This window comes from Tachypleus tridentatus, chromosome 7, assembly GCF_004210375.1.
Source record: "Tachypleus tridentatus isolate NWPU-2018 chromosome 7, ASM421037v1, whole genome shotgun sequence".
Classification (NCBI taxonomy): Eukaryota; Metazoa; Arthropoda; class Merostomata; order Xiphosura; family Limulidae; genus Tachypleus; species Tachypleus tridentatus.
Genome location: NC_134831.1, coordinates 82754177 through 82892081, shown reverse-complemented (window position 1 = coordinate 82892081; position 137905 = coordinate 82754177). Strand labels below are relative to the sequence as shown.

Below are 137905 nucleotides of genomic sequence, written 5' to 3'. Positions count from 1 at the left end.
ATATTAAGGGAAAGAGGCCTAAAGAGCACAGACGAAAAATATGAATATTGTTTTTAAACGTCGAACAACTAGGCCTATTAATGTAAATATTTAATCGTCATATTGTACCACAGACAATATTTTTTTTTCGATTAAGATATTCAAAGACGGGCCTGAAAATGTTTACATGGTCGTGGAATATATTCATGAAATACTTTATGAAGAAATATAATTAATAATTAAACCATTATCTACATAATACATTAGGATTTTATTCTCTGCGTGGGTTTTCAAAGTAACTATTAACATAGATAAAAGCACATTGTTATTACAGGTTTCACATTAAAGATCAGTATGATTGAACAAGAACTAACTGACCAGAAGAGTCAATCCAACTTGCATGCGAAGCCGATTAAAAGTACCTTTGTCAACGTTCAGTACAATGAAACATGCCGAAATGATTCGAAACGGCTTACGTACCTCCCACTAGATGATGGATTAAATAAAGCTGTAGAGCTCACTCGTCAGAATAAATTCTGTGTCTAACGCAAAAAGAACATACCACACTTGATACTGTTTAACAGAAGAAAAACAAATATATTTTTTTCCATATCAAACACGGTACTGCCCAACAAAAGAAAAACGTAGACTTCACATATCACACTTGGTACTGTCCAACGCAAGACTTTGTACTTTTTAAATGAAAAGAATGATCAACCATTTAGCTACAAGTATAAATGTAGATAAATTATTTGATTTCACTGCACAACAGAGGTTTTACTTCTTGAACACTGTTGGGTGCTCCTTATAGATTTTTGGCTGCTGATCACGAAAATCACCTCCAAATTTACCTATCACGTACCGTTTCATCGAAATATTCAGTTTTGTCATGTTTTTTCTTATATTTGTATCCAAAATTTTTCGTTTCTGTAAGAGACCTAGGAACAATGTTTTGTGCAGTTTGGGCATGTCTAAGCATGAAATCAGGCTAAATTGAAAGCTGTTCTGTGGAAGTGTGCAGCCCGGGCATGCCTGGGCAGGCCGGAGCCAGCTTGACACTGTCTCAGCTGGCTATAAAAGTGGCTTGCATACACAGATGCTCCTTATTGGATTAATATAGACCTTTTTGTGTGTACTTATTGTTTCAGAATATAGCATTGCCTCAGTAGCACTGTAACAAGTAAGTGAGATGTTATAGACGTTTTACAGGACGGTTGGTGTTGGTCAATATGTCTTATCAATGTCGTAACAGCCGCGATACATTCTGCTATATTTGTTTTGCTTGTTCATCAGAGGTGCTCAATGACTGCTCTTGTAAAGAAAGCATATCATCTGTACATCGGCTGTAAACTTAATGATCAAGACCAATGGGCGCCTCACATTTGTTGTGCTATATGTGCTAATGTGCTGTCTGTTTGAGAGCTTGGCTCAGAGGCACTCGAAAGACAATGCCGTTTGCTGTCCCAATGATATGGCGAGAACAGAAAGACCATGTGACGGACTGTTACTTCTGTTTGACTAATGTGTGTGGTTTCTCTGCCAAAAACAAGAATTCAATTAAATACCCTAATCTGCCTTCCGCAATAAGACCCGTGCCACATGACGACAGTCTTCCAATTCCGAAACCACCAGAGGAATGGACCTTAGACGAACCAGATGAAGAAACTGCAATACAGGGAACTGGCAGTGACATTGATCCGGATTTTGAACCGTGTTCCTCAGGCGATCCAAATCTCATAACACAGTCAGAATTAAACGATCTGGTCAGAGATTTGTGTCTGTCAAAAGCAAAAGCCGAATTGCTAGGTTTGAGACTGCAGGAATGGTGTTTGCTGTCACCAGGTACGAAAATTTCTGTTTTTCGAAGCCGCCAAGATGATACAACCAAATTCTTCGTACAAGTTGACAGTCTCTGTTTTTGTGTTGACATCGAAAGATTGTTCTCTGCTTTGGGTTGTGACCATGACCCACAAAAGTGGCGTCTCTTTATTGATTCACCAACTTTAAGCCTCAAAGCTGTTCTGTTACACAATGACAACTTTCACACTTCAATACCTGTTGGCTATACAGCACACATGAAAGAAACCTACGAGAACATGGAAATGTTGCTGAAGCACATCCAGTACAGCAAGTACAACTGGAATATCTGTGGAGATCTGACAGTCGTTGCTCTGTTACTGGGACTGCAGCTCGGCTATACAAAGTATTGTTGTTTAATCTGTAAATGGGACAGTCATACCAAAGAGTCACAGTATTCTAGACAGAGCTGGCCACTCTGTAAAAAGTTAGTTACAGGACAGAAAAATGTGGCACATGAACCGCTTGTCGACCCGGCACAGATATTTTTTGCCTCCTCTTCACATAACATTGGGACTTATGAAGAATATCGTGAAAGCAATGAACAAAAAAGGCGAAGGTTTTCGTTATTTAAGACAGATGTTCCCAAGAATAACTGAAGCCAAGATCAAAGAGAGCATTTTTGTTGGCCCTCAGATCAGACGTGTTATGAGTAACAAGCGGTTCGAAGATCTGTTAGTTGGGCCGGAAAAGATTGCTTGCAAAGCTTTCAAAGACGTTGTTGACAATTTTCTTGGCAATTACAGAGCCCCACATTACATTCAGCTGGTAGACAAACTTCTCAAAGCATACAAAACAATGAAGTGTAACATGTCACTTAAGATTCATTTCCTCCACTCACACTTGGACTTCTTCCCCACAAATCTCGGTGCTGTTAGTGACGAACACGGTGAAAAGTTTCACCAGGACATTGCTACAATGAAAAAACGATATCAGGGCAACTGGAATCCGTCAATGCTTGCTGACTACTGTTGGACACTGCAACGTGATGTACCGAACATTAAATACAAACGAAAATCAGGAGCAAAACACTTTTAATTATGCTTAACTTAATAGCATATCAGAAACATAAACGCAATTAAATACATTATTGCCGGTAAACAGTTAACTGTCTATTTTTCAGAGTTCCTACGTGATGAAGCAAAACCAAAACTATATTTGTACATACCCACCATGTACCTCTCACAATCTGCAAAAACTTTTCAGGAAGCAAAACTTTTCAAAAACATTGTTGTTCAGTTTTTTTGGGGGTAAAGTTCTTTAAGTGCAAATCTTCCTGAACGTATTTTTAACGTTTGCTTACACTTACATAGTCGTATTTTATTTAAAAATCCTTCCATTAACAGTTAACGTAATCTTACTCGACTCGTAATCCGAGGATCGCGGGTTTGAATCCCGTCACACCAAACATGTTCGCCCTTTCAGCCGTGTGGGCGTTATAATGTGACGGTCAATCCCACTATTCGTTGTTAAGAGAGTAGCCTAAGAGTTGACGGTGGGTGGTGATGACTAATTGGCTTCCCTTTAGTCTTACACTGCTAAATTAGGGACGGCTAGCGCAGATAGCCCTCGTGTAGCTTTGTTCGAAATTTAAAATAAACCAAACGAAAATGGTCAATGCTTCATAGGCATTTTTCATTGATACAGTTTAAAAAAAGGTTGACATTTCATAGCTATTGTTCACAAATATAAGTTAGAAAAGCTTCGCATCCCAGTGTATGCTCACAAATATAGGTTATAAAAGGTAGGTGTTTCATAGGTTTTCTTCACAGATACAAATTTCCAGGAGGTTAATAGTTAATGTCTTTCTCACAGATATAAGTCTGTGGAAGATTGGTTATAATATGCGTGTAAAAATGAGTGTTAAGAAAGTAAACATTTCACACTTGTTACTTATAGATTAAATTATCAAAAATAAAGGATAACGTATCATTATATTTGGCGATATTCTTTATAAATAAAGGATAACGTATCATTATATTTGGCGATGTTCTTTATAAATAAAGGATAACGTATCATTACATTTGGCGATATTCTTTATAAATAAAGGATAACGTATCATTACATTTGGCGATATTCTTTATAAATAAAGGATAACGTATCATTACATTTGGCGATATTCTTTATAAATAAAGGATAACGTATCATTACATTTGGCGATATTCTTTATAAATAAAGGATAACGTATCATTACATTTGGCGATATTCTTTATGAATAAAGGATAACGTATCATTACATTTGACGATATTCTTTATGAATAAAGGATAACGTATCTTTACATTTGGCGATATTCTTTATAAATAAAGGATAACGTATCATTACATTTGGCGATATTCTTTATAAGTAACTAATTGACAACTTAGTGACTTTCTGTACAGTCAAGTATTTTTGAAAAATTAGAGAAACTATTGTTTGCTCCGTCGTAGGCCAGCCAGGACTTCAGAACTATTCTACAAATTATTTATAAACATCATGACTGACACGTAACATGTAAATGTCTAGAAGAATCTTTAGAAATCAACTTAGTTGACAAAACCGATTTTGCAATCTTTTGTAATCTTCAAATTGTAATTGTAGTTATAACCGAATGCTCTAAGCTAAATAACTAGATTTATCTAATTACCAAACATAATTCAGTGTAACTGTAAATATGGAACAATATAGAGGAACATTTAAGTAAGTTGTATCTGGACAAACGTAGTTTTGATAATTTCAGGATTTAGAAAGAGACTTGTAATATTCATTCACACGTCTAGAAAACTTAAGAAAACGGTGATCAAACAGCTTCTAAACACGAGACGAGAAGCCGCTCGGTAAAGAGATGTGATATGGATGTGAATTGAGAAATTCATAATGAAACAACACGTTCATGCACTAAAACGAATTAGAGGCTTTGTAAAACGCGTTTCACATATATATACACAAGAATATATCATATACGCGTACAGATATATTATGGAAAGCGAAAAGCAACATACCCTGCTGTCTGAATTCTGGAATACACATATCTCAAATACATAGCAAGTATATATATATGCATATATATACATAACATTAAGATAAACTTTATATGTATACTTATTAGTTTGTATTTATGAGTTTTATTACTCTCTTAACTTATACTTGCTACTAGGAAGACCAAAGCAAAGAGTAAGATGTTTTATAAAGAAAATGGGAAAAGTTGCCTTTATTAAACCGCTGTCTTCTATGTAAAGGTGGTAAAGAGCTTATATTAAAATTGATTTTAATATACAAATAAGCAAGTCACTTGAAAAACCACAGCCGATATAAGATGGAACGGAATGTATCAGAAATACATTTTTGACGTTGTTTTGCGTCCTTGGTGTATCGCTTTTGGCAAGAATATGTAAAGGCCCTTTCCGACGCAAAATATTCGTATAGATGTGCTCAGCTTGGGAATGGAATTATAATTTTCAAGACGGTTATATCCATTCTGCTTAATAGCATTGAAAAACAAAGAAACATGAAACAGTTTGGGACAACAAGATAATTCAGAAAGAAGCAACAAGTAGTACCCGAGCTGTTGTAAGCAAAGTACGCAACATAATCAAAAAGGATCTCCGTCTGAAAATTCACGTGTGCACAAGTTTCCACATATCTGTTTAACAGTCTCATAGCTCAAGTTGCAGAAGAGTGAAATGAATGACATTCCTATCGAGTCAACGTACGTATCATTTTTGGATTTTTCCGCGATGGTACTCTTTCACCAGGCACTCCGAAACCGTCTTTTTCGAAAATATATGGATTATGGAAAGCATGCATGGAGGAATGGCACGCTTTGGACATTAAAATCTCATAGTCAATACTTTTGCCATGGAAAATATCTTGTAGGGCTATTGTTAAGATACACAGTCGTCAGATATAGCATGATTTTACGTGCCAACTTTGAACTGTAAACATGTAGTAGAGAACTCCAATATTTTTATAACATAATTTATATAGCCGGTGTGTTTGTTAAGGGGCATGTCTTATGGATAGTAATATTTGCACATAATACTTTTTAATATATTTTTTTTGTTCTATCATACAAATTACGTTTTGATACTCTAAATAAAACAATATACTGATCACTTGAGACTGCTTTTAAATACTAGACTGTACATTAGGTTTTTATTCACAGTAAACGCATTTTTATATGTGAAGACCATTTGCAAGTTTAAACAACTTATTGAAACAATAATTTTTCACTACATTAAAAGGTGGTCCAAAAGACATGAACTAAGAATATTCTAGAAAACCAGGGTTCATAAGCTTCTTTGTTCGGAATTAAACACAAAACTACACCACGAGCTATCTGTACTCTGTCCACCATGGGAATCGAAACTCGGTTTTTAGCAGTGTGAATCCGCAGACACAGATAGCTCAATATGTAGCTTTGTGTTTTACTACAAACAAATAAAAGTAACATTAATAAATACTTTGCAACAGTGTACTAATATGAGAGATATTTCAATCGTTTTATATTTATTACAGTCAATTATCACTCAAATATTTCCAGGGACGCTCAAAACACGTGAAATCAGTTATGAGTTAATTATAAGACTGAAAAGGCTTAAATTTCACTCTCTCAAACTCATCAAATTTGTTCGTTTTAGATAATTTGGTATCAGTAAGGCAAAAGAAAAATAAAATAATTTGGCAAGAATACATTAGCAGAGCAATTAGAAAGGTTTGTATGATTACAAAAGAAGAAAAGTTAAACAGTTTTGTGTACCTACATTAGCAACAAAATAAATACAAATAAAATAGGTTATCATGAGAGCGTCAAAAGAAAAATGAACGGTTTGAAATGACTATCTCAGGAAAAGAAACAGAAAAATTTGATAACATTTTATCATCCAGAAGTATGTATGTTCCCCCTACCCGTGGGTCAGGGGTAATTTTTGGACTTACAGTGCTGATGTCCGAGATTCCTTGCGGGGACAGAGCAAAGACATCCCAAAGCGTAAAAATATCAACCTACTCACAAAGTACAACAATGTTTCATACAACATTAGTTAAAACATGACAGATTGGTCTTTCTGCTTTAGAAGAAATAGAACAGTTTGTTATAGCCCCGTTATCAAATAAGGTTTCGACAGTTTGGTGCGACTGCGTCAGATGAAGTCTGATAATGCTGTTCTGATCAAAATATTTGACAGGTAATGAAAAATAGAGCCCTTTCTAACGATGATTTAATATGATACTACTACAAAACTTTAAACTTAAAATTCATTATAACAAATAATGATGATCTAATCGTTGCTATTCAAGTTGCTTCTACAAAATAATATATGGGATTACTGGTCCTTAGCATTTAGAATTAGCTTGTTAGGCCTAATTTGTTATTGTGTTAATTATTCGGTTAAATGCGTTCAAGAGGTTTTCGTCTTTTATAATGTAGTATTTTACATACTAGGTTTTCCATTTAATATTAATACCGAGTGAAATTTATTTTCAGGAGAGTCTTTTCAAGGGAAATGTATGAAAGTTTTCTAAAAAATATTGGACGTTTTTGCGTTCTTAGAAACACTTCAAGTTAAACTAATATTGTAAGTTAGACCTAACATCATGTCGGTTTGGTAATGTTTTGTATTCAGCGAAAACATGGGCCTCGTATTTTACATAAAACACATTAGACATAAGGAAGACAGCTTCAGAGGAGTCGTGGTTACTGTGAATCTCAGGATTCACGATTCGCGTCTCGTTACAGCAAGAAAAAAAATCCACTTTGGGAATGCTTTCTGCATTTTTTAAAGTCTTTCCAACTCCTGGGTCCTGAAATATGCAGTGAGACATACGTGTCTCATCAGTCATTGTTGTTGGATTACACGTGTCACATCATCTATTTAACATGAAAATATTATGTATACGTTCTGAGGTAAAAACAACGCGAGAACATCTTACAATATTACAAACCAGTGTACAAACAAAACCTAAGATCAATACAATCGACCAGCATTGAAGGAGTTACAGTTAAGGTGTAAATTCGTATTCTTAAATGTTTGTTTTGTGTCCATGGTTATTACATAAAACATAGAATGCCTTGTCAATGGACGTAACTCAGTGAATAACTTGTTTGACTGTTCAAATTTTGTGCTGAAATTTTAATACATTTTATCAAGAAAATGCATATTTTAACAAAGAGATGGGCCCGGCATGGCCAGATGTTTATGGCGCTCGACTACCAATCTGAAGGTCACGGGTTCGAATCCCCGTTACACCAAGCATGCTCGCTCTTTCGGCCGTGGGAGCATTACGGCGTGACGGTCAATCCCACTGTTCATTGGTAAAAGAATATCCCAAGAATTGACGATGGTTGGTGATTACTAACTGCCTTCCGTCTAGTCTTACACTACTAAATTAGGGACAGCTAGCGCAGATAGCCCTCGTGTAGGTTTGTGCGAATATTTAAAAAACAAACAAACAAACTGTTTTAAGCGATATTCCTGTTGGTGTTTTAGACAACTAAGTGAAATCAAACCTTTAAAAAATCCTTTGGATATAAAAGGTTTTTTGGTGATTTTGTGACGATATGGAAACATGCCAAATACACTTGAACAGGTTTTATTGGTGTATATACATGAAAATAATGTAGTTAAATTTACTAAGTTAGTTACGACTTGTAGATACATTGGTTAGATTGAGGAGAATAGTTTAAATTATACTCTATGTCGAAAGTATTTGTGCTGTCAGCATGTACGTGATTCGTTTATCCAATAACCATTTAAGTCAGAGATTAAGTGCCTTTCATATCGGCCCTTACATTTGTTCTGACATGAGTAATCTATATAATGAGAAGCTGTATCCGAAATCTGTGGTTGTTAGAAAATATTTACAGCCAAACCACCAATCACAAAAGAGATGTACATCCAAACCACAAATCACCACAAAATAGACTTTGACTCCGCCTTTATCTTCAAGCCATAGTTACTGTTGCCATATTGGTTAAGCAAATTACTGAGATAAAAATGGCAGCGAGTTCAAGTATTCGACTTTACAAATTAAAAAAAAAAAACAAAAAAACGTTACAGCATGATTTTAAAAAAAACAAAAAACCTGATAAAATCTCGCTACGCAATCAACAAAAGGGGCTTGAGTACCCTGTGAAGGGACACTTTGACACGTTTATTCAATAACCTAACAAATGCTTCATAACAAACTGTCAAAAGTATGTGTGACTAATTGTCTGTAATTTGATTCGATTTCAAATGAAGTATTATTGGTTTCTTGCATTTGCTAAAACAAAATCACATCATTTTTATGTAGGTTTGTATGAACTTCTTTCTAACGAAGTTTGGTTTAAATTAACAGTTAACTTTTGTTATTATTACCACAGTAATTTCAGAACAGTTTAAGAAATATACTTCTAGTATATTTGTTTACGTAATATAAGGATTGGTGGTACTTCATGTCTTTTTGTAACATTATATATGTATCATACTGTATTTTAATGATTAAATAATCCTATAAATCACCTTAAATACAGGAGTCAATGTATTTAATTGACGTTTAATTTGTGTTTAATTTGCCATTACTTTTAAGTTATATATTCACTATTTGTACCCCACATAAACCTTTAAAAATGTGCAATATGTTTCCTTGAAGTGGAGATCAGTGATATCCAAATACATATCACTCAGAGTAGAGGAAAACAAACTATTAATAGTTTTAATAGATTCTGAAATGTTCAGCACACAATACCCGTTTTCATTGTAATAGGTTTACCTCGGAGCACACTATGGTGTCTGTTAGTTTTTTTGTTCACCATCTCTCATTAAACACGTTTGCGATACCTTAAGCTCCCAGGTACATCATATTCCTCGCTAAGAGGTTTGATTACTTATTTCACTGCAAAGCTAAAGAATAGGCAGCTTGTAGTTTGTCCACCGCGGGTAATCGAGCCCCAGATGTTAGCGTTGTCATCAGGAGACGCCAAAGAGAAGACACAGACTACAGTATTGGAATACGTGAATACTTCTTTTAAATTGAGATTACGACAGTTGAATATCATACCTTAGCACGGAAGAATTACGAGCTCTCTGATTGACAAAACATCTGGTTTGTGATTGGTGAATTGTTGTTGCTAGAGTGTTTGAAGAAATGAAATAATAAATAAATAAAGTTTTCTGACCCCCGAAAATCTTCTTAAAATCAGTTTATAAATATATCTTAATTTCTTAATGTTTCTGAGCAAATAGCAAAACAATTATGATAACAATGCAGCTTTTATTTCAAAGGATTTAAGATTGCTGAAATACCCAAAATATAAGTAATGAAAAAAAAATTAAATATATATATATATATATATATATATATTAAATGTAAAAATAAAATTACGAAAAACATCAAAATTATATAAAAATGACAATCTTTATCTTCAGCTGTGATTAAACACTTTTTGGAATTCTGATGGGTTATGCAAATGGAAGAGTACAAAAATTAGAGTAAATGTTTATGAAACAAAAACACTGGCTCAGGAAATGGGATATTCTGTAAAAACAACCTGTCCTTCATTTTTGGATATTAATAATTGTGTTCCCTAAGAATATAAGTAGACCATGCTTTCAATGTTATCAGAAAAGGAAAATGTTTATACCTCAAACACTTTGTAAATTGTGAATGAACACTATGTTACAGGTTGCTCTTCCTCTGATGATACTAACCTTTGGTGAAAAGAAGGTTTTCACATAACAAAGGGTTATCAAACATACAGCAAATGATTATCAAACATGTTACAGACGGTTATTAAACAGAGAACAAAGGGTTATAAAACATATAACAGACGGTTATTAAACATACAACAAATGGTTATCAAATATATAACAGACGGTTAATAAACATACAACATAGAGTTATCAAAAAGAAAACATTTAAATGGGCAACACACAACACATCTATGTAATCAGTTGCAAATAAACATTATTTTAAAATTAGGATAATATCAACATAAAGTAATTAAATATTTAAGCTTTGAATATATCTAAGACTGCTATTCATTGTCGCTTGGCGACAATATTAGGTTTCTAAAGGAGCTCGAAACATAGCTAGTACTGTACTGACTAAAAATTTTAAAAAATTATGGTTATAAATAGTTTATTTAAATTTTGCGCAAAACGACACGAGGGTTATCTGCGCTAGTCGTCCCTAATTTAACAGTGTAAAACTAGAGGGAAGGCAGCTAGTCATCACCACCCACCGCTAACTCTTGAGTTACTCTTTTACCAACGAATACTTGAATAGATCGTCACCTTGTAACGCTCCCACGACTTAGAAGGCGAATATGTTTCGTGTGACGAGGATTCGAACCCGCAACCCTCAAATTACGAGACGAGCGCCTTAACCGACTGGCCATGCCAGGGACGGTTATAAATAAAAAAATATATAGTTCAACAGTTGTAATAACATATATACGTGCGTATATACAATGAAAAAGTACGTGTATTTTATTTTCTATAACTTTCTATATCAGTGTGAGTATGTGTGTTTACACAACTACACGAATAGGCAGTAAAATATTTCATTCATTCTTTATGGGTGAAAGGTTTAAAAAAACAACAGATGAGTTAGTTTGTCATCACTGTTGATGAGTGATGGAGTGCCAGATGTTCCTTTTTTTATTTTTGTTCATTATGTGTAGTTTAATACTATACAGATGATCTATTAGGTTTAACCCACAAAATATTATTATAACGCTTAGTTCGCTCTCTCCCTCGGAGTTTGGGTATGATATGTATGTACCCTGGAGGGTCAGGGGCTCTTTGACCTCTTCCTCCTCCCAGTACTTATGTGGTCTTGCAGTATTTGATATTGATAATTACTTCATTTTTGGGTCAGAGTGAACTGAATATTACTCCGACCCTTTTCAGGGTAATGTCCATATACTGTGATACATATATGGGTATTATTTTGCCCTATCAGCAAGATGTCAAGTTTGTTGGTGGTACTTTTTTATTATTTTTTACTTACATATGTGTATTTTGATTATTAAATATATTTGTTTTCATTTATTTATTCATTATTTTTGTTTAAAATATATATTGACCGGGGAGAGATGTTTAGGACTAACTTCATCATGTATGAGGTACCTATCTAGTTCGCATAGTAATTCGTTTTTCATCCAATTTTTATCGAAGTACGTTATTGTACTATGTAGGAGTCTATCTGGTATGGTTGGTATGTTTGAATATTTGTGTATGAATTGAGATGATATAGTTCTTGGAACTCTGTATGCTGTAGTGAGGAGTGTGTTTTGGATTGTTTGTAGTTTGGTTTTAATTATTTTATTGCTTACAGTTATCCATGCTGGAGCTGCATGATCTATTACTGATCTAATATATGTTTTGTAGATTTTTAGTATGTTATCTGTAGATGCTCCACTGTTTTTGCCAGTTAGACTCCCAGCATAGTTGGTTCTCCGCCAGACTTTATTTTTAATTTCGTTTACATGGTTAATCCAAGATACATTTGAATCATAGGTCAGACCGAGAAATTTTGCCAATATGGTAGTTAGAAGTAGTGTTCCATTCACATATATTTCAGACTGTAGCTTTTTATATTTTGTCAATCTTGTAATGACGATAAGTTGTGTTTTGCTGTATTTATTTTTATTCTGTATTTTTTTGACAGTATTCGCTTATTCTATTTAGTTGCGGTTGTATGCTTGTGACTGATGTTGTTGGTGTTGTGGCACTTTTCCAGACTGCCACATCATCAGCGAACTGTGAAGATTGTTTATTTGTTTTGAATTTCGCACAAAGCTACATGAGGGCTATCTGCACTAGCCATCCCTAGCATAGCAGTGTAATACCAGAGGGAAGGTAGCTAGTCACCACCACCCACCGCCAACTATAAGGCTATTATTTTACCAACGAAGAGTTGGACTGACCGGAACATTGCAACCGGGATTCGAACTCGCAACCATCAGGTTACGAGTCAAGCGCTCAAATCACATTTCCATGCTCGGCCTCCTTAGTGTTTTAATGGACTTTTTTATTGAGCTCTCTCAAGTAATCTATAAAATATTTATTTCGGTTATGACCTCGAAAGTTTAAAAATTAACTATTTTTATTTCGTATATGAGATAGTAAAGTAATATACAAAGATTATTTCACTTCATTCACTGTTGAATTTATTATTACCTTCAGTAGTAACACTGGACGCTGTCTGAGATTCTGGCGCTATTTTTAGAATATAGAATCAAGGCAAGTATTAAAATAAGTGTTTATATTTTATCTGTACTCAGCTAGTTTTTGATGTTTACGTAACTAGTGGCCCGCTATGGCCAAGTGGGTTAAGGCCTTCGACTCGTAATCTGAGGGTCGCGGGTTCGAATCCCGGTCGCACGAAACATGCTTTCCCCCTTTAGCCGTAAAGGATTTATAAAGTAACGGTCAATCCCAGTATTCGTTGGTAAAAGAGTAGCCCAAAAGTTGGTTGTGGGTGGTGAAGACAAGCTGCCTTCCCTCTAGTCTTACACTGTTAAATTAGGGACGGCTAGCACAGATAACACTCGAGTAGCTTTGCGCGAAATTCAAAAAACAAACAAACAATTACTCAAATAGCCCGTAAAACCCTGCGATCCTGAAAAATTGCCTCGAGCCCCTAATTGGATTCTCTTTTCGTGTGCGTTGAATATCCGTAAAGTTTCAACCCTGTCTGATGTTTCATTCCACACGGAGTTATGCTTCTCGTTTCTAATGTTTTTCGTATCTGTTAGACAGATTATTGTATCTTCTTTTGCACATGTTAATGTGAGGATGCGGTTACCAATTTGACGATGTAACTCTTTTTCCTTCTTTTATTTTCTTTCAAATTTATCGAACTAAGAAAATTTTAGTAACAAAAGTCATTTATATAATTCAGCTTTGTAATAATATTTTGAAAATATGATAAAGGAAAAAAATATCAAAATATGTCTAACTAAATATAATTTTTTCGCTATCATTTGATACGTATTATGCTAATACATTATTGTGGAAAAACAGCCACACAAAGTTAATGATATTTCCAACAGGGGGAGTTTCATGTAAACAAATTATTGGATATTTCAACCTTTTACTGCTGATTTTGATGTTAATGAACTCTCGCCCTATTATAATATGTCACACTTTGTAAATTTTTAGTGTGTTGTCTGTTGATGTTCACCTATTCTTGCTATTTAGACTCCTAGCATAATTGGTTCTTCGCCACATTTCTAGCAAGTCTATTTCTAGATGAAAGTCCGGCATGGTCAGGTTGGTTAAGGCGTTTGATTCGCAATCTGAGGGTTGCGGGTTCGAATCCCCGTCGCACCAAACATGCTCGCCTTTTCAGCTGTGGGAGCGTTATAATGTAACGGTGAATCCCAGTATTCGTTGGTAAAAGAGTAGGCCAAGAGTTGGCGGTGGGTGGCGATGACTAACTGCCTTCCCTCTAGTCTTACACAAAATTAGGGACGGCTAGCGCAGATAGCCCTCGAGTAGCTTTGCGCGAAATTCAAAAAACAATTTCTAGATGATTCTGATGCTCCAAGATGATCCACAATCCTTTATTTCTACTACCATTAAATACAAGGTATAGCCCCTTCTTCAAAATTCTGAAACCTTGTTCATATGTTTTTGTGTTTGAATTTCGCACAAAGCTACTCGAGGGCTATCTGTACTAGCCGTCCCTAATTTAGCAGTGTAAGACTAGAGGGAAGGCAGCTAGTCATCACCACCCACTGCCAACTCTTGGGCTACTCTTTTACCAACAAATAGTGGGATTGACCGTCACATTATAACGCCCCCACGGCTGAAAGGGCGAGCATGTTTGGCGCGACGGGGATGCGAACCTGCGACTCTCAGATTACGAGTCGCACGTCTTAACACGCTTGGCCATGCCGGCCTACCTTGTTCCGCATAATATTTATAATCTGAGTATACAAATACTTTGTGTCGGAAATAGATGTTACATGTCCTTATTGAGGGTATTCAAGATTCGATAACATAACACTACCTATGAATAACAAACAATGTCACTATCTAGTTCTGATACATGTCATTATTACAAAAATTTATATTACAATTACAATGATTATCATGTGACTTTGTTGGTTTGTAAGAAAATTACATTCAAATGAATAATCTTGAAAGACACTAACTGTGGTAGCGAATCAATTTTTTTAACTTTATGTCAGACAAAATTAATAAAATATAATTAGTTATTCTCAAGATAAAAGTTCGCACTGCTTATAGTAGCATTCATTCTTTTTAGAATTAGTTCGTGATGACGAGAAACCCACTTGAAGTAAAAGTGTATTCTCAAAACGGCTGGTATGGGTATTAAAACTTTAATTAAAATAAAAGTTTTGATTTGTTTGGAATATCACGCAAAGCTACACAAGGGCTATCTGCACTAGCCGTCTCTAATTTAGCAGTGTAAATCTAAATGGAAGGTAGCTAGTCATCATTACCCACTGCCAACGCTTGGGCTACTCTTTTACCAACTAATAGTGGAATTGAATGCACATTATAATCCCTCTCCATGGCTGAAAAAACTAGCATGTTTGGTGTGACTGGGATCCGAACTCACGACCCTTAAATTACGAAACGAGCGTCTTAAACACCTGGTCATGCCGGGCCTTTTGATCTTCGAAAGTTAACAAATAACTGTTTCTAGGCGTAAAGAAAGTAAATATGAGTTTCTGTTAAGGATTCGTTGTTAGCTACGGTGACGCAATAAGAAACAGTTCCTAAGCAAAAAATTCAAAAGAATTAACCCGAGACACAGTAACTCAATAAAGGTTAGTTTCTACATACAGTTATTCAATAAAGACCAGTTTCTAAGAGCAGAAACTTACTAAAGATATATGGCGACTAAGTAAAAATTAGATCCTAGATATAGGGGCTCAATAAACAAACAAAGTAAATATAATTTTCAACACGTAGGAACATGTGGAAATGATTAGATAATCAAAGTTATGAATATCACTTCTCTGATAATATTAGAAACTAGCTGGGGTAGTAGTCCCCTGGACGGAAGTTATGTAAATTTTAGATTAGTAAAAAATTATTTTAAGATTTATATGTAATATATGTAATTATAAAGAAACGTAAAAATGTTCATAACAACTTCAAAACAAAAAATGTTTATATGAACCTCCTCACAAACCCCAAAACCTTTCGTGCCAAATTTGGTGAAGATCCAAGGACAGTTACATCGACATACAACATTCATTTATCTATATTTATATAAATTTATTATTATCACTTACAGGAACGTTACTTATTTGGTCTTATAGTAATTGTGGTTGGCAAAATGAAACACAGTTACCTTTCATCACTACAAAAACCAAATAAACGCAGGAGATTGGCAGACAGACAGATATAGCAGGAAAAAAAAAGAATTATTTGTAAGTTATAATTTCTACATCACTGTGTTGTCAGCTGACTTGAAAGACCCTGGTGTGCGGTGAATGAACTATGTGTTTGTTAACATACTTTCTTAAACATTCATTAAGTTAAGCTAAAGTGCAACCAGAAGTGCTATACTGTACACTACCACCACCAGAGACAAACGGAACACCAATTCCTCTTCTGAAAACTCTAAGAAGAACTTGATAAACAATGATAATTATATTGAGGAGTTGATTCTCCATACTGGACATAACAGATGGACAAGAGTGACTTTATTAGAAAATAAATACCTGAACACAATTCAATAATAGAAAAAAATATTCAACAGTTACCTACATACTGCAGCAAGACTACAAGATCAGCTCTCTCCATTGCATCATTATACAAACCAATAATGTTGTCCTTCAAAACGACTGAAATGTTATTTCACAGAATTTCACATACTTCCTTCTAAACTTGCCAGCAACGTAATGCTGCTTTATAAAGCAATGAGAAAGAGAGCTTATAACTTTAAAAATAATGTGGTTTCGATGCTCGCAGTTCGTATAGAACAGGTAGCTAATTGTACAGCTTTGTAGTTCACAACAAACAAACAAAAGCTCCCCAAATAATGTGTTGAAGGGGACATAAATATCAAGCAATCCAAATGAAATATTTGTTTCTTTATTTATTTATCCATTTTACATTAATGATATTATACGGATGAACAAAAAGTGTTTTGATAAAAAACTCTAAAGTCGTCAGATTTTCGAAAGTTCCGACACTTCAGCGACTTACTTCCTTTAGAAATTTGTCTTGACTCTTAAAACCACTACTTTGACATTTTTTGGTGTGGTCATGGGATTCGTAAACACATTTTCAAAGCGATCTATCTTTGTTATTATCACTACAATGTTTCTACACATCTTCACCATTAACCAGTAGTTTTTAATCTAGTTCTTTCAGACCTCAACATGTTTTAGTGATTTTTAAAGCTTATACCTGGATTTCTAGTGTCTTTAGCGTGTGCTGTTATTTTAACACACTCATGTGCTTATCTTCATTTAACATTTTTTCATTATTAGGAAATTCACCACAAATCCTTTAATATTTTCATTGTAAAGTTAATATTTCAGAATCCCATATCAAATGTGTTAATGTCTTCAGCGTGATGTTCTAAACTTATAACTTATCACCACAGTAATATAACACCTTCACCATAACAACGTTGTTTCGGGATCCCATATAAAATGTGTTAATATCTTCAGCGTGACTTTCTGAATTTAGATCACGCCGCAAAAGTGATTTTAATACCTCTAGTGTGGTCTCGTAAACTATACATTTATTCCAGTCCAATAGCCTCCCGCTAGTACAGTGGTAATTCTATGAATTTACAACGCTAAAATAATGAGATCACTTCCCCTCGGTAAGCTCAGCAGATAGTCCGATGTGGCTTTGCTAAAAGAAAAACACACACACACCAGACCAATAAATATATTTTATATATCTAATGGAATACACCTTTAAGTTTAACAACAGTTTTTTATTTTATCACTGCATTTCGGGATTAACCACATGCATTTCCCTTGGAATCTACACAACTGATTGGACACTCCCACAAGTTCAAACTGGCCCCGGTGAGCTCCAATCGCTTAAGATTTGTAATTCGTAAAAATGTTCTAACAGGAATATATAGGAAAGTTTTTTTCATACCCGTGCGATTACTTATTTGATTCTAAGTAAAATTTAATCATTTTAATGTAAAACATTTCAAAGTTATGAAGAAATATGTTCGTTAACGCCGCAATTCCACGCTAGAGGGCAGCAAGGACTAATGCGAAACAAAAACATTGATTTTTCATATCCTCAAGCTTCGACAACACAGAACAAGTCTAATAAGAGGAGACTTCTATCGTTACTACCCCGTAAGTGGCCGACCTTTCATCACCGTGTAAAACACATTGTCTGAGACAAAAACCATTCATTCGGAACAGTTTGTGTGTTTACCTGAAAAACTGCTCGACCTTTGAATTAAACCCTTAATGTTATTGACTACGTTACAGCTTCGATGATCAATAAAGGTAAGCGGTTTTGAATGAAGAAAAACCAAACAAAAAGTGCGTGACTTGTTTCTAGTTTGTTATATATACATTTGCTGGTTTTTATCTTTCTAATTCTCAATACACATTTTATATATAAAATATAAATAACACGAATCATTTTTTAGGTTTATTGTTGGTTTATTTCTTCTGTTAACTATTATACGACTTCGTTATTTTAACGGTTAAAATATTGTAATTAGTTTTTAACGCTGAATTTCGTCTGAGACCATTTTAGAACTGTCATCGCTAGCTGTTCCTGATTTTAAATCACAGACTATAGGGCAACTAGTTAATATTACCCACCGTCAACTCTTATATTACTCTTTATTAACGAATAGTGATTGCACATTATAACGCACTCTCGGCTGAAAGTGCGAGCATCTTTGATACAAGATCCGAATTCGCGACCCGCAGATTGCGAGTCCTTAACGCTAATGGCCCGGTATGGCTAGATGGTTAAGATGTTCGATTCGAAATCTGAAGATTGCAGATACGAATCCCCGTCATACTAAATATGCTTGCTTTTTCAGCCGTGAAGACGTTATAATGTGACGTTCACTCCAGCTACTCGTTGGTAAAAGAGTAGCCCAAGAGTTGACGGAGGGTATTAATAACTTGCTGCCTTCCCTCTGGTCTTACACTGGTAAATTAGGGACGACTAGCGCAGATAGTTAGCTCTCGTGTGGCTTTTCGCGAAATTCAAAAACAAAGAAACAATTACGATAACCACCAAATCATGCAAGTTTCCTTTTATAAGAAGATGCATGCATGTTTTAGATGTTGTATACCTGTTTTCACACCAAGTACAGGTACTAACATCGGCGAATTTAATTGTAACTGCATTTCGATTTATAATTCAAATATAATTACTTCTTACATGAAACTGTCCAGAACTGTCTTGCGTGTTTTAACTTTTTTTTGGTTATAATTTGTAACTTGTTCACTTTGTACTTTGAAAAATACGATTTATTCTGTGTATTGAAGTAGACGCGATACCTATAATTGTTTATATAAATTTAATTATTATATTATTTCAACAACTCATTTTTTCATTCGATAATTGCGAAAACCTTTTTTTTTTCAAAATTTAATGGGATATTTTTGTAAGGTGAAACGACACAACTTTTGTCGGGATTATACTTCTTACTCCACTCCCTTCCTGATGAGCAGAGCACAGGGAGCCCATTGTGTAGCTTTGTACTAAACTACAAACAAAAATAATATTTTTTTACCGCTAGCAATGAACGTAAAACGTTTATCATTACGAGGCCCATCATGGCCAGGTGGTTAAGGCACTCGACTCGTAATCCGAGGGTCGCGAGTTTGAATTCCCGTTACACCAAACATGCTCACCCTTTCAGCCGTGGGAGCGTTATATATTTACGATCAATCCCACTATTCGTTGGTAAAAGAGTAGTCCAAGAGTTGTGGGTGGTGATGACTAGCTGTCTTCCTTCTAGCCTTACACTGCTAAATTGGGAACTGCTAGCGCAGATAGCCCTCGTGTAGATTTGCGAGAAATTCAAAAACAAACAAACAAACAATACATAACTCCAGCAACTAAAGCTTTTCATAAAATATCAGATAAAACCAGACATTAGAACTGTAACTACACATTAATATAAACTTTTATCAATGAAATATATATTAACCTAACATTAGGTATTTGATTCATATTCTTCCTGTTGTTTCCACGAACTTTATTGACACAGCTTTTCCACACACATCTTTCAGAGCCAGACTTGTCATGGTGAATATCGAACCCAAGTTGTGATTCCAAAGGATTTAAGGTTCGATCATACAAGACATTCCCTTAAGAGTTCTCGGTAGTCTGTTGATTAGCTGTCTTCCCTCTGGCTGTGTAACTCAAAATTAAGGACTGCTATGTGCGGTAATCTTGATGTATATTTGCGGAAACATTCTAAACAGATCAAATACTTTCTTTATAGGATTTCAAATTTGTTGGCATTTACAATTTTAACCAATCGAATACTTCCTTAGACCTCGTGTAGCTGTGCGCGAAATTAAAACAAACAATTATCATTACGTAAAGAAATAGCGACATTGTATTGATGTCATGCTCGTATTATTTAAGATTTTATCGAATGGCCTTATTAAACTCTTCTCCATTTCGTATAGACCCAGAAAAGTGAAACACGAAAGAGAACCGGTATGGCCGAGTAGGTTAAGGCGTTCAACTCGTAATCCGCGGGTGGGGAATTCGAATCCCGATCGCACCAAACGTGTTCGTCCTTTCAGCCGTGGGGGTGTTATAATGTTACGGTCAATCCCAATATTCGTTGGTAAAAGAGTAGCCCAAGAGTTGGTTTTGATGACTAGCTGCCGGAAGGCAACCCTCTAGTCTTACACCGCTAAATTAGTGGCGGCTAGCGCAGATAGCCCTCGCGTAGCTTTGCGCGAAATTCAAAACAAAAAAACAATGAAAGAGAGCCATGGCACAAAAGAAAAACAAAATCGGTAAGACTGATAATCATGTCAGGTTTATTTGTATGTCAACTATTAATCATGTCAGGTTTATTTGTATCTCAACTATTAATCATGTCAGTTTTATTTATATGTCAATAATAAATATATATCAAAAATTTGCGTGAGATTTTGTCGAAGATTTAGTATCAACCATTTACGTTTTCATAAAGTTACGTCACATTATTTGTAGTAATTAAAAAATCAGGTAAGGAACCAATAAGTAATAATAAACACTTCAAATCTCCCCTGGCTAAGCCTAAAAATTTTCTTCCCGGTTTAATGTATTGAACTTGATTTACTATTGGAAGACTTTTGCATTTAGGAGTTGTGACAGAATATTATTAATTATAACTCACCAAAACCTCTTAATAGATTCGAGTTCACCTCATAGATCAAATATTCTAATGAATGCTTCTTTTAGAAAACAGCGAAATAAAAATGCACGTTACAAATGTCCACATGTCTAAAGGAAAAAAACTGCTTCATTTCTTGCTTTAAGAAGGCCCAGCATAGCCAGGTGGTTAAGGCACTCGACTCTACGTCGAACCAAACATGCTCGCCTTTTCAGCCGTGGGGGAGTTATAATGTTACGGTCAACCACATTATTCGTTAGTAAAAGAGTAGCCCAAGAGTTGGCGAAGGGTGGTGATGACTAACTGCGCTCACTCTAGTCTTACACTGCTAAATTAGAGACGGGTAGCGCAGATAGCCCTCGTGTAGCTTTGCGCGAAATTCAAAACAAGCACTGTTTTGAGAAAATATTAAAATATCAACAATCAATAAAAACGTATAAAATATATATGTAAGAATACCAGGATGAGGCCTTACAGCCTAATTATTTCACACCAGAGATAAACGGTGTCTCCTTCCTTTTCTGATATTTTCAAAGGAGACCAGCCATTCGCACACAACGAATTTTGAGAGCCTGTTTGAACAACCCACACACACAAAAGCTACTGCGTTATAAAGCATATTTAGTTTAGTAAGCCTAATTAGCGTCGATATGATAGTTGTCGTAACGTAAATAAAACAGATATCGTATTTAGTGAAGCGTATTCATATTACACTTGAAGATTAACCTTCCGAAATGTGCATAAGAATGGTGAGTTTATTCCTTTTAAAACTAGTACCCGAAATCAGTTATAAATACATTAGTACAAGTTGTCATTTTATTAAATATATCTGTGTTTTATTTTTCAAACAGTCCATGTTTTTTTTGTATCTGTTAAAAAACCGCGAATCCTTCACATTTTATCAGAGATATGCGTTGTTAAAAGCGATTATAATAATATCAAAAAAATAAATTACTTAGCAGTACGCTCCCCACTGGCACAGCGGAATGTTTGCAGTCTTGGAACGCTGGAAATCGTTAGAGCACATATAATCTATTGTGCAGCTTTGTGCTTAACTTCAAAAAACATACAAATAAGCAGTATATAAGTTGGCTGAAACAAATAAGTCGATTTATATATGTAAAATTGGCTCGTTTGGGTTGAGAAAATAGTTTACGTAGAAGAGCGCTCAACCCAAACGAGCCGTTTTTACATATATATTTTTCTCTACAAGTGGGTTTTCTCGACATCACTGATTAACGTCGATTTATTTTATATCCATTTATTTTAAACAATGGTACTTTACACCTTAAACTAATGTAAATATGAACGATGTGCTGTCAAACTAAACTCTGAGTGTTTGGTTTTTATATTATATTCTGCATATACAGTTAAATTTAGGGTTAATGAAAATACGTTTTTATCGCCAAGGCCACTCACTCTACTTCCCATTTCATCATTCGATATCTAATCGTATATTATTGTTATTTTAACTTGTATTATTTTCAATGCAAAAAAGCACAATGGGCTATCTACCTTATACCAGTCTCAGGGTTGGAGCTCCGAATTTTAAGGCCATAATCTTATCGATTAGCCACAAGAGGGCAATACTTTAGTCATCGAAACAATGAGCTATTTAAATTTTTACTTGACGGAAAGACAATGTTTTACATGTCGAATGTCAGCTGCTGTAGACCTATCTGCGAGAAAGAAAGCTGAAGCTAAATGCACGTATTTGAACATGTTTCTGATGTTCAACGTACATGAAATTACGGCCCCCCAGTGGCTCAGCGGTATGTCTGTGGACTTACAATGCTAAAAACCTGGTTTCGATACCCGTGGTGGTCAGAGCACAGACAGCCCATTGTGTAGCTTTGTGCTTAATTCAAAACAACAAAAACAACAGCATTCAATTAAGATAAAAAAATTCCACAGCACGTTTTCTCCTGGAGGTGAAAAGGGAAGTAAGCATGTGTGGTTGATACCAAACAAGGCTATAATGTGTGTTCTTCTAATATAAGAAGGTCCCAAAGGTACTCAGTTTTGTTTGAAACAAACTTTGCGGGATTGTAGTGTTACTAAAAACATTTTTTTTCCTATTTAATTTGTGCTTGTTTGTTTTAGCTTAAAGCCACAGAATGGACTGACGAACATATGATTTTATCATTATAAGTCTGTAGAGCTATCACGAAATATTCACAAATCTTTCAGATTTCAATCTTAAATTATTCATAACAATTTTTACTTACTTAAAGTAAAATATTAATATCACTATAGGTTATATTCTAGATATATGGTATTATTTAAATTAATATATATATATTTACGAGGTCTGTTCAAAAAATACGCGGACTGAAGTCATAAAACAAAATGTACTTTATTTAGAAGTTACAGGTCTGGGACCCCTTCAAAGTACTCTCCTCCCCAATGCACACACTTATCCCAACGGTGAAACAGTTGTTGAAACAGTCCTGGTACGCTTCTTTTGTAATGTCCTCCAGCTCCTTCGTCGCATTTGCCTTAATCTCGGGAATCGTCTCAAATCTTCTACCTTTCAAGGGTCTTTTGAGTTTGGGGAACAAGAAAAAATCGCAAGGAGCAAAGTCAGGTGAGTAGGGGGGGGAAGAACAGTGATCGAGTGTTTAGCCAAAAAATCACGAGTTCTGAGGGCTGAATTTCGCAACAACGCGGTGCATCTTCAATTTTTCGGTCAAAATCTCGTAACAAGATCCAACTGATATCCCACACTCTTCAGCAAGCTCCCTGACAGTCAGACGTCGATTTGCCCGCGCCAGAGTGTTAATTTGGTCGACGTGTGGGTCGTCAGTTGACGTGGAAGGACGTCCAGGACGCTCATCATCTTCAATGGACTGTCGACCATCCTTAAAACGTTCATGCCACTTGAAACATGCTGTACGATTCATAGCAACATCACCGTAAGCCGTGTTAAGCATAGCAAAAGTTTCAGTCGCAGATTTTCCAAGTTTAACACAAAATTTCACAGCAAGTCGTTGCTCCTTCAGGTCATTCATTTTGAAATCCGCCAAACGAAAAAATCGCACTTCACTTAAAACCGCGTAGCTAATACACAAATGAAGATATCTACAATCGGGAAATGGCGTCGTAATCAGCTGATCTGTGCGAACCTAGCGACACCAAGCGGATTCCCCTGGAACCAACTGGAGCCGCGCAATTCAAACAGTCCGCGTATTTTTTGAACAGCCCTCGTATATATATATGTATATGTGTGTGTACTTTTCTATATGGAATCCAATTCATATCTGTACAGAAATTTGAGCTTATGATACAAAGTTGGAAATAAATAAGCTGCGAGTAGCATATGTTGTTAGAATAATAAAACAATAAGTTAGAAATAAATTAGTTGGGAGTAGCATATGTTGTTAAAATAATAAAATAATAACCTAGAAAGAAATAAGGTATGATATCATATGTTGTTAGAATAATAAAAAAAATTCTGTATCGACCATCCTTTAATAGTTCGATATTTAGGAAAGCCAACATTGTCATGTGTTATTGTTTTAAATTTTCTAAAAATTATATTTTTGTCACAATTTTTCTTGAAAAATATTAATTTTAATAACATATTATAATCTAATAATACATAACATTGTAATAATTCACTACCTGTAGTTACTGAGAAAACATACAACTTTATATTCCCTTCGAAGTCATTCCATTCATGTGAGACCATAACCTGTTTCTTCTCCTACACATAACTACATGCTACTATTCTTTGTTTGTTTTAGAGTGTTTATAAAAGGCTACGCAAGGGCCATCTGCGCATACCCGTCTCTAATTTTGGACTAATAGATCTATAGTGTATAGGCAGCTATAGCCAATAGTACCCAGGCCAACTCATGGGCTACTCATGTCCGACTGAAAAATCGAATTCGACCTTCATTCTTACATTGTGTCAAAGAAAGAAGCAAGTTTGTGTGGCGAAGAGACACGAACCATGAACCTTCCCTTCCTGTCTGACGCTCGATGATGATGTTTGCTCTCTTTGTTCTGACAAATGTTTCAATGAACTAAATGAACTAAAAAGTTTCTCCTCTCTTTCTTACTGACAATATTTTAGTAAAATGAGACTTCGGAAACTACGGTACTTTTGAAACCAATTTGTTTGTTTTCTTTTCTTTTAAATTTCGCACAAAGCTATCTGCACTAGTCGATCTTAATTTAGCAATAAAAAACTAGAAGGAAGGCAGCTAGTTATCGCCACCCATCGCCAACTTTTGGGCTACTCTTTTAATAACGAATAGTAAGATTTTCACATTAACTAACACTCCACACGCACACACATCTCAAAGGACGAATATGTTCGATAACAGGGATTCGGACCGGTGACTTTCAGATTCTGAGTTGACCACCATATGTTATGGTCTTAAAATAAACCTGTTAAGTAAAAACAGGCTGGATATATGAAGTTCTGTTTTGTTTAAAAATCCAAACATTTGTTTTTGCATAAGAAAAAAAATATGTTTATGTATATGAACAAAGAAAACAAAGCCCACAGTTTGTTTCTGGTGGAATTTAAACTGAATACTTTTGTATGAAAACCAGCAATACTGCTATTTATCTATATTTAACCTTCAATCACTCCAAGAATTCCAAATTTTGCTGATCCCAAAGAAACACTAAAAGAAATAAAAACATCGAAACTTATATTTCTTTTAACGGTAGATAATTCTTTATCACGGCGGAAGTTTCAGAAGTGTTCTATTTCATTGTCGTTTTTACGATTTTGCTTTTATTTTTTGTTAAGCTATAAACTCTTCAGGTTAATCGCTGAACCACCAAAAAAGGTGTTTTTATGAAGCGCCACGATTCTAGTAAAAGCAATACAATATATATATATTTACATGCTGTTATTTTGTTGTTTTGAATTAAGCATTTAGCTACACAATGGGCTACCTGTGCTCTGCCCACCACGGGTATCAAAATCCGGTTTTATAGCTTTGTATGTCCGCAGACATACCGCTGAGCTACTGGGGAGCATATATATTTACAAATTTTGTTCAACCAATTTTAATTCTATTAAATAAATAATATATTTATTTGTTTTGAGACGCTGCCGATCAATCATGTTATTTAAATAATGTAAAACCGATATTCCAAAGTAAGGAGAAATCGAAATGTTCATTTTCTTCAATCAATTTCATTTTTATTAAAGAAATTAAATATTTATTTTTTCGAGATGTTGCCAGCGATAAATAATTTCGCCGAAAGGGGGCCAAAGGCCTCTCGGAGGAGTCGCCAGTTTTAAATATTTACACTACCCTACAGCAACAGTAGTTGTACAACAGAATTTCACAAAACAACTAAAACCACGTATGCACAAATGTTAAAAGGAAACAAACCCTCAAAAACAGCAAAAACAAAATAATATTACACAATAAAACAACACCTTAACACAAACACAAAAGTCACAAGAAAACAACACCACACTCCCAGAAACAAACGCTAACACACCTGATAAAACAAGCCTTATGACCACCATAATCAAAAACATATTCACAGAATTTATAACAGAATATACAAAACTAAACCAGACAACCAACTGTATTGATATGTTAATTAACATCCTGAAAAAACACATTACACCTCATATACCACACATAATAACAACACTTACCGGATACATGATAACAACATAATGTTCACAGTTGTATATATCAACATCCAATGTGCAATAGCTTCCAAGAAATACGACATCGAAGACCTTATACAGGAAACTAACCCCCACATTATAATAGTAAGCGAAACTTTAATATAAAATAACAATAGATTTAAAATACCAAATTACACATCAATAAGGAAAGATAGAATAAACAAAAATGATGAAAATAGAGGCATTATGCTGCTATATAAAACGGAATTATCAGCTACAGAAATTAGATCGAGCAGTAACAACGAACATGTTACTGTGGATATTCTGCCAAGAAACAATACAAAAGTAACTGTAGTAAGAATATACTATTCACCAAATAAACAACTAAACATAACATTACTCAACAACAGCTTTTCCCACAACCATAACTCTATAGTTATTGGAGACCTAAATTGTAAAAATGTCAACTTTGGATGCAAATACGCAAACAACAATGGAAGAAATCTCTTACAGTTCACAGATGATAACAAAATAGTCTTACTAAATGATACTACCCCTATACACATAGCGTATGCCATTAACTCCAGTGACATATTTGACCTGTGCCTTTGCACATATAACATGAGCCAAAAACTAATAAAATTCCAGGTGGGAAAAAATGTTGATAGTAATCACCTACCAATATATTGTGTCTTCGATCTCGCCCCCCATAAATATTTGACCTTCAGAAAAGAAAAATTTAATTACAGTAAAGCAAATTGGCGAAATTACAAACAGGAATTAGACAACCTTTTACCTAATAAAGTTATAAAAGAAGTTAAAACCCATATCGAAATGGATAATTACTGTCAAGCAATAACGGAATGCCTTCAGAAAGCAGCCAAGAAAACAATACCAAAACAACACCATAAAACAACAAACAACACATGGAAAACCACCACAGAAATAATCACCTTAATCAAAAAACGAAGACAATTAAAAAGATAGTATACGATAACAAGAAACAAAGAAACAAAAACGCAAATAAACAATATTAGAAATCACATCAGAACACAAATAAAATAACAAAAACAAGATAAATGGGACAACTACTGCTCAAAACTAAATGATAAAACTGACCCGAAAAAATTCTGGACACACCTTAAAAGTCTCACCAACGATAATGCAGCCGCAAAGAAATATCCCGCACTCGAACACAATAATACAATTGCACACACAAATAAAAGAGAGCTGAAGCTTTCAAAGCTCAACTTTAAAATACATTTAAAACTCATTCTGATCCAGATATGAATACATACCTCGACAATAAAGTCACCAACCATATACTAAACAATAAAAAACAATTTGAACCAATTTTCCCAATAAGCATATCTGAGACAAACACAAGACACATCACACACTATGAAAACTATGACGACACGATACTAGTGAAAGAAATATCCCAACAAGAACTTCTGATAGCAATAAAAAGCACAAAAAACAAATCTCCAGGTGAAGATGAAATACAAGCCATCCTTCTAAAAAAGGGCACTCCGAAATTGTTTGACCACCTAAAAACACTTTTATCTTTATCCTCAGGATGCATCCCAGTTTCTTAGAAGCTCACTAATATATTAATGTTTCATAAGGAAGGAAAGCCAGCTAATAAACCTAATAGCTACCGACCAATCAGCCTGACCAGCTGTATAGGCAAAATTCTCGAAAGAATAATTAGTAAAAGACTCTCCATATTCTTGGAGATACCATCAAAATTACCAAATGAACAAAATGGATTCAGGAAATATATACAAACAACAGATCATTTAATTAGATTAACCGAAACTATAATAAATAGCTTCGTTTGTTTTTTGAATTTCGCACAGAGCTACTCGAAGGCTATCTGTGCTATCCGTCCTTAATTTAGCAATGTAAGACCAGAGGGAAGGCAGCTAGTCATCACCACCCACCGCCAACTCTTGGGCTACTCTTTTACCAACGAATAGTGGGATTAACTGTCACATTATAACGCCCACACGGCTGAAAGCGCGAGCATGTTTGGCGCGACGGGGATGCGAACCTGCGACCCTCAGATTACGAGTCGCACGCCTTAACACGCTTAGCCATGTCGGGCCATTAATAAATAGCTTCAATAAAAAAAGAATGTACTGTCGCTTGCTTCCTTGATATCGAGAAAGCATTTGACACAAAATGGCACGATGGTCTAAGGTTTTGAATGAATGAAAAGGGCTAACGCATGGAATTATTCGCTGGTTATCTAACTTTTTGGAAAATAGAAAGTGTAGAGTGAATGTAGAGGGAACCTTTTCCGAGTACTTTACTCCAGAAGCTGGTGTCACTCAGGAGGGTTGGTTAGCCCTATACTCTTCATCATGTATGAAAACAATATGCATTTGAAGAACCCTAATCATGGATTCTCTTCACAGTTCGCTGATGATGTGGCAGTCTGGAAAAGTGCCGCAACACCCATAATAGCAGCCACTAACATACAACCGCAACTAAATAGAATAAGTGAATACTGTCAAAAATATAGAATAAAAATAAACACAGCAAAAACACAACTCGTAGTCTTTACGAAATTGACAAAACACAAAAAACTACAATCTAAAATATATATATGAATGATACACTATTTCAGACTGCCACATCGGCAAAATTTCTCGGTCTGACCTATGATTCAAAATTAACTTGGATTAATCATGTAAACGAAATTAAAAATAAAGTCTGGCGGAGAACCAACTATGCTAGGAGTCTAAGTGGCAAAAACAGTGAAGCATCTAAAGACAACATACTAAAAATCCACAAAACATATATTAGATCAGTAATAGACTACGTAGCTTTAGCATGGATAACTGTAAGTGAGAAAATAATTAAAACCAAACTACAAACAATCCAAAACACACTCCTCACAACAGCATACAGAGTTCCAAGAACTATATCATCTCAATTCATACAGTGTACTTCGATAAAAATTGGATAAAAAACGAATTACTATGCGAACTAGATAGGTACCTCATACATGATGAAGTTAGTCCTAAACATCTCTCCCCGGTCAATATATATTTTAAACATTAAAAAAATAACACATATATATATATATAATGAATAAAAAAATTAAAAAGTACCACCAACAAACTTGACATCTTGCTGATAGGGCAAAATAATACCCATATATGTATCACAATATATGGACATTGCCCTGAAAAGGGTCGGAGTAATATTCAGTTTACTCTGACCCAAAAATGAAGTAACTACCAAATACTGCAAGACCACATAAGTACGGGGAGGAGGAAGAGGTCAAAGAGCACCTGACCCTCCAGGGTATGAACATACCACACCCAAACACCGAGAGAGAGAGAGAGAATAGCAGTTGTTGTCTGTTTGTCAGCAAGTAGACACTGAAATACCGATACGTACACAGGTCACCAATCACGAGAAGAAATAAGTGTTCTGTACTGTGTAAAACAGGACACGCGAGCTTCAAAAGCAGAAAATAAAAATTTCGTTTCATTTACTTTCAGAAGAGAACACTTTTAGGGACCCAGCATAAGTACGTCTAATTTCGTATTAATATACAAATGATATTCTAATGTAATTAGAAACAGAAGTGAAAATTTTCAGTCATTTTTAATTTCATTAGAGAAATAAAATATTTGTTAGCGTTAAAATGTCTCCAGTGATTCATAACGTTTAATTACAATAAAACCGATAATCTTGCACAGTTCACAATTTTATCCTTAGGCAATGCTGTATATTAGTAATGTGTTCTTATGCTTTGGTTTCTTTGTTTGTTTTGAATTTTGCGCAAAGCTCCTCTGTAGTTACATGTGCTAGCCGTTTCTAATTTAGTAAGACTATAGGGAAGGCAGCTAATCATCACCACCCATCGCCAATTCTTGGGCTACTCTTTTACCAAAGAATAGTGGGATTAACCGAACTTTATAACGCTCCCACGGCTGAAAGGGGATGTTTGGTGTAACGAGGACAGGTCGTCAGTGAAGCTTGTTTTTTCAAAAATTATATTTTCAAAATACGTGTACTCTGCAGTTTTATTAACGCGCTTGCTACTAATTGTATCGAAAAGATGATTTAAAATCTAAGAAGCTAAACACCACTGAGGTATGATGATTTTTGTTTTTTGATCCCAACTAATAAAAAAATGTGGAGAGCTCAGATAATTTCCCATGCGTTCAATTTAGTCAACACAAAAAGTATGTCACAAACAGCTTTCAATAACAGCGGTGTTCGACAGGCAACACACATACTGGAAAAAAATCGAGCAATGTTTGAGATATTTCTGTTTAGTGAGGAACCTATTGAACTGAATAGTTCATTTGAAAATACAATACACCAACTTTTACAGCAGGCAAGTCCTGATTTTAATTAATACAACGTTTCGATCCATGGTATCGAATCATAATCAGGTAATAGTTTCAGCTATACAAGGCTGTTTATGTTAAAGTATAGCGAGAGTGTTAAATTATTTCTAGAAGCAAAATTTGTCCCCGCTTTGGTTATGTAACTGTGCAAATCATATACTGAGGAGTTCAATTGTTGTATGTTAGCGATGGCTGTACTATTGATTGATGGCTCTACTATTATTAGAACCTTATACGTTTTTCTCGACTATTATCACCTCATGATATTTCGTAGTAGAATAAGTGCAGACTGTTTGTAAATTTAGCCGTCAAGGACGTATATTGGCGCTTTTTAAAGTGAAATTATTGAAGACTGTATTGTAAAACCAGAGTAGAGAAGAATTAGTCTTGTTAACTGTGTTCTAAACTAACGGAACTATCCTATGTAGAGTTTTGAAGAGAGAACTATTTAAAGATATGGATGCAAAATGTGATAACTAATGGTGTAATGTCAGTGAAATTATCACCGATTGTGTTGTGATAACAGAGTAAAGAATAATAATTCGTTTTTTCAAATTTTGTTCCAGCACGAGTGCACTTTGACGAAAATAAACAATTATCTAAAGCTTTGGATAAAACTGTGGTAAGTAATTTTGTACATACCCTTCGCTTGTTTTGATATATTATATAAAACAAGTGTACTGTGTTGCTGTTTATTTATTGTTGGCATTTATTGTCAACACATCACAGACACCTATAATATAGAATACGGCCCACACGTGTATAAAACCCCAGGCAATCAGCATTATACAGTGGTAAAAAGATGTGAACAACAGATGATGTCTGCCTATATATGCACAGTTTAGTGGTAGAGAAAGTGTTGCACAGTTTAGAACTACATTATATAACCGTGTCGACCGGCATTGATAAGTGGAAAGAGAGGTGAGCAGCTTGAGCTTAACTATGGCGACCTAGAAGAGTTTGTTAAATAACAAGATCTAGATAGAGTAAAATCTAAGAGAGAAAAGAGAGAGATACGCAGAAAGGAGAATAAAACAGACTGGAAATATAGAGACAGATAGATTAAAACCACAAATTGAGCCTTTCAAGCCCACCCATCAGGGAAATAAATAACACAACAATTACAATGGGGTTAAGGCCAGCTGACCTAAATTATCTAAATTTGATGCACAGAAAGACTATATGATGCTTTCCTAAAGAATGTTGAAAGATTTGCCCGAAGTTAGAACTGGGAAAAAGATGATTGTGTAGTCTGTCTCAGCTCACTTCTCACAGGAAAAAGCTTACAAGTATAAGGTAAAGTTGGTAGAACAGTGTACAACAGTCATTAAGGGAGTATAACTGGCAAGTCCAACAATAAGGAGTTAAAGTCATATCCAGGGGTGGCTAATCAAAACCGGATGCCACCAAAAGTAACAGGAGGTCAACAGTTAAATGGCTGAAGAGATGGTGTACTTGTTATAAAATGAGAAGATTGTGTGTAAGTGCAAGTGCAAGTCTGTCACCAGTAGGCCATTGCAGAAATCTCAATAAAAAGTATCTATAGTTACCTACAGAGATGACGCTGAAAAGAAACAAGAAAAAATCGAGAACCACCCTCTATGCTGCTGCCAGAAGAAACAGAACAGAGACAACTGGTTACATTCACCACAAGAAGGAAGTGCTATCACCATGATTGAACAATGAATGATTGATGGTCGTCTCAAGTTAAGAAACGTGTCAATAGTGCCGGTTGTGAACACAGCATGTGACAAACATCGAACGATTTCAGTAAATCACAACATCACAATATTATGTTGGGACAAGAAAGTGAAAGTCCTATGATACACTGGATGCAACAGTACAGTAGTGAGACCCAATCTAGTATCTGATGACCACATGACAGGCAAAGTACATCTGTGTGTGTTGATTGATGGAAGAGTGAGAAAGTTTCCCATAGCAAGAATCTATGACTTGATGATTAACAATACATCAAGCAGTAGAAGTTTGGAAGAATAAGACAAAAAGGAGACTGATGATGCATTTGTTGTTACTGCAAGAACTGGTGAAAAAAGGCAAAAAACACATGAAGTCCCTGCAAGTTTCGAAAGGCGACATCCCGAATGTAGGTCTACGAGAACTGAAGGAAGAACAGAAGAAAATCCTTTCCCTGCAGAAACATTGGGATAGTAACTGGAAGAAAGTAGAGCAAAAGACAAAGGGGAAGAGACATACAGATTAGAAGAGCGAAAGGAAATGCTGTACCAGATCTATCAAGGCAGTTCTACAGAGAAAATTATGAAGATCACAGTACAAACAGAATGCTGGACTCAAGCGATGAAGCTGGCCCAGAAATTAATTGTAGGAGGACACCTAGGAGCATAGAAGACAGTAAATAGAATCCCCAATAACTTCCATTGGCTAGGGGTCATCAGAGCTGTGACCAAATTTTGCAGGTCATGCACATCTGCTAAAGGAAAATGCCAAGAGGTAGCCATGATACCAGTGGGTGAGATGTCTTTCATAAAAAAGCTTTACAGCAGAGTGGCCATGGACCGTTAGTACCTGTATCTGACAAGATCAATCGTTAAGAGCTGACAGTAGTTGAACATATAACATATTACACAAAAGCTGTAGCACTGCCAAAGATAGAGACGAAGAAAGTGGAAGAAGCCTTCCTAGAAGTGACCCAGTTTATCTCAGAACTGATACAAGAAGTGTCCAGGCTCATCATTACTATGTAACTCTCTACCACCTTGTACAACCCCAGATGTGATGAATTTTGTGAGAGAGTCAATGGAGTTTCAAATTCCATACTGAAGAAAATGTGTCAAGAGAAACCATGGAAAGGTACTGCAAACTGAATTATTTGCTTACCGAGAAGTCCACAAGTGAGTAGAGGATTATTGAAATATAACACCAAAAGTTAAATACACCTACTGTAAATTATACGACCCACAAATACGTAAAAACCTGAAAAGGAGTTACAAAAATTGAACGTAACTGTTTCTTGATGACAATGGCCTGATAGCATCAGTCAAGTCCCTCGCTGGTATAGCGGTAAGTCTACGGATTTATAACACTAAAATCAGGAGTTCGTTCCACTCGGTAGACTCAGCAGATAGCCCGAAGTGGCTTTGCTATAAAAAACACACACACACAAACACCAATAGTCAAAACGTTCTAATCATACCATCCTGTTGTGATAGTTGCTGTCAATGTATTTCTATTAAAGTTATAATACATTAAAAGACAATGATGATACTTGTAACGCATTTTTTGCAACAAAAAGTGTGTTGTTGTATTTATTACATTTTCACGAATAAATAACCAGAAAATACTTATCTAATTTCATAAGTTTGTGAAAACAAGCTAAAATCTTCATTCGATATCTCGTTAGTGTAAGCATAGTTGTAAGTGTTAATTAATATTTGTAATTAACTTGTAATAATGTCAGTGTCATGCTGTAGTAAAGGTGATTCAACAAGTGAAAGTTTAGTTAAAATTAATACGTACTTAGAGAGACTTTAGAGTGATGCATTACAATTATAAGGTTCTATAAATGTTATTCTAATGACAAAAGAGATTCATTATTATGTACATAAAAGGTTAGTTGGGTATAGTAAAAAAGCCATATTGTAACTGCCACAACACATCATAATTTCCTGCTTTAATGGCCTGTAATCACCAAACACTGCCAACTCTTGGGATACTCTTTTACTAACGAATAGTGGAATTGACTGGCACATAATAACGCCCCCACGGTTGAAAGGGCGAACATGTTTGGTTTGACTGGGCTTCGAATCCGCCACCTTCATATTGCGAGTCGAGTGCCTTAACCACCTGGCCATGCCGGGCATTGTTGTTTGGTATTAAGCATGAAACTACACAAAGGGCTGTCTGTAATCTGGCCACCATGGGTATCGAAACCTAGTTTCTAGAGGTAGAAGTCCGCAGATAAACCACTTTGCCACAGGAGGGCGTATATTATTACGCAGAGTAATATTAACCAATTACTATGTCAAATGATGTGTTTGGTTGTCGAATTTGACTTCTCTTTGAGGTCCCTCCGTGATAGCGGCCCCAAATTTTCAAGTGATAGGCTAAGGTAACGTCAGTTAGTGAGCACCACCATCCGTTAGTTCTTACCAGCCCGAGCACTTAGTTTGATAATCACTCTTATAATGTACTTACATGGCCAAAGCACGGAACACGATTTGATCTTTTAGCGACAAGAGGACACGAACTACTACACCTCAGGTCCACACTCACAATTGGAGCTCGCTGGGTCCTCTGTCGAATAGTTTAGGAGTAAAAACCCATCTATGTTTAAGTTAGACACTGCACGTTCTTATTTAGACAAGTATTTTATTTGTGTGTGTGTATATATATATATACATATGCCTATAATTAAACGAACACAATATTTAATCCTCACATTCGTAAGGGCAAATGTCAACTCTGGATAAAGTAATTTAAGCCACAGCTTGACACAAAATGTTAACCCTAAATTTTGGAATTTTCGTACACGCAAACCAAGAGATGAATAATAATAAGAAATTAAGCGAAATGCGTGATGGTTTCAGAACAGAGTTTTGTATACGTATTGTTACGAACTTTGAGATAAATGAGAGGTTAACACTTGTGATAATTACATAACAACGTATAAACGTGAGTAACATTTCACACTCAGAAAGAGTGTACCTATTCAAAAGTTAACTTCTAATATTGTGAGAAAAGTCTAAGTAACTGATAGATAGACAGAACGAGATGTCTGTTTGCTGAGTGTAAGCCTAAAAACAGAGATTCATACTTGAGTGAGAAAAAGAGAGATGCAAAGCAGTAGTCATATAAAGTTATTTGGAAAATAATTAAAAATAAAGGTGCTCTCTAATCAAATTCACCAGATGTGGGTTATCACACAGGCCATTAACTTTTACAGCTAAATTAAAGTGGTATGTCTCCAGAAAGGCCTAACGGATTGCCACGAACTTTGGGATCATAGTTCAAACTAACATGAATTTCTTGGTATATGTTTTAGTTTTGGTGGCGCTGCAATAACTTGGAATTGTATCACTTCAGAACGGTCTGGCACAAAACTAGAAATTATTGCACAAGATAAAGTTGATATAATTTGATGAATAATTTGGAATAGGGGGCGTTACAGTTAATGAGTTGCATAAGCATGCTGGCATACTGCTATCGATCACAGTTGGAACCAAGATGTACGGTCACAGGAAGAGTTCAAAATGTTCAGCACCATTTTCTTATGTTTTCCATTATGTCGCCGTCACTTGAAAATTATGCAGTTGTTAAGTGAATCCTTTAGTCTGTTCGTCTGGTTTCAAACCTGCACCATATTTACTCACATTGTCAATTTCAACTTACCGATTCCAAAGCACACAAGTCAAGAAATTACATATGTTTTAGATATAACTTGTAGGTACAACCAAATTACGGATAGTGGTCATGTCATAACATGTAGGTAGAATGAAATTAAAGATATTGGTCATGTTATAATATTTATACATGACCAAACTACGGATGTTATTAACGCCCTCTCATGTAAACTAGACTGAACTATGAAATTTCTTCATGTCCTAACACGTGAACAGTACTGACTTTTGAACACTGTCTATTTTTTTTACTAGCTTTTATTCAAGAACTGTCCTTCAGATGGTACCAACTTTTTTTAAATGCCAAACTTTAACAGAGATATTCTTCAGGATATTTCTTCCATACTTTGTACTGCTTTTCTTAAAAACAGTATGTAACGTATTTATCATTATACATTTATTTTAATACCTACGCTTATTTTAGTATAGTCTTCTTATTTCACTGTGACGTACATTGTTGGTTATGTATTGCGCATGTTCCCAAAATTTGTAGAAGGTTTTTGAGAGTAAGAATCAACAATATTTGTTTTGCGAAAACGTATCAGCGTTTTCGAACATTGTTGAAACTTCGAGAAACTCGCATGATTCGTGAAAAAAGCGGCTAGAAGAAAAATATTATTGATCAACTATAATTTTGATTAATACTTATTAACAGGAAGATTACAGAATTTGACAGGAATCATTTATAGTTTTCAAACGTTAAAAACTGTTCAACTTCAGTGAATCAGCTTCGGAGGTTTGTGGTTCTACGAGAACATAAGATATTTTCGCCAGCAAAACTTACGAGTGCTTCAAGATTAGCCATCAATCAAAAAAGTGTACAGGTTTATCAACAAAGAATTAATTTGCTCTCTGAGAACGTCGAAAAAAGTTTCAGTTCCAGACTAGTTATGATAAATAATAAGACTTAGTATGGTTTGTAAGTTTGTGAAACTCTTGTATACAAGCCATCATCTGCAATGACTATCAGTAATAACCGTTATTATAAATTGTGTTATTTTATAGTGTGTGTGTTGTTGTTTTTGTATATCAAAATATATTTGAGTTAAAAATGAAAAGTATGTGTATCATTCTTGTTGGCAAATATCATAAATTTAATAAGTATTAACCTCTAAATTAAAATTAAAATATCTGATTATCTGAAATAGTAATACGTAACGTGCGTAGCATAATAAATCGGAGACTCGTCTGGGATAAATTATAATATTTAACAAACAACAAATAAGAAATATCCTATATTCTCCTTACCATACTTTCTCCAGGCTTCAGGTTAAAGAGTAGAATGTCCAAATACTAGTATGTATGACATCTTTCCCCGAATAGAGTGTTATGGAAAGAAACAACTTCGTAACACTCTCATATTTGTGTGTTTATCTCAATTTACACATTGAAAGAAAGATGTGACAGAAGCTGCTTAAACTGTTACCCAAATCTGTTTTGTATTAGTATTTACTTTAGGTAAATTGTTTAATGTTGGCGTTTACTGGCTATTTGTAAGAAAGTTCAATTTTTTTTGTTCCATACACCCTGACCTCAACCTACTATATGAAACTACTTACAGATGTCTGTGCCCAACAATATTAGTATTATTATTATTTCACTTTATTTTCATCACGTGATCTACTATTGACTACTTCTGTTCATGTTGTTTGTATAACGTTACGAACGAAAGGTTAATTTTATCCTTTGTCTGTGAGGTTGTTTTTTTTTACTCTGATCAATGAAGCAGACTTTAATGCATATCCGGACTGATATATAAACATTAACTTGTTTCACGTAATAATTTGTGTTTGCTATACAGTACTAACTAAAATGTATTAATAGCTAACGATGCTATGTAAACCGTTAGATTTTATCTCAAACAAACGCAATTATCTTATTCTGCATTTGAAATTACTATGGAACACTAAACTATATGTTAACAAAGTCCCTCGTCTCAACTATTTTTTTCATGTTTATATTGTGGCCAATTGATAATGAAGTGATGGTCATACAGCTGGATCTTTCTTTCTTTTTTTCACCATCACCATCAACTATCCCCCCCCTATTACCCCTTTAGTTCCAGCTGAGTTAACGCTTCATTTCACGGCAAACAATCGGATACGAGTGAGTTTTTTGTTGTTTAATATCCTCAAGATAGTTTTATTTCGAATAGGTTAACTTGGCAAATTGCCAAGTCAAATTCGGTTACGTTTATTACCATTACTGTAAGGTGATGTTTTCTTTCTTACTTCATTCCAAAGAATATCTTAAAATATAACTTGCAACCTTTCATGACTAGTGTTATGTAAATACTCTATATTGAGTGCAAAGCTCCAACTACCACAGTACTATAGTCAGGGACGTTCATGCCCATTCTGGTAGAATTCAGTAAGTGGGGCCTCAAAATAGTAAACTCAGAAGTAGATTAAAAAGCCTAGCATCGGAGGTCCTTCCATAATTAGGCCCCTGGCAATTGCCCAGTTTGTACAATAAGTAAGACCACCTATGGCTACAGGTTAAGTCTGACCAGATGTTTGTAAGTTTTATATTACACAGTAACAACTCAGATTCTCTTTACACCAAATCACATATAGTTCTGCGATGTAGGTTTCATGTCACAGGTTTCGTATTTCAGATTACAAGTGAACATTTTCAAGATGGTCAGCCCAACTCGTTAGAAGCAGCTAGAACACACAGATAAACTCACATAAAGGACAATGGACCTTATATAAAGTGTTAGTTCAGACATGTGATTTTATGAACATTATACAAGGTGCTAACTAAGACATCTGATTTTATGAGGACTATAACAAGACCAGTAAATTTGAATGACTTAATGGAATGTATACAAGTTTATAGTTTTGATGTCTGACTTTGTGAATATGATTACAAGTAGCTATTGAAGACAAGTGTCTTATGGAATTTATATAAGATGCTAGTTAAGACGTTTAACTTTATAGACGTTATTAAAAAATGCAACTAAAAATGAGTGTTATAATGGAATTTATAAAAAGTGCTAGTGGAGGCGTGATCGTAAAACATACACTCCACTCAGATACAAAACATGAAAACACATTTTTTTGATCTCTGAAGTTAACAGTCGTCAAAGATTTAGACGTAAGAGTTTGAAAGTAATGTTTACTATTTATACTGTGGTTGATTTATGTCAAATGCATGAACCAACGGACCTACAAAGTTAGGGCTTAAAGCGCCACAATTTGGTGGGTGCGAAATTTCCGTTTCTGTGTAACAATGTGGAAGAAAAGAGGAATGCTCGAGAACGATTTGTTTGTTTGTTTGTAAATTTGCGCAAAGGTAAACAAGAGCTATCTGCGTTGGTCGTCCCTAATCTAGCAGTGAAAAACTTAATGGAAGGCAGCTAGTCGTCACCGCTCACCACCAAATAGTGGGATTAACCGCCATGCTATAACGCCCCCATAACTGAAAGGACGATCATATTTGTTAGGACGGGGATTCGAACCAGCAACTGTCAGATTGCGAGTCAAGCACCACAACCACCTGGCGAGCTTCTTGAAGGGGAGAAGCATAATTAGGCGGGTTTCATATTTCAAACATATTACGACAGAAATTATCTAGCAGACGAACAATAGCTTCTTTAGACCTTGCTTATCTTACAGACAAACCGCAACAACATTTCACAAAGTTTTTGGCTTTCATCAACCAAGATATATTTTTTGTTATTACACAACAGTAAATGTACAAAGCAGCAACAGAGATATTTTTTTTTTCCATGGCTACACAAGAATATAATATGTACAGCAGTAGCTGTGATACTTGACACCGTTGCACAACAATATAATGTACACATAGCAAGAGTGACACTTGATACTGCTACAAAACAATATAGTGTATACATTAGCAACAGTGATACTTTTTTCTGCTACACAACAATATAGCGTATGCAGTAGCAACAGTGATACTTGACACTGTTACACAATAGTACAGTGTATATAGTGCTAACTCTTAATAAGGACCGCCATGGCTTAAGTGGTTAAGACACTCGACTTGTAATCTGACGGTCGCGGGTTCAAATCCCTATCACACCAAACATGCTCGCCTTTTCAGCCGTGGAAGCATTATAATGTGACGGTCAATCCCACTATTCGTTGGTAAAACAGTAGTCCAAGAGCTGGCGGTGGGTGGTGATGACTAGCTGCCTTCCCTCTAGTCTTACACTGCTAAACTAGGGACGGCTAGCACAGTTAGCCTTCTTGTAGCTTTGCGCGAAATTCAAAACAAACCAAAATCTCAATATTAAGGTGAAAATATAAATAACATCAGACACATCTAAAGACCACGTATAATGAAAATAAACGATACTTTACGTTAAACTACTGTTCATACAATTTTTATAAGAAATCATCGCGATAGGAAAGGGGAAAATATTAACATAATCAAAACAATGTAGACAATTATTCAAGGGCGTTGAATAAGTTATGTAATCATACGGACATGTATTCGAATGTTAGCTACACAATCGATACAGATACCACTGATGTGTTTTCCCCCATCATGGAACAAACGACTACCATTCACATTTACCGAATTCAAGTTAGAAAGTCAACTTTCTAAAAGAAGGAAACTTAAAAATTATACTTACTTCCGGAAAAAAAAGTTACAGAAAAATCTTACCACGTTTTATGTGCAGATCTAAACTCACGTGTTGTGTGATCGATATTTTCCAAACATATAATAAAGGACGGACGGCTAAATAACCTATGAATCATCTCGTGTAGTTTAGCTCAGGAAAGTACAGGGGAATTAGCTTGAAATTCAACACTAAAATAGAAATAGAAAATAATCATTATTTTTAGTTCTGTTAAAAATATTTAAAAAACTACTTCTTTGAGGTGGATATGACGGCTGATCAACAAACTTGACGGGTTTAAAAGGTTTTATTCGGAGTTCATTTTCGCGGCAAATAGCTTGTTTGTTTTGAATTTCGTGCAAAGCTACATGAAGGCATTCTATGCTAGCCGTCCATAATTTTGCAGTGTAAAGACTAGAGGGAAGGCAGCTAGTCATCAACTCTTGGGCTACTTTTTTCCCAACGAATACTTCGATTGATCGTTACATTATAACGCCCCCACGGCTGAAAGGGCAAGCATGTTTGGTGCGACCGGGATTCGGACTCGCAACCTTCAGATTACGAGTCGAACGCCTAACTCACCTGGCCATGCCTGGCCTCCTGCGGCAAATAAAACATTTTTAAAAACATGTATGTAGTGCATAACCAATGAAAGTTAGAAGGTTATTTAAGAAGTCATGTCGCTCATTTAAATAAATAATTTACTTCCCACGCCGAATCGCAGGTTTGAATTATGCCACATTTCGATTTCACTTCTTTATTTGCTATATATATATATACACTCAAGGAAAAAAAATATACTTCACCCCTGAAAAATTTAAAGTACTTAAGTTCCAATCTAAAATTATTCTGGTATATAATTAAGGGAAATACATTAATTTCGAAACTCGGTATTCTTGTTAACTAAAAACAAATTGCTGAACAATAAACAGCTCGGTTGGATATTTTAGCTATTCAGTTTTCAAAGAACTGTTTTTCATTCTCTCTTTATGAAGTTTCATTTTTAAGCAAGTTATATTTTACACTTTCTTTAACATTAGTTTCGAATCCCCGTCGCATCTAACATGACGGTCCTTTCAGTCGTGGGGGCTCTATAATGTTACGGTCAATCCTACTATTCATTAGTAAAAGAGTAAGTCAAGAGTTGAAGGTGGGTGGTGATGATCAGCTGTCTTTCCTCTAGTCTTACACTGTTAAACTATGGACTGCTAGCGCAGATAACCCTCGTGTAGCTATGCGCGAAATTCAAAAAACAAACAAACAATAATTTAATTAACATTATTGATTACAATATTTAACGCACATTGTATACATATTTGTATTCTTATATTATTATTATATAGTATCTATGACTGTAATCATTTTGCAATCTTTCCTTAGCATTCGGACTTCGAACTGACGTAGGTCTTCTATAATTACAGAACCTCGCGAGTTACTATTGGAATTAGGCCCGGCACGACCAGGTGGGTAAAGGCGTTCGACTCATCATCTGAGGGTCGCAGTTTCGAATCCCCGTTGCACCAAACACGCTCGCCCTTTCAGCCGTGAGGGCGTTATAATATGACGGTCAATCCAACTATTCGCTGGTAAAAGAATAGCCCAAGAGTTGGCGGTGGGTGGTGATGACTAGGTGCCTTCCCTCTGGTCTGACACTGCTAACTTAGGAACGGCTAGCGCAGATAGCCCTCGTGTAGCTTTGCGCGAAATTAAAAAGATACAGAAAAATGCTATTGAAATTACAACAAAAAATACTGTATAACAAAGAGGACACCTAACTGATAAATCCATGCTTTGAAATCAATACAAGGTTTTCTGTTACACATTTAAATACAGAGCGCATAGTTAGAACTGTATATGTAATTAGCTATATTGGTCATTGAATTAATTTTTGGTTCTCATTAGAAAGTAATGTAATAAGACGTAAAAAGTTGGTCGTAGTTCGGAAATCTTCCTTTTTCTTCGGTTTTATCATGACGTTAAAGGTAATGATGTTTTGTGTTCGCTTATCTTATAATTTATTTTCTCTAACAAGCCTCCATCGGGAAAAAAAACACACTTAAAAAACACCAAAAATCGATTTTCGTCAGCATATTCAAGATAGAAGTTCTTCAAACAATATTCACCGTTATAGATTTGTAAAATATTCAACAAAAAAAGTTTTTAATTGAGTTTATCTTAATAACAATAATTCTATATTCAAAGAATGATGATGAAGCGAGTTGTCTTTCAATTTTTCAGCTTATAATTAATGAATCGTACAGAGAAGATAATAAAGACGTAGTTTTTTGTAACTAGTTATCAGCGAAGATTAATTACAACTGTAAACATCATGTCATGTGTGTATCAGCTTAAGCTGTGTATTTTCAACCCGAACAGTATCATGCGACATGTGAACTAACCCTCACGTCAGACATTCCAAGATTTAGGGTGTAGCTGTTCCTAACTTAGAACTTCTCACTAGATGGCGTACAACGAACATCTGACGTGACTTTCACATTTATAACGCCTTTAGTCTTGAAAGAGCAAAGTTTACTCAACATATATATGTAAAACGGCTCGTTTGGGTTAAGAAATTTTTTTTACGTAGAGGAGCGAACAAAGTTTTGACCTTCTTCGGTCATCGTCAGGTTCACAAAAAAAAAAGTAACTGACCGGAAGCTGACCACATGTTTGAAAGGGGTTGTGTAACTGAGTGTTGGAATGTAGAAGGCAGTGTTAGATGTTTGAAAAATTAATTTTATATTATTTATTTTATTTTTATTATTTATTATATTGTTTTTAATATAGGTATAAAGGTGTTCCTTTGTATTGGTTTATTTTGGGCTTGAGTTGTTGTATAAGTAAAGCTTCTTTGATTTTGCGTTTGTTTATATTTGTTTCTTTATTTAGTATTTGGATGTTTTCTATGGTTATGTTGTGTTTATTTGACTTGCAGTGTTCGAAAACGTGTGAAGGTGACTTTTCATGTTCTTTGAATCTGGTTTCCATTTTTCTACTTGTTTCTACAATATAGAAGTCGTGGCAGTTATCACATTGTATTTTATAAATAATGTTGGTGTGGTGTTTGTCAGTGTAGTTTTTACATAGTATAGACCTTAGTTCTGTGCCTTTTTTGAATAAATTTGGTATAAACTGGAATGTCATATTTTGTTACTAGTTTTTGCCAAATGTTGGTTATTTTTCTGCTGATGTCGGGAATATATGGTATACAGCAGTATATGGTTTCGTGATTTTTTGATTCGTGAGATAGATTTACTTTTGTTGGTTGATTTTGCTTTCTGTTTAGGTGTATGCGTACAATGTTTTCTACGGTTTGTGGAGGAAACTTATTGATGTTGATGAAGTATTGTTTTATTTTGTCTAATTCGTCGTTAATTTTATCTGGTGAGCACAGTTTTATGGCTGTGTTTATTTGGTTTCTTAGTATGTTGAGTTTTTGTTTTGTTTCATGTGCTGAGTTCCAAGGAATGTATAGTCCAGTATGGTGATTTTTCGGTGGATTTCTGTTTTGAATTGTGTGTCGGTTCTTGTAATTTTGAGGATAAGAAATGATATTTCATTGCTTTCTTCCTGTTCACATGCGAAGTTAATGTTGGGATGTATAGAGTTAATGTGATTGAAAAAATTAAGTGTGTGTTCTGTAGATGTGAATCCCGCAATCGTGTTATCTACATATCTGTACCAGAATAGTGGTGGATGTAATGCTGTGTTAATTGCTAATTGCTTGTGTTTCAACTTGTGTTATAAAAATATTGGCTAGAACTGGTGATACTGTGTTGCCCATGCTTAGGCCATTTGTTTGTATGTAGTTGTGGTTGTTGAACATGAAGTTTGTTTTCATCGTGGTGAATTCTATGAGGGTTATAATAGGTTGCTCGGAATGTCAATAGATGGGTTAGGGTCTCGTATATAGAGTTCTAAGGCTATCTTGCAGGCTTCAGTGGTTGGAACTTCTGTAAAGAGGGATATAACATCGAAACTGGCCATTAAGGCTTTATGATTAAGTTGATTAAGATTAGACTTGAAATTAAAACAGTCTTTGATGAATGAGCTGGCTGATGTTACATATTTGGAGAATGCCCATGCTATGTATTTACCAAGATTGTAATTAAACGATTCATATGTGGACATTATTGGTCGTAATGGACAATTTGGTTTATGAGGTTTGGGGATGCCGTATATTTGTGGTGTGCGTGAGTCGGTTTTACGTAGGTAGGAATAAAGTGTTTGTGAAATTGTGTTGGCTTTTTTCATTTTTAGTAGTACTTTTTTTAGTTGTGTTTCGTGTGTCTTTGTTAGATTTGTGTATATTGGTTTAAATTTGTTCGTGTCTGATAGGATGTTCTTCATTTTTTGGATGTATTCATTCGTGTTCGCTATGACTATAGCGTTAAGTTTATCTGCTTTTGGAATTTTTGTTTTTGTCTTGTTTTAGGTTTTCAATGAAATTAATGTCTCTTTTTGTAAGATTGTTTTTTAGCTTTTTGTTTTGTGAAATTATGTTGATGGTTTTGTGAGAAAATTCTTTGAAATGGTCAGTTTACGGTCAATTACCTCTTCCTTTCTTTGTGAGCCTGACGATGACCGAAGAAGGTCGAAACTTTGTTCGCTTCTCTACGTAAAAAATTTTCTCAACCGAAACGACCCGTTTTTACATATATATTTTTATCCAGAAGTGGGTTTTATCGACATCACTGATTAGAGTTTACTGAACAAAATATCACAGATCGAATGTTTGACATTGCGCTCTGCAGACCGAAATCTAAATACGATATCCCTCCCTGGCTGGTGATTAGATTATTCACAGTTTGAAACCTTTTGTTTTTTGCTTGTTTATAATTACTTAATTTCTTAACATCGAGTCTACTCTTGTAAACAATTTTAGGATTTAGAGCAGTATCTCAAGTATTATTACATGATTAACCCAAAATCTGAAGTTGAAGACAAACTAGTTTGATCTTTAGCCACTAATTAACAGACAAGGGTAATTTGTAATACAACATACAGGGTACCCGGTATTCATGTCATTTTTTAAAATTCTGGGTTAAGCTGGTAATTCATGATGATTCCTACGTGTCTAAGTATTAATTCTTTAAATGCCCGGCATGGCCAGGTGGTTGAGGCACACGACTCGTAATCTGAGAGTCACGGGTTCGAATCCTCGTCACACCATATATGCTCGCCATTTCAGCCATGAGGCGTTATAAAGTGACGGTCAATTCCACTATTCGTTCGTAAAAGAGGAGCCCAAAGGTTGGCAGTGGGTGTTGATTATTAGCTGCCTTCCCTCTAGTCTTACACCGTTAAATTAGGGAGGGCTAGCACAGATAGCCCTCGTGTAGCTTCGCTTAAAAAACAAACAAACAATCCACTCATATAAAGCGCCGTAAGTAAAAAAACATTAAGAAATATGACAGTTACATCTGGGGGGCATTCTCGTCCAAGATTAAAGCTCATTGATTTATAAATCGTTTCAATAATTATATGAATTGAACTATTTTATAACCATAGTTAAAACTGTATCAATATTATTGAGCTTTGGACAAAACATTCACTCTTAATCTTAATCTGTGGACTTACAACGCTAGAAACCGACTTTCGATACCCGTGGTAGGCAGAGCACTGTGTAGCTTTGTGCTTAACTTCAAAGAAAAGTCTTGTGTAATTACTGTGCACAATATTCATATATCTCTAGAATATTAACCAGTGAGTATATCTTACTCAGAAATATCATATGTTGATTAACGACTCATAAAATGAAACCGATGGTTATTAAAGTGACAAACAATGGACTAAGTAGATGAAAACGACAAAATGTTTACCCTAGACATTATCATGTTTCTTTGGTTATTAACATGGTCTGTATTTAACTCTACTATAAAAAAAGCTTGAACTCGACTCAACAACTTTAAAGTCGAGGCATTGAACTGATAAACCTTATCTTCCGAAGATATAAAGAAGACAACTAACGTAGTGGATATTGTATGGAAGTATGAATAGCTAGTGAGTGTTGAGTGTAACTTCTCTGGATTAACTGTATCCTGGTTATTTACAGATGTATAAGCATGCATTTTCAAAAATTGTTTGTGTACACTCAAAGCTTGCACAACGTCTCGCTTTTTCCTCATAAATGTACACCCTCAGAAGTCCTCTACTAGCAGAAAGTGGAGAATTAACTTAATATTTACATCTTCCACAATATCTTGCCGTTTCTGTACAAGTATGAAAGTTCAAAATTCCTTCTTGAAGAGAACATTTTAAATACTAATTCTACACAGAATCATCCCAAGTCACGTTATGACCTTTTTCATATTACAGCCTGTATTAAAACAGAAATTTTGACGTGAACAATATTGACTTCGTTCCATTGTTTAATAATAATTTACAAGTTCAAGATTACCAACAAGTGTTAAAAAAAACATTTTATTTTATTTCTGAAGATGCAAGAGGTCATGTCAGGTCATCAGTGAAACTCGTTCTTTCAAAAATTATATTTTAAAAATACTTGTACTTGCAACTTATTGTATTGAAAAGTTGATTGATTTAATAATATCCAAGTAGCTAAACACTACTAAGGCATGTCTGATTTTTGGTGTTTTTTTTTTGTCCCAACTAGTAAAGGAAATGTGGAGAGCTCAGATAATTTCCCATGCGTTCAATTTAGTCAACACAAAAAGTATGTCACAAACAGCTTTCAATAACAGCGGTGTTCGACAGGCAACACACATATTAGAAAAAAACAGAGCAATGTTTGAGATATTACTGTTGAGTGAGGAACCTATTGAACTGAAACAGTTCATTTGAAAATACAATACACCAACTTTTACAGCAGGCAAGTCCTGATTTTAATTAATACAACGTTTCGATCCATGGTATCGAATCATAATCAGGTAATAGTTTCAGCTATACAAGGCTGTTTATGTTAAAGTATAGCGAGAGTGTTAAATTATTTCTAGAAGCAAAATTTGTCCCCGCTTTGGTTATGTAACTGTGCAAATCATATACTGAGGAGTTCAATTGTTGTATGTTAGCGATGGCTGTACTATTGATTGATGGCTCTACTATTATTAGAACCTTATACGTTTTTCTCGACTATTATCACCTCATGATATTTCGTAGTAGAATAAGTGCAGACTGTTTGTAAATTTAGCCGTCAAGGACGTATACTGGCGCTTTTTAAAGTGAAATTATTGAAGACTGTATTGTAAAACCTGAGTAGAGAAGAATTAGTCTTATTAACTGTGTTTTAAACTAACTGAACTATCCTATGTAGAGTTTTGAAGACAGAACTATTATTATTTATTAATCATTAACCGAGAAAGAATCAAGTTCAATTTCATGAATACATCTGGATGACATATGTATAAGTATAGTCTATATCAATATCTATATCAAGAAAAAATCAAGTTCAATATCATGAATACATTTAGATGACATATGTATTAGCATGATCTATAATGATGTCCGTAGAATAAACAAAAACAAATGTGTTCTTTATTTCAGCAAAGGCTTAAATCGTTTTACGTCGGGGGCACGGCATGGCGTGTTAAGGCGTGCGACTCGTAATCGGAGGGTCGCGGGTTCGCATCCCCGTCGCGCCAAACATGCTCGCCCTCCCAGCCGTGGGGGCGTTATAATGTGACGGTCAATCCTACTATTCGTTGGTAAAAGAGTAGCCCCAGAGTTGGCGGTGGGTGGTGATGACTAGCTGCTTTCCCTCTAGTCTTACACTGCTAAATTAGGGACGGCTAGTGCAGATAGCCCTCGAGTAGCTTTGTGCGAAATTCAAAAACAAAAATAACACGTTATCAGTCATACATTACACTTTCACACAATTTTTATTAATCCTAATATTAAATATTCACGCTAGAACTCATACAAAATTAAACTTAAAGACAGTATATCTATGCTAAAAACGTGTTGCTTTGTGCTTATTAAATAGAACAATGATCCTGTGTAATACTTAATATAATGTGTTTCTGTTAATAATTAGAACGATGAGCCTACGTTATATTTAGTACAATGTATTCCACTTAATAGTTAGAGCACTGATCCTGTACTTAATACGATGTATTCCCGTTAACAGTTAGAACAGTGATACGACGTAATGCTTAATATCGATATCTGTGTCTTCTGGATATGTCCAAGTTGTCATTCACATTACGTAGTTAAAGACCTATAACAATTTTACTTCTCAGCTCTCCACCTCAGTTGAATGTTAAAACAACTAAAGTTGTTTTGTATGACCGTATTATAAACAAAGTAATAATAGAAACAACGATAATATCCTATTCTTTACGAATTATGAAACAAAATGTTCGATTTCTACACGAGATCAGGAAGTGTGATAATATGCGATAATAGAAGATAAAAATACAGGACTAAATACAATCTCTCAGAAGTCCAACAGAAGAATTACAAGCAATCTGAAGCGGAAACATTGTGAAATTATTTTACAATAATTCGTTTTGTTCCACTATATTTCGCGTAAGGCGTGCGACTCGTAATCCGGGGTCGCGGGTTCGCGCCCGCGTCGCGCTAAACATGCTCGTCCTCCCAGCCGTGGGGGCGTATAATGTGACGGTCAATCCCACTATTCGTTGGTAAAAGAGTAGCCCAAGAGTTGGCGGTGGGTGGTGATGACTAGCTGCCTTCCCTCTAGTCTTACACTGCTAAATTAGGGACGGCTAGCACAGATAGCCCTCGAGTAGCTTTGTACGAAATTCCAAAACAAAATCCACTATATTTGTCGTCTCTTTGTTTATTTTTGAATTTCTCGCGAAGCTATAAGTGGGATTAACCGACACTTATAACGCCCCTATGGCTAAAAGGGCAAGCATTAGGTGGGGTGGCGGGATTCGAACCTTCGACCCTCAGATTACAAGCCAAGCGCTCTGATATCCTGGTCATACAGGGCCATAGTTGTCGTTATTTAGTTTAATTATTTTTTTAAATTAATTTAAGTGATGTATTAATTCTGTTAAAAGTGTCATTAAGAACTGCCTGTCTGTGTAAACTGCACTGAAGAATTCCTAAGACAGTTGGGTTGTAATGACATCCAGTTAAATTTAAAGATGTGGCTTTTCAACGATACGTCAATTTGTACAGAAAAAAATCAGAGTTTTCAATGAAGTGTTTTTACTAAAAATTAATGATTTAATGAAGGGTATTAAGTACCACATGATGTCTTCATTTCTTTTATCAAAACATTACATTAATGTTTTATTTGACATCTCTTGTCAGCTCCCATTAAGTTGATCAAAGCTTAGAATTTAAATAGAATAAACATTAAATCGTGAAGTACTTAAATAAGACAACATTAGTAATATAGATAACAAATTACAGACAAGACTTTCAAACATGGTAATAAATAGTTGGTAAAAGTTCTGTATTTTTACATATATCATTCTAACTACTATGATGAGATAAGTATCTCCTGGTTAAAGCTAAAAACGCCGTTTATCTCTCTTCTTGTCAACGCCATCATTACTTGAATTATAGAACTTAATGTTTAGATCTAAAATATTTAATTAATTGTAAAAATAAAACTCTCTACTAAATGGGTTATCTGGAAGTCTTCCAGTTACTTTGAGGCCCGGCATGGCCAGATGGTTAAGGTATTCGGCTCGTAATCCGAAGATCGCGGGTTCGAATCCTCATCATATCAAACATGCTCGCCCTTTCAGCCGTGGCGGCGTTATTCTGTAACAATCAATCATACTGTTCGTTGGTAAAAGAGTTGGCGGTGGGTGGTGATGACTAGTTGCCTTCCCTCTTGTCTTACACTGCTAAATTAGGGACGGCTAGCGCAAATAGCCCTCGAGTAGCTTTGGGAGAATTTCAAAAAAAAAACAGAGAAACAATTCTCTAGAAAATTACGTCAGCTCATTAGTCCCATATCCTACATTAATTCTGAATATACTTTTTGCGAAATAGGGCGCAAACCATAAGCTCTTGGATTCAAACTAATCACTAGAGCACGCCAGGTCGGTTTCATTTTACTATTTAAGAACTATAAGGAAAACTGCAAGTTATTGTGTCTATGCTCTGTAGATTTGAGCTTGTGTTCCTAATGCATGCTTATTTATGTTAAACTTTGATTTATCGCTGACCGTTGGAAAGTGGAAAACTGAGCGAAATTCAAGACAACAAACAACATCTAAAATATTTCAGGTTGTTTTATTGAATTTCGCACAAAGCTACTCGAGGGCTATCTGTGCTAGCCGTCCCTAATTTAGCAGTGTAAGACTAGATGGAAGGCAGCTAGTCATCACCACCCACCGCCAACTCTTGGGCTACTCTTTAACCAATGAATAGTGGGATTGACCGTCACATTATAACGCCCCACGGCTGGGAGGGAGAGCATGTTTGGCGCGACGGGGATACGAACCCGCCACCCTCAGATTACGAGTCGCACGCCTTAACACGCTTGGCCATGCCGGGTCATTTCAGGTTGTAATTTAACGTTCGATATTGTTTAAATCTTTACACATGACGTTTCAAGTGATTTTCGTACACAGTAAATGTCTATCATGAAACCTTTATTAATCATGTGTCGTGTTGGTGATTACAGTTAGTCCTATTTGTCGCGCTAAAGTCCCGTGTGGTTTTCATAACTTATAAAGGAATATCCGGGTTCGTGATTTCGTGAAATTAATCTTGTTACAAATTAATGATAGCAACGTAAAGTCCACGAATCGCCTGTAACTCTGTTCATGAGGTGGACTTATGAGAAAAGATGAATATGACAAGAGAAACTATGTCACGTCAAGAAAGTTATTAAAACGTCAAACGTGCTCTGTGTACTCTACAGAAAAGGTAAAGCTGATACAGTTTACGTTACACATAGACAGCCATGTGTTGTACTGGATAAATTTCCAGATTTAAACTAAATATATTAATGTCAACCTTTATATCATGTTTATCCAGTCCGTTTAATTTACGTTCAAGTTACGTCTACTTGTTTTTAAAACAGTTTTATATTTCTTGCAGGTTCAGCGTAAAGAAATAATACCACTGAAGTATGACTGGCCAGCAAAAGTGGACATTCTTGTATGGATCAATATCACTGACCGTTTTTTTTTCTTAACATTGAAAGGTAAAGTTATATTTTAATCTTAACCGTGAAATACTAATATTACTTTTCAGAATTAAAAGTAGTTCATAAATCATCGTTAACGTGTTCTAATATGATATCACAATACGGACTAAAACTGTGCAAACGACGATTTTACCCAAAACAGTCGTCAGCATATTGTTTAAAATATACACTAGTTAGGATCGTTTTATTCAGACCTGTCTAGCCTGATTTGAGATACAGATGCAAGTTATATTGATCACATGATGTGTCCGATGATCCATGCAGTATTATGAATGATTGGAAAAAAACATATTTATTATTAATCCAACAAATACGGGCAAAGATATTTCAGAGTTCCAAAGGAGCATGACAGTGGATGAACGTCTATCGGGTGCCTCAATGGTCAATCTCTCTGGAGACTTGTTGTAAATTCATGATTTGAGGCATGTTTTTGTGGCATGGCCTGTGTACCTCTGTCCGTTTATGAGGTACAATGAATTTCGAAGCTTTCCTCAGCATCATATCTGATCACATGCATACAGTGAAACTTCAACTGTACCCTGATGAGACACAGATATTGTCAAGAAGACAATACTTCCATCCACTATGTATATATTGTGTGTGCATGGCTAGAATATCATGGCCGCGGCATCAAGTGTTTTCCATGGAAACCACAACCTCCGATCTCGATCCATCTTATCACATTTTGGATGAACTTTAAAGACACATTCGTCATCATGATCCTTTGATACATGATTACATATAATATTAATGAATGATTAGGTACAAGTCCTTCGGAACAACTTCCAGCACCTTATGGTTGATATTCCATATCGCATTATAGCTGTTATTTGGGCAAAAGATGATCAATCCTGTTGTTATACGTAGGTCATAATAAAGTGACCAGCCAGTGTGGATTATATTCCACGTCGTATCATGGCTGTTACTTTGTACAAGAGATTATTGTTCTCGTTATTATATGCAGGTCATAGTAAAGCGATCAGCCAATCTGTATTAGTTAAGGCTTGAACCAACTCAAGGAGGCACTTCAATATAAAGGACAGTTAGCCAAGTATAAGTTTTATAGAAGAAATATTTTTCTGTTGACAGAATGTACACCCTTTTTTCTGGGCGCTATTAACTATTAACTTTTTACAGTTTACAGTTTTTGACTATGTCGTTGTAACATTTTATTTTAAATGGTTACACAAACATTATACAGTATAGATTTCCATCCAAAGAAATATTCAGTCAAACAACTTCGAAAATATTCGTTTGGATCTCAAGCAGTACCTTTCTTCATTACTCTATTACCTATGCTTTATTAACTAATAACAATAGTAATAGCTTTATTTATTAATTATCAAACTTAAACCAAATAATATTAACGCATAATCTCGTTATTCTTGTAATGAATATTTTGCTCAGATCCTGTAAACATACAACCACACATATGTATATACACAGTTTGGTAAGTACTGTTTCATTCTATACACTAATGTGCTTGGAAACTATTTTCATGTTCTTATGTATTTTTTTCATGTTAGATCATTTATTGGATTATTATATACACGTTGGTTGAAGGAACTTTTTCCCCAATGTTCAGTACATAGCAGGGTTTCAGAATATTCTTCCTATTACTAACACAGCAATTGTTCCTAGGGCACTGTTTATATATTTATATTTAACCTAGTGATACATATGTCTATTGGGACGTTGGTTCTTTCATCAATATTCATTCTGGTGGTCCAGTAACAGGTTTATTTGACAGATTAGTGTTCTCACGTTAGATCCACCGTCTGATTAGTACCTATTCTAATTATTCAATAACAGATTTATTTGTCACGTTCATGTTCCCAAGTTAGATCATATTTACTGGTTAAGAATTTGTTTTCTTGTTCATTTAGCGACTGTTTGTAGTACCCTGGTGAATCAACGGTGAGCGTAACACTCACATTGCAGACAACCTATTATGTAGCTATGTACTCAGAAAAACAACAGCTGTTTCTGTATTTGTTACACGCGTGCATACTGAACATGATTTATAAAGCACTAAATGAAATACTGGAAAAAAATTGATATTGAAAATATATTTGCTAAAAATATCATATTTAAAAAAAAAAACAAAGCGAAGATGTTATTTACCCAATGGAAACGCATTTGCTTTCAAATCTCCCGAAGAAATGAAATATGTATTGAATTGCCTGAAAGTAACGAGGCCCTTAAACTTCTCCAGCAAACATGATGGATTCACTCGTTTCTAAACAAACTTTACTGAGATTGTTTGTCAAGAGTTCTGAGTGGTGGTCCTAGTAGTTAAATTTCTACTTAAAGCACAAGAAAATGTATATATTGATTTGAATGAAATTGACGATCTGTGAGTATATACAGAGCTCTCAACCACGAGATACCGCGGGCTCGTGACTTCTAATGTACTAACTTATGATCCAGAAAAACTAGCTATGGTTTTCATGACGCCCGATTTCAGGCGTGGAGTTTACCATTGAGCCACTAGAGACAGATGCTTTTTTTTTTCTGTTTGTTTTTCTTTTGCAAAACTTAGTGTTAAAATAAGATTAAGGTGTAATAATTAAATATATTAAATTATTGTGGCGGCCTGGGATGGCCAGATGGTTAAGGCACTCGACTCGTAATCCGAGGATCACGAGTTCGAATCCACGATACACGAAACATGCTCGCCCTTACAGCCGTGGGGGCGTTATATAGTGACGATCAATCCCACTATTCATTGGTAAAAAAGTAGCCCAAGAGATGGCGGTGGGTGGTGATGACTGGCTACTTTCCCCTTAGCCTTACACTGCTGAATTAGGGACCGCTAGCGCAGATAGCTCTCGTGTAGCTTTGCGCGAAATTCAAAAACAAAGAAACAAACAATACATAACTCCAGCAACTAAAGCTTTTCATAAAATATCAAATAAAACCAGACATTAGAATTGTAACTACACATTAATATAAACTTCTATCAATGAAATATATATTAAACCTAACATTAGGTATTTGATACATATTCTTCCTGTTGTTTCCATAAAAGTTGTGATTCCAAAGGATTTAAGGTTCGATCATACAAGACATTCCCTTAAGAGTTATTGGTAGTCCGTTGATTAGCTGCCTTCCCTCTGGCTGTGTAGCTCAAAATTAAGGACTGCTATGAGCGGTAGTCTTGATGTATATTTGCGCAAACATTCTAAACAGATCAAATACTTCTTTTAGGATTTCAAAATTTATTGGCATTTACAATTTTAACCAATCGAATATTTCATTAAAATAACTCTGATCTTTGACGTTTGTTATAGATTTAGCCTTGTTTTTCCCAGTATTTCATCTACAGATTATGTGATATATCATTAAATAGTAATGTTTAATTCTTTAAACCCTACAAACAATTTTACTCCTTAGACGACAGAGACCTCGGTATGTTAAAGTTTCTTAATATTTAGTTTCATTTAGAGCAAACAATTGGAAAACTATTAAGTTAAATTGGCTTATTGTTTTCTGCCACTAGAGGACGCTCAGCTGATATTAGGTTGAAGAATAATTCGTGAGCGTTTTTAAATAATTTCATTCAAGCATTACATGCAAGACTATACAATACTTCAATGCATAAACACATTACGCCCAAAACATTTATTATGATACTTTATTTCATGTAATACCTAGGTATATAGTATGCATTGTTTTAAACGAAATTGCAAGAAATTAAATGCGAAAAGCAGATGGTGTCGAAAATGCTCGATTTTGTCCACTTGACAGTCCATTTAATGAGCTGAAAATGAAAGCAAAAATTAAAGACATATGAAAATCAAACACACCATCTATTAGAGCAAACAATTATCTACCAAATGACATGAAATATTTTGGAAAGCGTTTCATTTATGAATATATTTGTTTAACTTGAAAAAACGCTCACGAATTATTCCTCAACCCAATACATTATCATAAAAGAAGTGGGACTGAACAGTCCAAAGAAAAGGAGTGAAAACAATAACATTAACAGCCTAGTGATTAGAACGACCGGCTCGTAATCTTCGAGCCCAAGGCTCGAATCCTCGTCACACCAAATAAGCTCTCACTTTCAGCCGGAGGTGGGAGATGGGGCAATATAATATAACTATCAGTCATCCTATTCGTTGTTAAAAAAGTAGCCAACGAGTTGGCAGCGGATAGTATTAGCTAGCTGCCTCCCCTATAGTCTGTGTCACTTCTAAATTAGGGACAACTAGCGCAGATAGCTTTCAAGTAACCCTGCGCGAAATTCTAAAACACAAAAAAAACTTTATTGCCATTATCATACTACTCCACACATAGGTCAAGAAAACCTTTTGTAAACCTTTTCTCACAAACAACAGCAAACACTGACAAATTAAAATAACCTAAGTTTTATAATAATGTAAATGTACAGTTAATCATCTATATAATTTATATTTACGTTAACTATGAAATTATTTATTAGAATGCAGCCATGATATTGTTAGAAACAAACCCCAGTCGAATAGTGCCAATAATTGGCGCAACTTCTTTGTTTTTCAGAGAAAGAAAACGTGAACCCAAGTGTCGCCAATAGAAAGTTTTCGAATGACGCTTAGATAGCTAATTGTATGTTCCAAATTATAGCTTTGTGCGTTTAAAAACATACTATCACATTTTTTACACGTTCCATTTTTAATCAGGCTTTATTTGTGTATTTGTCATCTTCTTTTTTACTTGACAGTGATAATAGTAGGACACGTTTTGGCAGGATATGAGTAATCTTTAGCTGAGACAGTTTTACTTTTCTAACAGGATGACTGGTTGGTAATAGTAGGACCAGTTTCGACAGGATAGGAGTCATCTTTAGCTAAGACAGTTTTATTTTTCTAACAGGGTGGTTGGTCTTTGAAATGGGTTGCCTTCAGATGTTATAGAGGTAGTAAATTTAGTATATTTCAAGTAAAATATTGATAAGTATACAAATAAAAAGGGCTGATTAGACGTATTTATTAATAGTTTAGCTAAGACGATGGAACAACCAAGGTGAACAAATAGGCCCCAGGTTGTCCCGAAAAGTTAAGTTTCAAACGTCTATAACACTGTTATAATTTATATATATATAATTGGAATTCTGAGAATTTACTAGTGTTATACACAAACAGTTTATTTGTTAAAACTGCATATTTTAAGGAACAAAAGAAAAACACATGCTGATACTTTTCCATTCTCAAAGTTGGCATATTTTATATCATACCTGACATCGACACGATATAACAAAATACTTTAAGAAGCTAACTCACATGTAACACGTTGTATTTATTGGGAACGTCAGGGTGACTCCAAATACATATTTCTGTTGTGAAAATCATCTGATAATCAGATGATAACGATGGCATGGTTCATACAAGAAACATGCCATTGTTAGCCTCTCCTCAGTTCAGGTTTCTAATTTGTTTTTAACATCTGCCACCCAGCCAGCTCAGCATCTTTTAGTACAAGGTCAACATGGTGGTCATTGAGGGTTATTTCGATATATCTTAATCAGTGAAGCTCGATATACCTTTTAAAACGGAAATAAACTAAAGATTAATGAAAATTTGACACGATAAAATCTGTATGGAGTATACTATTGTGATACTATAGTAGGCAGAATAACTTCCTTTCTCTCTTTACTTTTCATTGCATCTGTTTCAACTTCAACACTTCGGGTTTTACTGTGTTATTATTTTCACAAAGTATTTAATCTAATCATTTCTTATATACGACTCTAATATCTCTTTTTGAAAATACCGATATGTTTTAGCACCTTGTTTTACGTTTCTCTTCCACTGCAGTAATCAGTTAAAGAATCTTCAACTCAGCTGGTACATCAAATCGATTGAGTTATCTTCGAATATGTGCTTCTCTCATCCGACCTGGAACCACTAACAACCACATCTAGAATATTTCAAGCATATTTCATTGTTTTACTTTACGAGTACATCTGAATTACCTATGTTGGTTTCTATGGTCACTGGTGAGGTCGCCGGTCTGGTCCAGCAGCCCGTACCTTGAAAATAGTGCCAAACGTCTTCACTTTTTTTCTGATCAAAACAACTCAAATCATTCCGGAATGACTTATTTTGTTTGGATCCACATCAAGATGCCGGGCTGGGTGGTGCGTAAGGTCCTCATCTTTCAGTGTAAAAAACTTTAACCATGTGTCGTAATTTTATTCCCATCAAAACCATATTTTGGAAGAGGACTCACAATATTCACGTGTAACATGAGTCACAATAGCAAAGCCTCCTACTGAATCCCCGCAATAGCACAGCGGTATGTCTGCAAACTTACAAAGCTAGTTTCGATACCTGTGACGGGCCGGGTCCACATAGCCCATGGTGTAGCTTTGTGCTTAATTCCAAACAAATAAACTCCTATTGAAATTTCTAGATGTCATTATATCAATGGTTGAAATCCTATGGTTATTCTAAATAAACAAACTGTCAACTAATCTGATATATATTAATTACACTGTCGGCTTTTTTGACAACATTTTACACGCTAGGGTTGGTTATGGAAGAAATATAGTGGCTATTTATCCTTAAATTGAGTTAGTGGTGCGTCTACGGATTTACAGTACTAAAATCAGTGGCTCGATTCCCTTCGGTGGACACAGCAGACAGCCCAATGTGGCTTTGCTGTACAAAAACAGACATAAGCGTCAGTAAATTTATCCATTTTCTTATCATGAAAAAATAACAGACATACATAACTACAAAACCAAAATGAAGAATTCATCAAATAATAAGGGGGAAGTTTATCGAACAGATTTTAATTTTAAAATAAAAATACCAAGTCTAAAAATGTATTATATATATATATATGTTCACGATAGCCTGCCGAAATAGGTTTCATGTTCAAAATGAATGTTAATAGATGCTCCTCAGTTGCACATGTGCGACCTAAAACACACTACCAGAAGTTTAAAACATTGTATTCAGGAGTTACAACTAAAGAAAAAATTTATTCCACCAAAACCTTTTTATCACAACTAGGAGACAAGTGTTTGCTTGTTTTTCGGGCAAAGCTACACGAGGGCTATCTACGTTAGCCGTCCCTAATTTAGCAGTGTAAGACTAGAGAGAAGGCAGCTAGTAATCACCACCCACCGCCAATTCTTGGGCTACTCTTTTAGCAACGAGTAATAGGATTGACAGTCACATTATAACGCCTCCACTGCTGAAAGGTCAAGCATGTTTAGTGCGACGGGGATTCGAACCCCCATCCTCAGCTTACGTGTCGAACGCCTTAACACACCTGGCATGTCGGGCTGGAGACAAATGTAAAGCAATTCTTAAAAGTTCTGAAGGTCGTACTGAAATGTCTTCAGCATAAGGTGTACATATATGGTCACACAGATCCGTATTAAATGTTACTGTATATTGTGTTGGTTTGTCGCATAATTTAGGAGACGTGTGGCGAAATGGGATGGCGAGGAAAGATGGCATAACCACTTTGTAGATATAGTCAGTGCTGCCACAATTTTGCGTCGTTTTGCGAAATGCTATCATAGTTCGCTCTGTATGAACATTCACTCAACTCATACTAGGTGGGATACAGTCTTTAATGTTGGTGTGAAATAACATAAAGATACATCTCCTGATGAGTACAGGGGCTTCAAGAATGGTGATTTTGTTTCGAAGTAATCTGGACACAAGTTCAATAAAAATGTTTGACAACCGAGGTCTCAAACACTGCAACAAGACTGTACTCGTAATCACTAGAAATCACGTCATGCTTACTTTATCAACCAGGTGTGAAAGCCTAGAGATATAGATGCATGGGGTCCATGTAATTAAATTTCCACGTGATATAACGAATTATGTTCGTCTTTATCACGTTATTACAGGCTGAGTTTGGACAATTTTTTTTCTAGAATAGAGAGCCATTCAGCATGGAAAGTATTTTTAAAGCACTCACCTTCAGTGGGTTCGTTCAATGATAGTGTTATATGTGAAATTGAGTTATTTGTCTGTAATTCCAGGATCTATTGAAACACCAGTAAGTACTTCGGGACGCTCAAGTTCAGGCAATGCAAAACAATCGATGTTACATGTGTTCGACAAAATATCTGCAACACAGCATATTGTTAGACCTCCTTTGTGTGACAACACTAGCTGACACCCATACTTGTTGTGCCATCTCTGATGGAAAATGGTCGGTACATCACGGACAACTTTCATACACCAAAGTTGTTAACCAGAAATTCATTATCAGCTAACAGCTTGGAAGTGAAATTATATTGTTGATTTTTAAAATAAATTGTAACCAATGTCATAACCGTCAATACACAAGTATGAGGAAATAATATAACCTGCACTGATGATTGTGTCTTCTCCTGAAGTTGGGCATCTCCTTCCCCCAAAGAAAAACTTCGAAAACTACAGTAAAGTAACAATTTAGATGTAGTTTTATCATCTAAAACAATAAATGGCACTCAAACGTATACCTTGAAATATGTCTTACATGATTGTTTAAAATTCCGACAATTTCGCATTTTCTTTCTTTTCATAAATCCCTTGATGGGAAAGCGGTAAGTTTACGGACTTAGAACGCAAAAATTCAGAGTTCGATTCCCCACGGTGGACATAGCAGATAGTCCAATGTGGTTTTGTTAAAATAAAACAATTCCAACCATTTCTGCAAGAACGTTAGTAATAAATGCAAAATTGAGAACAGACATATTAGATTATCAAGAAATTAATGTCGCTTTGTTTAGATGAAAACAAAAAAAAACAAAAAACGAGTCGAGTGCCTTAACCACCTGGCCATGTCGGGCCTTCTTGTATTCAAACAGCATTACACGCTGAATGTGTATCTCATCGTGTGCCATCACTGTAAGGGATTATAATGTAATAAAATTAAAATATTATATAGGTTACACTAATATGATATTTAGGCGATTCATTTAACTATTATAAGTGATGTACAATAAACTTTAAATATTATATAGGTTACACTAACATGATGTTTAGGCGATTCGTTTAACTACAGGGTGTTCGGAAAGTCACTTTGCAGTTTTGTAATCATATTTTATTCAGTCTATTTCAAGCCAGCAACTGATAGCGGTGTTTAGAAACAAAATAAAAAGGATCCAAGCCTGTATTGATACCAACAGGGTTCACTTTCAACGTTGTTTATAATTGGCATTCATATTTACCTCCTGTATTCTATATTGAAACATGTTTGTTAATAAATATATAAGTGCACAGCGACTTTCCGAACACCCTGTATTATAAGTGATGTACAATAAACTTTAAATATTATATAGGTTACACTAACATGATGTTTAGGCGATTCGTTTAACTATTATAAGTGATGTACATTTCTGGGGAGGTGCTTAATGAAAGTTTTCCAAAATGCGACATTAATTTCTTGACAACCTAATAAATTTCTGTTGTTTATCATCATTGTGGAAACGTTAGCATAGTTTTAAAACTGTACACAAAAGGTTTAGCGGACTCACTTTTAGACATGTATTCCTCTCTCACGCTCTATCTTTCACACCCTGATTGTAAAACTAGTACGTTGTCAGTAACTGAGAAGATCGGTCAAGGTTTTATCGTTTCCAGATATATATCTCTGTCTCACGCCCTGATTATAGGAAAAGTATGTTGTCAGTAGCTGAAAGGATTATGTCAGTAGCTGAAAGGATTATGTCAGCGCTTTATCACTTCCAGGCACACATTTCTGCCTCATGCCCTGATTATAGGGCAAGTATGTTGACAGTACCTGAGAAGATTAGGTCAGGGTTTTATCACTTTTAGGCACACATTCCTGTCTTACGCCCTGATTATAGGGCAAGTACGTTGTCAGTACCTGAGAGGATTAGGTCAGAGTTTTGTCCCTTTTAGATACCTGTCTTTGTAATATGCCCTGATTATAGGGCAAGTACGTTGTCAGTACCTGAGATGATTAGGTCAGGGTTTTGTCATTTCTAGATACCTGTCTTTGTAACATGCCCTGATTATAAGACAAGTACGTTGTCGGTACCTGAGAGGATTAGGTCAGCGCTTTATCACTTTCAGGCACACATTCCTGTCTCATGCCCTGATTATAGGGCAAGTACGTTGTCAGTACCTGAGAGGATTAGGTCAGCGCTTTATCACTTCCAGGCACACATTCCTGTCTCATGCCACCTTCTCTCACGCTCTCATTACACTATGTAACACAAATTTTGTTCCTGGATAGTATGTGTTATTTCTTAATTGCTTATGTTGTAAAAATACAAAAAATAGCTATTATTCCCTTCAACCTTTGCTTTTGTGACCTGGATAATGAAATTTAGAAATTAACCTATTTTCTATGTAAAAACGGGCAAATTTGCACATTTTCATTTTCATAGGTTCTGAATGAAACAGCATATGAATCAAGATTTACATGAATTTATACTAAAGTTATACAAATATGAACAAAAATGTTTAGAAGTGACTAGTTTTTCGAGATTTGCGACTTTAATGTAAATCACTTTCACGTATCAGCTTCCAGATATAGTTTCTCATTATGTTTTCTTTATACGCTCGCAGGTCACAAAAAGAAAGTTGGAAGAGAAATATGGGTCTTTTACTTTAGGCGTAAACAATTGGGAAATAACGCTTTCTACCCAGGAACAAGAAAAAGTAAAAATTTTGTTACATCGTGTTGTAGAACAAGTACGTTGTCAGGATTTTAGAGGAATTGGTCAAAGACTTACGTGTGTGCTTAGATATTTTTATGGAATGTTAAAAAAAGGTATTATATGAAAGGTATTATAACTATAAAAATAAGTATCTAGGAAAACAAGTAACGTGTTACTACGCCATTAAAGGTCATTTTGAAAAAAACGCAAACGAACTTGGCAGGGGTTTAGTTTAGAGAGAGAGAAGTCTCAAGAATTCCTTCCCCAACAGGGGTGATCAGGAACGTTGTGGTTCCTCTTCGTCCCCTCACGTGAAAGATTATTTAACTGTGCTTGGAATTTTGCCCGAGTTTAATTTTTTTACTTGTTTAAGGTGATGAAGTGCGATGGGGCATTATAAAATTAACGGGTGAGATAGGGGGGAGCGAAGCAAAGGTGGCACCGGAGAGGTGAGCCAGGCCAGAGTCCGACAAGCAGATATCAAAGTAAAACGACCAGATTCAGGGCTGGGCAATAGTGTTGTCTTGGCTAGGATCTAAAAATCCAATGCCTGAGATTTGGATGTGGGGGGAAACGGGAGTGTCCGGAGATAACCCACTTTCACAGGACAGGCGCCGAAAGCTTTTACCTGTCCTGTGCCCGAATCAGGTCATTTAGATTGCTATCATTCTTCTTTTATTGGTCCTATATTTTCAGTTTTATATCACTAAAAGTTTTCACTTCAAGTGCTAATTTTTGCGTTAAACTTTAGTATTTTTAATGAGGAAATCCTTAGAGTTCAACAGACCAAGAGAATCCTAACCCTGAATTTGTTCACACACACACACGCAGCCTGACGTAAGCACGATTCTTAGAGAAATACATTCATAGACTCTTCCAGTTGTGAAACCGGCCTATTGTAGTGGCTCTGTGACGTCATTGTACTGCTTGGAAATGTAACTGCTTCTTAAAAAATCCCCGTCACACCAAACATGCTCGCCCTTTCAGCTATAAGGGTGTTATAAAGCGACGGTCAATCCCACTATTCGTTGGAGGAGGGTGGTGATGACTAATTGCTTTCCTTCTAGTCTTATCCTGCTAAATTAGGAATGGCTAGCGCAGATAGCCCTTGTTTAAGGGCACGAAATTTGCACGAAATTCACAGACCAAACCAATCTTATAAAATACAAATTACCTGTTTGGTAGCAATAACTATACAGAGTTCACCCAGATCACAGATTATCACAGTAAACATAGCAATCGTTTTCTTTAGCGTGAAGAGGTGGTATCGTGTGTTTTTATTAAAGCTACTGTTCTTTCAATGGCTCAGCTAAAAATCGGATTTCGATACGTATGGTGGGTACAAATCAGATAGCCCATTATGTATCTTGCGCTTAACAACAAACAAACGTTTTCTTTAATTCTACATTTTTAAATATTTTTGCGTTATCAAAATTAAGAGTGAATCAAATTACTCTTTGTATTAAATTGCTAAATATACGTGTAACTCACTAATGAAAATGAAATGAGTTATATTGCTTGGGACATTATGTAATTATGCATAAGTTTTAAGTGCATAACTACTTACACGTTATCCATTAAAATGTTTATTGCTATTTTATGTTCTCGTCATGTGGCTTGATAAATCGTGTAATAGGAGTAGAAGTAAAGAAAAAGTTAATCAAATTAATAATTTAATTGGATTTAGAATTTCGATATTACAAATGTTAAATGAACATTTAAGTTTGTGTCGCTGCTCAACAGTCTCTATCATAATTAATGGAAAATGTTTTTGTGGGTGAAATGTAATGTTTAGGTTTATGGTTATGGTCAACGAAAATCGGTAGATTAATTAGGATTGTGAAATAAACTGGGATAATCACACAGAACATGAAAATGGATGGATTACCCAGGACTTTGAGATAAACTGTGTTAAGTTTCTATAAAAATGAGCGAAAATGTTCAGAGGAATCGTACTAAGGCGTGAACTAAATTTCTAGTAACAGTGAAAAACATGAATTTCATAGGATTACATAGGATTGTGGGATATATATGAAATGACATTTGGATATTCTAGATTAAGAACTGATATCGAATGTGTGTTTCTTGTTTTGTTTAACCTTTATTTAGTTATACCGGGTTATGTGTTAAAGAGAACTATATTTTTCCCTTATTTTCCGAGATTGTGCCACTGGGGGGGAGCAAAATAAAATAAAGAATCCGAGGTCCAGTCTGTTATCAGATTTCTTACACATAGCTAAATTAGACCGATTTCAGGAAATACCGCCCTTCATCAATAACTGTGAGAAGGGTAAGTCAAAGAATAAAACCAGATTTATTACATGCTGGTGACACCCAAGTGATATAGATAGATTTATAGAAGGATGAATCTATAGAAAGTCTGCTAGAAAACAAACAAAACACACTCTCTACTACTTCAGAAAATGGCCCAGCATGGCCAAGCGTTTTAAAGCGTGCGACTCGTAATCTGAGAGTCGCGGGTTCGCATCCCCGTTGCGCCAAACATGCTCGTCCTTTCAGCCGCGGGGGCGTTATAAGTGACGATCAATCCCACTATTCGTTGGTAAAAGAGTAGCCCAAGAGTTGGCGATGGGTGGTGATGACTAGCTGCCTTCCCTCTAGTCTTACACTGCTAAATTAGAGACGGCTAGCACAGATAACCCTCGAGTAGCTTTGTGCGAAATTCAAAAAACAAACAAAATACTTCAGAAAATAAAATGTAATCGCTATATTATTGTAAATGTAAACCCACACTAACAAGGCGGTATATCTGCAGGCTTTACAATACTAGAAATTGGGTTTCGATACCAGTGGTGGACAGAGCACAAATACCCCTTTCTGGAGCTTTGTGCTTAACTAAAAAGAAACAAAAAACTTAAGGTTCCACAGTTATGTAGCCAGAGCATGCTGTAGGTCCCGTGATAACATGTTAGGGTGTTTGGAGACCTCTTTTAGCATCTTGCGGTGTGCTCTTGGGGTGAACTTGCTTGAACGACCAGACCTAGGCATGTTCGCAATTGTTTTGAAAGCCCAGTTTGCTGTAGTTCTGCAGCAGAGCTTCAACTAATTCCACATAATTTTCGGCCTTGTAATTGCCCAAGAAGCCCCAAACCACTGCGACAAAGCTGCTCCAAGCTTGCTTTTTTTCCTTCCTACTGAGCTTCTTGGGGAATTCTATGCATTCCAGGGCGAGAGGTGACTTATACAGAATATTAGTTGCAAGGGCCCTTGTATGCGAAACTATATAAGTTCTTTGGTTGTCTGTAAATAAAATATTTTGCAAGTCAAATTCAAAAATGCTTTGTATACAGTTATGCAAAACAAAGGGACGCTTAAATTTGAAAGTAACTTAGTGCTGGTAAAAGAAAAAAAAACTTTTAATGTATATTTTAAACATTTCTAACTTTTATTGGGTGATGTAAAACCAAAACAAAAAAATAAAAGAATTAACTCTGTAGCAGGTGCAACGGTACGCAATCTATACTGAATCAGTAATAAGTGTCATCCGTAGCCTTCATAAGAAATCGCCTTACGTTGGTATCATAATTTATCTTACACAGTTTATTAAAACGGAAACCATAACGTCAGACTGATATTCACGTTGTTCAAAACCTGCACACGTCTGCTACTTTTCGCAGACCAAAGCATGTAATATATATATTAACTCAAACATTTTCGAAGTTAATTAGTGACTATTCAATTCAAAACCAAAATAATTTACAATTGGAAAGACCTGAAAAACTGACTGATGATAATCGCTAATCAGTGGCTAATTCAGGATTATTAATCATTGGCTAATTCAGCATTACTAATCATTGGCTAATTCTAATCACCAATCACTATCTAATTCTAATAGCTAATCTCTTAACTTAGTATATAACACTCAAAAAATCTTTGAGGACATGAAGTTATCTTCAAAAATTATAAGGTAATAGATCACTGATATAATTTAACAGTCGCTAAAGTTCTGGGCGATTTATCATGGAGTTTGTTTTTTGTTTGGAATTTCGTGCAAAGCTACTCGAGGGCTATCTGCGCTAGTCGTCCCTAATTTAGCAGTTTAAGACTAGAAGGAAGGCAGATAGTCATCACCACCTGCCACCAACTCTCGGGTTACTCTTTCACCAACGAATAGTGAGATTGACCGTCACATTATAACGCCCCCACGGCTGAAAGGGTGACCATGTTTGGTACGACGGGAATTCCAACCCGCGACCCTCAGATTACGAGTCGAACGCCTTAACCCACCTGGCCATGCCGGGCCTTATCATAGAGACTAGACAACATATTATATATGTAAACGTAGCTTACTTAGGTATTACTAAATCAAACCTAGGAAATCAGTAAATTTCATAGCACAGCGTTGTTTGTTTAAAGTATTCACGCAAAGCCACACAAAAGCTCTCAGCAGTAACCGTTCATAACTTAAACTGACAGACTAGAGGGTAGACAGTTAGTCAACAGCACCCACCGCCTGTTTTTGGGCTACTTTAATCGAAGAGTAAGACTGGACTTTCACTCTCATAATGCAACCACCACCCGCCCCAAAGCGTGGAAAGCGATTTTGCAACAAAAGACCCCAAACCACGAACTCTGATATTGAAAATTCGGCACAATACGCTTCAGCCCACACCCGACCGTCATCTCATTTCTTATCGCTAATGAAAATAAAAGCGTTTTTAGTAAAAGGATAACATAAAGATATTTGACCATTTTGAACTTCAACAGACTATTGCTTACATGCTTATAATTGTCAAAGAACATTTTTGGTAAGATCCGACACATTGAAAACATTTTATATTTTGTTGAGGGAAATCTTTAAGTTCTTACGAGTTGAAGACTGCATATTTCATAATTGCTAGTTTCTTGTTTTCATCTCTGCATAAAAGGGTTATTTATATTTTTTTACCTGCCTCAACCCTTCATCTGTTTTTGGACATTTAATGTGTGTGTTTGTATTTTAATGAATAATCTTATTTAACTACATACCGAGTAGGTTTAAGTGAAACATATCCTTATATTATTATTGAGAGAAAGTGGAGTAGAGAATCTTCGCAACTAAAAGTCATAGGTTTATATTTTCTCTTGGGTAAGTGTTCATATGGAACTTTCTTCTAATCTCAAAAAATTTGTTCCAACTGCCACGTTCACGAGCATGCGTTGAGTATCAAATAAATGCAACTGTGTTACATATGTTAAATAAATGTAGCTGTGAACCACATATGACAAATAAATGTAGCTGTGTATCACATTTGTTAAATAAATGTTGCTCTGTGTCGCGTATGTTAAATAAATGTAGCTGTGAACCACATATGATAAATAAATGTAACTGTGTATCACATATGATAAATAAATGTAGCTCTGTGTCATGTATGATAAATAAATGTAACTGTGTACCACATATGATAAATAAATGCAACTGTGTCACATATGTTAAATGAATGTAGCTGTGTACCACATATGATAAATAAATGTAACTGTGTATCACGTATGATAAATAAATGCAACTGTGTCACATATGTTAAATAAATGTAGCTGTGTACCACATATGATAAAAAAATGTAACTGTGTATCACATATGATAAATAAATGCAACTGTGTCACATATGTTAAATAAATGTAGCTGTGTACCACATATGATAAATAAATGTAACTGTGTATCACATATGATAAATAAATGCAACTGTGTAACATATGTTAAATACATGTAGCTGTGTACCACATATGATAAAAAAATGTAACTGTGTATCACGTATGATACTCGAGTATTTTATCATATTGTCCTGTGATGCACAAGAACGGAGGTGAAGTTATTATGGTTTAAAAACAGTATATTCCTTCTAGGCATAAAATCATATTCATTGTGATGAATAATTATGTATCTTAATCTAACTTCAAAATCAGTTATCACGGTCAATAATAACATATTATTACTTGTCTTAAAAGTCACTTTTATTGCTGTAAATAATCACATATATTTATCCGCCTCAAAACCAATGTTATTGCGGTAAATACTTACATTACTTACTTGTTCAAAATCACATTAAATAAATATGTGTAATTATCTGCCTTACAGCCAATGTTATTACACTGTGTAACACAAATTTTGTTCCTGGATAGTATGTGTTATTTCTTAATTGCTTATGTTGTAAAAGTACATAAAATGGCCATTATTCCCTTCAACCTTTGCTTTTGTTACCTGGATAATGAAATTTAGAAATTAACCTATATATATAAAAACGGCTGGTATTGGTTGAGACATATTTTTTTTTATGTAGAGGAGCAAACAACGTTTCGACCTTTTTCGGTCATCGTCAGGTTCACAAAGAAAGAAAGAGGTAACTGACCGATAGCTGACCATGTGTTTGAATGGGGTTGTGTAATTGAGTGTAATTGGTAAATACATAGCATGGGCATTCTTCAAATACGTAACATTAGCCAGCTCATTCACCAAGACTCTTTTAATTTCAAGTATAATCTTAATCAACTTAATCATAAAGCCTTAATGGCCAGTTTCGATGTTATATCACTCTTTACAGAGGTCCCAACCACTGAAGCCTGCAAGATAGCCTTAGAACTCTATCCGAAACCCTAACCCATCTATAGACATTCCCAGCAACCATTTAGCAACCCTCATAGAATTCACCACGATGAAGACAAACTTCATGTTCAACAGCCACAAATACATACAAACAAATGGCCTAAGCATGGGCAACCCAGTATCACCAGTTTTAGCCAATATTTTTATGACACAAGTTGAAACACAAGGAATTAGCACAGCATTACATCCGCCACTATACTGGTACAGATATGTAGATAACACGATTGCGGGATTCACATCTACAGAACACACTTAATTTTTTCAATCACATTAACTCTATACATCCCAACATTAACTTTGCATGTGAACAGGAAGAAAGCAATCAAATATCATTTCTTATCCTCAAAATTACAAGAACCGATAAACAATTCAAAACAGAAATCCACCGAAAAATCACCATACTGGACTATACATTCCTTAGGATTCAGCACATGATACAAAACAAAAACTCAACATACTAAGAAACCAAACAAAAAAGCCATAAAACTATGCTCACCAGATAAAATTAACGACGAATTAGACAAAATAAAACAATACTTCATCAACATCAATAAGTTTTCTCCACAAACTGTAGAAAACATTGTACGCATACACCTAAACAGAAAGCAAAATCAACCAACAAAAGTAAATCTATCTCACGAATCAAAACATCACGAAACTATATATTGCTGCATACCATATATTCCCGACATCAGCAGAAAAATAACCAACATTTGGTAAAAACTAATAACAAAATATGGCATTCCAGTTAATACCAAATTCATTCAAAAACCAGGCACAAAACTGAGGTCTATACTATGTAAAAACTACACTGACAAACACCACACCAACATTATTTATAAAATACAACGTGATAACTGCCACGACCTCTATATTGGAGAAACAAGTAGAAAAATGGAAACCAGATTGAAAGAACACAAAAAGTCACCTTCACACGTTTTCGAACACTGCAAGTTAAATAAACACAACATAACCATAGAAAACACTCAAATACTAAATAAAGAAACAAACATAAACAAACTCAAAATTAAAGAAGCCTTACTTATGCAACAACTTAAACCCAAAATAAACCAATACAAAGGAACATCTTTATACCTATATTAATAAATATAATCAAACACCTAAGCACGCCCTCTACATTACTACACTCAGTTACACAACACCCTTCAAATATGTAGTCAGCTATTGGTCAGTTACCTCTTTCTTTTTTTGTGAACCTGATGATGACCGAAGAAGGTCGAAACGTTGTTCGCTTCTCTAAATAAAATTTTTCTCTATCCATACCAGCCGTTTTTACATATATTTTTTTCTCTACAAGTTGGTTTTCTCGTCATCACGGAGAAATTAACCTATTTTTTATATAAAAACGGGAAAAATTGCACATTTTCATTTACATAAGGTCTGAATAAAACAACATATGAATCAAGATTTACATGTATTTATACTAAAGTTATATAAAAATGAACAAAAGTTTAGAAGTGAGTAGTTTTTCGAGATTTGCAACCGTAATTTAAATTACTTTCACTTATCAGCCCACATAATGTTTTCGTTATACGCTTCTTGGTAGCGGCGTTCAAAGTCTAGTTTATCTCGGTGGAAGTGCTCACCTTGCTCCTCTGAGTATGCTCCCATGTTCTCCTTGAATTTATCAAGATGAGTTTCAAGGATATGGTCTTTCAGGGTCATCCTGCAGCCCATTTTGATGTAGTTCTTCACCAGAGCCTCAACCAGTTCCACATAAGTTTCGACCTTGTGATTGCCCAAGAAAACCCGAATCACTGTAACAAAGCTGCCCCAAGCTTATTTTTCCTTCCTACTGGGCTTCTTGGGGAATTCTGTGCCCTCCAGGATCTTCTTTATTTGTGGTCCAACGAAGACACCAGCTTTGACCTTTGCCTCAGACGTCTCAGGGAAGAAGTCTCGAAGGTACTTGAAGGCTGCAGACTCATTATCAAGAGTTGTGACAAATTGTTTCATAAGACCCAGTTTTATGTGTAATGGTGGTAACAACACCTTTTGGAGGTCCACTAGTAACTCACACTTGACATTGTGCCTCCCTACAGAGAACTCGGTCCGTCGCGGCCAGTATTTCGTGTTGTAGTGCGTTCCGGTGTCCCTGCTGTCCCATAGGCAAAGATAACAAGAAAACTTGGTAAATCCTCCTTGGAGACCCATCAGGAATGCTACCATTTTGAAGTCTCCGATAACCTCCCAGTCATACTCATCATACTTCAAAGCTTCTAGCAAGGTCTTGATGTCGTTGTATTCCTCTTTGAGGTACACCGAAAGATATTTAAATTTTAAAAGGTCTAAAAGTTGTATAATATAAAATCTTACTATTCAAGCAAGCAAAAATTGTCCGTCTTACATTCTAGAGTTTCTTTGCAGTGCTCGCAGGTAAAATAAGGTGCCGAGGGTTTGTCTTGATCCTCGACAGGCATGTCGAAATATGCCTTGTAGGCTTCACATATTTTAGCAGATGCTGTCACAGAGTGCTTTTTCGCTCTTGTCTTGATAATCTGGCCACATACATAGCAGAATGCGTCTGGAGAATGCTTGCAGCTTCTTGACGCCATCTCTGGTAAAATCAGATAGATCTATATGTTTACTTAGGCAGCTAGAACTAAACTAAAGTGGTGAGTGGTGAGCCCCTGTATATATATTACTATGGAAAGTTCTAGAAAATTCTAAAAGGTTCTTGAAATTCTCGTAAGTTCTACAAACATTCTAGAAAGTTTTTGAAAATTCTTGTAAGTTCGAGAAAATTCTCTGTCAGCTACTCAGCACTGAATTTACCTGGAATGTTCTGGAAAATGGGTAAATTTGAAAATTTCATTACTCAGGTCACAAAAGCAAAGTTTGAAGAGAGAAATAGGTCTTTTCTATTTACTTTAGGCACAAGCAATTGGGAAATAACGCTTTTTGTCCAGGAACAATAAAAAGTAAAAATTTTGTCACATAGTGTTATGGTGAATAACTGCAGTTCTTACCTCTCTTACAATCAAATTTATTGTGGTTAATAACTGTATATCTTTACCTTTATAGAATTATATCTATTAGCAAATAATCATACATTTTTAAGTGCCTTAAAACCATATTTACCGTGATCCATAATTATATGTATTTACTTGATTCAGAACTATTTTTTATGGATCAGTATTTACATATCTTTGTTTGCCTTAAACTTATATTCGTTGAACATTTTCTAATAACAAGTGCGATACTGTAAACCTGTTTGTTTCCAAACCTCCACGTTTCTCTTTGTATGACAGATAACACTGTTTGATACACACAGCAGTACAATCAATCCTTTACCACCTTCAACAAATATAAATAAAGTATATTCCACGAAGGTATAGTTCAATTATACATCTGCTTTGATACCAAATTAATAACATAAAGTAGTTTAAGTTCCCCTTTGATCGCACCACATGCACTTTAACACCGAGGGTTGTGCTATAAAGTTTTGCGTGCAATAAATGTAATTTAATTATTTCGTTGCTCAAAACCTTTCATGAGTTTAACGAACGAAGGGGAAAATATTAGTTCCGGAACAGCTGGTCATCTCGTTTATTGGCTAGGGACCGTTTGGTTCGTCGACGGCTTCCAACTTTAGGATTTAAACTAACAGCTATGTTATTTTTTAATTATGTTTTCGACTTTAAGAAACATTCTGAGATAAGACAGACCTAGCATCAAATCAAATTTTAAAATAATCAAATCAAGATAATTTACAATTTCGTAACACCTCTGATGACATTCCGAGCTGTTCATTAACAACGTAGGAGGGTAGAAAGAAATTATCAGAAGTTGTTTCTTCAGACTGTGATACAGAACATTAAAAAGTTGTAAGTAAATATTTAGACATTTATTCAGGCTCATGTCGATGTCAAAAAATATTCCACGTATAAGTCTAATCAGCATATCAGAAGAAAGAGACAGAAGGAAATAAAAACAGTGAGAAAATGTGAATATTTACTGCTAGAAAAAATAAATACTTCAACAAATTAGTCAATCCATGATTTGTTCTTACTGATCTTCTTATATCTTCCTTCCTTCCTTCCTGTCTCTCAATAACAACATCAACAACAACAGATAGGAAATGTGTTTTGTTCAAGGCACACATACACACACGACAACCAAGCTCATTGAGGCGAGTGTTAGCTTGCAGGAAGCAAGCCACGCGTACCGATTTCATTTCCCTCTACGCATGCGCAGCATTTCATTGCGACTAACTTCCCTTTAAAAAAGGAACAAAACTGGTGTACTCTCGGCGCTCAAAACCTTTTGTTACCAACGCTAACTGCAGTGTTATGGAATTTTAATGTAATGAGATATATATGTGGGGTTCTTGTGTTTACTGAAAAACAGCTACAACTTTGCAGCCTATTTCTTTACAAGTCAGAAATAATAAAATTAGTATTTCAATTTCTGTCAGAACGAAAACTGAAAGAAAAATCCCTGAGTCATGTTTAGGAAGTTAATAATTATTATTATTCTGTCTCACAAAGCCAACTGTAATTAGGAATTAACTTTTCCCTGAGGATCAGAGGTACGTCCGAGAGCTTATAAGGGTAAAAATAGTGTTTCGACACCCGCCGTGGGTGGAGCGTAGATAACCACTTTTGAAATTTTGTGCTTAAACAACAAAACCTGGCATGGCTTAGCGCGTTAAGGCGTGCGCTTCGTAATCTGAGGGTAGCGGGTTCGCGCCCGAATCGCGCCAAACATGCTCGCCCTCCCATCTGTGGGGGCGTTATAATGTGATGGTCAATCCTACTTTTCGTTGGTAAAAAGTAGCCCAAGAGTTGGCGGTGGGTGGTGATGACTAACTGCTTTCCCTCTAGTCTTACACTGCTAAATTAGGGACGGCTAGCACAGATAGCCCTCGTGTAGCTTTGTGCGAAATTCCAAAAAACAAACCAACAAACAAGCTTAAACAACATTGGAATTAAACAATAAATAAATATTAAACAAAGCAAGTCAAAGAATATAATTTCATGGTACATGAGTTCAAACCCACACGTTGAACTGCATGCCGTTAAAACAATATTGAATTTTTTTTCACATGTTAGGTAAAAAAAACAAAGTAAATATTTAAAAAAACATTAAAAATTACAATAAAATAGTAAGTTATATCTAAAGCAAAGCTCATATCGTAGTGTTTACAGTTGAGACATGTCGTGTACAAGGGTTTTCTTTCATAAACAATGATAAGGAATAGGTCGAAGTGGGTTCTTTTTGTCGCAGATTTGAAATTTATAACCGTTTTTTCTATATTGTAATTGCACACATAAGTCTAAAGTTTCAAATAAATAGCATACAATGTTACTGAAATTTTCTGAATTGTACAGTAAAATCTATATTTTCTAACTCCTCATTCTCCAAGTTTAAGATTTAATTTTTCAAAACTCTCTAGAGTCGGAGGTTGGATCCACGACAATGTATTACCTCTATGGTTATTGACTCTCGCTTTAAAACAAACTAAAGTTTGATGTTGTATTCCAGTTCATAAATACAGAGTTTTGAAAAAGTTGACGTTACTTTGGTAAAGAGTGATTCTTAACATGAATTGAAACGTCATATTTTTTTTGTGTGTCCAAACAAAATTGTTTTTCTTTCATGTAAGTAGGTCTTTTATATTTTCTAATCATTTTTTCAAAATATTTAGTCTCTTGTATTTGAGTGAAAAATGTTTTTGACAGTTTTTTTTATTGAAGTAGAACCATTTATTTCTAATGAGACGCCAGTTTTATGCAACAATTTTATTCCACAAAGTGACGAATTTTGTGTAAGTTTTCATTTTCAAACACACAAGTTCTAGTTACAAAATTACCTAATTATATTCTCACTTTGAAATAAGTAAACCTAAAATTGCAAATAAATAAAGGCCCGGCATGGCAAGGTGCGTTAAAGCGTTTGACTCGAAATCTGAGGATGGCAGGTTCGAATCCCCGTCATACCAAATATGCTTGCTCTTTCAGCCGTGGAGACGTTATAATGTGACATTCAGTCCAACTATTCGTTGGTAGACGAGTAGCCCAAGAGTTGGCGGTGGGTGGTGATGACTAGCTGCCTTCTTTCTAGTCTTACACTGCTAAATTAGGGACGGCTAGCGCTGATAGTCTCGTGTAGCTTTGCGCGAAATTCAAAACAAACCAAACTCTAGTGCGACATACCACTCACCGAGTGGCGCTCAACCCGTCAAGCCAAACAACGGGTCTAGAGATGCCAACTATTTCAAATGACTGAGCTTAATGATTGTAGACAGAGACCTTTATCATTTGCGGCTACGAAGCTTAACCAATGTCTCCAAGCTGTTTATTATTACATTATTATTTTAACTATTATTATTTTTTACTGCTATAGATTGCTCATTTATGACTGTGTTTAGTGTATTTAATAAATAAATTTTAAAAAATTCTTTTGAAATTATGTCTTTTATTTAGTTCAGAGTAACAAACATACTGGTAAAACAACATTGAACATGCACAAACAGTAAGCAGAAAAAGACTTTGTGTAAGGACTAGTTCATATCACGTTTATGACACTTATTTTGTTTTTAGTCACTGTCAGCATTAGAATGGAAGATTGTAAGAATTTCAAGCATAACCCTACACAGAATGTCATATTTCTGGTTGCCATTTCCATCCTTAACTGTAGACAGCTGAACCCAAAACTTGTCAACATTCAACTGAAGGACAGTTTCTGAGAAAGTATCAGTTTGATAGTTCAAATATTGTCCTTCCAACTTGTCAATAGTGTCGTGCTCATGTGTATTGACAAGGACAGGATACCTGTCTGTGAAGAAGTGTAGAGAAGAGAAATCTTTGCTGACTTTCAGTTTTGAATCAGCAACCTCTGCGTGAATCAGAAGTTCATCATTTAGAGGGAAATGTTACATCATGTAATTTGTAACTGCAATATAGTATTTCTTGACACTGGTGTAGAAGCTGATCAGGTCCAGGTCCTTTTCATATTTAACAATGTATTCCTTGGCAGCATTTCCAATAAAAACTGCCTCATCAGATTTGTGTAAGGATTCATTGTTGTGGTCAAGTTCAGTGATGTTGCCTTCAAGATATTCTGGCTTGATGTATCTGACAAGTATATTTTTAACTTGTGTAATCAGAGTTCTATGTATAATGTGTAAGCAAGGTTCTTCTCTTTGCAATATCAACTTGGCTTGGTCAAATAGAGGAATTGCAGACTGAAGTAAAAGACAAAATAACAAGTTAATTTTGTTGTCCAAGAAAACTGTTAACGTATCTAACTTGCTCTGCGCATAACTTTTCTTGGTTACTTCCTTGCTAGCTTTCGTTGTCTTCTCTTTTTTCATTGATTGTATCTTCTTTAATTCAAGGTAAGACTGCCTAAACATATATTGAGTTATATCAAACGTTTCTTTATCTGCTTTTGGAGATTGTTGTCTTATGTCCCTTTGTGACTGGGAGGGTGTCTTGGCTGTGTCCCTGTGTAGCTGAGAGGATATCCTGACTGTTAAAGTCTTGCTGCCTGACTGAGCTGCACGTTTAGATCAGATCCTTTTGAATCCAGTTTTTCCTTTTTACAGTGAAAAGTGCTACTTCAATGGCTTCCACATGTCCAATATTCTGTTGAGGCACACCCCAAGTGATTGCCATCTTGTGTTAACAAGTTGTAGAATTTTTCTTGTTTCTTTGTCATACAATCCTTGAAACTCTTTGAAATGTTGTCTCCTGCTAGCACTTTTGTCCAGAAAATAGTAGATATCTATCAATATATCAGAAACTGGGCAGGGCAGTTCTCTGAAAGATTTCTTTTTGTCATCTTCACAACCCAACATTTGTACAATGGCTGTAGTTTTGGTTCCAGTACAGCCATATTTTTTCGCTATATTAAAGTCTGGAAACATTTTTCTGAATAGATGTCCTGCATGATTGGCTATAGCTAGGGGTAAATTATGAGCAATGAAGAATTGCGTGAACATCACTTCTGCATTAATGGTTTCATGTTCTGAATTCTTACTCATAAATGTCGTTATCTGCATCGCTTTTGTCTTCGCCTCAGCCTTTTGTTGGTAAGATGCCGATTTTGTATGTCTAGAACAATCGTTTATCCCGCCATGCGCCACAGGAAAATCGATGTGACAAACTGTACAAAACGCATGACTGTCATTGACTTTTGATGCACTATTTTGCACTATAATCTTTCCTAAATTTTTTATTCACAGTTTTAGTCGTTTTATATTTGCCAGAAACAAGACAATATGGTGAACGAGGCCTCTTATTTTCTATCTCGTGAACGATCGCATTGGTGTTTCTATGCCGCTTAGAAAACGAGAAATACCCATCTACGCGAGTGCTGATTGGCTGACAAGAACTGATAACGTAATTATGGATTTCCCCACGTACCCAGTATAAAGAAGCACCGCACTCAAACTATTGGTAGACCTTGGAGATACAAATATTTTTTATTATTTCAAACACAAACATGATTATCGCAAATAGCCATTTGGACTATGTCTTTTATTTATTATCAAAATTTATTTGCATCTCGCTAGAAATTTTTTTTCCACCCCTTTCAAGCCCTGGGGGAACAATTTATCACTTTATTGTCTAGGCCTATATAATATATAATAATTTGGGAGTTGCAACAAGTCGTAATATTTGTTTGTATGAGCGTATAGTCGTAATGTATACACCAAAATCGTAATGATTACGCTCAAATTGTAATGGTTGGCATCCCTACGGAACCTGAAAGAGTAGTGAAACTGTTCAGACCAATTACCTTGAAAAGAAATTATTCTACTTCTAAGAGTCATTGAGTAGTAAAATACACTGTAAAAATAATTGTACATGGAACACCACATATTACAATTTATTTATAGAACATTTGCGTGTAGGTGGAGGGGTGTCTAAGCGCATAGATACACAATGTGTTATGTGCGTTGTGCCCGCTACGGTTATCGAACCACAGGTGATAGACTTAAGAAGTAACTTTGAGATTTCTCCAAACAGTTAACTTGGAGAGCCATATTGTGTAGCTTTTTGTTTGTTTGTTGTTAGATTAAACCTACACAATAGGCTGTTTGTGTTGTGTTTACAATAAATATTTCAACCCGGTTTTCAGTGTTAGAAGCCTCCAGACTAGAGAGTCTATTCTTGTAGTAGAAATAGTAAAAATACAACCGGTACTTTGTATCAACTTTCTTTCAGTAAGTAGTGTTCAACTTTTTTTTTCAGAAGGATATATTTAGAACTGTTACATAACAATTCAATAACATTGTAACAATTTTTTGGTACTGAAGAAACCAATGAAGAAGACAATAACTTTCCCGGTTTTCACTGACATACAGTTACGATCGAAACTTAGTGATATGTTGTTGTTGCATAATAGAAAATTCATTACCGTAGCCATATTCCAATGTGAAGGTTTAGTTTATTATGGCCCAGTAATACTTCGTTTCTTTTTATCAGGTTTGTTTCGAATTTCGCGCAAAGCTACACGAGGACTATCTGCGCTGGCCGTCCCTAATTTAGTAGTGTAAGACTAGAGGGAAGGCAGCTAGTCATCAACACCCACCGCCAACCCTTAAGCTACTCTTTTACCAACGAATGGCGGGATTGACTGTCATATTATAACGCCCTTACGGTTGAAAGGGCAAACATGTTTGGTGTGACGAGGATTCGAACCTGCGACTCTCAAATTACGAGTCGAGTACCTTATCCACCTGGCCATGCCAGGCTGCGCACGGGGATTCCAAGTTTCTATAGCTCGCGCTTTGTTATCACTAAAGGCAAACCAAAAAAATAGAGGTTTGTAATTTGGGAGTTATAAAAGTGACGGTTAAATCCCGCTATTTGAGTAGAGTGTTCTTCACTCGCTTCCTTCTCTCTCTCTGACCTACCACTTCAAAATTAGAGATAACTTGCGTAAAGTGTTCTCTAGTAGCTTTGAGCAAAATTCAAATAATAATATTTCACATGACAACCTTGGAAAGTCATAATTTGCAAATTGTTTTCACAAATATGAATTTCATAACGACAAATGCTGTTTTAAAAAAGTGTGAAATCTCACCAGAATCAGCATTAAATCAATAAAAATTCAGGCTTAGCGACTTATACAAATAGCATCACTTCTACAGAAATATTTATAATCTGAGGGTCTCGGGTTCGCATCCCTGTCGCGCCAAACATGCTCGCCCTTTCAGCCGTGGGGGCGTTATAATGTGATGGTCAATTCCACTATTAGTTGGTAAAAGAGTAGCTGAAGAGTTGGCGATGGTAGTCTTACACTGCTAAATTAGGGACGGCTAGCACAGATAGCCCTCGAGTAGCTTGGTGCAAAATTCAAAAACAAAACAAACATACAGAAAAATTTTTGTTTGGTTTTAGTTAAGTGCAAAGCTAGACCATGGGCTATCTGTGCTCTGCTCAACACAGGTCTCAAAACCCGATTTTTAACTTTGTAAAGATAAATATTTAAAATTATACAAAAAAAGAAAAAGAATCCCTCATACTCCAGATATAACGGTTTGTTTTTTTTATATTTGTGGAAGGCATCATAAGAACTATAATGGATTACTGTACTCCGATAAACGGTAGTACAAGGTGGTCGACAATTATCTTTTTTATTTAAAAATCGATAATTAAATAACTCAGAAAATACAGCCATTTATTTTTCAACATCTTGTAGCCTAATTCACAGTTTTTGTGATTTTTCTTCTTCACCGAGTAGTGTTACCACCATAAAATGGCAACTGCGCAAAAAAAGACTCAGTGCATCGTTTGACTTGCAAAGACAAAGTCAGTGACTTTGCAACAGAATTACAAACGTAAATACAGGAAAGAGAGGTAAGGGGGTATATTAAGGATATCGCTTAACACATACCTATAGCAAACATCACACAGCTAAAGACCAAAATAATGAACGCCACCGTCACCGTAACTGTAAACATGCTACAGCGAATGTGTACTAAGGTCAAAAATCAGTAAAAGTGATGTAAACCAGTGATGGTGCACATATCAGTAAAATTATTTGTTGGGTTGCAAGATGTTTTAGTCTACATGGTTGTATTTCCTTGGGTACTTAATTATTAAATTCTAAAATAAGAAAGATAATTTTGGACCACGTTGTATTTGATTCTCGTTCTTATAACGTTCCCACATCCCCAAAGTACCTAACAAGACGCGAACCATAGATGCTCAGTCTGAGAGGCCATCCTCTATACCACGCTAGATCCACGTGTAAGGGAAAGCATACAAATTACTAACATACAATTATTTATAATTATCCTGGAGTTACTAAAAGGGCATCGAGTAATTTTTCACTAGATTATGCCAATCATTTATCATTTTTAAAATACATACAAATATTTGTTTTTTGTTTTGTTTTTGAATTTCGCACAAAGATACACGAAGGCTATCTGCGCTAGCCTTCCCTAATTTAGCAGTGCAAGACTAGAGGGAAGGTAGCTAGTCATCACTACCTACCGTCAGCTCTTGGGCTACTCTTTTACCAACGAATAGTGGGATTGACCGTCACATTATAATACCCTCACAGCTGAAAGGGTGAGCATGTTTGGTGTGACCGGGATTCGAACCCTTTACCTTCAGATTACGAGTCGATCGCCTTTGCCACATGGCTAAGCCGGGCCAAAATATATATAAAGTATTTTTACAGTGATTTTATACTGCATGGCAACTAAGTTAAAAAAATCACAGAACAAAAAAGTGTCACACTATCCACACGTCAGTGTCACTTAATTTTCTGTTAATGGTCATTTTTGTAGTTTCTAACCAAAGTCCAAGAAATGTTATAAATCTTCTTATTGGCTAATGTGAATGCTATAAAACAAAATATCCCACAATCTAATTCAACTGAAATTCTGTAGTAGCTACCTATTCTTGTTTGTTAACATTGGCTTTAAAGATTTCTCAAGTCTCGAAATTTTATGGTATTAATTAATTTGTCAACATTTTTTTTTTTAAATTAGTGACCTACAATGAACGATTCCGATGATGTTTTCACTATTACAGTTACTTCTGAACTACACATGTAAAACATATAAGTTTGCCATCTTTGTATTTATATTTACGGGTAAGTTTAGTTCAACAATGTTGCAAATATTTTAATATCTTACTGCAATATTATCCTCTTTTTCTACCTCTTGCTCATTATTTCAAAGGTACGTATAAGCAGACAACGTCTTCTTCGCTTCTATTGCTAACAGCTCGAAATAAAGGCGGCAGTAAACAGGTCGTTTCGTTGTTTAATAAGACAAAATAAAGAAAGAAAATCAGCAGCCATTGTGTTAAAGCCACTTTGATGTGACTTTTTGATGGCTTTTATGTGGTGTCTTTCCTTGTGTTTTTTTTTTTTTTGTAAGTTTATGGTTCTCCGTTGAGATGTCTTAGAACAACGGAAATGGAAGAAAAAGTTACAGCAAACTGAGCCACTTACTTTAAGGCTTCCCAGCACGGCCAGGTGGTTAAGGCTCTCGACTCGTAATCTCAGGGTTACGGGTTCCAATTCCCGTCACACCTCTTTCAGTCTTGAGGGCATTATAATGTGACGGTCAATCCTACTATTCGTTAGTAAAAGTGTAGCCCAAGAGTTGGCGGTGGGTGGTGATGACTAGTTGCCTTCCTTCTAGTCTTACACTACTAAATTAGGAACAGCTAACGCAAATAGCCCTCGAGTAACTTTGCACGAAATTCAAACCAAAACCCAACTTTAAGGCACGAAAAATGAAGCAAACTTGTCATCAGTTGATTTTTGCATAATGTTTTGGGTGTGGCCTCTGTGGTGGAGCTGTATATTCCGGAGCTGGTTCGAATCCGTACAATACCACAAAATATTATCTGCTCTTTACTCTATACGTGCATTATAAGAGTGACAGTTAGTTCCCTAACGTGTATGGTGTGTGGTAGGCTGCTTTTCCATTGGTCGGTAGTTCAAAATAATGGACAACGGCCTTAGTCGCTTCACCATCAATACAGACACAAATACAAAACTTACAAGTTGTTTTATGTCATCCAAGTTAAGATTCCTTTAAGTAATTTTAAATTAAGGGTTTCATATAAAGAACTGAACTGGAGAAATGACAACTGTAGCAGCCAGTAGCTATGATTCTCTGTAGTGAAGCAACGAGTAGCTTTACTAGACATAACATGTAATATATGAAAGTCAGACTACTGAAGTTACACCAACATCAGATGCCGAACGAATTACTTCAGCTAATTTCAAACACACATCTTTCAATATATATATATATTTAAACATATCGAATCGCGGATATTGGAGTTGCGTTGGGGTGCATGTCTCTGTTTCCTCGCGCATACCTCGAAAACGAATCAACATACGCCAACAATTTACATAAATGGCAAGTCAGTCAGTATGTTTCAGATTTTTACATATTTGGTTTGGATAAATATTCTGGATCACTTTGAAGCATTATTTTATAATAAGAAAATAGGACATTTTCGCGGTTTTGCATGTCTGTGTTTCTGTGCGCGTATCTCGAAAACCAATAAACCAATGTACACCAACATTATACACAAAATGGCAAGTCAGTATGTTTCAGTTTTCCCCAAATTTGGTTTGGATAAAGATTCTGGATCACTTTAAAGCATTTTTTACAATAGAAAGATAGGACATTTTCGCGGTTTTGTACCAAAGTTTATGGAACATTAAGGTTAGGACTCCTCATTACAAACGATGGTCTGGATTGTTGATAAATCTGAATGTAAGAAAGAGTTTCTAAGTGTTTGAAGGTGAAACCTGAAACTTGACGTTATCCAGTATAAATGCATACAATCTTGGGGTTGGGGGGTGAGAGTATATATCCTCTTCGGTTGTTCATTTTTTCGATGTTGTTATTTTTTCGTGAAGGGTTTTCTTCTTAGCATAACGACTGTAAGTTTCTGGTTGTCTGCGTTTTCAGTTCTCACTTCTGTCATCTCTTGACCGATTTGAGATCTAATTCCAGTTTCGAGGTCAGAAGGTCAAACGCTTTTGATTAATAACTCTTGATGAGAGAAACCCACTTGAAATAAAATATGTATCTCAAAACGGCTGGTATGGGTATTAACACTTTTATTGATAAAGAGAGAACAACGTTTCGACCTTTGTAGGCCATCTTCGGATTAACAAAAAGAGTTTGCAACTGACCGTTGCCGGGCACATGTCTTAGGAAGAAGAGTATAAACGGATATGAGATTGTAGAGGGCGTTGTAGTTCGATGTTAGGTTATTAATTAATTAGTATAGGTATAAAACTTTTCCTTTATAATGGTTTAATTATGGTCTTAGTTGTTGTAATTTTGAGTTTGTTTATATTTGTTTTCCTACTTAATATATGGGTGTTTTATATGGCCATGTTGTGTTTATTTCATTTGAAAAGCTCAAAAATGTGTGAAGATGTTTTTGTGTTATTTGAATATAGTTTCCATTTTTCTGCTTGTTTCTCGGATATAGAAGTCGTGGCAGTTGTTGCATTGTATTTTCTAAATAATGTTGGTGTTGTGTTTGTCAGTGCAGTTTTTACATAGTGTGTGCTTTGGTTTTGTACCTGGTTTTTGAATAAATTTGGTGTTTACTGGAATGTTGTGTATAATTATATTTTGTTCCAAATATTGGTTATTTTTTCACTGGTATCGGGAATATGTGATATGCAGCAGTGTAAAGTTTTGTAGTTTTTTGTATCTTGAAATTTATTATTGTTTCTTCTTCTTGTTGATCTAGGTGTGTGTGTATAATTTTTTCCAGGAGGAAACTGTTGATGTTGATGAAGTGATATTCTATTTTATTGATTTCGTTGTTAATTTTATCGGATAAATTAGCAACAACAAACAAAAAATAATAAAACCCAAGAAATAATAAACTACAGAACGTTACACTGCTGCATACCATATGCTCCCGACAACAGCGAGAAAAAATAAACATTTGGAAAAATCTTATAACAAAACACAAAATTCCAGTGAACACCAAATTTATTCAGAAACCCAGGTACAAAACCAAATCCCACACGATGTAAAAACTGCGCTGACAAACACAACACCAGCATTATTTATAAAATACAACAACTTCCATGAGAAACAAGCAGAAAAATGGAAACTATATTCAAATGACACAAAAAAAACACTTTCATACGTTTTTGAACACTGCAAATCAAATAAACACAACATAATTATGGAAAACACCTTGATACTAAGTAGGGAAACAAATATAAACAAACGCAAAATCAAAGAAGCCCTGCTTATACAACTCAAACCAAAATTAAACCAATGTAAAGGAACACCCTTATAGCTATAGTAATTCATTAATAACATAGAATTGTAACGCCCTCTACAATCCCGTATCCGTTTATACTCTCGTCCATAAGATATGTGCCGGCAACAATCGGCCGGGAAGGTCTTATGAAATAAGTTATTCTAATTCTGTCTAAAAGAATTTCAATTTGAGGGTAGGCTTATATAGATCCTGATGAGTAATAAAAGTGAATCGGGTATAGGCGCACCCACGTTTGGAATTGCTGGCGCACAAAAATATAATTAATAAAAAGGGGGGAAGATCTTATAGATTAATTTACTTTAATCCTGCCTAAAGAACTTTCAAGTATTTTGGCAATTCAGGATTCCCTCTTGTTCGGGGTACGACCGATAAATTCGCCCTTACGGAGTTATGGAGTGAATGTGATAAAAAAATATATAAACACGAAATAAAATAAAAACAAACGAATTTTCAATTTAGCCAAAATTATATTTTTATTTTTTATTTTTAGAAATGAAGGACATATTTCTAAGTTTCAACTATGTAGGTGGCGCGGTTTGCTCATATCAGCTCTCATATCATCTGTTACGATCGTCATATGGTAACGTCAAATTTTTTTGCAATATTTTTTTCAAGATTCTCCATTGTATTACTCTTATTAAAATGTATAGAAGGAGACCATGAAGTTCAAGTGCAAAAAGTATACCAATATAGTAAGAAAAGAAATTACTTTGGATGTGAAACTCCATGTTCAGAGGAGGTTTGATGTCAGGGAGAAACTTAGCTCTATTTCTAAAACTTTAGGGCTTACTATATCTACAGTGGGAACAACACGTGATAATAGAGGAAAAAAAAAAAAGAGAGAATTGCTGAAGTGGCTACACTTATAAGTGCTCGCACATTTTATTTTCCTGGAAGTCAAGTGATGCTTAATATGGAAAGACTCTTGAATGTGTTTGTTGAGGACCATATCTAATGTAATGTGCCATTAAACACGACTGCTATACAAGCTAAGACAAATACACGAATAACGTTTTTGTAATTGAGCAAAGTGTAGTTGTAGTTCTGAAAAAAGAGCCTCTCTTGTCAAGTAAAGTGTGGTTTGATTAGGTTCAGGAAGCACTTGAACCTGCAATAAATGGTGAGGCGACCTGTGCTATTGTAGAAGCTAGACGGAGAAATCCCAATGAACTAAAGAAAATTATTGGTGAAGGTGGTTGAAGTTCATAACTAGTTTCGGTGTGGATGAAAGAGGGCTGTTCTGGAAACATATCACAGATAGAACATTACATTTAGGGTAGAAGAGTCTTCATCAGGGCTCAAGACTTCGAAAGATCGTTTGGCTCTACTTGTGAGTGGCAACGCTGTTGGAGAATTTAAATCAAAGCCCATGCTAGCTTACAGTTTTGAAAGTCCAAGGGTTTTAATGGGATATGTTAAACCTAATTTAGCAGTGACTTGGCGCTTCAATAAGAAAGCAAGGATGGTTACAAGTATTTTTCAAGACTGAATCATCAAATTCTTCGGTCCTGCTGTTGAAAGGTACTGTGTCAAACATTGTTCATCTTAGACAATGTACCAAGCCACCTAGTAAACTAGAATTATCTTTCTGATAATGTAAGAGTTGAGTACATCCCCAAGAACACAGTTGCTTTGCTCCAGCCAATGGATCAAGATATTATCTCCAGTTTCAAGAGATATTACTTATGGAGAGCTTTTAAACAACTGGTTAACGTTATTGGTGGAGAGAAAGAAATATAACATTGTAAATGCAACAGACAACATCACAAAGTCATGGGATGAAGTGAAGGAGTCAGCTATGAGTTAAGTGTATGAAAAAACATATGGCCAGAGTGTTCCAACGACTCAGCAAGGTTCCACCATGCAGTAAGTGTTGGGAAGGTTTACCAGGATATTGTGACACTTGCAAGCCAGACTGGTTTTGAAAATAGCGTTAAAGATGATATTGTTACTAAAGCCCATGGAGAAGACGTGTCGAAAAGGATCCCATAATATTGGACTCAGACCTGTAGAAGAAGAAGACATCATTGAAACAGCAAACAATTCTCGACGCATTCTTCACCCTGCTACTGATGATGACTTACGAAGGGAGACAAGAACCGTTACTGAGTTTCTCCTTCTGTGAAATATTTAAATATTTTTGTGTACATACTGCTTTTGTTTTTGGTGAATAGAACTATTAAACTATTTGAGTCACATTTAATACATGTTTAAAAATATTTAAAAATACGTTTATATGTGTGTGTTTTTTGTTAATCAAAAAATTATTTTGGAAAGCATCCAAATTTATAGCGTAGGAGTCAAAGGGAAAATAAGATTCGAATTACGGACTTACGGAAGTTTGTTTTTTTTCAAGAACACACCCATTCCGTAACTCGGGGGAGATCGAATGTATAATGATTCAATAGAACTAGTCCGAACATCCAATCACGTATTAGAAAGGTGTACGTTGTAATTTAGAAAGTCATGCAATAAAACATGACATATATGTAATTGAATATGATAGAGGGTAAACCTTTTCTGTCTCTTCCAGCAAGACTGGTCCGTAGCAGCAACTACAAGAACAAAAAAACAACTCTGTCTGAAATAACACCGTTTAAAGCTTGTCAAAGCTAGGATTTGTTAGTTATGTTAGAAGTTCAAAGCATAAAGATGTATTAGTTTCACCTAAGTTTGAAACTAATCAGACTTAAAGAAACCATTGCAGTCGCGAAATATACGTATATATAATTAAACAAACCTACTTTGCATTTCTTCCTCCAGTAAAATTATTTATTTCAAATTGTACCAGTTTCACGACTTGTGAAACAATTGTACTTTTTTATGCTATAAATGTTAAGCATTTTTTTTTATATATATACATATAATCAAGGTATCAGTAAGATTCATTTGTGGATACGACTAACAAACACCAGAATATCAGTATTCCGTTCAATATAAGTCAGTTCATCAAACATTCTTTTTTTTTTTCTTATTTACCGTCATGTAGTTTAGAACTTTTGAAATTCAACAGCTACTTTGGAACTTTCTAGAGGCAACTTAGAACAACAACAAAAAACCTATTACTTTTCCTTACAAATTGTTTCAGTGTTTATAGCTCTTTCAACTCGTGAACCCACGTGGCATTCATCTATAGAATCACTGAAACAGTTTTCTGTATTGTATGTTTTCACTATGTAATCTGCTCGTCCTGATGTTTTAGAAATGTACGGTTGTACTATTTTATAAATCTAAAGAAAAAAAACGCAAACGAACATGTTATTGGAAATGCTACTCACATCAAAACATATCGATGTAAAACTATAAATTTTCATCAAGCGATAATTGTACCAGATAAGATTTTACTCAATATTCAGGGCATGCGGGGCTTTTGGGCTTAATGGCACGTACGCCCTGTAGAGTTTATTAATGAACTTCTCCGCCTTACGAAGCCTAAATTCCACTGAAAACAACTTCGTCATAAAACCACAACATCCATAAGCGGTTTATACCGTTTAAAATAATTAAATCTACAAAATGTTTCTTTATCTCTTCAGATGGTTCGCCACATTTCACCATTTTTTGTCTCACTTTATTTCGTGAAATGATTTTTGAAACTGGTGAACTTAAATATATAAAAAGTACATTAAATCTTGAAACATGCTACATCGTACATGGAACATGACAGAAAGGTCAGGAATACATTAACATAACATGAATACGAGTCAACATGTTTTAGATTAAGTAGCAAAATGATACTTTCCTTTAAGATACATTATATAAGTATTCAAAAAATTATTTAAACCCAAAACAGTAACACTAAACCGTGAAAAATTGATAACGTGAGCCAAAATTTTAACAGTATGAGAGTAAGCCTTAAATCACACAACGGTAATAGATTTTCATATGATGTGAAACGTTTTGGATGACAAAATTCGTGAAACTCACTTGATTGAGTCTATAACAAACTAAAATACTCAGTGAATACCTTTTCTAAGTAAAACTTCTTTTCGATACAGAAAAATTTCCTGTTTTTCCCAGCATGTTTTCGTTTGTTTCCATGATTAGAAGCCTCTATAATTATTATAAGTACAGCTTCAAAATGACGGAACTCTCAAGAACTGCCCCAAATGACGGTCCCCACGATATCAGAAGTCACAATCCTTTGATAGCCTGACATGACCAGGTAGTTAAGGCACTCGACTCGTAATCTGAGGGTTGAGGGTTCGAATCCCTGTCATATCAAACATGCTCGCCCTTTCAGCCGTAAGGGCGTTATATTGTGACGATCAGTCCCACTATTCGTTGGTAAAAGAGTAGCTAAAGAGTTGGCGACAGGTAGTAATGACTGGCTTCCTTCCCTCTAGTCTTACACTGCTGAATTAGGGACCGCTAGCGCAGATAGCCCTCGTGTAGCTTTGCGCGAAATTTAAAACAAACCAAACCACAATTTTCTACATTAGCACAGAGTGCTTTCTACATTAATACTACCAAAAAGGCCTATCACCAATAAACTCTACACGCAGCTCTTCAAAAAGTTACGTCTCAAAACAACTGCTGTAAATTCTAGCATTTGACTTGTATACATTGGCAATATCTTTGCAACGTAGCGATTCACTGAAGACAAGAATCAAGAATTCATGAACCATCATAATCAGGTAATATTCCTAGTCGTAATGACTACCGAAAGCATATGCGAAACTCACTCGTAGAGTTGATTCTGAATCACATCATCCTAAAACTGTAAAGACAGATGTCATCCACTGACTAGTTTCAAGAATGTTAAAAAAAATGGAATAGGCCTAATACGAATGTCTCATGACGAATATAATTAATTACAATCACGCTTCAGAAATAATGTTTAACGAACCATTTTAACAACATCCATCCAAACATCAACTTCAGCACTGAAGATAAAGAAAATTTCCACTTAATCTTTTTAATGTTCACGTCGTTAGGAAGTCAACCAGTGTTACAGAGAAGTAACGCATTCAAAACAGCTTGTAGACAGGAATTCCGTACACCATCCACAAGAAATACTTGGAATTTTAAAATACATATTTGAAACTAAATCTGATACAGTCACCTCCGGTTCGGCATGGCCAGATGGTCAAGGTACTCGACTCGTAATCTGATTCGAATCCCCGTGGAGTTATAAAGTGATGATCAATTCCTTACTACCTACCATTTTTGCTACAACGACAATCCCTTTTATTGAACACGTCAGTGACAACCTTGTCGGAACGTAGAAAGGCTTCATCGCAAAGCACAATATTAACATCAACAAGTTAATTATTCAAGATCCGGAACACAAAATAAGAAACAACGTGGAAAGGAATTATTCCAAATAAACAGACTGATTGTTGTTCGGCATAAAGCTACAAACCGAGGTATCTATGTTTTGCCCACCTGATTTTTCTTTGGATTTTTTTTATTATTATATGTTTGCTTATTTGTGAAGAAGAAAGGTTTATTTGTTTTAGAGCAAAGTCACAGTAGACAAACTATCTACTGTGTCTAGTAAGAGAACTCGAACCTCACATTCTAGCGTTGTAGGTCCGTAAAATTACAGTTGTCCCACCAGAGGACAGCAACAGTAAGAAAGCCTTTCCTCAGTTGGCGAAACTAATCAATAAAGTAATAATTGACTATGTAATTAAGCCTGCCAATAGCACAATGATATGTGTGTGTGTGTGTGTGTGGGTGTGGGTTTATATTACTAAAAACCGGGTTTCGATACCCCTGGTTGGCAAAGCACAGAAAGCCCTTTGAAGAGATTTTTGCTTAATAACAAACAACTGTATATCTAAAATGCGAAACTATTTTAAAATTCCATATTTATTTGCAAACAAAGGAGGGTTTAAAAATACTTTAGGCCCGGCATGGCCAGGTGGGTTAAGGCATTCGACTCACAATCTGAGGGTCGCGGATTTGAATCCCCGTCGCACCAAACATGCTTACCCTTTCAGCCGTGGGGGCGTTATAATGTTACGGTCAATCCTACTGTTCGTCAGTAGAAGAGTAACCCAAGAGTTGACGGAGGGTGGTGATGACTAGCTGCTTTCCCTCTAGTCTTACACTGCTAAATTAGGGACGCCTAACACAGATAGTCCCTCGTGTAGCTTTGCGCGAAATTCAAAAACAAACAAAGAAACAAAAATGCTTTAAAATTAAGTAATTGATTGAAAGCCTTAGAAGATCACTTCTTAGGTTATCATGCTATCCTGAGGGTGACGTAAGAAAGTCGAAACGTTGTTCTGTACTTTATTTTAGTTAAAATTTCAATATCCACACCAGTCTTGAGAATATATTTGTAACATTGTCCACTAAGAATAAAGTGATACACATGTTAAAAGTTTCGTTATATTTCGTCTATGGTTTACCTGGAGTTATTTAAAAGTAAGTATAAGGTATAACGTTTTTGGACTATAGACCATTTCCACTAACGAATGATTAGATTTGAAACGCTGCTTGTAGAAGCGATCTAGAAGATTAGCTCAGTTGTCATGAACTGTTTTATGATGCTAACACACACATATATATATATATATTCATGATGAAGTATATCTATATGATGAAGACAAATATTTTATGTAACGTCGAGTAAAAAGAGAGAAGTATGTGGTTTTCAACCCGAACGAAACTATTCGTGACTAAAGCAACCGGATCACTCATCCTGGTTCAAATCCGCGAATTATTATTAATTATCTATTTCTGATATTCTAGGAGATCAATATCAAAGATATAATTGTGTGTACTTTTTCCTTCAATGAAACACAACTGATGATGTCTTTGAAAAACTGATGAACTTTCATTGTTATGATTTCTAGAAGTTTACTTGAGAAAGTAGTAAACCTAGTACGTTTATTTTCATGGCCCAAATCCCGAGTAATTATTTATAATAATAATAATATGGTATACTTTGCGGAAGAGTAGTCAATCCTGTGATAATGTAGGATAACACTATATTTCTCTTATCTTCCCTGGTGTTTCTTTCTTAAACTTTTGACTTTTTGATTTCTGCACAGTAAATGTGACGATCCCAGATTTTGTTAGTATGCTTTGAAAAATAAAAAAGCAGAAATAAATAGATTAATATCATCCCGAACAAATGTTTTATTTAAGGTAATTGGAGATCTAGATGTTTTTTGAAGATGCTTTTTTAAAACAAGAAACCTTTCTTAAACACCAGCCTTTGAATTGGTATTGTAACGATCTAACATTGAAGATTATCATATCTCTTCTAGTGAAACATGTTACTTGGCAGAGTTTGGGGAACAGCAACGTTATTCCAGAGCATGTTTTACAGTTGTTCTTCCTGATAAATATGGATATTTCTGAGGCTATTCCTGCTTTTGTTTGCTTATGAAATTCGGTATTTTCAACTTATTTTTACCACGTTTCATGCAAGACATTTAACTAAAGGTTGAGGTCAAAGACCACGAGGCTGGGGAATTTCCTTAATTTAGAACTACAAACCAGAGGGAGGATAACCAGTGAGCCTCACCTGCCGCTTATTCAGCTACTCTTAAACAAACAGAGGGGCTGACTGTCAGTTTTATAACACAGCCACAGCTGAAAGTAGGAAGCGTGTTCAGCGTTGTATCATGTATTCGAACCTTGGATCTCTCATCTACAGCTTGCCACCCTAACCACTTGGCACGACAGTTTGTTTAATTATGTATAAGGTAGGACCATCACATGCTATTTTCTCATTTTTGTCTGATTATCCGTATTTCTTCCGTGGGTCAAATTCCAAACCTGAATAAGATGACACCTTGTTTTATAAAAATATTTTTTCTGCACAGCTGCTTTAATTTTAAATATGTTTTGTGTTTGAAAAAAAACATAGTAATAAAACTACAATAACGACAAAGATTTTATTCCGACTGTAGTAAATATATTTTGGGGACACTTCTTTACATTATAACCCTAAATAATGACCTCCAATAGCTTAACGCCACGTTTAAGAGCTCAAAACACACGAAAAAGGGTTTAGATACCTGCGATAAGCAGAGCACCGATAGCTTATTGTGTAGTTTTGCTCTTAGCAACAAGCCTTGTGTTGTCAGGCTTGCCATGGCTTGGAGTTTAGGAAACTCGACTCGCGTTCTACTAGTCCCGAGATCGAAACCCGTCACTTAACGTTCTAACCCTTTCAGCTGCGGTGTCATGTTTTGACCATCAATCACTGTTGAATAGCTGTTTTCTCTATAGTTTACAATTTCAAAATTAGGAAATAATAGCGAAGATAGCCCTGGAGTTAGTTTCAAAAATTCAGTAAAACGAACAAGCAAATCCTAATATGTTTTATTAAACCACAACAGTACTGATTAATTGACATTAAAGTGTAGAGAGTTGGACGAAATTCAAGATTAAAAAGAGACTTCTGCTAATAACGTCCATTATTATAAAAACGTTGAAGTTCAGAAGACGTACAAACAAAATTTACAACACTCCATCAGGAATGTAAACATGAACTGTTGAGAAATTAGAACAGACACTAATTACACTGCAGAACTAAAGTTTCCTTACTTTTATCCGTTAATTAAGGAGATTTTTATTTTAAAATATCCTTAAAATAAAATCGTGAAACCGAAATGTGTTTGAAAGAGGTAACTCAAAACATTTAAACTTTTTTGTTTTTAGCATAGATACTACTGTCTTTAAGTTTAATTTATGTATGAGTTTTAGCGTGAATATTTAATATTAGGACTAATAATAATTGTGTGAAGGTGTAATGTATGACTGATAACGTGTTATTGTTTGTTTTTGAATTTTGCACAAAGCTACTCGAGGGCTATCTGCACTAGCCGTCCCTAATTTAGCAGTGTAAGACTAGAGGGAAGGCAGCTAGTCATCATCACCCACCGCCAACTCTTGGGCTACTCTTTTACCAACGAATAGTGGGATTGACGGTCACATTATAACACCCCCACGGCTGGGAGGGCGAGCATGTTTCGCGCTATGGGGATGCGATCCGGCGACCCTCAGATTACGAGTCGGACGCCTCAACACACTAGGCCATGCCGGGCCGAAACGTGTCATTAATGTGGTTGTAAATATTATGTAAAGGTGTGATTTAGGACTAATGCTCTTTTATTAGGGTTGTAAATATTCCGTGAAGGTGTAATTTATGCCTGATAATGTGTTATTACTGGGGTTCTAAATATTATGGGAAGGTGTAAATTATGCATAGAGCAAAAACAAAAGGTTTAGTAATCAATCAATAACTAAATTTTCATCGTTTAGTGTTTTCTAAACAAACTATCAACAATTTTAGCCACTAAAATCTCTGCCAACACAGCCCAAGTTATTAGAAGTATTTTATCTTTAGCCACTATAGTTATGATAACTATAATTATGTGAACCTTTAAGGAAATATCTAGTATACTTTACGATAATTTACGTACTAGCTGAAGTGTTATTAGGCGTTTAAAAGAGATCATCACGTTTTCTGTGAAAAGTTCTTGGTCAGCACAGTTTCTTAATTGTATCCACGATATTCCACAGAGAAGAACTTGGTTTATTTTACCTGACAATTAAGATCCGTTCCATGTTACATGAGCTGTTTTCTTAGCTCTTCGCTTGTTTCACCATATTAAAACTAATTTAGCATTTAAACAGAAGCGTGTAACCGCGTGATAAGTGCTAGAGATCGAATTTACATCAAAGATGTATTTTAGTTTATAATCCTTGTTTGATATATTTACAGTTCTCAAATGGCTCCCTCTTGATAAAGTATGTACATTTTGATCGATGTTATGTCATTTTAAGTTAATCGTTGGTAGAATAAGCTAGGTATATTGTGGATTTGACGAAGTTGTCACGTTGATTCTTTCGAAATGTATGTTTTCTCTTGTTTCAAAGGCATTTATCGAAGGAGCCCCCTGGTGAATAACCTTTACTCCTTTTTTAAATGATAAAATATTTCTTGCACTCTTTTATTATTTCAGATTCATCTTGAATTTCATTGATTCATACGTGTGAATCACAATTGTTAATGTATTCTACAGTCATAGATGAATAACAAGGCTATTCATATAAAGCATAATATTGAGCGAGATGATTGGAAAAACCTCATTCCATCCGTTTACAAGTTAAGATGTACGACTTTTCACAACCGACATACGGCAGGAGATAAACAAAACCGGTCTAATTGTAACTGTAAGTTTTTAGTTTACTATAGAAAGGTATTTCCACTAACAGGATAAATCCACGCTTAATGCTGAACGATGCCCACCACCGGGCATCGAATCCCGAATTTGAGCGTTGTAAATACGTAAACTCACTGCTATCCCGCAGGGAGACTAAATCCTTGTACGAAATCACGAACAACGTGTTGATTCATAGGTTATTAACAAGAAATACCGTAGTTAGAACTTCCACAGAATCAATTGTTGATAAAAACAGGAGAATAAGTGTAAAACACAAACCAAAGGAACATAAACGTTTTAATAAAGAACAGCTTGTAACATGAAACAAACTGCAGTCACAGAAAATATCAGATGAATAAACATAAGTTTTACTTTAGAACTAGGTATCTCTGTATCTGTGATACTGAAGAGTACTGACAGTGTTATATCTATTGATGAAAACGAACGCAATCTTACTCGTACCAAATGCAACGTTTCATTAAAGACGTATCTCCAACTGTCTTACTGATAAAGATAATTACGTTAACGTATCATCGAGAATCCTAAAATCCTAAACTCAAACAAAGCTGAAATAATCTGATAAAATGGTAACGTAACCAAATAGTAATGAGATATTGATTATGGTATAAAGGAAGTTCAACTTAAAAAGTAAGTAACTAGGAAATGTTGAACTTACAAACTGTCAAGGTGTTATCCTGAACAGAAGGCGTTGAACTTAATAAGTATCAAGATGTTATCCTCAACAGCAGGCGTTGAACTTGCAAACTTTCAAGGTGTTATCCTGAACAGAAAGTGTTGAACTTAATAAGTATCAAGATGTTATCCTCAACAGAAGGCGTTGAACTTGCAAAGTATCAAGGTGTCATCCTGGACAGAAAGTGTTGAACTTAATAAGTATCAAGATTTTATCCTCAACAGAAAGCGTTGAACTTGCAAACTGTCAAGGTGTCATCCTGGACAGAAAATGTTGAACTGACAAAATGTCAAGGTGTTAACCTGAACAGAAGGTGTTGAACATAATAAATATCAAGGTGTTATCCTCAACAGAAGGTGTTGAACTTACAAAGTATCAAAGAGTTATTTCCAGTATGAAGTGCTTAACTTACAAAGTATCAAGGAGTTATCCTGACAGAAAGTGTTGAACTCACGAGGTATCAAGGAGTTATCCTGACAGGAAGTGTTGACTCACGAGGTATCAAGGAGTTATCCTGACAGGAAGTGTTGAACTCACAAGGTATGAAGGAGCTATCTTTGCAGGAAACGTTGAAGTTACAAACTGTCAAGGATTTATTTTTGATAGTAATTGCTGAACGTAGAAAGTAGAAAAGAGCTATTTCCTATGGCAAGTGTTCAACTCACAATCTACAGTGGCGTTCTTCTCAATAGAAAGTATTAACTCATTTAACCTCTGTATTAAAGATTAGTGACATTATGGACCACTCCATCTCTGTTAGCTTGTCTGTTACACCTTGCCATCAAATTTTCCACTTAGCATAAAAATTATTAAACCCTACGACCGTAATCTTAACAACAAGAGGAACTAATCACTACCACCTTAAACGTACCAACAGATTACTTATGATAGATAAACGAGAGCTCAGTTCAAAATATGGTTGAATATTTGCTTGTTTTAAATTAAAAGTGTCTAACATAGCCTAGCGGTACAGACTATAAATTTGTTACCCCCTGGTTTGAGTTCTGTTACCATAAAAACTAACTCCGTATTTTATGATCGTGGGTAGGTTATACGAATAATGATGAAATTCCACTATTAGGCCTGGCAAATGTAGTTCTAGTGTAGTTAGTGTAAGGGTGACTACAAGGCAATAGCCCTTGTAAACGTTTTCACTTTAAATGTAAGCAAACAGTTAAACAATATAATGTAATATCAGCTATTTATTATATATATGTTAATTCATAATACAACTTACGAAACTATAGTAAATTTTACACGTTAGTCGTTCTTATGAATATAAGACAGAGTGCTTATGTATAACCATTTATGTTTACATGACAACTGCTAACTTTATTTACCCAAAATAATTTTATTTTGTAAAATGTGTATAACAGACTTTGAATAACTTGATGCTAAAGGCGCTTGGCTATTTAGCCCTAAGTTTTATCAACAAAGTCTATATTTTGAATATTATGTTTTTATTTTCTCCACTGTAAAAAACGTGGAATTGTTTAACTCATCAAGCCAATCCTTTTTCTTAGTTATTGTTTTTTAGATGTATCAACGATTCTATTTGATGTTCTTGACTCTCACATACAAGACAATTTCAAAATATAGTTTTCTATTTTATAACCAGTTAAGAATACTTTGTTCGTTTAATAATAAAACTTTAATTAGATCTCCAAACGAGCGGTTGCGCTAAAACGATACGTAAATAAACACACTGATGATATGTAAATAATTAAAGCTTTTGGTAAGCGTACCTGTTTTATTGCGAGCAACACTACAAATATAACAAGTTAACAATGTATATAGCGCTCTGCACTTATTCAAATGCTGGCTGTGATTTATACTCGGCAATTGCAAGTTTCTAATAAGTTGGGCCTTTAAAATGATGCTTCCACACAAGTCTAGATCTAAACGAGAACCGCACCTACACTTAAATCACCTTATCTATGTTCTGGCTGTTATCCAGTCATTGCACATCTAAAGCGGTTTCAGTAAAACATCTCAAGAGACATACTTTACACATCTGTTTATTTATCTCTTTTTCTAGTTACGTGGGGTCTGGATTGTTTCAAGTGTGTCTCCATTGACGGAGATAATCCAGCATGCGAGGACCCCTTCCATAATAACTACACCATAGATATCCTCGAATCACCATGTTGGACTGGACGGAAACACAGAAACGGCTTATTTCCTGCTACAGCGTGTATTAAACTATCAGGAAAATACGGTAACCTTTATTTTATCTGTTTATTAAGTCTTATTTGTAATAAATCAGAATAGATCTAGCCATGTATCAAACTGTCAGGAAATATATAGTAACCTTTATCTTAACTGTTTATTAAGCCTTATTTGCGATAAATCAGAGTAGATATAGCCGTTTATCAATCTTGGATAAATATACCACACTCCATGTAAGTTGTTTGTCTGTATCAAGTTGTGTGAGTAATGCTATTTTCCATTAATCGATACAAGAAATCGGTTGTTTCTTGGCCCCCCGCTAGTACAGCGGTATGTCTTCGGATTTACAACGCTAAAATCAGGGGTTCGATTCCTCTTGGTAGGCTCAGCAGATAGCCCCGTGTGGCTTTGCTATAAAAAAATGCAAATACGGTTGTTTCTCGTTTTTATCTTTTATAAAACTATCTTAAAAATAGGCCAGGCATGACCACTTAGTTTAGGTGCTCGACTCGCAATCTGAGGGTCGCAGGTTCGAATCCCCGTCAAACAAAACATACTCGCCCTTTCAGCCGTGAGGGCATTATATAGTGACGGTCAACCCCACTATTCGTTGATAAAAGAGTAACCCAAGAGTTGGCGGTGGGTGGTGATGACTAGCTGCCTTCCCTCTAGTTTTACACTGCTAAATTATGGACGGCTAGCGCAGATAGTCCTCGTGTAGCTTTGCACGAGATTCAAAGTAAACCAAATCAAACCTAATTACATAAGACTGATCTCATTTAAATAAGACGGTAATAAATTGTCTGTAAATAAGCGATTTTAAAAAAATATTTGTTTGTTTTTACTTTTCATGTTTGGAATACTATTACACTTAACGGACTTATATCATTGAAAAGGTGAAATAGAAGACATAAAAGTCCTATCACTTTCTCGGGAAGCAATATGCACCTTTATTTCTTATATAAGTATAGGCAGGAGTGAACTGCTCGCAGAAAGGTCATGATTAGTTCGTTGGAAACGTCGTCATGGAAACGTCCATATTTCACCAGAATTCGCGCCAAGCAGTCACGGCTTTGAAGTATATTTCTCTCAATAACCTCTGCAATGAGGAAACGAACGTATTGCAGGCGTCGTGTTTATGAGTAATCGAGATCACTATATTCTGATAAGCCTGTTTCGTATCAAAACGAAACTTTGACTCACCTGATTCTCAGTTCTCATACGAAAAGTTTATCGTAAAAGAATCAGTTGGTTAAAAAACGTCACATGCACAAACAGAAGTCAATAACAAAAAAAAAAAAAAATCACAAAAATTCTAAGTTCCTTTCTTCCTCACTGGGTCACTAACCACTAACGTGATTTTATGGTCGGGGCTTGACACGCGATACCAGCGAACTCGTTCCTCTGTAGGTGAGTTATAAAAGCGACAGTTAAATCCTTTACCCGTTTTAAAAACATGAACAAAGCCTTGTAACAGAGGGTGCTGCGGATTGGATGCCTGCTTCCCCTCAGATAATTAATTCAAAATTAAAAACGACCTATGTTTAGCTCACATTTTCAAAAGATTCAGTTTAGACTGAAAATTCTAACTCGTTCTTCGTTATTGCGTTAATAGTATTGATCGATTCTAGAAAAACAAAGATAAAGTAAATTACAATATATAGCAAAAAATAGGAAGTTGTTTTAATATATTTTGAAAAGTTAGCAGCGATATTTCTTGTTTTTCAAACGGTCGAAATACTGATATTAATTGTCCAATTTAATTGAACGAATCTCACACGATAGTGTAATTATATGTAAAATAAAAGAAGAAGGTTTACCTTGCGATAAAAAGTATTAAATAAATGAACCTTAAACTAAATTTATACAAATTTAGTGTTAAATTAGTTTCTTTTATTCGATGTTTCTTGTTTTCCTCGCAAAGCTACTCGAGGGCTATCTGTGCTAGCCGTCCCTAATTTAGCGGTGTAAGACTAGAGAGAAGGCAGCTAGTCAACACCACCCACCGCCAACTCTTGAGTTACTCTTTTACCAACAAATAGTAGGATTGATCGTCACATTATAATGCCCCCACGGCTGAAATGGCGAGCATGTTTGGTGCGATGGAGATGCGAACCTGCGACTCTCAGATTACGAGTCGCACGCCTTGACACGCTTGGCCATGCCGGGCCTCTTTTATTCGATGATTCATCAACAATTATTAGCTAAACTGATATTCAACTACAAATTTACATAACATCTTTAAGCTTTAAAATATATTGACCAATAGGTCACGTTAACTCAATGAAAATTTGAACTAATCGACCAATGTAAAGGCTCGGGATGGTCAGGTGGTTAAAACTCTCAACTAGTAATCAGAGGGTCGCGGGTTCGAATCCCCGTCACACCAAACATGCTTGCTCTCTCAGCCGTGGGAGCGTTATTAGCCAGGCATGGTCAGGGGCTAGGGCGTTCGACTCGTAATCTGAAAATCGCGGGTTGGAATACCCATAGTGGGTAAAACGGAGATAGCCCATTATGTAACTAGCTTTGTGTTTAATTCCAAACAAAGAAACGAGCTTAAAGAACTAATCTACACACGTAGCTTCAGGGTCTGAGGGTCGCGAGTTCAAATCCCCTTCACACCAAACATGCTCGCCCTTTCAGCCGATGATAAAATAGTAACCCAAGAGTTGACGGTGGGTGGCGATAACTAGCTGCTTTTCAAGTAGTCTAAGACTGCTAAATTAGTGACGAGTAGCGCAGATAGCACATGTTTATCATGTGCAACTATTATGTTTTCATCAGAAAAGTTGCACGAATTGATGGCAACAGATAAATAGAAAAATGTCTTAACCACTGGTCTCCCTGTGGGAGAGCGGTAAGTTTCGGATTTACAAAGTTAAAATTAGGGGCTCGATTCCCCTCGGGAGATACAGCAGGTAGTCCGATGTGGCTTTACTATAACACGGCCATACAACAACCAATCAAGTGCCGCACACTTCATTATTCCAGCCACGAGCTTTCTCGTTAATGGCGAGAACTATCAAAACGTTAAGACCTTAATGACCCCGTCAGTCGATCCAATAGGGTCTATGAGTCTAAAATTTATATCCTCTTAAAGAAAAGATAAAACTGGTAGCTTTCATCCGTACGTTGCTTTCGTAGTGGTGCACATTAAAATAATTCATTTCGCACGTAGATTGAAACAAATTCGATGGAGCATCAGTTTAACCTAAATATATTAATTAGACTACTGTTATTTTATTGAAATAAAGTATTTTGAATTTTTTGAGCGTGGAAAAGAATATTTTAAAAGTTCTAATTAACGAATATCTAATGAAGAGTTAGCGTTAACACTAGTTTGTTTGTTTTTGATTTCGCGCAAAGTTACACGAGGACTATTTGCGCTAGCCGTTCATAATTTAGCAGTGTAAGACTAGAGGAAAAGCAGCTAGTCGTCACCACCCACCACCAACTCTTGGGCTACTCTTTTACCAACGAATAGTGGGATTGACCGTCACGTTATTATGCCCCCACGGTTGAAAGGGCGAGCATGTTTGGTGGGACAGGTATTCGAACCCGCGATTTTCAGATTACGAGTCGAGCGCCCTAACCACCTGACCATGCCTGGCCCTTTATAATGCTAATAAGTAAAACAAGCTAGATTCGTACAATGTATCTTACACATGGAAATTACGTTTTTAGATAGTCTCAGTTTATGTACAGTATTTTGGAAAACTGATGAACAATTAATAGAAGATTCTTCCGATTGGAATATACAATTACTGTTTCTTTTTTGTTTTTTCAAGCTTTCATTATATCAGGTATTTGAGTATATATCGACTTGTATTTTGTTACCATGTGAAAAATGAAACTGTTTATTTATTGTCAAACACAAAACTACACAAAGAACTATCTGTACTGTGCCCACTTTGGATATCAAAACGTGGTTTTCAGAGTTATAAGCCTTTAAAGTACTGGAAAAAAAAATCAGTAAATCACCATGGTGAGATTGTTCGGACATTCAATTCGCAATCCGCACATTCCAGTTCTCAACCACCAAAACATGTTTGCCCTTTCAGTAATGGAGGTGTTCTAAAGTAACGGTCAGTTGCACTAATCGTTGGTAAAAAGAGTAACCCAAGAGCTGAAGGTAGGTGGTGATGACTTCCCTCTAGTCTTATACTGCTACATTACGGACGGCTAATGCAGATAGCTCTCGTGTAGCTTTGTAGGAAATTAAAAAAAATAAACAAACTACAACAAAGGTTAAAACAACTACGTTTATAGACATACCAAGTTTCCAGCTAGATCTAACTTTCAACTACAGTTCTAATCACCGATGAAGTCACGTCAAATCAATATATTCAGGAGAGCTGATCATTGTTTGAATACTGGTATTCCATGCGAGTTTGCTTTGAAGTTGTTTTTAAGATTCGATTTATTCTATGTAATTTTTAAAACACTGCCCACTTCCACCAGTGGCACATCTGCATGTCTGCGGAATCACACCGCCAGAAACCGGATTTCGATACCACTCTTGGTTGGTTGAGCACGGATAGCTCATTGTGTAGTTTTGTGCACAATATCAAATAATAACACTGAGCATATATTTACTTCGTGATTCTTTAAAAATAATCTTAATGATGAGTAGTTATTCAAATAAAATATTCTTTTTTATGAAAGATCAAAATATTTATTAACGCTTTAAAACACAAATTTTGGACAAATGAACGAAATTTGATCAAAAAATAAGCCTTGTAACACCAATTTGAATGTAATACCGTTAAAACGACTGACGATTTGTAAGTTGAACTCTGTTTTAGACAAATCACACTTTAACAAGAAAAGTTCTTTATCCAGTTGTTGGTTTAGTGTGTAGTAGCTTTCATTTATTTTTCTCCCACTAGGGGACACTGGAGAAACCATGATAGTCAGAGGATGTGCTTTGGACAGTGGAACCTTGACCATTGACACTGAGATAGTGCGTATGAGCCATTGTGGAGGATTTTATTTTGATGACCGCTATGTTAAAGGTTGTCTTCAAAGTTGTACAGACGACGCCTGCAATGTAGGAAATCCCGTACAAATCTCGCAGTCTTTCTTTATGATCGTTACCATGGCTACCTTTCTGGTTTTCGTAAAGTTCTGTGCGTGACAAATAAATTTGTTGCTAGTCAATTCCGGAAGCCGTTTTCAGACTTCCAACTTCATTTCTTCAGATTGTAGCTCCATTAACCGACTAGTATCAGTTAACCAAGTTAGTTAGGAAGTTAGCATAATGAATAACACAGTTGATCGTCTTGGTGAAACAAAAAAATATAATAAATAAACAAAACAAGCAGAAAGCATCTTTTCTGGCCACCTATCAAATAAATGGAAAGAAATATGAGAATAATGGCATGTGTTACAATTTAATCTGTTAAGCCTATTTTGTTTCGTGATATTTTATTTTCTGAATGCAAAATGTGTCAAATATCTTACTTTGTAAAGTATTGTAAAAAACAACAACACGGTATTGTGCGAAATATGTCATGAGTAAATAAAATGAATTATTGTTTCGTGTTTTACTCCCTATGTTCGTGGAAACGATACATATCTCAACAAGAACCACTTAATACCAGCTTGTTGTATGATATCTTTGGGTAGGAAATTAAGCCTAGATTTTATTTAACGCTAATGTTATGAGAAGAAACGAAAAGGAAAGGAGTTATAATATACCTGAAATAAAAATAAATATCTTAGATTGCCTCGTCATATTCTTCTCATGAAACTAAAGAACAAGAAATGTTATTACGACGTACAAATACATGAACACTGTAGTGTAACAAAAAATACATCCATACTAATCAGTAATGACAGCTGTTCTGGAAGAAAAGACAGTGACATTTACAACAGCGACAGCCCCTTAAACATGGATTGTAGTAGTTAGTATTAAATGTTGATATTAGTAAAAGCATGTTGAACTACAGCCGGTGCAGGCGATAACTGTTCTAAACAACAACCATTGTAGCTGCTGACGTAGAACACGTCTGTAGTAAAAGGGAAAGGTTAGGATATAATACTTTCAAAACACCTAATATGCATATCGCATCATCCAAACTTACTCTGGCAACTTAATAAATATATCAGCTGAAAAGTAGTTACATCGAGTTCATGTTTTCAGCTATAGACGTAGATTGCTTAACGCTTTTCTCACAGCTTATGATTAACAGAGAGTGTGATACTTTGCACTACGTGTTTAGTACACAGGTGTATAAAAAGTATCATATTTTTAATTTATTACATACTATTAATAGTCAGAACAATAGATACTTCAAAAACTCTCAAATGATTTAAGTTTCGTCATCAACTGTTGATACGTTTTAACTTTTAAAAAGGAGGTATATTACAAGTGACATAAGTAATAATTACAATCTAATTTTCATATTGGCTGAAAAATTAGATTTCGTTTAATTTTTACTGCTCAAAAACACAGTACTTGGTGTTCTACTATTTCATAACATACACGGTTCTTATTGTCTGCACATTGAAGGGCAATATTCTATACTATGAGAATAGGAAGTTAACGGGATACCATATTCTTTGTTTGGAATATATCATAGTGCGTAATTATTATTAGTCTAATTTGTATGTAAGATGCAGAGTAAATGTGAATGATTTTTAATATAAACAGCTGTTACACCCCAGAGACTTATATACTACTAGTTGGTTCACACCAGCAGCAAGATGTATTCACCGAAAACTGTTCAAACCCATCCATAACTTGTAGAAACCAACAGCTGCTACACACCAAACACGAAATATTAACACTCGTTTCACACCAGGAACTAGATGAATCCATCAAAATCTTTTCTCTTCAAACCACTGGTTGTAGACAACAAGAACTGTTACACACCAGACACTAAACACTAACAGTTGTTTCACATTAGCCACTGGATTTAGGTGCTTAATAGTTATTACAACCAATACAACTTTAGCCACTGACTGTGTGCACTTGGTAGTTATTGTACACCATAAAACTTGCTTAGTCATTTTCTGATGAGTAAAGTTAATTCAAGTTATATTAAATAATAACAATAAAATAATTGGTGTTCAAAATAAATAAATAATATTTTCCCTTTAATTCTTACTCTAACTATAATTTGTAAATGACTTGGCCAACTTAATCCAGTTCACATCATAACAGTTGTTGTACATGCAATTTGTCCTCCCCCTAATGGCCCAGCATCAAGTGTGATGCCGCTAAAAACTGAATTTTGATATCCGTGATGGGAACAGCACAGATAGCTCATTTCGTAACTTCGCCCTTAAAAACAACTGAACAAAGTACCTCGTGATAACAAGAAGCACACTTGAAGTAAACACTGTATTCTAAAGATGGCTGATATGGCCATTAAAACTCTAATTAAAATAAAGTACAGAACAACGTTTCGACCTTCTTGGGTCATCTTCAGGTTAACAAAGAGAGTTTACAACTGGTAAACGATGTATCATGCAAGGTCCTTTAACTTAGCGAAGGTCCTTGAAGATAGTGGATACAACAGATATAAGATGGTTGACGTATTGATACATATCATATTTCTTTACTTCCACTCACAAGTTCATAAAAGTACATACTGTGTCATATTCCTTTATTTTAACATTCAACCATTAGTAAAAGACAGTTACGTGGCATATATGTTGTAAGGCAGTCTGGTCGATGAGCTCTGATATATGTTGTAAGGCAGTCTGGTCGATGAGCTCTGATATATGTTGTAAGGCAGTCTGGTCGATGAGCTCTGATATATGTTGTAAGGCAGTCTGGTCGATGAGCTCTGATATATGTTGTAAGGCAGTCTGGTCGATGAGCTCTGATATATGTTGTAAGGCAGTCTGGTCGATGAGCTCTGATATATGTTGTAAGGCAGTCTGGTCGATGAGCTCTGATATATGTTGTAAGGCAGTCTGGTCGATGAGCTCTGATATATGTTGTAAGGCAGTCTGGTCGATGAGCTCTGATATATGTTGTAAGGCAGTCTGGTCGATGAGCTCTGATATTAAACTAAACGCTTGTTGCAACAAAAACAAAAGAAAACTAATTTATTGTTATAGGATCACGAAACAAACTAGGGATTCTGTAGCAGTTGTTAATTCGACGTACACATAATATGATCTCTACCTAACGAAAAGAATTACAACTCACAGATGTAGCCATTCAATCACTAGCTTGCACAAGATGATAACAGTGTATACTTCAGGAATGAATTAAGATTCTAACATCCAGATAATATCTAAGTTGTTGCAGTATTACGTTTTATGTTCTTTTTCCTTTTTAAAATAATATCCAGACTGTTGTAGTGTTAACTTTTATACTAGACTGAGTGTTCAGTTTCAAAAAGAAAGAAAAAAATCTTATTACTTAGCGTTGAAGTTAGGTTCAAACTATACCATATATGTTGATATACATAATATGCCAAAGTAATACACGAGAAAGAGAGAGTATATTTTTATACTATAGGCTATAGACACTTCACTCTTGTGCTTTATTAACTTAAGTTCACAGTTAATGGGAGATAAATGAACTACGTTTTATGTAAAATTGCCTTTGACTTAAAACATAGCTGTAATTCTAAAATTACTCATAGGAACAGGATCCAAAGCAGTTGAGATGATTTATATACGACATTATAAACTGACCATCTGTGCTTACTTCCTTACGAGGGTGATCGGCTAGCAAAAACCTTTCTTCCATAAAAGGATGTCGAAGCTTTATACTGCCATCTTCAAACAAGAAAGAAAAAAACAGAAAGGAGTAAAAACAGAATTAAGAGTGAAAACTAAAAAAACTTCATTCGTGTCTCTTTGTTAAAGTATCTTTAAACTGTGCAGATAGTTATTGATTTTAGTATAACATTTTCACACATGAACATTCATGTATGCAGATAGTTATTGATTTTAGTATAACATTTTCACACATGAATATTCATGTATGAACCATCAGGCTTAAGAAAACTACTAATGTAAAATAAATAATTAATGGGCAACAAAATTAAATATTTATCTTTGGAAAACATAATATTTTGTTTGTTTAAGTTGTTGTTTTAGCACACACCTACAGAGTGGGTGAATCCGACCCTGGTGTTAAGTCCGTAAACACTTGCACTGAAGTTACGTAGTAGGGAAGAAATGTTTTCATGTCTCTCAGAGAGTATAAGCAACTACTTTATAAAAATATGATTTGTGAGTACAGAAGACTTGCAATCTTTACTAAAAGTTTCCCAGATTTTGTGAAGGTACACGTACTGCATCAAAAGTTATAGTATAAATACTTAATTATTGTATATTATACCAAGACAATCTCGTCTTTAAAAACAATAAATTCCAGATATCCTAAAACGTTTAGAATTATGTAAACAACACCTTCATTTGTTGGTCTATGTCATAGTTTCTCTATGACTTATTCTTCGACTAATTAAGTATTTAAATACATTCAACAAAATAGTTACGTTTTTTTTAACTTAATATCATCTATTCAAACTATTTTAAGTAACAAAAATATTCGGAAACTTATTAATGATATCTAAGTTTAATAAGTTTTATATTTCTTTTTTATCATTACAAAACTGGAAATAATTTAGAATATCTTTTTACGAAGTAATTTTCTAACCTATGAAGTTTATCTTACATTGGTTTTGGTTTTTTTTGTGTGTTTCGCGCAAAGCTACTTGAGGGCTATCTGCACTAGCAGTCCCTAATTTAGCAGTGTAAGACTAGAGGGAAGGCAGCTAGTCATCACCACCCACCACCAACTTTTGTGGTACTCTTTTACCAACGAATAGTAAGATTGATCGTCACATTATAACGTCCACACGGCTGAAAGTATGTTTGGTGTGACGGGAATTCGAACCCACGGAATACGAGTCGAGTACCTTAACCACCTGGCCATGCATCTTACATTGTCAGCTTAGTAAATAGAGTATGGACTAAACTAAAGTTATTGATATTATAACTAAACTATTGTGAGAAACTAGGGCACCTATCGATTTTTCAATACAGTCTAATCACTATATATGTTAGTTTTATTGTGTATTGATTTATGACTGGGTTGTTTGTATACTGGAATAACTTTATTAATTTATTATTACTTTTTAATTCTCATATTTAACTCACCTTTGGTCAGATGTTAATTGTTCATAATAAACTCTTTATGTAAATCTGTTCCATTGGATATCATTACAGTTTTACGAACGACACTTTGTCATACATTTCAATTACTAATACCAAGTGATTTGATTCATAGATAAAATATTATTAAGTAATATATACAAAATATTTAAAATAATTCCTATTTCTAATCCATAGTTTTGACAATGAGCCTTCTTCATATGGTTTTGCCACCCCGAGTTGTTCAGTGATAAGATTGAAGGCTTAAAGCGAGAAAATCCGGGTTTAGATGCCCGTGATGGGTACAGCATAGATAGCCCCTTATGTAACTTTGTGCATAATAACAAACAAATTTGTTGTTTTATGAAAGAAACATAACAGTAGTCACCGACACAAAAATGATACAGAGAGTACACTTACTGAATACAAAACCTTGTACATAGCAATTCCCTGATGAAATCTTGTAGCCAAAGTTATGCTTTGAAGTGAATTTCAAGAATGAATTTAATTCTAGACTGTTTTATTTCATAATACCAGTTTGGTATTATCAGCAGTACTTTGAAATTGAAAACTGGAATGAAGTGCGTTTCAGAAATGATCTTACTTTCATCAAATATTAAGCTACTATCAGAGAGTTTTCTAGGGATGTTTTTCAACTGCACGATTGTGTTTTAACTTTATTATTTTTTTCATACACGACGCCTTATTGCACTTAACATATATAGGGCTAGTAACAAAGAGTTCAAAAAGTAAAGAATATTCTACTAAATACATTTATTTATCAATTCTTTGATGTAATTTTGCAATCTCAAATATGTTTCTTTAAATACTTATCCCCTTGAACTTACTTATGTCGACAAATTTTGAAAAACAGATATTTTTACAGGAGCACAATCTATGGTCAACTGCACAGGAAAAATCTCTGGCTATTGTCTTTACCGACCTCGTAAATATATAATATTTTGAGATTGAAATTATTTATACCAAAAATTTGTGCTTTTGTTTATAAGCTGTAGTCATTCTAGAGAAAAAAAGAAAATTTATAATTATTTCCTAATTTTTATGGTGGTTACGAAGTTGGTCAAATTGACAGATAACATATAGTTAGGGCATAAAAAATAACTGACAAAATATAAAATTTTACTGAAATAAAACGATTATCACAACTGTTTGCCCCATTACTGTGAACAAATCTGAACAAGCTCTTCGTTTGACTACGAAGAAATATCGTAACTTTTCTTCAAAACTATAACTCACAGAATATTTTATTATTTAGTATAATTTAATATTTTCAATGGGAAAAGTGGAGTGCTTGTGATTGATTAATTCTTACTAAAACAGAGATATATAGAAACTTGATCTTATGGAACCTAGCATTTATTTCGATTCTCTCTAATAAGTTCCTTTTAGGAGTCCAGTGTCCACTTTATTTCTCCCTAACAAGCTTCTGCTAGAAGTCAAGTATCTACTTCATTTCTATCTAACAAGCTTTTGCTAGAAGTCCACTGTGCAATTCATTACTCTCTAACAAGCTTCTTCTAGGAGTCCAGTGCCCACTTTACTTCTCCCTAATAAGCCCTTTCTACGAGCTTAGTTCCCTAAGTTGTTTCTGGCATTATAATATAAATTTAGTATCCACTTTAATATATTTAAAAGAGTTACAAGGTGACCGGTACTTAGTTTCAGAGATATCAAAGATATTTAAAATCTTAGATAAAAACAACTTTTCCAAACCATAATAGGCCCGACCTGGCCAGATGGTTAAAGCCCTCACTTTGTAATCTCAGAGGCGCGGTTTCGAATCCTCATCACACCAAACATGCTCGCTCCTTCAGCCTTGGAGCTTTATAATGTGCGGTCAATCCCACCATTTATTGGTAAAAGAGTATCCCAAGAGTCTTACACTGTTACATTAGGGAAGGCTAGCACAGTATAGCTCTCGAGTAGCTTTGAGTGAAATTCAAAACAAACAAATCTAACTTTAATATGAATTGAAAAATAGTTTCTATTACTTGTACACATTCAATTCCAACATAAAATTATTTACTTAATTAATTATATCTTTAATAATCGTACTTAATAATAATTTACTGTACTCACGTAAAACGTCCTTCAAGAAAAAAGAAAGATTTGAACTCAAATAATCTCATGTCCAAACTTTTATAGCTTTGGTTAATTATATCCCAATTAATCTCATCCAAGTCCAAAGTGCCGTATTTTTTATACTAATAACTAGGCTTCCTCTGTATTAAGTAATTCTCAATCCTTTTACCTCAGAACCCATACTAATTAAATAAGTAAATTAATTTATGTTTTCAAAGTTATTCACACATTCTAACGTCCCGATTTTGGGTCGCTACCCATGGGTCGAGAATCGTCTCACCAGTTTTCATCACTTTTGGTTTGAGCTCGTTTGTTTGTTTGTTTGTTTTAATTTTGCGCAAAGCTACACGAGGGCTATCTACGTTAGCCGTCCATAATTTAGCAGTGTAAAACTAGAGAGAAGGCAGCTCGTCATCACTACTCACCGCCAACTCTTGGGCTACTCTTTTACCAACGAATAGTAGTATTGATCGTCACATTATAACGCCCCTACAGCTGAAAGGGCTGATAGTTTGGCGTGACGGGGATTCGAACCCGCGACCCTTGTATTATGAGTCGATCGCCGAACCACCTGGCCATACCGGGCCGTTTAAGCTGGGAGTATATCCACCTAAAAACAAAGGCCACCAAGTGTTTTTCTTGTCTTGCTTAGCACTTGATTAGTGACTGGATTATTTTTACTTGATTCTTACACTCCCCCACCCAATGCTACGTGGTAGTTTATACTTACCTGAAAACATTGATAAACATTTTGTACTAAATTTTGTATTTCTTTAATTCAGTTCAAAATACATTTAAAATCTCACTTTTAAATTTTAACAAATCAATTAGTCACTTAAATTTTATTTATTTTCGATTGCTTATTATGAAAACTATGTTTGAAATTTACTAAACACTTTTCTCTGTTTAGAAGGTCAATAGTAAACATAGTTAAATAATGTTGTAAAAATGAAATGAAATCATTCCAGTACAATATGTTCAGTAATTAGTGTGTGAATTTCAGCAATTTGTTTATGTTTACCACCACATTCCAGTACAGTATGTTCAGTAATTAGTGTGTGAATTTCAGCAATTTGTTTATGTTTACCACCACATTCCAGTACAGTATGTTCAGTAATTAGTGTGTGAATTTCAGCAATTTGTTTATGTTTACCACCACATTCCAGTACAATATGTTCAGTAATTAGTGTGTGAATTTCAGCAATTTGTTTATGTTTACCACCACATTCCAGTACAGTATGTTCAGTAATTAGTGTGTGAATTTCAGCAATTTGTTTATGTTTACCACCACATTCCAGTACAGTATGTTCAGTAATTAGTGTGTGAATTTCAGCAATTTGTTTATGTTTACCACCACATTCCAGTACAGTATGTTCAGTAATTAGTGTGTGAATTTCAGCAATTTGTTTATGTTTACCACCACATTCCAGTACAGTATGTTCAGTAATTAGTGTGTGAATTTCAGCAATTTGTTTATGTTTACCACCACATTCCAGTACAGTATGTTCAGTAATTAGTGTGTGAATTTCAGCAATTTGTTTATGTTTGCCACTACTTATTTCGTGCAACAAAAAAAAATGTTTCAAGATTTAAATGTGTCATAAAATTTGGGAAACGTATTCATAAGCTGATCGCTTAACATGGCTTCAAATATAGTTTTACTCACTCATTATATTCTTTGTTACTTCTTAATAACAAATAGTTTCTGTAACCCATGCAGGTTCAGCGATTATGCTGAAAATTAGGTTTCGATATCCGTGGTGGACACAAATCAGTTAATCAACACGTACCGACAAACAAAAGCTTTTCGTAACATGTCATGATGTCGGACAATTCCTTGTTGTTGTTTTCTTTAGTATAAGTGAAAAACCAAGTTTGTAAAAATGCATTACTGGAAAATAAAAAACATGTTGGATATTTTATGTCAACAACCATTGCAGTCGTAATGCAATGTGTTGGATTAAAGCATTATACTTGAAAACCGAAAATAAATTTAATGAATATGAATATATATATAAAGTTTCCAGACTTTTGAAATATTTGTGTTTTACGTTGGTTAATCTTAATAATTTTAAATGAAATCACTGTTAACTCTTGGCTTTTGAAATGCATGCTGGTTCTTAATATATAAGCACGAGTTAATATTTCTATGCCACCACGTTTTAGGAATACTCAAGTTTATAGTAACACATAGTTTACCCTCTGTCAGTAGTAAATTATTTATCCAGGTGATCTTTAAGCAATTATCACACAAGGAAACATTTATTATCCCTCCCTTTACACTTGAAGTGTTGTGCTGTGAAAAACATAACAAAATAGGCTTAGCAAAATATACGTCTTAAATGTATTCCCAAACATTTCACGTTTCCCTGTGGTAAGGTGCCAACTTCTAAAATTTTACGAACAGACACATACAACCTCTACCATATGAGCTGAATTTCTGGAAAACCATATAAGTCTTATTTTGAGAAAAACTGGATTTTTTCAAGTTTTTTTTTTCTTAAAGGATACTTTTTGAAAAGTATTATTTAGGAAGTGTTTTGATGTTATTTCTGAATTAATCACAAAGCTACACGATAGGCTATCGGTGCTCCGCTAATCACGTGTGTCGAAACCCGGATTCTAGCGGTGTAAGTCCGCAGACATACCGCTGTGCCACAGGGGGATATTCACGAAATCCGATACCTTGTTTACATTAAAACCTATTGATACTCTAATACTTTCTTCAATAACTGTTTTACCGCACACACCTGAGATAATAAAAATCCCCAAGCGGCATAGCGGCACGTCTGCGGACTTTCAACGCTATAAACCAGGTTTTCATAACTTATACTTTGTGCTTAATTACAAACAGACAAATTCAAAACTTTATTTCCCCAGTTGTTTCCGAGACGACATCTCACTGATTTCATCAGAAGTAAATATTTTCAGAAAATAAAAGTTTTGCTATTCAATAGAAAGATTATTGCGGTAACCATTTTTATTTGTTAATATTTGTTGTTTTGTGAAATAATATGTTATTTTATTCTTATAGAAAGAATTTTTTTAATAAACGATAATACTTCGCGTATATTACGATTACTAGCATACATTAAGCTGGTTACCCTGTTGTTGTTGCTTTGAATCAAGCACAAAGCTACAATGAGCTATCTGCGCTCTGCCCACCACGGCTATCAAAACCCGGTTTTGAGCGTTGTAAGTCCGCAGACATACCGCTGTGCCACTGGAGGACATCTGGCTACCCTTAGGATGCAATAGCAATTTGTTTGTTCTTTTATATATGTGTTCGAATATCTTTACAACGATACTTAATTCTATATAAAATCATTAACCTCATAAAAACAGTCTTTTCAACGGGAATCTCTTTCTGTATGGACAGAAATAAAACAAAACAAAAAGCTTGTCCAGAAGTCGGATCTTGTAAACTACCACACCAATCATCACCAATTGTAACTGGTTAATATTTTTTTTTATAACTAGGCAATATTTTTATAGCTGAGCAATAAATAAAACAATTAAAACTTCCACACAAATGATACGTTTCAGATTTAACCAATAAAAAATTACAAAAAAGGAATACGTTTGAAATATGAAACAAACTTTAAAAATTACTTGTTTTTCTTTAGAGAAAATCTCATGAGGGTTGTAGTAGTGTTGTCGTTTTGAAGTTACGCTAAAAGGTACACAAGGGGTTATGTGTGCTCTGCCCACCACGGGTATTTATACCCAGATTCTAACATTGCAAATAATGAGATATACCGCTGTGCCACTGGAGGGCTGTTGCAATAGCAAAACAAATCACCTTCATTGATAAATGCGTCTACAAAAAAAAAAAAAGTACTTTCACAATATCTACTTTCTGATGCAATGCTGTGATGATAGCTCATTTATAAACAAAAATTTGAATCAAACCCTTTTTCTCATGAGTGGTGAGCATTATTGAATGTTAAGTATGACTACATTGTTGTAGAATTGACTAACGATTTCAGGAAAGGCTGCAGGCCCATTACTCTTCCATAGAAACTAGCAGTTATACTTGTCAGGTAATCGTGTATTTCTGCTAATAGATATAATGATAAGTTCGGTGACATCTTGTAACAAGATATAATGTTACGTCCATTGACACCTAACAACAAAATATAACTGTTCCTCTAGTCACACCTAATAACAAAATATAATGTTATCTTTAGTGCCACCTAGCAAAAAAATATAATGGTATTTCTAATGTCACCAAACAGCAAAATATAATAGTACCTCTTGTGACACGAAGCAACAAAATATAATGGTACTTCTAGTGACACCTAGCAACACAACTTAATGGCACCTCCAGTGACACTCAGGAACAAAATATAGTAGTACCTCTAGTGACACCTAGCCACAAAATATAATGGTATCCCTAATGCCACCAAACAACAAAATATAATGGTACCTCCAGTGACATCTAGCAACATTATTTAATGGTACATTCAGTGACACTTAAGAACAAAATACGTTGTCATTAACCAGTGAAATATTGATTTGCCAGAATCAGCAGTAATATTGTACCGAGAAAAATAAATCTGCTATGGCAACAGGTTTTAATAGATAATGTGGCGTCGTCATCAACTAGTGAAATCTTAATTATTAATTATTTTCTTTTATTGAATGACTTGCGTTAGACACATTGTAATGAACTTTACAACAGATATCTTGAACACCAGGAATACCTATTAATGGGGGCGTTATAATGTGATGGTCAATCCCACTATTCGTTGGTACAAGAGTAGCCCAAGAGTTGGCGGTGGTTGGTGATGACTAGCTGCCTTCCCTCTAGTCTTACACTGCTAAATTAGGGACGGCTCGGTGCAGCGGGCTAACAACCGACTCACTTAAATACCTGTTGAAGAATCCGCAAGCGATTGCGGCCCTATGCTCCTTGATGGAATCTAATGGTGATAACTAACTAACTAATATATATGTTATTATATCAATGAATTTCTGCCTTTTGTTTCTACGAACTTGTCCTCTTAGCTGTAATCTTGACTTAAACATGACCAATACAAAGTAACTTGAAATTTTCGTCTTCTTAAAAATATATTCAGTACTTAGACAAAGAAGATTTTTGAGGAAAACCCAGATGGTGTACTGCATTATTTTAAAAATATGTGTGTAAAGCGATTGTTGTGAATCGAGTATTACTTATTTTTCCGTTTTGTTTGAATCAAAGAAATAAACTCAATAAAACTGAAGTACGCCCTTCGTAACATCTCGATGTTAACGTTTTTCAAAATTAAAACAGACAGTACAAAATGGTCGCTGGCTTAAGACTAATTCTAATGCATCATAAGCAATTTTTACGAGTTCTGGATTTTTTTTTATTAGAACAATATTAAAAACTTTTGCTCCTGAATTTGTAAATTGTTTTTTATCCGATGTCTCAATGTCGTGGTTCATTTATGGTTCTAATGCTGGACAATGGTTATCACAATAAATATTCTGTGCAGAAAACAAAATGAAACAAAAACCAGCACACGTTAGCAGTGAAGCCTAATTGTATGTGATATGGACTGTGATATGGGAAAATATTCATTAATGTTTTAATCATCAAAATATTAATAGACAAGTCTTATTGAAAGTTGGAAACGCTTTTAAAACTTGTTACTAAATAACTCTTGTCACATTTCCTCACAGTAACTCAGCGGTGAGCTTGAGAGATTATAACGCTTGCATTCGGGGTTCGACTCTCACAATATGAACAGCGCAGATATCTCGTTGTGTAGTTTTGCATTTAATAACAAAACATACGTTTATATTTAAGCATCATACGCTATGAAGATGCTTATTTCACACAGAAACATTAGAACTCAGATGGGGCGAAAAATGACCACTGTTACGAATTAATTAATCAATAATTCATTGGATATTTTTATTACAGATTAAAATTTGTTTATTTTTTTTTACAGTGAAGTATTAAGCTGCATGAAACTGTTTCATCTGTTCTTTATTTTAACTACGTTTCGTCTTCATTGATGAATGAAAAATATAAGTCTCCTGTGACAACGGTAAGTCTACGGACATACTACTCTAAAATTTAAGGTTCAATTCCCAGCTACTGACACAACATCTAGCCCGCTGTGGCTTTCTATAAAACAAACAAACATGCACGCTTACAGTTACAAGTTTTGTTTTATATATTTAATTTTAATACACTGTGTTTTATAATTGTGTCAGTATTAAACTAAATAAACGCCAGTCAAGTCGATCATGAGTATATTAAGTTAAACATTGAATAATTTGTGGATTGTATTATCAATTCAGCTAGCCTAAACAGAGCCTTCAATAATTTCAAACATTTTTTACAAGCTCTTACTTCCTGCATTTATCTGTATAATTGTTATTTATTGATGTTCAGATGGTTATTCTTCTTAATGGTTAAGTAGTTTCGTTTTTGAATTTCGCGTAAAGCTACTCGAGGGCTATCTGCGCTAGCCGTCCCTAATTTAGCAGTGTAAGACTAGAGGGAAGACAGCTAGTCATCACCACCCACCGCCAACTCTTGGGCTACTCTTTTACCAACGAATAGTGGGATTGACCGTAACATTATAACGCCCCCACGTCTGAAAGGGCGAGCATGTTTGGCGCGACGGGGATGCAAACCCGCGACCCTCAGATTACGAGTCGCACGCCTTAACACGCTTAGCTGGTTAAGTAGAGGAACACTTTAATGAAATTGCATAACCAACAAATCATGTTATTGATTTAAAATTTGTAGTATTTTAGATACGATAATGCCATAATACTATCCATCACATTAGGGTAATAATATATAGGCTTAACATTTTATAATAGAAATACCCTTTAAACATTGTGATGTAGCGTATATCAGTGATTATATCAACTATCAATGTCCCCGATAAGATTCTTAAAGAATGATAAATCCAAGCTCAGGACCAATAATCTTAAAAAATATTGAGTCCCAGTTATGGATCACTGTCTTGTTTCTTTCTTACTTTTTCGTGAATTAACAAAGGTACATATCACTAATTCTTGTTATTTCAACACGTGTCATAAAATAGGTACTTCTGTAAATTTTGTTGACTCATAAAATAATGGAAACTTGAACTAAATTATTATTGTGTTGTTGTTTTTTTTTAATTTCGCGCAAAGCTACACGAGGTCTATCTGCGTTAGCTGTCTCTAATTCAACAATGTAAAACTTGAGGGAAGGCAGCTAGTCATCATCCACCCACTGCCAACTCTTTTACCAACGAACAATGGGATTGACCGTTACATTATAACGCCCCCCACGGCTGAAAGGGTAAGCATGTTTGGTGGGATGAGGTTTCGAAATAAGATAGTGCGTTAAATGAATGAATTATGCGGATATTTAAAGATGAAAAATAAAACCAGATTCATGTTTAATTGTTTATTGTTATAGGTTTGATCTCTGTCAGAATCTTACTACGCCATTCGACAGATATGGACAACGGAATCTCTCCATATCCAACTCGTTTTACTATTTGTAGGAATTACCTTGTCCTGTTGTTGTTGTACGTGAAATACACTAGTTTTGTATATCTTTGTTTCATGGTATACATACAAATAAAACTGTGGTATCACGAGATAAGCTATATCCTAGTAATAAGGTATCTGTAGAAACAGAACCCATGTCTGTATTAAGTGTCACATTACTTGTTGAGGGCTCAGTTGTGTTTTTTACAAGTCCCAACATCATAACAATCGCTTAACCATTTATTTTAACATGAAGCCACAATCAAAATTCATATTATGCAGGACATATGACAATTAACTTCATTTGTAATTATAAAAAAAATAGTGTAGCAGAATTGAGCTTTTAGAAACTCACACCTTTAATTAATTAATTAATTATTTAACATGGTATTGCATTACTTTTCATGAATATCAATTTCTTCGAAGTCTTTATTTCCAAATTATTCTTGAGTATCGGGAGATGTTTGTTTGAATTTCGCGCAATGCTACACGAGAGTAATCGGTGCCAGCCGTCCCTAATTTAACAGTGTAAGACCAGAAGGAAGGGCTACTCTTTTTTAACCAACGAATAGTGGGATTGACCGTCACATTATAACGCCCCCACGGCTGAAAGGGCGAGTATGTTTGGTGTGACGGGTATTTGAACCCGCGACCCTAAGATTACTTGTCCTAACCACCTGGTCATGCTGGACCCATTTACTCACCTTTATTATATTCACAAATATTTCACGAACAGACACAATGGAGAGAAGAGAAACAATTCACAGTTCTGTACAAGACATCAAGTGTTACACGATGTAAATAAACATCTTAAAAAGTACACAACAGAAAATAATTATTCTTTATTGAAGTTCTCGAACTCATCTTGTGTTTACTTTTTGTGACCCGCAGCTCAAACTGTTTAATTGAATTTTTATTCACAGCGTACTAAACATTTGGTCAAATTCATTTTAGAATGTTTATTACTGCATAAGTAAATCTGAGAGTCTGGGTACTGAGAACGTTTATTTTCCCGATGTAGAAGGTAGAATAAAATAACTTTCAGACACTGTTTTATGTTTTGCGTAATAAACAAAAAAGATCTAATAAAATATGGACATTGCTTTGACAAACTTAGAAAGTCGACAAGATAGATGTTCTATATATTTCAGAACAATGTTCAACAGCAAACTGTAAAACTAGTGAGTGAGTTTATCTTTTATTTTTTATTTTTTTCTTTATAAACTCCCTCTATGATTAAGTGCAGAGCTGAAATATTGACAGTTCTTTTTGATTAAACAAGAGTATATAACAAAAAACTGGTGCTTTTAGATGTCTTGCCGTCTAGTTCTTAAATATGAGCCTGCGAGCTTGTTTAATTAAGTGTATAGTCCTCGTCAACTGACTAGTAACTCCATAATACTACCAGATTCTCTGTGTATAGCATACATTAATACATAGTCAGTAAAATGTGTTCTATTTGGTGTATAACATATACGTAAGTTCGTGCGTTTGGAAGATGTCACATGCGCCCCCTTTGTTTTGGCGTATTCATGAACACATTATTTTAATGAGACTTAACTAAGACTAATACGAAACGAAGAAATAAGCTGATTAGAGGGCTTAGACATTACCTTAATCCACTGTTCAGTTGCTACCGTGAAATCTACATGTAAACGGACTTAGCATCTTTACTCATCACTAACAAATGAGCAGGTAAAATTATTTATGTGGCTGTATTCTCGCTAAATATTTTCTAATACCAGAATATATAGTTGGCAATATGTTACTACCAATCATTGTAAAGAACAGTCAACAAGTTCAAAATTTTCTTTAAACCCATTTTTGGTACGGTATGAATTGTTGTTTGTAAATTTCAGGTCAAATAAACAGCAAAAAATAAATGATTTTAGGTTGGTGTTACATTAAAGATTCCACTCCTGATCCTCTGAGCTGAGCGTGGTTGCTTTTTTGGACTGAAACTCAGGGGGTTCCTGGCTCGCGTCCCATTGTTGCTCCACACCTTGGGGTCATTAATGCGTTATAAGATCGACAATTAAATCCCAATGTCCGATTAGTTCAGCCCAATAGTTAACAGTAACTGTTGTTGACTATCTGCTTTCCTTTCAGACCATCAGCCCAAGATCAGAAAGCAAAGAGACCTTATGTAGCTTTATCGAAATATTCGGAAAACAAATAAACAAACTTGGACTTATATTTCACAACTCTTACTTCATTCAAAAAATTCAGTAAACACAGGTGAATTTGATTTCTTCGGTAGTGTTACGAGACTTAACACTAAGTTTTATTTGTCTATTGGATCAGTGATAATTACTCAAGCATTGATATCAATACATCATTTAATAGCTCAACTAGCGTCATCTAGTGTGTGTATGGCAAAACAATATTCTATTCATCCTAATGCTCGTTTTTCATATAATATTCTTGATGAGAAACCGTAATATTATACAGCTTACATCAATTACCTCGTGTTTATTTACAATAAATTAATTACGTTCGTTAGTATTATTTATACAAATATCGTTGATCATACTTTTAAAACTAAAGTTTAATTATATGAACCTTCTTAATGGTTTAAGATATTAATAATTATAAGAATTAACCTAAATTAATTATAAATATTAACCTAAATTAATAATAAGAATTAACCTGAATTAATGAGAAGATTTAAACTAAATTAATTATAAATATCAATCTAAATTAATTATAAAAATTAACCAAAGTTAATCACAAGAATTAACTTAAATTAATTATAAAAATTAACCTAAGTTAATTATAAGAATTAACCTTACTACTTCACCTTCTTCTTAATTCATTTGTCTTTAGAACAATGACTGATAGGCCCAGTGTGAGAACAAGATAGACTAGTAAAAATATATAATACTAATTTTATCCTTTCACTATATATATAAGGTTTTAGTGATTGCTTCAAAGGGAGGTTCTAAGTTTATTGGGTCCGGCATGGCCAGGTGGTTAAGGCACTCGACTCGTATTCTGTGGGTCGCAGGTTTGAATCCCCATCACACCAAACAAGCTCAACCTTTCAGCCGTGGAGATGTTATAATGTAACGCTCAATCCCACTGTTCGTTGGTAAAAAGTAGCCCAAGAGTTGGCGGTGAGTGGTGATGAATTAAAGAGACCTTCTCTTTAGTCTTATACTGCAAAATTAGGGACGACTAGTGCAGATAGCCCTCGTGTAGCTTTGCGCGAAATTCAAAACAAACCAAATAAATCTAAACTTATCACAAGCCATTCAGTCTCTCGATATTAGTAACCGATGTCCTCTTCCGAGAAATTAAACCCATTTTCTCTCACTTCCTTTCTTTCTAAATCTAAAGGTTTAAAAGCAAAATTTCTTGAATTCTTTCTAAATCTGCTGCATAACAAAAAAGCTAAAACTACATATAATACTTCTAACGAGTTCTTAAAAGATCTTTGTATAAACCCGTCCATCCTCAGATTAATATTGTAATACATTATTTTAAGTCCTAGTTTATTATATTTTAACATTTTTCTTTCCAACATAACATACAGATTTTTGTCACACAGACAATATTTTTGAAGTTTCTTGAATCAACATTAATTAACTCTGAAACCTTTCTTTTCTTTTTTTGAATTTCGCACAAAGCCACTCGAGCCGTCCCAAATTTAGCAGTGTAAGACTATCCCTCACGGCTGAAAGGTGAGCATGTTTAGCGCGACGGGGATGCGAACCCGCGACCCTTGCATTACGAGTCGCACGCCTTAAAACGCTTGGCCATGCCTGGCCCTCTGAAACCTCCGTAGATCACCTGGTACCAAAACTTACTTTCTCAATGTAGAACCAAAAATCTTCGCGTAGAGACAAAAACCGTTTTTATCAACCAAAAACAAATTTCTTCATATTAGTAGCATGCTAGAATCTTAGTATCATCATTAAACCTAGAAATATAGTAGCGAATTAATACTAATAATTTTGAATGAAATTTCACAAAACGAAAATCATTACCTGAAAAACTTCAGACAAATATCAGTGATGATAGTCGTAACTTGAGGTATATTTATAAAACAATGTCAGTGACGTTAGTGGTAACTTGAGATTCTTATATTTAACAATGTCAGTAACATTAGTCGTAACTTGAAGTATATTCATAGAACAAAGTCAGTGACGTTAGTCGTAACTTAAGGTATATTTATAGAACAATGTCAATGGCGTCAGTCGTAACTTCAGGTATATTTATAGAACAATCTCAGTGACATTTAGTCGTAACTTGGGGTATATTTATAGAGCGATTTCAATGTCATTTAGTCGTAACTTGAGAAATGTTTACAGAACAATGTCAGTGACGTTAGTCGCAACTTGAGGTATATTTATGACATTTGTCTTCCATCTAAACACTTGAATTTTCTGCCCACTTTTACAGAAATATTTCTCCTTAATTAAAAGCTTATAATAAACCTTAAGTAAACTATTTTCGAAATACTGAATATAATTTACCAGTGTTATTTCACGCACCGAAATCACAACAATGTCTAACATATAGTAAATACAAAACAACTCTCTTCTCCAGCTATGCTGGTTTTTATTAAGAATCCATTTTTCTGCACGATCACTACACAAAGTCACAAAATTCTCGCAAGTGACAAATAAACATAATACTTCTTATATATTTTAGGCTTAAAGAAACCAACATCTTAAGACGTGTTTTCGGTCGTTAAGGATCAGTTCAGTTCCCAATTATCCTGAAAGATATCAAAGCTTTTACAAACAAATTTTTTTATTTTATTTTTCGCAAGGTATTTCATTAAATCCTATCACGGTCTATTTTTTACCCAGTGGTTCAGCGATAGGTCTACAAGCTTACATTGCTAGAATACGGTGGTCTAAAGGCAGAGAATTAGTTCGTGTAGCTTTGCGCTTTAATAGTCAAACTTCATCAGAGCCTGACGATTTAATTTTCTGGAACCGTTTCAGAATAAAACTAACCTATTAAGTTTATAACACTGAGGGATCAACTATCATCACTTCGAAAATCCAACTCAAGGCAACTGTTATTTTTATACGTGAACCATATTACGATGCTAATAATCTCAACTACTAAATATTTCTGTCACAAATTCAATATTGTTTTGAACACTCACACATTTTAGAAGTAGCTGAAATGAAAATAAAAGTTTGGTTTATTTTGATTTTCGCGCAAAACTACACGAGGAATATCTGCGCTAGCCGTCCCTAATTTAGCAGTGTAAGACTAGAGGGAAGGCACCTAGTCACCACCACCTACCGCCAAATCTTGGTTTACTCTTTTCACAACAAATACTGAGACTGACCGTAACGTTGTAACGCCCTCACGGCTGAAAGGACGAGCATATTGGGTGTGACGGAGATTCGAACCCGCGACCCTCGGATTACGAGTGGAATTCTTAACCACCTGGGCATGTCGGGCAAAAAGAAATTAAAGTTGGAAACTGACTAGATAGCGTCGGCATTCCACAGTCGAACCGGTATCATCATGTTTTATGTTTTTTATTTATTTATTGTTTTGTTTGTTTCTTTGTTCAGAATTGGGCACAAAGCTACAGAATAAGCTAGGCTATCTGAGCTCTGTCCATCACAGGTATTGAAACCCGGTTTTTAGCTGTGTGTGTCCACAAACATACCGCTATGCTACTGTGGAGCTCTTTATTTATTTATTTCAAATTCTATTTCAGTTGATACTTTACACCTAAAGTTTGTTTCGTTATTCAGGTACGCCACCTATTAGCTATGTTATTAACCTCGTTTGTTTTGTGGGTTTTTTTTGTGCAATTTTTACCAAAACTTGACGTTTTTTTATTTTAAATTAGATGTTTTTCATTTGTTTGGTGTTAAACGCAAATCTATGTAATTCACTATCTGTGCTATGTCCACCAAGAGTATCATGACCAGATAGGTAGCGTTGTAAGCCTTCTAACTTACCGACAAGCCATTGAAACGATAAAGTAAATATTTACTTTCTTTTAATTCAATTCTATTTTGTACTATTTAAATACAAGATCATGACCTAGGGTTTCCATTTCAATTCTATTTTGTAGTATTTAAATACAATATCATTTTCCTGTAGCTTCCATTTAAGTTCTGTTTTGTAGTACTTAAATATAAGATGAAGACCTATAGCTTCCATTTAAATTATATTTTTTAGTATTTAAATACTACCAAATAGAATTGAAATGGAAGCCCAAGGTCAACATATTGTATTTAAATACAATATATTGACCTACAGTGACTATAGATTGTCGTTATGATGTTTAATTTGAGAAAAAATCAACATATCAATGTTCGTGTATCAGAAATTCTCAAACTGTTCAATATATATTTAGATGTTACCCTTATGTCTAAACTTATATCTAATCTCTATAGCATCAAAAGTAACGAAATTAATATCATTAGAAATTTCATGATCTTCAACCCCCCCCCCCAACTTCCATCTTCTGATAATTAATTTTCATTTTCATTTTTTTTTCATTTCTCAAACACTATTTTAAAGCTATTGGTTCCAGAAGTATTTCTGTAATGTTATGAATGTTTTGTCGCACTACTACGGTCGTCATGGTAACATTTCGTAGCTCACGTGAACCGAAACAAACTAATTATACATATTTAGCATTAAATAAACATTTTGACAGTTATTGATAATACAATTTTCATACCTACATCCAGTTATCGACTTGTAGGTGTGTTTTCATATTTTGTAACAGACTGAAGGAAGTATTTTCAGTATTAAAACTTTAATTAATATTCCCTTAACCGTGTTAATAAGTAGCCACTGGCTGACGTGGAGAAAGCTTTGAAGTCAAGGGTTATTACAAATTTCCAACATGAAAGTTAGAGTGTGAAATTTCGGAATCGCAGTCTTTTATTATCCTCTTCTTAGAGGCAAAGTGCATAAAGGTCTTAACGTAGATAATTTGTATAAATTAATGAAATAGACAACATTGTAAAAGTTGATATATTTACTAGCAAGAGAAAAGACTACGTGAAATGAAACTTATGTTGAAATGGAAGCTTACCCCTGAAACAAGGATGTTACAAACGTTGTGGTTCGTTAGTGACGTAAATCAGTGATGAGTGGTTACAAAAAAACATTATTTATTTGGATTTTATTCGGAAATACCAATTATGCGAGATATTTTTTTTCTATTTCTTCTACGTATTTGCCCTAATTTCCTTATAGTTCTAATTTGTTTAGTGGCTCATATTCTGGTTTTTACACCCCCAAAAATCAAAGGTGTTTTCTTGTTTTTTCTCTGGAGTTGCAACTTTGAAATCAGCGGTTCGATTCCCCTTGGTAAGCACATCAGATATCCCAATGTGGTTTTGATCTAAAACAAACAATAAACAAATCTGGCAAACTCATGACATTTGTTTGGTTAATTTGTATATTATGTTGAAATCACTGCCCGTGTTTCATAGTAAATTGAAAGTCCGAGTTGACGATTTTATAATCTGTTAAACTAATACTTTATTGTAGATTATATTTTATATCATTAGAGCCAACAAGTCCAGAAAATGAATTCTTCATTAGAATTTGTTGTTAAGGTTATTGTTTGAAGTTAAGCACAAAGCTACATGATAAGCCATTTGTGCTCTGCCCAACAAGGATATCGAAACCCTGTTTCTAACGTTGTAACTTCGCAGATATGTGGCTGTACCGCTGGTGAGACATCAGAATTTGACTCTTGACACTTTCTACGACATCCAGAGCTAAGTTCAGCCTTAATTTTCATGGCACAAACTTGTCAGTAAACTTAATTAGCCAGAGTCCCAACCCATGAATTTAATATTCTGATTCATCTAGTTTTCTGGCATAACATAAACGTGCGATAGTTTTATTGTCTTGACATTTTTACATGTCCTATGGTAATTCCTGTACGCTGAATTCTAAAATGATGTCCATTTTTCTTCATCACGCACAGATTTTTCACAAATCATCATATGTACTTTTGCATAAGTGAATCATTTTCATTGACATCGAGTCACATTTTGTTGTGCTTAAAATGTTGACAATCACTGAATATAGATTTCTCTAGACCAATCGCGACGTGAGAGTCTTGACGATCGTTTCATAACCTAAACATGACAATAACAATGTTCACTGTGGAAAACGAAATAATAATTTGATATAAGTAAAACTTTTTCTCTTGATTTGTAAAAAATCCTTACGTGATAGGAAAAAAATTAATACTATTTCCGGAATCTGCGTAGCTGAATTTTGGAAAGTCCGTTATTAAAACTAAAATAACTTTGATGAGATTTAAATAAGCAGATCTTTGTCATCAACATATTGGATTGTGTTTACGTAATTAATTGCATACGACCATCAAGAGGTTTCTTTATATTTCGGCTGGTACTTCAGTGATTCTTGTTTTCTGATAGCAAAGCCACATCGGGCTATCTGCTGAGTCCACTGAGGAGAATCGAACCCCTAATTTTAGCGTTGTAAATCTGTATACATACCACTGTACTAGCGGGGGATAGGTACTTCAGTGAGATGTCCTTTAGCAAAACCCCGTTTGTGTAAACATTACTTCGATTATTGGTTCTAGTAATGCACGCGCTGCAATGAAAAAAAAAATATATGTAAAGCTGGAATTCTGAGAATGTTCATCTGTGTTATTTCTGTCCCTTCTACCAAGCTAATATTTGATAATTACATTTGTTGAGGTTGCTTCTGTAATTTCGGAATTCTAAACCACGTTGTATAACCTAGATTTCTTTCAAAAGTGTTAAGATCTTTCGTAATTGACATCTTGGTATAACAGATCAAACGTTCATACACTGTGAACAGAAGTGAGAGATACAATACACCTTATAAAAAAGCATGGGCTTCAGTCACTGTATTGGATAAATTATCTCATTAACTGATTAGGAAAGCATGCTTTATCACTGCAAGATTAGCAAAAACATGCAGTTATCATAATTAGTTTATTTCTGAAAATTTAATCAAACCCGCGGTCGCTTGGTGATTAGTATGAATTCAAGGGCCCAGAATTCGCATCACATTGTTGAAAAAAAAAACGCGTTCCGCAGTCTTGAAGTGATGGCGTGCTATACGAATGACAATGAAATTCCACTTGTCAATTTTAACCAAAGTAGTCTAAGCTGAAGTGGGTGTTTCAGAGTAGATGCCTTCTCTCAAGTCTATCACCTAGAAATTAAAAACAGCTTATGCAGATATTTCTCGGGTAGCTTTGGGCGAAATTTAACAAACTAACAAACACACAATCTAAATAAGGAAATAGTAGTCATGGCAACCAACACTATATTGTTTGTTTATTTTTATAATTTCGCGCAAAACTACTCGAGGGCTATCTGCGTTAGCCGTCCCTAATTTAGCAGTGTAAGACTAGAGGGAATGCAACTAGTTATCACCACCCACAGCCAACTCTTGGGCTACTCTTTTACCGACGAATAGTGGGATTGACCGTCACATTATAATGCCCCCACGGCTGAAAGGGCGAGCATGTTTGGCGCGACGGGGATGCGAACCCGCGACCCTCAGATTATGAGTCGAGCGCCTTAACCACCTGGCCATGCCGGACCCCAACGTTATATAAATAGTCGTTATTTGTTTTCAAAATTTGCTTTAGATTTAAATACGAGTTAAAATGTGAAATAAAATAATATTTTTTGGCAAAATAAAAAAACGTTTGCACCTCTAAGTGAAATACTGAGAGGAACCTTCAAGGTTTTAGTTTACAGATACAATACATTCAAATAAAAATAATTCATAAATTTTTGAATTATGTTTCCTTTGTCTAACAAATCAGCCGTCATACTACCTTTATTACTACTACATTATTCTGAATTAATCAAATTGTGCGTGTTTTTTTTTCTTATAGCAAAAGCACATCAGACTATCTGCTAAGCCCACCGAGGGGAATCGAACCGCTGATTTTAGCGTTGTAAATCCGTAGACTTAACGGTGTACTAGTGGGTGACTAATCAAATTGATAAAATCGATTCTATTAACACATGTGAGAGTTTTTTTTTTTTTAAAGGACATCGTTTTATATAATATCTATTTAAAGTTTCGCGTTGATTGCAACTACATGGTTCAAAAGTATTCATGACGGCAACTCTATTTGCATATGTGAGAGAATAAATCTTCCAGAGTAAACAGCTTTTCCGAGATACTTGGATTAGTTCCTCAGATACGGTTGTCCATTTCAAGGGACACAATCACGTAATGTAGAGAGGAAGACTAAAAATATATATACGTCATACTTGTCCTTGTAAGAGAAAATGGAATTCCATCCACGATCTTCCAAGTGTCTCGTCACACACACACACAGCAACATAATCCTTTAAACGTTCATCTCGTGACATCAACTAACAGCTCAAAGTTACTTTCCACAAACCTGTAATAGTGTGCTGTAGATTTTAGGGTTTTCCGTAAAGGAAACGTTTTAACATTAGGACAATTGATCCTTTATCAGCAGCAGATGGTCTGGCATGGTCAGGTAATTAAGGTCCTCGACTCGTAATCCTAGGGTTGCGGATTCGAATCCCCGTCACACCGTTCGCCCTTTCAGCCGTGTGGGCGTTACAATGTGTACGATCAATCCCGCTATTCGTTGGTAAAAGAGTAACTCAAGAGTTGGCGGTGAGTGGTGACGACTAGCTACCTTACTTTTAGTCTTACACTGCTAAATTAGGGACGGAAAGCGCAGATAACCCTCGTGTAGCTTTGCGCGAAATTCACACTCCAATTAAATATTTATAGCATAAACACCGTGTCAAAACAGAAGTATCAAAATAAGCTCAGATGAAATTTAGGTTTTTATTTTTTGGTGTGAGCACAAAACTACACAATCTACAGGAATTGAGCCTTAAAAGCGGCGTTTCCGATGAGCCAGCAGATGGAAAATTCTGAATTAATCAACTGGAATTTCTTCCGATTTAATACTGCTAATCAAATAACAACATTGAATAAATACACATTTCTTATTTTACTTTTGCGGGGCATTCCTTCGTTGGTACAGTTGATAAATAAATAAATTATTTTAATGTAAAAAAATAAATAAAATTTTCTCGTATATCATCTAGCAGACTTTGCCTGTAACGTTACTCCAAGCAAGGTGTGACTTCTCTAATAGAATCTAACTGTTCTGAACCGAATACGTAAAATTCAACAGTTTACATAGGTTGTCTTCTGGAAGGTCAGGGTACATCAAAGTATACAGTGTTTCAAATATTTGTGTTGAGGTCTTCTGCATAGTGGCCGACGGTCTGTGAACCACGTCTGCCTGGTGAATATGATTATACTGTGTTAGAAACATCTCTTTTGAGACCTTCTGTGTCCAGACCAACAGTCTATGTACCACGTCTGTCTGAAGTGTAAGAGTATACGGTGTTTCAAAAGTTTGTCGATACCTTCTACATAGAGACCGAGACTTCTATATACAACGCCTGTTTCGCGTGCACGAGTGGTGATAGATTTTGGGCTGTCTGTTAATTTTCTGTATTTATTTGTCATTATGTTTTAAGAAGACGGTGACGTCAAGAAAATGTATTCACATTATGGAGTAGGTAATAATAAAGTTGATAGTTTTATTGGAACAACTATCGTTCTAACTAATAAGTTTTGAAAACGTATTCAATGTAACAACTTTTACTGTACTTTTCTGAAAGAGCTAATTTGTAACAATGTAACATTTCTGAGGTTGTAACATTTCCAGGTTGTACTTTTACTGTAGAAAGAGCTTTTGTACTGTACTTTTCTGAAAGAGCTAATTTGTAACATTTCCAGGTTGTACTTTTACTGTACTTTTCTGAAAGAGCTAATTTGTAACATTTCCAGGTTGTACATTTACTGTATTTTTCTGAAAGAGCTAATTTGTAACATTTCCAGGTTGTACCTTTACTGTACTTTTCTGAAAGAGCTAATTTGTAACATTTCCAGGTTGTACTTTTACTGTACTTTTCTGAAAGAGCTAACTTGTAACATTTCCAGGTTGTACCTTTACTGTACTTTTCTGAAAGAGCTAACATTTCTTGTACATTTACTGTATTTTCTGAAAGGTTTTGTAACATTTACTTGTACTTTTACCGTACTTTTCTGAAAGAGCTAATTTGCAACATCTTTAAATATGTTAAAAAAGTTAAAAGTGACATTTTTTTCTTTTGGTTAATAGGATGGATGTAACGATCTCTATTGAAATTAAGTAAACTTAGAAGTAAAAGAAATCAGGTTAGATAACGACTTTATAAGGTTTAGTTAAAGTTAATAATTTTAGATTTTAAAACTTAATATTCACTTAAACACCAATACTTTACTTTCACATCATTAACCATTCACTTAATCACTTTCACACCAATACTTTACTTTCACATCATTAACCATTCACTTAATCACTTTCACTCCAATACTTTACTTTCACATCATTAAAATACCTTCGTATTAAAATACAAAAATCTATAACCCGAATGCTTTTGCAAGATGGAGCTTTCTTCATCAGGGGTAAACTAGGCTCATCTTTGAAAAAGCGCTCCTGTAATAGAGTTTTTTTTTTTCTTTTTGTAACGGGCCTGGCATGGTCAGGTGGTAAAGGCACTCGAATCGTAATCGTCATTGAGAACAGTCGTGTGTTTTTTGAGCTCTCTGACTTTGTACTGCTTACTCTCAGCTAAGCCTAGTTTCCGACTAATATTAGTTTATTGTGTTAATAATTGTTTTTGCTGTTTTGTCGACGTGTAGTAGCAATATCTTCTACTGACGTTAGTTAATGTGCTTGATGTCATGAGACGTACTGTTTTGTTGAAAGTTCTAATGCCAGCCATGGTGATGCTATCCATGCAGTTTGTTCTACTTTCGGAGCGGCATCGCTGACTTCAATTGTTCCACGACCGGATGGCTATGAGGTAGCTTTTGCTTTACCTGCTGATGTAGATATGGTTATTGATTCAGGTTTATTGGTTAATGGAGTGCATTTCTTCACAAATGGGGTTACCAAACGCACAGTTACAGTTTCTTTCATGGATGTACCTGAGTGAATCGACGATGCAGTTCTTTTACAGAAGTTGAAGGAATTTGAATGTGAGGTTAAAACTCCTATTGTATGGAAACGGGACCAAGATATTTATATAGGTGTTTGCCATGTTCGTGTTTCGTTTAGTGCCACATATACATCACTGCCATATGTAATGAAGGTTATTGAACCCCTGGGAAAGGTTGTGATACTTAAGGTAAAACATGACCGACAAATGAAAGTGTGTAATCTGTGTTTAAGTGCGGATCATCTGTACAGAGATTGTCCCCTATTCATTTGCCGGAAGTGTCATGAACAAGGTAACGTGAGTCATCGTTGCCCTAGGCTTGGTGTTTCACGTCCTGTTTCACGCGACGGTGCTGCAGTGGCACAGGCCTCTGCCGATAATGTATTATCAGATAGGGGTGATCGACCAACTGACGTTCCACGAAAAACACCGGAGGTGCCCCTCTCGATGAAAGATGTAGCTGCCCATGGTGTGTTACAGGACAAGTGTTCTTGTCATTCTACTGTCTCTGGAGGGGCGAGGGAAAGTAGTCAACCCCCTGCTGGAGGCCGACATTTGAATAGCCACTTCCCGCCCTTACAGGTTCGAGGTGAGTCTTCCACCAGTGCTGTAGAGGAACCTGTTTCTCGCATATGGAAATATACTAATGTGGTGGCGATGGACACCGCTGAAAAAACTAAGAAGGATGGAGGATGGAAATGTTTATTGGACATGACGGTACTGCGTCTATCCAAGACTAAGCCTAAGACAGTGTCTCAGCAGTAGTTATGTCTTTGTTAATTTTTCTTATTATATTTGATGTAATAATGATATTGTGAACGTGTATAATGTTACTTTTACATGGTACGTTTTCTACTACATGATGTTGTTTTTGTTCATGTCACTACTGTTTTTGTAATAAATTACTTTGTGTTTTCATTCCACGCTTTTTTATATTAGCATGATTCAATCACTTAGGGTGGGTGTATTGAATTGTAATTGGCTGCGTAATGTTAGCAAATTGTCTTAGTTTTAGATTACTTTTTTACTAATTTTGATGTGGTATGTTTGCAGGAAACATTTTTTACTAGTGATTTTATTGAAGTTGTAATGAAATATTGGAAGGGTGCTGTTTTTGTCAATAATTCACATAATGGAAGACAGGGGGTGGCTATTTTGTTACAGAGATATTTGGGTGACAAAGATATGCTTGATTTTTTGGACGGGGTTGGTCGGGTGTTAACGATAAAATTAGCATTTCAGAATTTGTCCTTCAAATTGTCATCTGTTTATGCACCACGTGACATTTATGAATGAAGGGAGTCTTTTCGTTCATTGCACTTTACTTTAGATGATTGCTCGGGATTACTGGTAGTTGGAGATTTTAATTGTGTTTTGGATGAAACTCGTGATATATTTCCTGTTCGTTTATCTCGCGATGCCAGTCGCCTAGTTTTTGATCAGTTCATCACAAGGTTCGGTTTATTGGATGCACATTCCATATTAACATCAAATACCCCTGGTTTCACGTGGAGGCGTTTTGTTCTTGGTGAGTTAATCACTCCCCGTCTTGACAGGGCCTTGCTTACGGCTAACCTGCAGGGAACTATCAGTCGTTTCCACACGATGTGGTTTCTTGGTACCGATCGTGCTCTGTTAAGCTCCCAACTTAATTTATCTCAAGTTGTTACAGGTCCCAGTTACTGGCAATTTAATAATCAGCTATTGGGAGATGTAGAATATATAACTGCCATCACACTCTTGATAGAAAGAAGCCGTAGTTGGTTAGTATATGGTAGTGATAAAATCTCCTAGTATGGAACCATAAACAATGCAATCCGTGATATTACCAAGCTATATTCTCTACGTCAGGCGTGTGACTTACGTTTTAAGTTGGAGCATTCCATTGCCCGTGAGAGATGTAAATTAACGTGTTGTCCTAGTAGGTCTAGAGAAAAGTTATATGCATTTGAAGAAGACTTAGAGAAATTAGATCTTGACGCAATTGAAGGGGCTCGAATTCGTTCACATATTCTTTGGTTTGAGGAAGGCGAAAGGTCCACCTCCTGCTTTTTGCGTATGGAAAAAGTTTCTCGGGGTCGAACAGAGTTTCGATCCATGTTTGCAGAGGGAGGGATGAAGTGTTTGATGTGGATGGTATAGCTGCTGTTTTATATAACTATTATCCTACTTTGTATACTATACTAAGGATATAGTTAAGCAGGATGATATAGACATGGTGCTCAACTTTATAGACAAGACGCTTTTCCCAGAGCAAGCTCGTATGTGTGATGCACCCTTCACGGCCTCGGAATTGTTATCTGCACTTGCAGGATTACCGACTGGTAAATCTCTGGGTCTTGATGGATTTACATCAGAATTTTACAAATATTTTTTACCCTTATTTGTTGATGATTTTGTAACTGTCTTGTCCGACCTCTATCTCTTCAAACAGTTGCTTCATTCTTTGTGCATTGGGATGATTGTTCCTATTCCGAAGGGCGGGGATAGACGGTTAGCAGCTAATAGTCGGCCCCTGACGTTGCTATGTACTGACTACAAGCTATTGGCTAAAGTACTGGCTCGATGCCTTTCAACAGTAATATCTAGTTTAGTGTCAGTTAATCATTCTGGTTGTGTACCTAGAAGAGATGTCATTGATACCCGTTAACTTTAGTTTTGCTACTCTAATCTTTAGAACATACAGGACAGGGGGGGATCTTTTTGAAGCTCGATCAAATGAAAGCCTTTGATCGGGTGGACCATGACTATTTATTTCAACTTCTGGTGTGAGTGGATTTTAACTCGACTTTTGTTAATTGGATTAAACTATGTTATACTGATATTTCTAGCTGTGTTAAGTTTAATGGCTTTCTTACAGATGGGTTCTCTTTAACTCGGGGTATTCGACAAGGCTGTCTAATATCTGCTTTGCTTTATGTTCTCAGTGTCGAACCATTTGGAAATATGTTGGTTCATCATGATCAGAATATCGGTATTGGGGGTGATGGGTTCCTCAACACACCATCCCTTATTTATCAACGTGTAGACGACACTACGCTGACTACGTGATTCGGATTCTTTGCCGCACGTTTTGGAAGTTTGTAGTCTTTATGGTAGGGCTTCGGATGGTAGGATTAATTGGATAAAGAGTCAGGGTCTCTGGGTTGGGAGCTTGGCCTCTTCTGATGACTATGTGCTAGGTGAGTTGAAAATCTCCCAGGATCCTATTTGGATTTTGGGTATCGTTTTTCATTTTAAATTCCATGCATGCTGCAGGTTACGTGGCAGGGAGGTTTGCACAAGGTATCTTGTATCCTGGTGTCCTGGCAATATCGTTCCCTGTCGCTATCGTGGTTAATCCCTTAGTGGCGTCAGTTCTGTGGTATCCACTGCAAATCCTTCCATTGCCACAGCAATTCGAAGCTCGGTTTCGTCAATGTGTATTAGATTTCGTCTGGTGGGGTGGTATTCACAAGGGTTTTATTGAATCTTGACCAAGAATGTTGCTGGTGGGAGTATCAGTTTGGTGGATATTACCGTTCGTAAGCTTGCTTTTCGCTTGAAATTGCTGCAGAGATGTTTGGATGGTTCTTGTCCGTCGAGTTTGGGGCAACTCCTTTTTGGGTTTTTCTCTTGTTTTGGTTAACTCGCATTGGGACTTCGGGCTCTTCAATGCCTGATTTTGCTGAGGTATGTGAAAGTCTTACCAATGTTTATTCAGGAAATGTTTCGTACATGGAAGGTACTACTTGGGGATAAAGGGCTTGCCTCTGTTCCTGTTTTATCACATGTTTTCGACGAACCATTGTTTCTCTATCCTGTTCGTGTTGATGATTGGTCCCACACGTTTTATTTTCCTGAATTCATTGAAGCGGGATTGGTCCAAGTGCGACACTTGTTGTACGAGGTGCTACCAGGATTTCTCCCTGTGGAGGCGGTGGTTGAAATTGAGATGTGTACTGATGTCGATATTTCGTTGAATGTCTATACCATTGTTTCGCTTACCTGAAGGATGCCTGAAGAATGGCTGACGCTCACGTCTACTCATCCAGCTTCACTGTCCACGACACAGCATGAAATAGACTTGTGCTTTATGGACACTTCTGATCAAAGCGTACATTTTAAGGGATTAACCCTGAAGCAGTTGTTTTGTTATTTGAATTGCTCACTTGCTCATCATGTCTCTGTTCCATCTTTTGGGGGAATATTGCTCCTCCAGACGATTGGAGACTTATTCGCAAATCTACCTTTTCGTCATTTGTGGGTTTTGATGTCTGTACCATGGATTACTTGTTATGGTTGCGAGCAGTGACTACTAATGTTAAGTTGGTTCATATGGACAGGCATCTCACAGGGTTGTGCTCTTTTTGTTCTCAAACATTGGAAACCATTGACCACCTGTTTTTCATGTGTCCTTAAGTCGAGCCCTCGTGGTCCTATGTGTATGCTTTATTGGAATTTTATTTTAGATGCCATATCTCCAACTGGGTTTGGAGGAGAAGCCAGTAAGTGGGATCTCATCCTCTACTACCTGGTCGGTGTTTGACCTAGTTTTGCACGACTTCTTATCCACTCTGCGAGGTGTTTGAATATTTTTAATTTCGATTATTAACTAGTTTTGCACGACTCGAGGGCTATCTGTGCTAGCCGTCCCTAATTTAACAGTGTAAGACTAGAGGGAAAGCAGCTAGTCCACTCTGCGAGGTCTGTTCAGTTAGCGAGCATGTTTAGCAATCGCGCGAACGCTTCATTTAATTAACGCGCTCCATCCCAGTTATATAAAGTGCGTTTACGCAAACATATTCATTTACATTATCATAGATGTGTGTTACATGACTCATTAAATGTCTTTTATTCTTTGTATCAAATATAACGGTATGTTGATAACAAAGAGTGTACACGGTTATCTGTTATGTGCTTTGTTAAGGTAAACTGTGTTATTTTATACCATTAAGTTGTTGTTTTTTGTCACCAGTGCAAGTTCCATTGTTTTCTTAATGTCTATAGTGTATTTTGAATCAGATACTTACCGTTAACTATTACTTCCTTTACATTTTCTAAAACATTTTATGCCTTTTGTTGTACTTTTTAGCAAGATGGTATCTTGCGATGTTTTCTTTCATTATGCTGATTATTTAACTAGTGTTTAATTTGTTGTACTTTTGTTTATACTGGGATGAATAAAGAGAAAAAAACTCGAATCGTAATATCAGCGATGTGGGTTCAAATCCCTGTCATACCAAACATGCTTGCCCTTTCAGTCATAGAGGCGTTACAATGTTACAGTAAATCCCACTATTCGTTGGTAAAAGAGAAGTCCAAGAGTTGGCAGTGAGTGGTGACGACTAGCTGCATTTCCTGTAGTCTTACATTTCTAGATTAGGAACGACTAGCGCAGATAGCTTTCGTGTAGCTTGAGCGATATTCAAAAACAAACTTTTGTAACATCGTGAATGTATGTTAAAATTGTGCTGTCATCTATTAGGTTCTGGCCTAACTAACTTTAAACAACCCTTCAAAACGTTTACTATCACAATGGATTATTTCAAAACATATCTCTTAATTCATCAGGTACTTGTTTGTTTGTTTTTTAGAGCATAGCCAAATTGGGCTGTCTGCTGTGTCCACCTCGGAAAACCGAACCCCAGATTTTAACGTTGCAAGTCCATAAACTGAGCGCTGTCACACTCGTGGACCGCATCAAATGAAGAATATCTTTTTCAGCCTTGCGCCCGTAATTTTATTTAAAAGGAAACTACTTGATGCATTATGTTTTCCGAAAGCCAAAATTTTAAAATTAACGGTATCATAATTAATGGACAATAAAAAGAAATAACATTATTATTCGGTATTTTAAAAGATGGTCGATAATTACAAATCATCATTAACGGAAATCGCACTCATCCAAATATTACGCAACGTTAACGAAGGTAACTTCACATAAACGGAGAGCTGGATTGACCATTCCTATAAGGATGGTACTTATCTAGCCGTCATTGGTAGGTAATGTTATATTCTCAGGTGCATGCATGAAAAGTTTGAAAAATGTTTTATACATTTAGAGTTAAGCAACAGATGTAAACAACCTGTAGTTCTATATACTAAAGTAGATCGAGTCTGTTCATCAACGTAAATCATTGGAACAAAAATCTCGTGTATTTCTTTTATCTCAATAATTATTTCTCATAGGAAGCATATGTCGTCTGTATTTCACTTGTTTTATTGGATTTTGCCTGAAGATACTGATAATCATTTTCCCTCCGTCAACGGTGAGGTTGTTCTTACCTGCCTGAATAGTAATATTTGACAGTCATTCTTATAATGGACCCTCGAACCCAAAGTACGAAACGCAGCTTTATATTTTGTGGTACTGGAACATGAACCACAAATCCAGTCTGACCACTGGGCTGTGCCTTACCTCTACTGCATCATAACAGACAGAATATAATTTAACCAAAAATCTGCTGGTCAGTAAATAAATTAAGATAACCATCTAGTGCTTGATAACTCGGTATTTATTTTGATATAAAGATATAAAATATATTTTGTTATTTTTTGCGCTAATACAGAAAGCATGATTACAAAACCCACATATGAATAGCATGTGCGTGCGTGTGTGTGTGTTTTGTTATAGTAATGCCAGAACAGGCTACCTGCTGTGTCCACTAAGACAAATTAACCCCCCATATTTTAACATTGTAAATCCAAAGACATTTCTCTGTCGCACAGAAGGACCTTATGAATAGCATTTACATTTTAAGCTGTACAGTAGTAGGCCCGGCGTGGCCGGGTGGTTAAGGCACTCGACTCGTAGTACAATACTAAAACCATTTCAGATATTGTTTTAGGTTATTTAAGATTTGATACACGTTGATGAAGTATTCTGGGTAACCAATGTTTTTAGGTGTCGGGATCTCTCCGTAACGAAATGAGCCTTTACAAATGAAAATGTTATTCTTGTTGTTGGATCCAAAACATTTGTCAAACTGTATTTCAAAAAGCTGAGAATAGAGTGCTTCTCATTTAATCGATATGCTTGTTTGTTTGTTTTTAATACACAACTACATAAAGGGGTCTGTCCACTGCAAGAAATCAAACGTTGGAGATTATAAAACAACAAGAGTTTGCTATTGTAATTTTTTTTTTAGTGTAAACATTATTTGAACAACAACACAACAAACATTACATCTAAACGTACTGATGATGCTAGTTATTTGAAAACCAAGTGGTTATTCGGTTGCTGTAAAGAACTGGTAATATCTGTTATAACTAATTGTTTTCTAACACTATTTGTTACCCGGTGGGATAGTAGTACGTCTACAAAATTAAAACACTAAAATACTGCGTTCGATTCCCCGCGGTGAGCAGAGCAGCTACCCTAATGTGACCTTACAAACAAACCTTTTAATTTACGCTTGGATATTTTATCATGTCAAAGAAACCATATGAAATGGAAAAATCTTCTTCAAATAGAGGCTAACTAAAAGCAA

The 137905-nt window shown here is 35.3% G+C and overlaps 1 protein-coding gene across 1 annotated transcript; it reads left to right on the top strand.

Moving 5' to 3' along the window:
• Positions 1-18061: 18061 nt before the first annotated feature.
• LOC143256067 (uncharacterized) lies at positions 18062-104926 on the top strand. The gene is made up of 5 exons (XM_076512742.1): positions 18062-18275; positions 31690-31745; positions 52082-52187; positions 97562-97741; positions 102585-104926. The coding sequence occupies exons 1-5, from the start codon at positions 18263-18265 to the stop codon at positions 102830-102832; spliced, it is 603 nt and encodes a 200-aa protein (XP_076368857.1). The 5' UTR covers positions 18062-18262; the 3' UTR covers positions 102833-104926.
• The last annotated feature ends 32979 nt before the right edge of the window (positions 104927-137905 follow it).

Excerpts from the sequence above, each read along its gene's own strand:
- LOC143256067 (XM_076512742.1), top strand. Across the intron at positions 31,746-52,081 it reads AAGCTTTGGATAAAACTGTG|GTTCAGCGTAAAGAAATAAT; the intron begins GTAAGTAATTTT and ends TATTTCTTGCAG. Across the intron at positions 52,188-97,561 it reads TTTTTTCTTAACATTGAAAG|TTACGTGGGGTCTGGATTGT; the intron begins GTAAAGTTATAT and ends CTCTTTTTCTAG.